The following is a 126,771-nucleotide window of genomic DNA, read 5'->3' as shown; positions in this document are numbered from 1 at the left end:
GAACTTTCCAGCGGTTGAAAACTAAAAATGATAGCATATCCAGTCTGACCATACTAACTTGGACCCCCACCCTCCCCAGCTCCAAAGGGCAAGATTTTTTCCTTCTCCTGTTGCTGAAATGAAGAGCACAATTACCTTTCCAAGAAGAATTTCTGTGGTTGTAAGCAAAATGAAATTGTGTATTCCTTTGGGACCATTTTCTTTTTGTCTTGGGAATTTAAAAATGAAACACTATCATAAGCGTGATCAGAATGATTATATTTGTGTTTGCAACTATGTTTTTATTTGTAATATTTGATGCATGATATTGCCAATTTTTGTTTTTTGTAAAAAGAGGGGAAATGCTGAGGATTACAGCCATGTTACTTTGTTTTTTGTAAATGTTGCAATGTTTATTGCTAATTTTTGTTTTTTGGAAAAAAGAGGGGGAGATGTTGGGGCCTTAGTAAGAATATATAAGAAACTGGAGTTTGTGGAGAACTGGACCGACGCCTAGCAACCAAGCACCTGGAGGAGCACCAATCAGCTGGGAGCCTGTAGCCAATGAGTGCTGCTCCTCAGCGCATGCCCACCTGCACTGGTATAAAGCTCTGCTGCAGACAACAGCAGAGGGGAGTTGACCTCACTTTGTGTGGAGGTGTTGTTTGCTCTGGCTTGTGGGGAGGGCCTCAGCGCTTGGTACGGGTTGAACTGGCTTCATGTTGGGGTGTTGCTTACTCTGACTTGTGGAGTGAGCCTCAGCATTCGAGTGACCCTCGACACAATAACATCCTTTTCCTGCAGCATCAGACTATATAAATGTTTCCTAAACATGATGCATTCAGTGCCTCTTGAAGCTAGTGCCTGACTGCAACAAATATAAACCTACAAGGATTTTTTTATGTTAGCTTTTATGTCCTAAGGTTGGGTTAGCTGTTTGAGAGGTTGATCAGCCAAAGGGAGATGAGCCCTAAAACATTATCAAAGTTTTAAAGAATTGATCCCTAGATCACTGAGAGAAACCAAACAAGTGGTTGTTTCTACTATAAATTAAAAATAATAATGACTTCTATAAAGTGTTACATGGAAAACTGTGGGAATCATGGAAGGAGCAGGGGCTTAAGGTTTAGGACCAGAAACCATTTTATTGAGCATCAGACCAAACTTATATTCTCCAAGTATTTGAGCATACACTGTCCACGTGTCCTCTCCCCCTGCCTCCAGCCAATTCCTTGACTCTATTGCTATCTGGGTCCAATCCTGCTAACAGACAACAGGTAACCAACCAGAGATCAGCGCGTCCAGCCTGTGTTTTAGGTTTCTCTATCTGCTAATCTGTTATTCCTAACTTTCACAGTTTCTCACTCCTAACTTTTGCCGTTCCCACAGCTTCTCATGGTTTCTCAGTTTCCCAAGTCTCCCTCTTTTTTGTTTTCTATCACTAGGCATAGTTAAGGACACAAAACACAATAGCCAAGGAGTTGGCTTTGGCAATGCTGTAAAACCTCCCAACAGTTCAGCAAGTTCTTTTCTTCAATGGTGGTGACTAAATTTGCATTCTTCTTTAGAACAGTCATTATCGTTCTTTCCACTAAGGCACATATCAATTGCATGAGACATGGCAAATACATACAAGGGATTATGATTACAGTTAGCACTATACATCCCATTACAAATATTCATTTGAGTCCGGTTGCCCAGGTGTGCCAAGGTTACCCAAACATTCTCTCAAGGTTGAAGCGGTGGTGCTGGCTTTGCAGTGATCACTTTGGTTGCAGCAAGTCCATAGAGGATTAGTCCTTCGATGATTGTTGGAACTCTTCCTTGGGATCTTCTCCTCTCTCCGCAGCCATCAGTGTTGACAATGCGCGCTTTATCCCAACGGTTTTGTCCTGCAACATGAATACAAGCATACCCTTGCTCCCAGGTTATTAGAGGTACTGGGCCTTCCCCTTTTTATATGTGTAAGTCTTTATACATTACTTTTGCCTGCCCCTCACTTTGCGGCCCTTTCCTTGCCTGATGATGACATTCAATCGGGATCAACCCGTGTTCTTCCCAATTTAGAAAATTTAATACATACATTGCCTTATTTAAACGGTCCGGGGGGGGTGTACCCTTCACTCCCTCTTTTTTGTTTTTCTAGCATTTTTTTCAGAGCCATGAGCACGTAATCGCCATTTCCCGCTTTTCATTTTGATGAGAAGCACCGGTGTGTTCCACAGACTGGTGGACGGCCAAAGGTGGCCTTGATGCAGTTGTCGCGAAGGTGGTGCAGCTTCTCCACAGGGAAGGGCTACTGATCTGCCCACACTGGCTTGTCCGTGAGCCATGTGAGGGCGGGAGTCAACTGCGCGTCAGTGGCTCCTAGGTAAAACACAGTGCCGCTCCCCATTGGCCGAGAACATCCCGACCCGAGAGGGTTACAGGAACAGGCAGGATATAGGGGCGTGGAGTTGCTACCCACCCCTCGGGACCTCCAATCAAACTCGAGCGGGAGCTGACATGCGGAGCTACCGCGCCTGCCACCCCCGCGACTTCCAGGGCCTGGCTTGGGTCGGCCGTGTTGGCGGCCAATCTTTCTGCGCAATAATAGTTGCATCAGCCTTGCTGTCTATTAAACCCGCGATTGTGCACTTGCCCGCCCCAGTTGTCAGCTGGGTGGACCACATTGGTCGTTGTTCTGCTTGCATCTGGGTCAGCCCAGGTCTATTGGCTATCGGATCCCTGGCACGCACCTTTTGGGGTGGACATGGTGCCGAGACTTGAGCATATATTCCGTGCTTTTCGGGTGAGGGGATTAACAGAGGTGTTACCCAAACGCCCGACCCTTCTGATCCCAATACTAGAAATGGTCCCTCCTTTTGCTGTATGACCCGCAAAGGAACCTTTTGGGGATAAGCGGTGGTCCACTTCACTGTTCGCCCTGTCTCGGCAGCGGTTCCCAGTTGAAATTCATGGGAGCTGCTATCTCGGGATCCACATCCGTGGCGTGCACTATTTGTGTCCTCATGTAGGACCCTGTGCAAAGAGGGGCCATGTAAGAAGTTAATAAGGTTGAGGTGACTAGGTACCTAATTTCACTATTTGCTTCTGTGAACGTAGCTTGCTACTTATGCTGAGTCACCCTGCTCTTGCTGCAGCCATGAGATAAGATATCAGCCGTGAAGAACTGGTAACTGCAAATAATGTATGAAGGAGTTGCAGCTGTCTATAAAAACACGGACTTTTTCCCAAGACGGCACGGATCTCAGGCAAACTGTAAGAGGTCCGCCGCCGGCCGGCTAATAAAAGCTTGCTTTTCAACCCACCAGGTTGAGTGTGCAGGTGATTATTGAGATTACGGACTAACATTTTGGGGGCTCGTCCGGGATCTCAGTAATCGCCAGGCCCTCCCTGGTTGTGAAGGGCCGCTCGACGTCGCCAGGGGAACGTTTCCAGGGGGAGCGCTATCTGATGACGTTCCAGGTCCCTGGATTCCGCCTTCCCTTGGCGACCGGGCGGCACCTTGCAAGCTTAAGGGAACTCCGAGGTCCAGGGGGAGTGCTACCTGATGACGTTGCAGGTCCCCAGATCTCGAAAAACCTCGAGGTAAGGTATCATACGATTCAGGAGGTTAAGGGGCACCCCGATTTCTGGTGTGGTGGACTGTGGGAGGTCTGACGAGACAATAACTCCCTGCCACCGGCACGTGTAGGACGCCACTGCGTTGCCCTGGGTAAAAGGTTGGAATAGGTTGGAACGTTCCGCAAGTAGTATCATGGTCATTGTTATTTGTGTCAGTTGTCGTGCTAATTGTTATTTGTGTCATTTGTGTTGTGTTCTAAATTGCTTTGATCCAGACGGAATAGGACAATCGAGTTCTGTTCCCGAAGGACCCTTTGATTGTTTTTTGTCGAATTTTCAAAATTTTAGGAGATGGACCCTCCTAAATTATGGGTTTAATATTAAAGGCAGATAAATTGAAAATCTTTTGTAAAAGTGAATGGCCAACTTTTGGAGTGGGTTGGCCTCCCGAGGGGTCTTTCGACCCCAACGTAGTCCAAAGAGTACTTTTTATCGTTATGGGGGATCCTGGCCACCCCGATCAGATTCCTTATATCGTGCCATGGAATTATATCCTAAAAGAACCCCCCATTTGGCTACAAATGTGTATGGTAAAATGTGGAAACGGGTGCAAAGTACTAGCAATGAGAATGGGGGGAGAGAAGCCCCCCCATTCCATCTGCGTCATCCGCGCCAAAATTCCCTGTCCTCCAGCAGCCACCCAAAGATTCGATTTTACCACTCTATAGCCCCCAAGAAGCACAAAGCCCCACTGTGGTGCCGGATCAACACGGTGGTCCTGCCCAGGATGACCCTTTATCCCCACCCACACCAGAAGGGGTCAAACTTATGGCCCAGTGGGAACTGGTGAAGCCATCTCTCCTGACTCCACCAGCTCCATGGTATCAGTTTTACCTCTAAGGCAGGTCCCTGGAGGAAGTGGGAGCGTGCCCTTCTCCACCACGGACCTGTATAACTGGAAGCAACAAAACCCTCCCTTCTCAAAAGATTGTGGGAGCATGATATCCCTTCTTAAATTTGTAATGTATAGTTATCAACCCACATGGGATGATTGTCAGCAGCTCCTCCATGCTCTATTTACATTGAAAGAGAGGGAGAGAATATTAAGAGGAGCTAGAGAATTGATACCAGGTATAGAAGACCTGACCGAACATGGTCGTAGAAACATTCAAGATGAACGTGCGCCCCTCCAACGGCCGGAGTGGGATTACCATACAGTGGACGGGTGAAGGTCCACTGAGTTGTATCAGCAGTTTCTGACACAAGGGCTAAAAAAAAATAAAAAATAAAAAAATAAATAATAATAATAATAATAATAAATCCTACCAGGCAGAAAACCTACGAATTTGTCAAAAGTAGCAGAAGTTAAACAGGGATCCTCTGAATCCCCAACTGCATTCTTGGAACGCCTGCTAGAGGCATATCGAATTTATACCCCTATTCATCCAGAGGACTCTGCAAACCAAAAAGCTATAAATCTGGCCTTTGTGTCTCAATCAACCCCAGAAAAAAGATACAAAAACAAGATGGGGGTTGCAGGAAAAACTAGAACCGAGCTAGTAGAAATTGCTCAGAAAGTATTTGATAGTCGGGATACACCCGAGGATGCCTTGGCAAAAAAAAAAAAAAATCACCAAGGCAATGATAGCAACAGTGGCAGCTTTACAAGCCACTCCACCCCATCGTCCTAGATAGGAAGTTTCCCCAAGGAAGGGAAAGAGGGGATAATATGGGGAACCCCCCCAGACGATCCATTCTTGACCGAAATCAGTGCGTAAAAAGAAAGGACATTGGAAAAATGAGTGTCCTTACCAAAATGCGCCACCAAACTCGTGAGAAATTCTATTTATGAAAAGAAGAAAACAACTGACGGGGCCGGGGCTCTGACAGCCCCAAGAGCCCAGGGTAACTTTGAAGGTTCGGGGGCAACCTGTGTCGTTCGTTATTGGCACCGGAGCGTCACACTCAGTACTTAAAGAACCATTAGGCCCCCTGTCCCAAGAAACAACTAGGGTACAGGGTGCCACCGGACGGATGGCAGCAGTTACGTAAAAGATGGAGTCCGGTATGCAGGGGCTGCAGTGGTAACACAAGAAGGCCGAGTAATATGGGCCCAATCGTTGCCGCGTGGTAGTTTGGCACAAAGACCTGAACTCATTGCTCTGACTCGAGCGCTACGATGGGCAAGAGGAAAGGTGGTAAACATCTATACTGATAGCTGGTACGTCTTTGCCACTGCCCATGTGCATGGGCAGATATACAAAGAAAGGGGACTATTAACATCAGAAGGAAAAGGCATAGAAAAATAAAGAAGAGATCTCAGCCCTACTGGAAGCTGTGTGGGCCCCCTGAGCAGTAGCCATTATCCCTTTTGGTGTGCTGGCCAATGGAAATAGTCCCCAGCCAGATACAGGGCAATGCTCTAGCCAATAGAGAAGCAAAACAGGTGGCTCAACAGCCAGTGGGGCCACTACAAATATTAACATTAATGCCTCAGACCCAGTGGCCTGAAATACCCCCTGAATATACTGAAGCTGAGAAAGAGTTATATAAAGGACCATCAAGGGGAAGAGGGAGATGCAGGATGGTGGTAGCTGCCAGGAGGAATACTGTGTTTACCCGAACAGATGGCAGAAACCTGTCTACGAGACTTCCACTCCAGCATGCACCTCTCCCCTAAAAAAGCACTTGAGTTGGTATGACCTCACCTCTGGACACCAGGTCTACGTCAGAAGTTGGAGAGGATCTCTGCTCGATGTGCTACATGTGCTCAAGTGAACCCAAAAATATCCTCAGCAAACCAGGGGACTAAAGAAGTGGGGGACGCACCAGGGGTTTACTGGGAACTAGACTTTACTGAGATAAAACCCGGAAAGTCAGGATATACGTATCTACTGGTATTCGTGGACACATACTCGGGATGGGTGGAGGCTTACCCAACAAAAGCAGAAACCGCCGCTATAACTGCGAAAAAGCTCATGCAAGAAATAATTCCTCGGTTTGGTTTACTACACAGTTAGTAGCAAAAGCCTTGGAAATCACCTGGAAATTGAGGTGTATCTACCACCCCCAGAGCTCAGGAAAGGTAGAAAGAATGAACTGTACCTTAAAGGAAACACTTACTAAATGGAATATTGAAACAGGGGCTAACTAGGTCAATTTACTCCCAATGGCGCTTTTACGAGCACAGTGCACCCCATGTAAGATAGGGCTATCCCCCTATGAAATACTCTGCGGGAGACCCCTGCCTTTGTTCCCCAAAAAAACATGAGCATTACTAACAGCTCTCCAGTGTTCCTCCAGGCAGTACAAAAGGTATGAGAGCAGATACACCGAGGCTTGCGAGACCACTACGAGAGCCAGAAGCCTATACAAGAACCAGCTCACCCATACCAACCGGAGGACTTGGTGTACATCAAAAGGTTCTGAACAGCATCATTGGAACCTTGGTGGACAGGGCCACACCAAGTGATACTTCACACTCCAACAGCGGTAAAGGTTGCCGGAAAAGCTGCGTGGATTCATCACTCCCACGTGAAACCAACTCCTCCTCAACCGAATCCAGATTCAGATAAGTGGACTATTTCCAAGGACCCTAGTAACCCACTAAGGGTCACAATATGGAGAAAATGAGTAGACAGATATGGGGAGCCTGGTTAATTTTAACAGTGTGTATGCAAACTTGGGGGTTAAGATATGAGCACAGTCCTTATCGCCCCATTAACTGGAAATGGGAAATTAGGGATACTGTAAATGGGAAGCACAATCCAGTCAATAAGCACTATGGATGCCCCTGAAATAACAATTGATTTATGCAAAATAGGGATATCCATACGACGAGCCTCGGCAACAGGAGGAACAGGGTACCAAACAGGGGGTCACGGGCAGCAGCAGCTCAGGGATGTGGTCCCCATTGTGGGGGAGGAATTACTACAGGAGGTACAATACTACGTATGTCCTGCTATAGGAAATCCTGGGTGCCAAGGGGATGGCCAGTTTCACTGTGCCCAATGGGGTTGTGAAACAATCCTCCTGGGGGCATCATGACCCTTTCATAAGAATAGAGTGGGGTCTGAAGGGTAAATGCAGTATACCCGGAACCTGCAATCCAATCCTTTTTAAACCCCAGTATTGGGGCCGATATGGAACAACCTGGGATACGGGCAGGGTGTGGGGACTACAGCTGTATGTCCACGGGCCTGACCCAGGGTTCTCCGTAACAATACAGAAGCATTCCCCTACTTTTGAGAAAGATTGCTGGCTATGCCTAGATCCGAGACCCCCTTACTATATAGGCGTAGCTACTGAAGGAGCACCTACTCCCAGGAAGCACTCAGACAAGTGTACACGGGATCACCCCAGATTGACCCTTGGGGATGTGCAGGGAGCAGGACTATGCTTGATTGCTGCAGGGCGAGACATACCCTCCTTGTACCAGAAAAATTGTAACCAAACATTAAGAGTTAATGTTACGAGAACCAGATATTATGAGGCCCTGACAGGGGCGTGGTGGGCCTGTATGAGCGGGCTGACTGACTGTGTAAACACCCAGCAACTTGAATCCTCGGGCACAGGGCCTGATTTCTGTGTATTAGTGTATGTTCTACTCCAAGTGTATTTGTATGGCGGGGATAACGGAAGAGCCCACCTCAGCTACATTGAACATCATCATGGGAGAGAGAAAAGAGCTGCCCCTATCTGAATTCCATTACTGGTTGGGGCAGGAATAGCTGGCTCCACCGCGGTCGGGCCTTCTACGTTAATCACTCAAAAACAGGGATTGCAGGACTTAAGCTCACGTGTAGCCCAAGATATGGGATATATGGAAGAGACAGTGGGCAGATTGGAAAATCAAGTGGACTCTTTAGCTGAAGTAGTCCTCCAAAATAGAAGGGGACTAGACCTTCTCTTTATGAAGCGAGGAGGCCTATGTGTAGCTCTAGGAGAAACGTGCTGCTTTTATGCAAACCAATCAGGAGTCATTAGGAAAACATTAGCCATGGTGCGCAGAAATCTAAAAGAAAAATATTACCACGGGACACAAGAACAGAATCTGTTCCAGTTGCGGTATAACTGGTCCCCATGGCTCACCACCCTAATGTCTGCAATAGCTGGTCCCATAATATTCTTATTTTTATGATCATTATCCCTTGCATCTTAAAATGCATCTGCACTCATATCGCTAGTACAATTTCAGAGGCAAAAATAATGGTCACGAGGACGTACTATAACCCACTCCCAGGAGAAGAGTATTACCTCAATGGTTTGAGGTAGGGGACAACAGCCAGTGGGGAAATGTAGGACCCTGTGCAAAGAGAGGCCATGTAAGAGGTTAATAAGGTTGAGGTGACTAGGTACCTAATTTCACTATTTGCTTCTGTGAACATAGCTTGCTCCTTATGCTGCGTCACCATGCTCTTGCTTTTCGCTATCTGCTTCTGTGAACATAGCTTGCCACTCATGCTGAGTCCCCCTGCTCTTGCTGCAACCATGAGATAAGATATCAGCCGTGAAGAACTGGTAACTGCAAATAATGTATGAAGGAGTTGCAGCTGTCTATAAAAACACGGACTTTTCCCAAGATGGCGCGGATCTCAGGCAAACTGTAAGAGGTCCGCCGCCGGCCGGCTACTAAAAGCTTGCTTTTCAACCCACCAGGTTGAGCGTGCGGGTGATTATTGAGATTACAGACTAACACTGTCAGTAGTATTCAAAGCCTTGATAACAAAATCTTGACCTAACAACTGCTCTGCAGCCTCACAATCATGTGCCGTAGCCCTGCCATGCAGCTCTGCAAAGAGGGAGATACCCAGAGTACTGCCCTGTGCTACCAAACCGTCCCCAGGTCTTCTTTCAGCACAATCTGTCATAGTCACTGTCCTCATCTAAAGAGGGCTGAGCTGCCCCACAAGACTTTACAACACAAATAACATAATAATGTGCATGTGGGAGAACTTGAAAAAAAAATATATAGCGGTTATCAGCCATACATAAGGAATCAGTTTTGTTAAATGTTTCCTTAGTTACGCTCCAACATACTGCAGATTTCTGTTCATCAGCCAGTTTTGTGCTGGCATTAAATGAGTCTCTTAAAAAGGAATGTGATTGTGAAAAGGCAGTGGCTTCACAGATTAATGCAGAACTTAAGTTTAATTCATATAAGACAGTAGGAAAGAAAGAGCAGAAATACCAGCAGCAGAAGCATATCAACGAACAGCATCTGTGGCATAGAGTGGCCTGCTGAGAGGACTCAAACCCCCTCTACAGATATTACAAAAACTTAGCAGTAGGGTTGGGTAAACTGACATATCCAGAGGAAGAACAAATGTTCATCTACCTCAGATACGCATCAGCTGCCCTCTTCAGAGCATTACAAAAAAATCCCTTTCCACGTTATCCTTTCTACTCTTGACAACTTCCTTCTCTCTTCTGACTTCCCCAGGTCATTCCAGTACCTAACACAATCACACTCAATGAGCCTTAAGGTGTCCCATAAGGTCTCTTCCTAGTTTCACTGTAAATCCCACAGGTAATCCTTCCAGTACCTTTCTACCTGTGAAGGGGAAACTTACTGGACCTAGAAGTCATCATGTGCTAAACATCTATGATGGATATTTGTTCAGACAAAGGAATAACTGTTTGCAGAAGGACTTACTGCGAAGTCACAGCCAGTGCTTTTCTTGATATCATCCACTGACAGTCCTTCCCAGATTTCCACCAGTGTGAGCCCCTTTTTCTTGTCCACGTTAAACACAGCCTGTCAGGTTCAAATAACATACAAGTACTTTTTTAGCATTAAAACAGAGAGCAAGGAAATAAATATATTGTGCAGAATGTATTGAAATATGTACTGTTTCCTAACAAACAAAGGATGCCATTATCAATCAGTATCACTTTAAATAAAGGCTTCTGCAACATTCATCTATACTTGAAGGAATATAAAGTATGAGACATGTTAATACTGAGGGGATAATAAAACGTGTCTGCTTTTTGTTTGCATAAGAGGAGGACTCTGCCTTCTGCCCTAGTCTGGTGAGAACTGGGAAGGGCAAAAGAAAGGGCAGAGCCATCCCTTGCTGCAAGACAAACCCATCCAGGGTCACGGCAGAGAACACAGGAGAAGAACGGGGGAGGCCCTGTGACCAGCAGTGAGGTACAGAGTGACTGGCCACTCAATCATCACTTTTTCCAACATTTGTGGTATATCCATTTAATTACAGATATTAGAAGTTTTAGTTTTCAGAAAGTAGTAATAAAAGAGAAGAATTTTTGTTTTATTTGTAATAGAAAGCCTGGGAGGAAGTAGCTAAAGGGGCAAAGGCTGCTCTTGCTGATGTCTTCACATGACACGCTTTCCACTTGCAAGGCTCTCAAGCACATCAAATAAAAACACCTGTAAAATGATGTGCAATTCACTTTAATGGTGCCTGCCAGAGGCAGATGCACAGATCACAATTAGTTGCCAGGGAAACCATAAGGTCTAGACATTGCCATAGAGAAAGTCAGTCGAAAACGTCCAGTGAAGACTGAACTTGGAAGAGCAGCAAAGCCTTTAACTTATCGCTGAAGCTCAACTCTTCTCCTTTGGGTACGTGACACTGATTTACAGGACTAAAAAGTGACGGCCAACCTAAATCTTAAGACAGAAGCTGGGAGTAAGGAACACCCACCCTAAGGAAGCTAGCAGGCACATTTTTTTTTTTAAAAAAGTGCTATTGTATGCTTATGTCATCATCTTTAAAAACAACCAGCTCTGACCAGTGCCGACTCAAAGAAATTTCTCCAGGTGTTTATTTTCTATCCGTTCTTACTCAGTCTCACTGTTTTGCACTTTATGTTTGTATTTGGCTAGACAGTAGAAGACTAAATAAACTTCCACATTTTCCTTTATTTTTCCCTGCTATGTGGAGGAAGACTTTAAATAACTGTAGTGACAGACCACAAGGAGAAAGCAAATCAACACTTTCTACCTAGTGTGACAGAGGCATCACAGAGGGACTACTCTTAGCCCTTAAATATGTAAACACTGACAATGAGAGATGTTTGACTAAAGCAAAAACCCAACTCACCTATCCTCTACTGAACGTATCCACCAGCCTGCTTCGAGCAGCAGCAAGACCACATACTCTCGTGGTCTTAAACTGGAGAGAAAAATGCTTCACAAATGGATTTCAAGGAAGGGCAAAAGAATTAAAGCCCTGGTATAACTACAGGACACGTTACAGCTTCTCTAAAAGAGTCTGAAACGCACAGCAAGGAATATACCAGCAGTCTGATGTACAAGTGTGACAGTTTTTCTTCTGCTGGAAAACACAAGCTGTGACAGAGCTCACAACTGTATTTGAGAATTTATGTCTCTCAAGGAAAATTTTCAGAAACACACTTTGCACAAACACTGCTCACGCATGGCAGCATTCTGAAGGTATTTAAGAATACAGTTCAGTATGTCAGATGGCACTGGTAAAAACTTTAAAATAAAGAATATGAGCCACTGGGCCTGGGGAACTGAACTCCAAGGGAATCCTTGCTCTTTGTTGGTAGCATACACAGAGCAGAAGCTTCACTGCGACTAAGCTGTACGGCTTCTGCCAAATGGCCTTTCTTAGGGAAGATGAAAGGACTGACAAGGATTCCAGCACTTACCTTCTCTATAAGGATGTGATTTACACATTGTTTCTCCGTAAGTGGCAAAATGCATTTTTCCAGGATTTTATGGACATTGCCCTGTGTTTAACAAGATATAAACAAACATTAATTTTCAAAAACAATGCCACTTACTCGGCATTCAAATATGAGAACATGAAAAAGGAAAATCACAGCTGAAAACGCTCAGCCTTATTGAAACTCCACGGTACTCGGAACGCTGCTAGAATTCTTTATGGCAAATTAAATGGCAAACGATTTGGGACAGTTCTTACTTAAACCCCACACAAAGTGCGATGACTAATAAAAATCGCACAGTACCACTGAGTATGTTCCCAGGTTTAGAAGTTAAGCATACTTCTGCCTGGGATTTTTTTCTATCCTACTGGAATGGAAGAGAGACAGATGAAACATCACTGATGACACGTCAAGGACAAAAAACACTCCAACATTTTACTTAACATTTTACTTTCAGGCACTTCCTTTCCGGGACACAAAATGCCAGCTGCACTAAATCTTGTGAGATGTGTCACCTAATGAAAAGATGTAGCTTTGAAGGGAAGCTGGATATTTAGTGTTCGAGTGGGAAGTTTTTCTTCTTTTTATTTTATTTTTTTTTTTTAATTTTTATTTTCTGCTTATTTCTCTTCCCCCCTCCCTTTTTTTTTTTAAATAAGAATTGACAAATGGCTTTACATTCTGCCAAATGACAGTCAGTTGAAAGAGCTCTGACTGGATACAAAATGGATGGATCACTGCACTTTTAGCCACTATTTATAGGCGTTTTACAGAGGTAGCATGAAGTGTACATCTTGCCCATTATCACGTGCTTTTAAATTTTTTTCTCTAATTAACTTTCAGTTATGCATTTCAAAGATCTCAGAGTGTAGTGAGTCTAATCATCTGAATGCTTTTTTTAATTTACAATCATCAGTTGCCTTAAGGTTTAATATAAACTGGGCAGACAATCCTCAGCCACTTTGATTCCCAAGTAATGAAAACATGAGCAATCTGTGCGATTTTAAATTCATCTTCTGTGAAGAAGAATTTTTTCATTCTAATTATGCCGGCAAGATCCACGTCTCATATCAAGGCAACTACTCTGATGAAATGGAACCCGACTCCCTCCTGGTGAAAATGAGGACTTGAGACAGAGCATCACTTTCAATCGATCAACTTTTATCATATCCATCTCAAGGACCTTCTTGCACTCTTTTCCTAAGAGAGAAGATTAATCTGTGCTATTTTTAATATCTTCAGTAAGATACCAGGTATAGCTCTCAGGCAATATCCCTTCCTGGGATTGAGACTAGAATGCACAGACTCGAGGAGGTGACAGCTTCAGTGGTCCCTGTGACCCTGAGCACTGACACATTCCAGCTTCTTAGCAGTTGATATGAAGATTATTATATTACCACTGAGCATTAAAGGTGCCTTTTACAACTCATCTATCATGACCTGTGCTTCCAGGGCACCCCCAGGATGGGAATCCAAATGAAACTGCATGCATTTTTACAGTCTACATTCATAAAGGATTCGCTCAGATAAATTCAGGAAAGATTGTTTTACCTTAAGGTATTTCCCTTTGCTTTAAATAAAAATATTTTGCTGAACAACAACAAAAAATCCTTTATCTTCTGCAATGCATCAAAATCAAAACTATTCACAATAATGGAAAAGAGCATTTCCGTGTTTCAGTCAGACATAAATCACGTTTAAAAATAGCTTCCATATTTCACAGAATGCAGCCATTCCCAGCCAGTACTTTTATTATTTTTTCCCAAACTGCCAGGGATGGTATGGGGTAAAAACTTGATTTTTATTTCTCTTATAAATAAGGAAGTTTATAGCAATATTTAGCAATTTGGGCACAGCATCTGTTCAGTACATTAAAAAATACTACTGTTCTACTTTACTACTGCTCTTCGCAAGTATAAAAAAATTGGTTAAAAAGTACATCAAAGAACTACCATAATGAGTTAGACTCCGTTTGCCAAGTTTCTCACCCTGGCCTAAAACTATGAAGCAAAAATAGCGTCACCCCTTCCACAGATGTCTTCCTGGTCCCTGACTTGCTATGATTTATGGATTTCCCCGAGACGGAGGTTGCTTCTGGACAATCCTATTTATTTGCCACTGATGAACTCAGCCTCATAAATCAGTTTAATCACTCCCAGATAAACTTAGGACTGCTAATTAGCACTGCTATTGGAACAATGTGAAGCAGAGAGTGTTTAGCTTTGTTTGCAATATACTATATAGCAGAGTTTTAAAAAAGAGGAAAATCCTTGGAGTATTTCTTTAAGTGTTGAGAGAGAGTAGGTTTACCTTCATAATTTAAACATGAGCTGTGTCTTATATTCACTGCAAGGATTCAACATCTTGTTACATTTAAAAACTACAACATGTATATGGAACAGAGAATGCACTTATAAATTCTAAGAAATTGTATTTTAAAGTTTAACAAGCCATCACTATTAATAAGAAGAAACTTGGATCAAAAGATCCCTTATAAGATCACAGGTTGGACAAAATTGATTATAAGAACTGTGTACTGCAGTAACTCTGGAACATGATCACTAAATGTACCGTATACATCCTATAGCCTTTCCATACATTCCAGGCCATCAGCTCTTGAGGCTGATCTACAAGTGGCTTTAGTATCTAAAAATAGATATTATTTATTGGAAAAACAAAACAAACACTCATAAAAACAGAGCCACTGTACCCTCAAGCTTCTTTTCCACACACCTCTAACTCGACCAGCGGGTTCTCACAGTACGCACAGACGTTTCTTTCACTCAGCAGCACACTGTGCTCCTGAGAAGCGTGCACCAGACAAAAGATGTTTCTGAGATGTAGGCAGTGCTTCTTAGATACAGATGAAATAAAAGTTTGTGAGAAAGTCTTTGGAGTAAAGAAATAAAAGGACCTGAATATAAAAATCAGCTTAGCAAGTAGTAATCACTACAATAAAAGGCTTCTGACTTTCAGAATTGGTGTTGCAGTTGCTATAAATGTGTTTATGTACACATACAAAAAAAAAGGGGAAAAAAATAGGGGAAAAAAAGAGAAAAAGAAAGAGGAAAGAAAAAAAAAAGAGCATCTCAAAACTAAAACATCAGCTTTTGATTTCTGAACAGAAGATTTACATATTTCAGCCTTTTCACTTCTGGAAGAAGTATGAAGAAGCTACATAAGAGAGAAGAGTTCCAAGAATACCAGTAACCTCCATTTTTAACTAAGCATATAAGGAAAAAAAATTTTTTTTTGCACTGCTCTCTAACAAAACACAGGGAAATACTTTATGAAGGCACATACTAGACTTTCAAGAAGCACACACCAGCCATCCTTATACCTAATTACCCAAATTAGGTATATAAACTTGAAAATAAATAAGCCTCTGCCTACCTATAATAGTGAACCAATCTGTGTTTCCATTCTCCTCAGGTTTCAGTACTCCTACTGACAACAAGCAAGGCTTGCAAGCACTTTACTGAAAAAACACTTTGGTAATAACATTTTAAAGACAATGGCACACACAATTGCACTGTGGGTGGACTCAGAGCCCTAACTGAATTCCACAGTATCTGGAAGTTAGAAATAAAAATTAATTCAGACGACAGTAATGCCTGAAGTGTCTGAGCAAATGGGTAACTGCACATCCAGCTTTTGGGGGGAGGGCTGCGGTAGAGGAGCAAGACACACAGATGAATTTGCTTTTTTGCACGTACTGTTGGGTCAGTCTCAGTCCTGTTACAGAAAAGGGGCCCCTTGAGATCACAAGTCAGATAAAAATACAGAATTTGCACTTTTTTTTTTTGAAAGTGAAAATTCATTCCTTAAATCATATTTTAAAATAAAAACACAACTCCTAATATATTTAACTTTCACAATTTCTACCATGAAAGCTGCTTATGCTTGTCCAATAATGTTCTGACAGGGATATAAATCTCACACATACATAACTAATTCTTATTGCAGACATACAACAGATTTGGAACAACAGAAACACATAAATGGAACAAAAGGTTAATTTTTAAAAGGTCTATTCCAGTTTTCTCAGAAGAGAGATTTGGTCCTTCAGTCCATTTTTCTCATATTCTAGACAGCCCCATTTTAGAAGTTTCAGATGACAAGGCCCCTATGACTTTCTGTATGAGGCTGTTTATCTCTGCAGACCTCCCCTGAAAAAAATTCTCCAGACTAACTTCTATCACATAATAATAAAATATGCAAGGCAGCCTATACCATATAATGCCAAAAAGATCCATTTTATCAAACTGTCAGTTTCAATTTGATTGGCAACTTCAAAGGTAAGTATCTTTTCTTCATAGCAAATATTTAGCCATGGGAAACTTCATTTTTCTGATTTTCCTGAGGTAAAGAGTAAAAAGCCTAGACAGCATTTACTGCAGCTCTGTTGATTGCCACTCTCACAGCATTTGTACAAAATAACTAAAAAAAATGTGTGCAGCTATTAAATACCAAATTCATATTCCATTTTTTCAGGGTGAATGGTTCGCTTACAAGAGGCCAGGAACCACACTAGCTCCCTGTTGTATCTCCATAATAGCCAAAAGCAGAACTGCCAAATGCTTGCAAGGAGGGACAACCAAGGTAAGCTCTTTTTTCCAGGTCAGCACTAAATATTTGCTTAGAGAGAAGCGGCAGAGCATTACCTTGGCCGAATGCTCCATGGTGACAACCACTTTGGTCTGTGCACTGGATACCAGGTCCATGACACCCCTCATGCCTTTCACCATCTTACCCTGAAACAAAATTTGTAAAAAGTAGTTTTTATTATAAACAAGATAGATAATATTGGCTGCATTGACAGGAAAATATATTTATCTTCTTTCTGTATAGAAAGGCCATGCATTTTACCACCATATTTGGACCCAGAGTTGCACTAGAGAGAAAATATTTGTCACATTCTAAGCTCTTTGTAATGTAAATAGCGGAAGAATAGAGTAGCACCTGGACCATTAGCTTAGCTTACATCAGCTACATATAGTCCCCATTTTTATAAGGAATATATTTGTCCCAACTTTGCTTTTCCCTGCTTCTTTCAACATGGGGAAAAAAAAAAAAAGGTGTTTTTTTTTTTTTCCTGTGGCTTTAGGTTACTTTGATATTTGCTTCTAGAAAGTAGCATTGCAGCCAAAGCTGTCCCCAGTGGGACAGCGCTCGCAGGACCTTGTGTCACAGCCCTCCCCTGGCACTCCACACCACATATCCAAAGCCCTTCCTGAAACACCATGTCTTTTCCTACCACACAATTCCTAACATGGGCTATGGACCTGCTAAGAGGCCTGAGAGCAATGAATTCAGCAGGCAAATCTCTCATGCGGGAGACAGCATTAGAAATGCTGCTGCATGTACAAGACCACACAAACCCTCACGTTTCTTCACACGCCAAGTCCCTTCTCTGCCTCTGTACAGATGTTCAGGGCTTGTATAGAACTTGAGAGTGCCTTTTTATTTATTTATTTATATATATTTTTTTTTAAAAAAAGATTGCCTAATTTCCCAGCTCCCTTGTCCTTGCAACAGGAGTGTGTATGCCAGAGAAGTGTAATTTAAAGCTCTGAAAGTCGACCTGAAGAACTCGGGCGGAATGTGCCCAGCAGGGCCCAGGTCCACATGCAGAGCCAGAGCTCTAACTGCAAGTGCCTATGCAAGATGAAATGAGATGTGAATATACATATGTGAATATCTTTTTAGAATGCAACACTGGTGAAGAACTAAAAAACAGCATAACACCTCTATCGGTTTTCACACACAGATAAAGCCAAAGTAACTAATCTTGGTGGATTATTTAACTGTTTTCTCTGCAACAGTTACCTTACAAATAACATGGATCATGCCTTTTTGTTGAAACTTGTTTTTGACCTTCAGAACTGGTTATCTTTAAAGCAGACATTCCTCTAGATACAGCATCACCAGTCCTCTAGAGAAAGTTATCTAGGCCTCAGCAAAGACCCTTACTATCATGCATGTTATCAGGTTTCATTTCTCACTTAGAAAAAAAAAACACAAACCAAACAGTGCCAAACATTTGTGGTTTGGAAGCCTCTTGTATTGCCTTAGCAGAAGTTTACGTTCAACACATTTCTAATCTCTGCATTTAATTCAGTACAGCTGAGTTTACGAGTTAAAATCAACAAGGCCGAGGGTCAGATACTTTAATCTGAAGTTTGCTCTAAGGAAATTCTGAAACCAATAGCCGTCAACCATGTGCCACAGACGTAACTGGTAACAGAAGAGATTTAGATTTCCTTTGGGAGCCTCTCTATGCATAGACGGTATCACTCCTTACATGGTAAAATTTTTATGCAAGCAATAGCTACCAGTGTTTGGGTTTGAGTTTTTGTTTGTTTTTTTTTTCTCTCTTTTCTTTTTGGTGTCTGTTTTTATCCTCCATGTTCCTAAATGCTGCCAATTTCTCTCCCCTTTGAACTCTTACAGAAATTAAGTGCCTTATTAAATGTCCACATTTCAGCTAAAACAGTATAAAATGCCACAGTGACCTTAACTAGGGAACAGCAGATTTAATGCATTTAAAAATAATAATAAAAAGCTTTCTACTATGCACACATAGTTTTGCCTGCATATTTCACCTTTGAAAGGAGAAGTTAACAAAAGCAGTCAATTCCCAAATGCACTTCCCACTTTCACTGCATTAACAGATATCCTGAGATTACATTTCCAGTGATTTATATTCTCCTTAACAAGGACCTCACTGTGCTCGATGACATTCCAGATTTTTAATCAATGATCAGAAACTAAAAGAAATCTGGGCAAAGATTGGTAGAATAAAAAAAAAAATCCTAGGGAAGCAGCAGCATCAGATACAATGAGCAAACCGGGGTGAAATGTCCCTCTTCGGCCTCCTCAGCCCCCCAGTGCTCAGCTCTGGGTACCTGCAATGCTGACTGACTCAGTGCTCAGGAGGGTCTGGATGCCACTCCGAGATATCTCTAATGCCTAAGATCTGAGCTCTTAATTCCTACCACAACATTTGGGATTTAGTCTGGAAGTAAGGCATGTAAAAGCTCAGCTAACATGGCACTGCATTTGATCCAAAATACTTGCTTTCTCCAACCCTCTAGTTTTGCTTTTCTGCCCATTAATTTGTCCATAAAAACTAAAGTGGAAAAATAATACTAGTGTGCTATTCTGAAAACCCCCATCAGGTTTTAAATGGTATTGAAAATACAACAAGATCGAGGTGGACATTGTTGATGGCAGAGATACTAAATACTCTTAAGTGGAATTATAGCAAGAAGGATGTCACATAATTACTGTTCACTGACAAGAAAATTCTACCCCATCATATGTGGAAAGAACAGTAGAAAGAGAGAATGAGATAGAATGTAGGTGGAAGGCTTTGATCTACTTAAATTCTCTAAATACTAGAATATGAACAAAGTATGAAAGGCAAGTGAATAGAAGGAAAAGAAATGATGAAGGATTCTTTATTTCATTTTTGAATAGAAAAATATTTTAAGCCTTTCTTTGAAAGCAATTGTGAAAATTCATATATTGTTGCTGAATTGTCACTGTATTTCAAGTAACAAATTTTAAGGGAAATCACACAGTATTGTTTGTCGAAGCTCTGTGCAACACAAAGAAATAACTCAAGTTCCAAAATGAATTAAATAGAAATGTTTATATAACAAACATCTTTTCCAGATAAGTTTTTAGGAAAAAAAAAATCTGAAAAAAACCACAAGTCTATTCTATTTAGAACTTATTAAACATGACCCAGAATAGTTTCTCTTGATCTTACTGCAAAATCTTATTTAGAAAGAAACCACCAGTAGAGGAGGTCCATCTTTTAGACATTATTTTGTCTTAGCAACTCTTCAGTCACCAATATATTTCCAGGGTAGGCAGATCCATGCTTTTAAAACATTTTATTTTTAGACAAAAAGGAAAAAAAAAATCACCAAAAAAAAAAAAGGGGGGGGGGGAAGATTGGAAAAAACTTCTAGATCATACAGTCCATGCCTTTACTGGAAATATCTGGAGTATGATCAAGTATCTCTGTTATGACTGATATTTATCTAATTTATTTTTAAAGACCTCCACTGTTAAAGCTCCAGGATCTGCTCAGTCCAGGCTGGTATATATTTATCTTTATTGTCAGGAAATTTTGCATATGATTCTTCTCAGGCAGAGCCCAAGCTTAATGCTTCTTCTTTTATCCACATACTCTTTTATTTTAACATCCTTCTACATATTTGAAGCCTGCTCCCATGTCTCCCTCCCAAGGGCTAATCACAGTGAACGCAAAGGCCTGGCTAGGATCAGAAAAACAGTAACTGGAGGAATTCCCATAAATTAATCGTCGAAATCGGGCATGATGAATCGGCTAGTCCTAACACTAAGAAAACAAAAAAAGAATCAGACCATTGTCCACAGTATGTAATCCACCAAAATTAGCCAAAGAAAGGAACTCTGTCCCCAGAATGCCACACAAACCAAGGGGGGTTGTTCCTACTAGGGACTTGCCGCATTTCAGTTCCTTACCTCCACCACAGTTGTCTTGGCAGCTTTGCACATAGGTTGGGTGAAGTTTCTTGCAGTTTTCCTGTGAAAGGAAAAAAAATGCATAACTACTGAAAACTACAAACATACATGGAAACACCTCTCAGAACTAACTACTGCAAGTATCTCTGTAGAATAAACACCACAAATCTTTTTGCCAAATAGCAAGGAAACGAATAAAAATGGGAAAAATATGCAGAATTGTGTAGAATGCATATGAAATTAAATGGTATTTTGTTACATGGAAAGTATTAATTACAGCTCCTTTGAACTTTCAATCAGCACATTATTTTATTGAAATTGAGTATGCTACTGCTATCTTCACTTGTCAGATCCAAGAGCAGCAGAAACCTCTCAAGTCCCACATATGCCTTCATAATTCAGTCTAGGCAGCTATATGGACTTGGGCTAGCATTCTGCACAAGAATAAATTTAAACCAATTCTCTTGATTAAAAAAGCTGTGCCAGTTTTGGTACTTGCTAAAAGCCTCTGATACGAGTCCACGTAAAAGGAACACAAGACATAAGTAACTATGCCATGATCTGCACCCAGATCCTACTGGACTCAATGAGCAACAGAAGACCCATGTCAGCCCCTTATTTTGCAGAAAGTAAGCAGCTGCGCAGCATAATATTTGAGGCAGCGATACATGTTTTTGGTAGAGTTCCCCTGATAGCTTCTCATTGTTTCTCCTCTTTTAAAAAGTACCATTCATGATTTTTTTTCACCAAAATGCATGCAACCAAGTTTCAAGTGTTTGCCATGAGCTATGTTAGGCAAGGACCTGCACCTGTGTGACCTGTATCCTGGATGAGATTCCTCTCCAGATAAAAAGGAAAGACCTTGGTTTGTCAAAGCCTCATTTTTCCTTTTCTATATAAGTGTGTTCTTTTTGTTTGTTTGTTTTCCCCCTCCCCCCCCCCCCAGCCCCCGACTCTATTTTCCTCATTTGTTCACCCTTTTTTCCAGGGCCCGTTCCTAGTGCTACAGCCATGCTGAACTTTTGGGTGCTGCTGCCCTCTCGTGGTTTCGGGAAGGAGGGAGTTGGAAAAATGCTGAGGTGCAACATCTACCAGGCAGCTTTAAGATGATCTCTAACATGGAAGAAGAAGAAAACTGCACCCCAAGATGCACATCTTGGATTGGACTGTCTTAGTAGAAATAGACAATAACTGTAAAGCCTCTAACAGGGGGCTAAGGAGAGACAAGGTATTTTGTCTGGTGGTCCCCTCTGCGACTATGTAAACATGAAAAAATATAAGAAGAAAGCATAAAAAATGATTTAAGTTTTTATTCTTCTCTCAGTGCATGAACACAACACTAGTTGGTAGTGACTTAGGGAAATATAGCCATAACCTAAGAAAATGAGATGAAAAACAAAGTTACAAAAGTTGAACTAAAATTGAGGGACACAGATAGATGAGGGCAGAAGTGGCAGCAAGGAAGCCAGCATTTGATCCCAAATTACTGCCTTTCTGAGCCAAAGACTGTGACAAGATCTTACTGGCTGCTCTGCCTGTATAAGAAACTCATAGAAAATTATTTTCAAATGGGAGAAAAAGTTACAAGAAGAAAAAATCCAAAAGTAAGTTAAGAAGAGTTAATGGGCTTGATTCCCACTCTATTCATAAAGCTGTCTTCATTTTGAAATGGTCTTGTGTTAGTAAAATTACTTCAGAGGAAGTAGTCTTCTATAAGATTAAACTTGTCTCAAAGGTCTTTATTCTGAAGAACACATCAATCCAGACAAAAACAGAGGGCAGAGGGGAAAAATAGAAATATTAAACTTGCTTTCCAACACAGAATATTGTGGTTTGAAATCCAGAAACTAGCTAGCTAAACCTAACTTGTCATTTTAAGGTACCTTACTGGATCACTAGACTCAGCAGTGTATGTTACCGGATACCAGGTTTCAGCAATGACCCCAGGCATGTCAGTGGTTTTTCTCTTAAAGGCAGGAGATAGCAGACCAGTTCACAGTAACATAAAATAATCAAGTACAACATCTATGTACCTAATAGCATAGGGGTGCAAAGACTTCAGATGTGAGCTGAATTAACATATTTTAGAGCCACTTGAAGAATGAAGAGATGACCTGACATGCCTGCCTATGATAACAGGGAGCTAAGTCAAGACACCTCTTCAACTCCTCTGTCCCTACATCAAAAGCATATATTTCATGGTACAAAACCACACCTTCACTTGCAAAGTGAGAGCATACCAGGCCAGAACAATTCCAAAGCTGAACGGTGCTCCATGAAAAAGGAATGCATCCACAGTAAGTGCAACATCCACACATGTAGTTTAACTCTCTGCTGTTGTCCTAAGAAGAAAAGCTTCTCCAAGGGAACTCTAAGATCTGGAGACAAGCTGCTTGGCTAAGCAGAACTAGTACCTAGTAGCAGACTACTGAGGTTTTACATCCATATATGCATCCTTAGAGCTAGCATAGAAACAAGGTGGAATTATTCCATCAAGTTCTTGGAACATTAGTCTTGGTAATGGTGTGTTATAACTAAGAATGATTATCTACTGGGATAAAAAACAGAGGTTGCATTGCAGAAGTCTGTTCAGCAGAAGCAAATCTGGAGGGAAGGCAGCCACAACATACTGTATGGAACAAAAGTGAAATGGGACATAAAGCCTCATGCAGACACCCTTGTTTAAAATTTGCTTTCTTAAGGATCTGGTTCTACTGAAGATCCACACGGGATCACCAAGAAATCAACATGGCTCCATGTACAAGATCAGACAAAAAAAAAAAATTACACTGGCCGGTGTGGTCCAAATAAGTCTAAATATAGTTTAAGTGCATCCTTTAGATGTAAAAGAAGCACTTAGCTTGAGGGCAACTAACAGCTCAGCTGACTCCAACTCCATTCCTAGTGGCACAACAGGACTCAGAGTCATGGGAAACACACTATAAATAACCCCCCGCTGCTGTGAAAGCAGAGCGGATATGAGGAAGTGTAGAGTCGGTGCTAAGCCAAGTGTCCCTCAGCAAATGGAAACAGAGGTCAGAGTAAAAATAACTATGGAATGGGTCCACTGACATAAGCAGAATGGAGCATGATGTCAAAAATCACAGTCCTTTTCAACTTGTAGGTTACAAATTTAACACTGTTATATTCTAGACTATTCCAATTTCCTCTCTGTTGCCTCTGGCAGGCTATGAGAACGGCCTATTTGTTTCACTGTTCTAGACCATAAGGCAAATTCAAAAAAAGAACTGGTCACCACTTGCTATGAGCAATTCTTTGAACTAGCAATACTATGCATGGAATAAGACATTAAATGCTGATGTTTCCATCTTTTATCAGCAGCATTTGGAAGCATTTGAAAGGAGCAGCTAAGATTTTACGTCTCCAGATGGACCTAGTTCTGTTATGTACTGTACTGTGTGAATGCCAAAGGAACAGGAAGACTTCCAAAAGGAATAGGTGGGGGGTGAGGTAACATGAGAATCAGAGATCAAAGGATGCAAGGGGGGAATATGAGAACACAATCGCTTCGTATCAGTGAGGGATGAAAGAAATTCAAAGATAAGTAAACATCAGGGGACAGACACTGGGTAGGAGCACAGGAAGCAGAGCCTTAAGATCAAAGATATAGACAAACCAAAGGAGAAACACAACATTCTCTGTGTTTCATGTCTCGATGCCCAAGAAAAGCAGTTTAATAGCCAAACATATGCATGTGTACACAAGAAAGTTCCATTTTCCATCAGAAGCAATCTTGTCTTGCCAGTGGGAAAGCCATTATACCAAGCACTGGGGCATGGGAAGGTAATTCTCTTCAATTTCTTTCTTGTTTGTTAATATAGAAATAATATTTACGTATATACATTTATATTATCTATATATTTTCTGCACAGTTGAGTTATCACTGTTGTTTTCCCAGTTCCTTGTTTCTTCTAAAATATACAAAGGCAGACTGCATCATTCAGCACGTTCTTGCAATAATCTGCAACTGATTGCTATAGCACTTACCTTCTTATCTGAGAGCCATAAAACAAACAAAGAAAAAACAGACATTAAACATAAGCAAACCTGTCTTTCAACTCAGGACAAACCAGAGTACCAGCATAACAACCTAAATAAATGTTATCACTAGTACAATCTTTTCACTACAAGCTATGCACTTTGTAAGCTTGTAAAGTCAAATGTAAGTTTTCCCCTACAAAAGATGCTTAAATTCATATGATGACCCTCTACACCAGGGAGATTAAACACATATTAAATGCTCTCTTTTCTGGGGACAGAATTAAGCTTATTCATTATTTACTGGCCAGGGAAATAACTCAGCTCCTCTCTGTTCTGATGTGTATGAACCTACACTTCTTTGTCAGCTTTCAGACATACAAGAAACAATTCCCAAACTCTCACATGGAAAGCTCAATGTGAATAGAATGTCATTCTGTTTCTCAATAGTCAGCATATTGGCTTTTATCTGCTATGGCTCATTTTTAACTACCAATGTATTCATAGTTAATACCAGCTGTATTTGAATTCTCAAAAGTCATTAGAAAAAGCAATTATATTTTGATTTTTATAGCAGTATCATTTGACAGTAGGGAAATGTAATAGGAATGAAAGAAAAAAAAAAAAAAAAAAAGTAAAACACTATTTTGCCATCACATAGGAGACAGGATTCTCTTATTATCTAAACCATTAGAGAATCTTTTCCTATTGGTAAACAAGTCATACCTGAAAATGATGTTTCCTGCATAATCAGCCTTCCATGCCTTCACAAGAGCAAAATCTCCTGTAATTGACTTCTCCATAATAAAGCGACGACCATCGAATTCTCGCACCTATACAGAAAAATACACTATTGAGGTGTATCTTCAAACAGATTTCTCACGTAACACATCTTATGGGATTAATTTCACAGTCTATTATATTTAGATTTCTTCTTCATCTATGCACAGTTTTATCTGAAAAATTATAGTTTAAGTATCTAATCACAGAGAAGAAGGGAAAAAGCTGTAAAAGGCATAAAGGATTCTTTAATGTCCCTCTTAACTGGAACCCAATGAGAATCAGATGCATGTCCCTACTGCTCCATCTAGTGGAATTAACACACTTTTTGTTGCACATTTGCCAGCTAACTAAAAACTAAAGTGCTAATGCAAAACTTTTGAAAAAGGTCATATTAACTATGGGAAAAAGCATGCCCATGAGCAGAGACCCCCTACCACCACCCCCTCCCAAATCTAAATGAAGAGGATTTGAGGCAGATATGCTGTTCATTTCAGCTGACAGTCTGAACTTCATTTGGTCTTACATTTATGATCAGTCAGGATACGTAACTGACAAACACCTAATATTTTGACAGCTCCATAAAACTAAGTTCATTTTGTAAAAATAATTATGTCCTATTATCAAGATAAAAAAAATTACAATTCATTGTCAAAGTAATTTGTAACAACTAGGCTTTTGACATCAACCCTCACAACATCCTCCTGGGCAAGCTCCGAAAGTGTGGGATAGATGAGTGGACAGTGAGGTGGATTAGGAACTGGCTGGATGGCAGAGCTCAGAGGGTGGTGATCAGCAGTGCCGAGTCTAGGTGGAGGCCTGTGGATAGCGGTGTCCCCCAGGGGTCAGTCCTTGGTCCTGTCCTGTTCAATTTATTCATCAATGACCTGGATGAAGGCACAGAGTGCTCCCTCAGCAAGTTTGCTGATGATACGAAACTGGGAGGAGTATCCGATAGCCCAGAGGGCTGCGCTGCCATCCAGAGGGACCTGGACAGACTGGACAACTGGGCGGTGAAAAAACCTCATGAAATTCAACAAGGCCAAGTGCAAGGTCCTGCACCTGGGGAGGAATAACCCCAGACACCAGTATGAGGAGAGACTGAGGGAGCTGGGCCTGTTCAGCCTGGAGAAGAGAAGGCTGAGAGGGGACCTGATCAGTGTCTATAAGCACCTCAAGGGAGGCAGTGAGGAGGATGGTGCTGGCCTCTTCAGTGGTGGCCACTGACAGAACTAGAAGAAACCGCCAGAAACTGAAGCATCAAAAGTTCCACAGGAACTTAAGGAAAAATTTCTTGACAGTGAGGGTGACAGAGCACTGGAACAGGCTGCCCAGAGAGGTTGTGGAGTCTCCTTCTCTGGAGATCTTCAAAACCCGCTTGGATGCAGTCCTGTGCCACGTGCTCTAGGTGACCCTGTGTGTGCAGGGGGGTTGGACTAGATGACCTCTAGAGGTCCCTTCCAACCTTAAGCATTCTATGAACTAGGCAATGGAAGCAATCTAAAACATTCGAATTGTGGTTAATGTAGAAACTGAATGAAATCTAACAAAAATATTCTGGTAAATTTATTCCTAGATTCATTAAATTCTCTTCACAGTCATAAGTGAACCTTGAGTCACAGTCATAAATGAACCAGGAGTAAGATATACTTTCTGACAAATTTTAAAGGGAAAACTGCTATCAAAATGTTAAACTAATTAATAAATGAAACAATCCTCCAAATGGTAAAACATGGTCACATTCAGTAAAATATATATATAAGGACTAATTTACTGATTGGATACTGGAAACATCATGTATAAAATACAGGAAATCCTTTGGGGGAAAACGTTACCTTTATCCTATTGAGGTTCTTCAGGCAGAGTATAGCGTTCATAGAACATACAGCATCCGCCTCATCCCATTTCCTCAGGTACAGTCATAACACTGAGGAATGTCTTCCCCTCTCCAAACTCTCCATCCAGTTTCAATAGGAAGTCCTTGTTTCTCACTTGGAAGCCAAACTGTTTTTTTATTTCTTTGCAATTTCAAAGGCTCATACTAAACTTCATTTCACCTGCTGGCATATGCATTTGCTGAGCACATTTGTGTCAGCTGAGGTTTCTTCCTGTTTGCCAGGAAGATGTCCTGCCTCTTCCAGTGCTAAAGTTTATGTTCAGCTGCAGGGCTGCTTACCCCATATGACACAACTTAAGGAGCACCTGGCTCCCTTATAGCAGCTTGTTTCAATTGATACTGAGAAGTTCAGTGACCTGGTACAGGATTTTGCTTACATGCACAGAAAATCAGGTGAGAGAACTAAGTCAAGTGAAGAATAACTCATCAGGAAAGATTTTTAATGGATGTTGTATTTGATAGGCGCCCCCGCTTCCTGCACCAGTGTCCCATAGCCAGTACTGGTATAAAACACGGGGATTCCTGCTCCTCCTGCGCAAATGCGTTCAGCAAGCGTCCCCTACAGAGGAACACACTCAGCAGCTTAGCCACTTGGAGAAAGCAAATCAGACTCTCATGTTTCACTTCCATTAACTTATTTATATCCCATCATTTGGGGTTTTTCCTTCTGAACCCAGTGGACCATCACCTATTTCTTTCTCCCATTAGTTCTCCTTTGCGGGACTGGGAGAGGATTTGGCAAGAAAAGCATCACACTTGGCCACGAATCGCTCAACAGCACAAACACAGAACTCATCACAGACTCACGGGCCCCAGAATTTTGTTGTGCCTTTTGTAAAACCTTTCCTGAATATTTGTTTGCCAAGCTATAACTCTGAGCAGACAGTTTTCTCTCCCCCACCTGGATACATATTCTAAGAGGTTTTTCTTTTTATATGAATCCTATATATATATATATATAAAATCTCTAACATCTCAGGAGAAACTTAATAAATAACCCCTTCCATGCTGAGACAAGCATGCCCAGCTGATGACCAAAGAAGCAGGAGCAATCTGGCTTCCAAGAAGCTGGGGCACAGTGTTTCCACTCACGCTGACTCTCCCCTGTGTCCAGCCACATCACAAATGCTAACATCCCAAATTCCTTATCGGCTTCAACTGTGGAGTTTGGGGGGCAAATATATATCTGTCCGCATTTCATGTGTGCCCTACAACACATTTTATTAATATTTTTCTCAGTTTAAAGCAAGAAAAGATCACTGTCAATTACCTAGCTTAGCAGTCTCTAAACACAGGTCACATTTTCCTGGTATTGCTGTGCTGCATCTACAGTGCAGTCAGTGCCAGTACAGCGCCCACAGCAGGTTATGTGTTTGAAGAAATGGAAATCCGGAAATGTCACACAGTGACATGCTGCAGATTTTAAAGTTATATTACTAATTTTGCAAAAATAGATCTCAATAGCTGCTACTCTGACAGATCTCACCATATTCAGGCTATGCATGCAGTCTGGCAACACTAAAACAATGACAACTGTGGTGCTTAAAAGTAAATCTGTAAATAGTAAAATCGTAACACGAGACAGAGATGAGTTCAGTCGAGTTTTAACCAATAAGCACAACGGAGTAAGGTACTCAACTTTGTAAGGCTCCCAATGAACTGAAAGCTCCTCTTTTGATCCCTAACCACTAGGCGGCAGACACTGCACACGCGACGTCCCTATACACACAGGAATGCGACCGACAGGGCAATCCAGGGATTATCCGACTGTTTCCCCTTATATGGCCCACAGCAGCAAGCAAGGCTGCTTCATGTGTTTTTCTACCACGCAGGAGAATCATTTCAATGATTCAGTTGAAATGAGCATAAGGCAACAAGTTGTAAAAGGAATCCACACAATAAATGTAGCTAGTTCTTAACAGATCAGCAACTACAGTCCATTCTCTGAAGACAGCAGATACCATCTGTCTTTACTGCACATGTACATACAGAGAAAACACTCGGATTGCCAAATAATTTTAAAACAGCACTTTAAGAAAACTGTATCATAACCACTATTTTAGTGGAAAAGCAATCACCAGTCTCCTAAAGACCCCCTCATACCTGCGGTGCGAGTTCAACCTCAAGCTCACCAGATAAATACTGGCGTTCAAATTCAGCGTTCTCTCCAACGTATGATGAGATCATGCATTTTATCTGCTTAGTCTGAAGCAGAAGACCAAGTCCAAAACTGTCAACACTGTGTAGAAAAAGACAGAAAAAGAAAGTCTCAACATTCATAATAGTATTTTGTTGTAGTCAAACACTTGATAAGGTTTAATGAGTTAACACAATAAAATGAAATAACTTCATTTTAGATATAAGAAATTAGAGATGAAATCAAATTTCAGTTTTCAGGGGGAAAAGTAACAAAGCTATAATTAAAATCTAGGAGTTTAGCATTCAGACCTCATCACTTCCAAGGAAAGAATACACTAAAAATGCCCAAACTTTCATTTCAAAGACATTCTACATGCAACAACTTCAAATAGCAATTTAACAAGTAGTGTTACTTTATGTATGTGTCTCCTCAGAAAGTCTTGTTACTAAAAAAAGTCACAAGGCACAACCTGTCTTTTAGTGAACAAAGATTGTTTTTGTTTAAAATCTTGCTTGCAAATAATACTACAACTTCCTAACTCAAAAAAAGGAAAATCTTTTAAAATCAATTTATCACAGAATTTATCACAGAATCATTACGATGCTGAGTGGGGAGATATTTTGCACAATCAATCAGTGTACATCAAAGGAAAGAATCCCTTGGACAACAACCAAAGCTCATTTAACATGTGTTAATACTCCACAGCACCAGGATCTATTTTAGAGATCTCAACTGCTACCTCCTGGCATCCTTTCAACAGACTAGATTGTAAAAGTAAACAGCATAGAGTTCTCATTTTTTAGTTTAGAAGAGGTAATAATGAACATAATCCACATGCTCATCTGATTTTATTCTGAAGTTTAATGCTGATTGACAGATGTCCTATGTCAGAAATCTCCACAGACATCAACTGATCAAAACAGAATTTACATTTACCTCTCACTGTTTTCCAGAGATGTTGAAAGTCTAAATTTCAAGCAGAATCAGGTGCTTAGGGGGATGTCAACCTTTACCTCAGAATATCTGCTCCTAAGAGATTAATCTGAAGTCACGGACGAGACCAAGGTTCTCTTCTTCAGGCTAACTCAGGCCTGACTTGCCTACTGTTACTATTACAACAGGACAAATAACTTCTTGCTTGACAGCACTGATTCTGCACAGCACGTGCTGCATGTACTGACACAGCAGGAGGAGCAGGGGCTCAGCAGCACCAACAACAGCTCTTCTCCTATCACAACATTCAGAACAGTTGCACAGACTCAGACTATGACATGCAGGCAAAAAGACTTCTCAGTTGCATGAGGCAATTTTAAAAAACAGGGACTAATTTTAAGATTTGGCAGCCCAGTTCTATGCATACACAACCATCTTGGAAGCTTTGCATGACAGGAAGCAAAACAAACCCCCCTGATTTACTTCTCTGATTGGATTTATATTCTCTAAATGTACTAAGCTTGACTTATTTTAAAAGCTTTCTACACTCCCCAACTCTGGCCTATAAACATCTAACTCTAAAGCAGTACTTCATCATGCCAAAAATGTTCCAGTGTGAAAGCTTTGAGAGCAAAATGTGTGTTGCCTGGAAACAACCTACATTTTTAATTCTCCATAGCAAGGACTTCCACCACTTGGAAACTAAAGGAATCGAAACAAGAACAGAACAGAAGTTCTGGGGACAAAAGAAGGGATAAAAACATTTAAGTGAGAGGGTCACTAATACCAGGAAAATCCCTTTCACAAGAATACAAAACCCTGACTTCTCATTACAAAAGATGCTAAGCAAATATAACAAGCAGCCAGTGTCTACTCATAGTTTAATAGGGATTGATAACTGGACTACCAGCTAGCAAAAGAACAGATGTACTAGTGTCCAGCATCTAACAGCACAACCACCCCAGGGCAGCATTCTGAGGGGCCTACAAAACACTATTTGTTACTTTTTCATATCACACTCTACTCTTGCTCGACAAGTCCGGATATGCTTCCCACCCAAGCAGGATGCATCAGTCACAGACTTGGGTTTCATGCTCATGAGACATCCTGAACTATGGCGCAAAACTTGACCAACTTGAAAAGGGTATGTGGCTGAAGATACCCTCCAAGTTCTCAGTGATGCACATGAGCAGCTCCACAAGAAGATAAATAAAATGTAATCCTGGCAGGCTCCGCAAGAAGATAAATAAAATGTAATCCTGGCAGCACCAGACAGTGACCCTTTATACCCATTGTGCAGAAAACAAGTAGCATCACTCATCCCACCAGATGCCCTTTGTCAGAAGACACCAAACACAAGGACAACCACTCACATAAATCTTAATGACTTGTCTTCCCCAGCCATCTTCATGGTACTTAACAGTGAGCTATGTCCTGCAGTATTCTCCCAGGAATTAGGTTGAAAGATTTCCACGCTTTCTTTGCCCTCCTCCCTGCACAGTATGTGGAATGAGGGGAAGACGATAAATGGCAGCTGACTAATGGGGGTAAAAAACAGATTCAGTTCATGCACAGGTAAATTAGAAAGACAATGTTTATTTGTCCCACTGTTCCTTGAGACACTGCCTTCACCTATGCCTTTTTTTTTTCCTCTCTTTTTTTCCCATTTGCTTAGAATATTTTCCTGTCTCTCATTAAACAGTTCTGATTAGGAGAGACAGGAAACAGAGGCAGAAGGACCTGAAAGGAAGGTGACTGGCAGAGTGGAGGAAAGGGCTGCAGCTCCCAGGAGCTGGGGCAGCCCAGGTCAGAAGGAACAGGTGAGAAAGGAGTTCACAGCTCCCAGGAACACAACCTGTTATGACACAGCTCAGCCCATAGCAAAGGACAAAGCAACCCGTGCACTGAAGACCTCCCAGCTCAGCAGCCTGAGACTTCTTTCACTTTGAGGGGACAAAAAGGAAAGAAAAAAAGAAAGACAAGAAAAAAAGAAAGACAAGAAAGACAGAAAAGACAGAAAAGACAGAAAAGACAGAAAAGACAGAAAAGACAGAAAAGACAGAAAAGACAGAAAAGACAGAAAAGACAGAAAAGACAGAAAAGACAGAAAAGACAGAAAAGACAGAAAAGACAGAAAAGACAGAAAAGACAGAAAAGACAGAAAAGACAGAAAAGAAAGAAACAATGCACTGCACTCACAAATCTTAAATTTTCTCTGATCCTATAAATACCTGAATTTTATGAGGAACACATCATGCTTCGCAAGTCTCGCAGCTAGAAGATAAGGTCAGCCTTTATTGTTGATCTTCTAAAACCAAAATGACTCAGTTCCATAACTGTGGGTTTTAGACCTGTTTTGCCTTCTGCATTTGGAATTGTAACACACTAGGCAGCTACGCGGCTGCTTCCTTGATAGTATTATGTAGTGCAAAATTTTGTACAATTTGCTCTGCCCAAATCCAAAACAACTTCTATGCTAAAATTAGCAGGACGACTTCAGCACAGCTTCAGGAATTTACAGTTCATACAGGGTCAGCAATGTAAAATCTATAATAAAGCACCTAAATAGAATCTTCATGTAGAATGATGATTAGAAAAAGAAGAAGAAAGAGATCAACTTAGTATTAAAGATAATTTAGAAAGCTTTTAGCATTATTATTATTATTAAGCATTATTATTATTTAGCATTATTATTTCTGGAGCATTGTGTCCAGTTCTGGGCTCCACAGTATAAGAGGGATGTGGAGCTGCTGGAGAGAGTCCAGTGCAGGGCCACAGGGATGATCAGGGGCCTGGAACATCTGCCCTATGAGGAGAGGCTGAGGGAGCTGGGCCTGTTCAGCCTGGAGAAGAGAAGGCTGAGAGGGGACCTGATCAGTGTCTATAAGTACCTCAAGGGAGGCAGTGAGGAGGATGGTGCTGGCCTCTTTTCACTGGTGGCCACTGACAGAACTAGAGGGAATGGCCACAAACTAAAGCATCGAAAGTTCCACATGAACTTAAGGAAATTTTTTTTTTAACAGTGAGGGTGACAGAGCACTGGAACAGGCTGCCCAGAGAGGTGGTGGAGTCTCCTTCTCTGGAGATCTTCAAAACCCGCTTGGATGCAGTCCTGTGCCACGTGCTCTAGGTGACCCTGCGTGTGCAGGGGGGTTGGACTAGATGATCTCTAGAGGTCCCTTCCAACCCTAAGCATTCTATGATTCTATGATTCTATTATTGTAGCACACTTGCTACGAGCAAGTTTTTATCTAACCTTGTCAAAAGGGATAAAAGTCTTGATGTCCTTACATTTCCTTACCTGGGATGTTTACAGAATTTATGTACATAAAAATGAAACATTTGGTAAAGTATTCTGGGCATCACTTTGATCATACCTTTGTGAACATACGAGCTTTCTTCCTACTCCATCATATACTTTCTTACATTTAAGTTTTTTTAATTTTTGTCAAATTTGAGCCTATTAAAACCTCTTTACACTTCATTGATATACTATCTGAAAAATTTTTCAATAGGAAGTCTGTGGCAGAAGTGGTAGACACTTTGGTTTTAACAGAAACACATGACTCAAAGCAATGACTGACACATGAGATCTTAAATTTAATTAACATAGATAAAAGATACTAATCCTTTATACTATTTAACTGCTAAGAGAAGAAAATACCTTTGGTACTTTAGAATATGGAATGCAAACAGATGCAACAACTTTAGTCTCTAAATTGTGCTTTAAAAGACCAATGTAAGGATAGTTCCTGACCTGAATGCTCAGCAACTGCAGTTGGCCTATTAAAAAAACAGGTCATTATATATAAATAGATATATATGAATAATATAATACAAATATATAAACAAGCCAGTATAAATAACTTTCTTACTTTTTCACTAATGCACCTTTACCAAGTTCAAATGTTTATCACAGAGATATTTTCTCCTTATTAAGGCATAACATAGTAGCCTAAAAAAATTCTCCACAAAGAGCACAGATATCAAAGGTTGAAAACACTGGTAATGCCTTTTAAGCAGACAGTTGGAATCTATGACAATCTGACAACAAGCTGTTACTCTCCCTTTAGCTGATCCTCTAGGTGACTAAGAATTAGAGATATTAGCTGTAACTGTTCAGACACTTTTAACTGTTAGTAGTACAATGACATTCTCACAGTTCAACACTATGTCATTCAGAAAGAGCACATATCAAAAACACAGCATCGAAAACAAAGCATCAAAAACAGGCAATAAAAGAGAGCTCATCTGATGCAACTGTCAGACCACAGTTACATGCAACCAGCATAAATGACAGCCTTCATTTTCACCCAGTCCAAATTCAGTCTGTTGACACTGGCAGAGACAGAAGATAATTCATCTTAGAATTTATATGCAAAATCAGTTATCCATTTCATAAAGCATAATAAAAATCAGCCATCTGGTGCAAATATTAAACTTTCTTAATATTTAATTTTGTTGATTGTTAGCTGTAAGAACATATCTGTGTTGCAACACTGGTCCTGAAACAATAGGCTTGATATGCTAAGATCCCCTATCACAGGTTGACCTGAGGTGCCCAAGTCTACTGTAACCATGGAGTCGAGGTCACCATGAAGTCAAAGGTAGATGACAAAACAGCCATGTGCTAGGAAGCATTGTATAGTAACCACAACTATACATGGGATTTACTGGGTCAAGATGTGAAACATGGTTGTTGCAAAACATCCTTGGAGCTTCGATGGACATGAACCTAAGCAAATTTGAGCAACATGCCACAAAGATTCAATAAAATGGATTTTAAGTCCCTTATGGAGACAGATCTCTCTACCTACAAGAGGGCATATACAATATTGTCAAGAAAATACTTAAAATATGAATAATGTAGACAAAACAAGTTGCAAGGGAAGGTGCAAGAGGTGTTATTTTAGCAGCACACCCACCTACCATGGTAACTTTCCACCCTTTCCCTCATAGGCTCCAGTTTTCCTTGCTGTGACTTGTGTAAATATTAGAGATACTGGGTATTTGTATTGCTTCTCTTTCCAACACTTTCCTTTGTTTGGCTTGGCGAAAGAGTGAAACAGCCCCTTTACGGGAGTTGCAAGCCAGCACACACGCATGCCCTCACGTAGCACTGAGCAGAAGACACAGCATGGAAGCAGTAGCACCTGTCTGAATGAAGGAGGGACACTGGAACACCCCTGTACTACTGTATAATCAGTCCCAGGCCAGTTTGTGATGGATGAAAATAAGGACTTTCCCTGACAGTAAGTACACAAACAGAGCAGGGACTTGCATGAGGAACCTCCACTGCATTACAATGAATTAGGTATAAACCAGTGGCCACCCTGCTCCTTTAAAGGTGTTTTCAGACATTGCCAAGTATGTATAACTCTGCTGAACTTGTTTCCAGCTAAAGGAGAGGAGCTGGAAAGGGTGCTCTCAGAAACTGCCCAGGTTTTAATTAAGCCCAGGTACTGTTAACATTTGCTCCTAGAAGCAAGTGAAATGCTGTCTCCAGTGCTGCTATTTTGGTTATAAACAGATTGCTCAGTAAAACATCTTGCGGTTACACATACTGCGAGCCACACGGTCAAGGCCACGTGGCCGCACTGCTCTGCAGAATAAACTGTCTGTCTGAGCACTTGGCTTCTCTCTGCCTCCAACTGCTGTCTCCTAATCCCCCTGCAGCCCCACGCACGGGCAGTAGCCACTGTCTGCCCACGGGCTGAGAGCAGAGAGCAGCTGCAGCCAGGAGCGCGAAACATGGCAGGACAGCACCAAAGCGAAACCCTCAACTCAGAGGCCTCTTGGAAAAGAGCAAATCACTCATGCCACAAAGTACTCGACAGCCTAAGATTACAGGAACAACTCACCCTTTCAAAACTGCTGCTGCAGGATATACAAAGGTGTATTGGAGATGGAAATTTCTGTGATCTGTAGAGTCATAAAAATCTCCTGTGAGAAGAAGAGGCCAGACCTTGAGAAAGAAGATGTTTGCCTGCCTAGGCTGAGTGATAAGGAGCACGGATGCAGCTGCTCAGCCCAGTTCACAGGCAGCCCCCTCCAAAAACCTGTTGAAGCCGGCCGCTCGGCCAGGCTTGTAGCCAACTTAACCGCAGACGTCCTCCAAACTAGCTTTGGAGGTCAAACACCCGGAAATGAGGAAGAAGAGGAGGAAGGCAGGGCCCTCGAATTGAGGGCTGGGACCCCTGACTGGTGTGCGCGCCTGCTGTGTGGGAGCATATCTAAGTAACGGAGGCTTCTCAATAGAAGATGGATACGATGAGCCGGACTAAGACCAAGGCGAAAAGATCGTGGGAAAGTCACCAGCTGCAAGAGCACAGAAGTAGGAGAGGAAGAACCTGTAAACAAGCTTATCAGTGCAGGATAGAGGACTGTGTGCAGGCCAATCATGTAAACGTGTGCCCCGATATCTACAGCCAACCTAGTATGGTAGAAGACGCGTGGACAGTAGTATGCAACCAATCGCAATGTAAGCATACGCGTGGCTAGATGACTTAACAGAAATGTAGTAGATAAATAGAGTGCTGTAACGAGAATAAAGCGATTTCTGTTAGACTCATATTGAAGCCTTCAGGAGTCGTGTCTGGCCTCCCATAGGAGAGTTGCGCAACTGAAGGCAGAGTTTGTCTGCCCCTCGGCCTGCCTCCTGGGTCGGACTGACCCTACGTGCCAGGATGCACCGGGCATAGAGAGGACAGTGCGGAGAGAGCGGGGGAGGGGAGGAGAAACTCCTAACTGAGGCCTACGCTGTCTCCCCGGGAGCCGGTCAGCAATACTCTCTCTCTCTGATCTGCCAGCTCGAGAGGATGTTTGGGCCCAGATCGGCAGGTATCACCTCGTGAGTAGCTATCCATACTTTGCTTCTTTTATGTGCTTTCACCTGAATAAATGCGCGATGTAGTCACCTCGTTCTGGCGTGATTATTGCCAAATCCCAAGCCCATCTGGAACAGAAGGTTGTGCTGGTTACTTCAGTTTTTAAATCTATTTATTAGCATTTATTTATCACAGTATTTGGCAATTCACTATGCTTGTTTGGCAATTTGACTTAATTGGTATAATTCACTGTCAAATCGGTATCCTGACCTTATCAATGACGCCATCTGTTTTAATACAGCTCCCATATCCTACATAATGACAGTAGGCTCAGCTCCATATAATAGCAATATAATAAATAAAAAGAACACATTAGACTACACTGTTTTGGAGTGAATTTCAAAATAGATGGAATTGTTCAGCATGAGAGAAGAGATCAAAACCAGGCATTTTATAAACTAGATTCTATGGATGTCCCTATACATTTTCTAATCGCATACAACAACTTCCACAAGGAAAGCCTAGCAGCATTACTGCTCCAACTGCTCCTCTAAGGCAAGTGTCAGTAGCAGCTTTATGAAAGGAAAAGGCGAATGTGAGTGTGAAGCACCTGGAAAATCTGCAGAGGTTCCAGAAGTCTGCCCTGGACTCAGACCAAATATCAGCAGTATCTGAGCGTGCCAGGAGGCCTGGACGGTCATGCAGCCTCCAAGGGACTTATCTAACTGCCACGAATGTTCATGGAAAAGCAATTTCAAGGAGAGCTGCATTAAGCTATGCTTTTCCATTAACCAAACTTTTTACAATATCTCTCTCCAATATCAAAGACAGCAGAATTATCAGAGAAGTTACTGTTCTTTCGAGAAGAGCTAATTCGAGTCTGGAATACTACCACAAATATACAAAATACAACACAAAATAGCTGCTTCTCATTCTATTAAACAATGTTTCTCTTTCAAAATTTTTCCTCACACTCAAAACCCCACCTTTTCAAAAGATTTTTAAAGGCTCTGAGGGGCTCAGATTTGACTGTCTATAGGCCAAATATCAGTATCTATCATCTGCAGCAACCACATCTGCATCTGGTACTGCAAGCTTGACACACTTCCAATAAAAAATAAATAAATAAAAACATAGCACACTTCATCCTTAGAAGACTGGACTGTTTATACACAGACTAAATCTCCTTTGCTTTAAATAATAACTTACTTTCAATACAATATAGGTATATATAGAAAATAAGACTGGTAGTTTATATCTAAGGCTGGCAAAAGAATCCAAACAGAAGTGAGAAGCTTAATAGAACTAAATATAAATATCTTATAACTTTCTCTACTTAATTGGATTCCATCAATAACCAAGTAATCTTTTATTAAATATTGGAAGTTTTGCAATGGAGTAAATTGGCCACATATTTTGCCAGTCTAACCAGATGCTTCAGAATTGTCATAATCACTGCTAAAAAGTATATTCCAAGATTCTCAAGATGATGTATACAAGGAAATTTACTGAAAAACTCATTATTCAAATGCCCTGGTTGGTTGAAAGTATTTTCTGAATAGATGAGATAAAGCTTCTCAGATGACTGAAGAGCCCAATACTTCTGAAAATAAACCTTTCTGGAATAATAGTGCACAACGATCACCTTTGCACTAACCTGAATCTGAAGTACTTAAACCTCAGAAGTTTGCTCAAAACTCTTTATTGAGTTGTACCCTAGCACTGGAATCTCATAGAATCACCAGCTGTTTAACTAACAGTGTAGCTGTTAGGGGTCTGCCCATACATGCAGGGCCTTTTAAGCAGGGCCAGAGAACTTTGGCTCTCCTAATGCACAACCCCACCAGTCCACCATACTTGTTATTTCACTCTCTATCTGCATAAAAAGTCAAACAGGAGTAAGGAGCTCTCCCATACAGTACATTATTAGGTAATAAAAATCTGGGAATCTGACAGGGAAGTCCCATAACCCAGACCTCCACCCAGGCTGAGCTGCCTAAAACCCTTCCTTCCCTTTCATGTCAGAACCCTTTAGGCCTAGCAAAGCAGCATGCCAAATTTGAAACACCTGAAGTCTTAGACAGGGCTAAGCAAAAAAGCAGTTACTCTTCCCATTAGGCATTTTGCCTCGTTCCACATCTCCAATGCTGCCTCCTACATTTTGTAATGTTAATTATTCTTCAGGACTAAAATCAGCTGCAAAGTAGAGAGACTTTATTTAAAGTGGACTTAATTGGTGAAATTCTGAAAATCACCTAGAAGACTCAAAAGCTCAATACATACTGAGAATCAATAAGACAATTTCTTGACTATTTGGAAATACAATACATAACCATTTAGGATAATGTAGATATTATTTTCATTTCCCAACTAGAAACAAGTTAGAGGATTTGATCAGCATCAAAGAGTCGGTGATAAGGAACTACAGAATATAGAGAATGGTACCATAAACTCAATCAAACCCAAACTTCATACCTCTTTAATAGGATAAAAAAATATATCCATAAAGAATTGAGTATTTACCTCCAACAAGTATAGTTGCCCCATTGGGTATATCTTTTACAGCTTCCACAGGATCAACATAAAACTTGGTGTTGCATTGACAGCTAGTAGAAAAATAGCACCCACAAATCTGGAACAACATTAATAGAAACAAGTGAATTAATCAAAAGCATTATACTGTAGATTTATGATGATGATTATCCCCATAACTAAGTAAGGAAATGTGCAGAGACTGCTACTTCCTCTTCAGACACTACATGTTTGTGGAGAAACTGTGAAATACTGACAGAAAGATTCAGCTGCAGCATCCTTAACGGACCACTATTACTCTAAAGCAAGAGTTTTCTCATCTCTTTTCTCTCCCTTCAAGTCATATTTTGCTATTCTGCCCATATTCATCATGGATGCTCTAGGCCTAATACAGTTGGACAATATTCAAAGATATTTTACATTTCTAAATCCTGTACTACAGAAAAACAAAATTTGTGAACCCTTTAAACAGACTCAAATGCTAATTTCTCAGTATGAGTTAGAGCAGGGCTGCTCTGGCTTGTATAGAGCTACTCCAAGCTTCAAAGATATCCAGGTGCTATAGATGACCAGAAATTGCTGAAGCAAAGGGGCAAGACCCCTCACAAAAGGGAGTGAATATTGAGAAAAACCTTCTGATGAGTGGCTTGCTGATTTCATTCCCAAGGAAAACATTGATGTTCCTTTGCTTTCATGGGCTCAAATAAAAAATAAAAAAAAATCAGTAAGTAGGTTGTAAGGAAGATTCTATACTGGCTGAGAAAAAGAACCAAATTTCATGGTGAATTAATCCATGACTATTTCTTCCAGAAACACAGTTTTCAGGACCACGGTAGGATTGCAAAGAGCACCCCCCTCTGCCCCTTTCTGCAGGGGGATGACAAAAGGAACAGTAAGAACTGGCACCACAGAGAATCCACAGGCTGGAAAAAGGCCAGGGCACTTGCTCTATGGGCAACAACATTTTAAAGAGAACAGAGTGACCTGAACCTGTGACAATGGGGAACAATATTTTAAGGTTAGAAGAGTATTGACCAGCTCCTTAATCCCCACTTAAAAGCCTAGGAAACTTCCTATCTTGGCCCCTACACACCTGAAAACGGCACTTATCTCTCAGTCACTGTGAGCAATTGAATTAAGGGAAAGTGATGCAAGCTCCCTCTGACTTATCTTAATTACTGCTAGGGACAAATGGGGATGAAAATGAAAATGTGATGCTAGTATTATAGCAAAATTGTCTGCCACTGGTTACAAAACTGTCAAGACAGTCAGAAGAAACTGACTGCTATAACCAGTTTCAGCTGGAATCCTCCCAGCTCATTTCAGGTGTTATGTAAACATAATTAAAGTACTCTGCCTTTAGCCTAAGGCAGACACACACAAAAAAAAAAAAAAAAAAAAAAAGGCCAAGTCAAGTGCAAGGTCTGTAACGGACTCCTGGCTGGTCACAAAGCCGAGGTGGCAGTGGCAGGTACGGCGAGGCCACTGTGCATTACCTGGGTGGTCTCTTCAAGGAGGGCACTTCCCTCATGTCACCCCTTCCCTCGGCCCCTTCCCAGAGGGCGGCTCCGAGCCAAGGCTAAGCACAGGGGCCGCGGAGTCTGGGCAGGGAGACCAAACCACCACAGCCGGCTGAAGGCCGGGAGCAGGAAGACGCTCAGCGCGGCAAGCGGAACAACAAGCACCACAGCTTTGTCATCCTTGTTCGTAGATGTGGACTCGACAGATATGCTATGACATATATGCTTGCTATGACAGATATGCTTCTGCTTATGCATGGCCACAGGTGTGAGGAGGCAGGGGGACGATGGACATGGGGTTTGCCATGGCTACAGAAACTGTTATTAAGGCTATTATTTCTGTTCGTGATATTGTAGGGTGCATTAGCCGGGAAGGTAGGGGTTAAATGGCTAATGTAGAATAAGCTGAGTCTTAGAGCACAAGGACCCATGATAACTGGCAGAGTCCGGATGTCTTGCTCATGGCAGGGGCAGAACCCTTGATAGATGGCTGTTGCAGATAGTTAGGGAACGGCGGCCGGAAGATATCGTGCTGTACGGAAAGATAGGGCCCCTAGTAGCCAATAGTGTTTAGTCTATGGTGTAAGCAGACGGATGTGACGTTGTAAACCTAGATATATAACACCTTGTTTCCCATCAATAAACGCCATTTGCCGTCCACCACATTTGTGTCAACTAGCTGATAGCCCGAGTGGTTTGGGGGTGGTCGCCGTGCCGTCCCTGAACCAGGTCGCTGCAGCCATTTGAACTGCAACAAGTGGTGCCGAAACCCGGGAACGTCATCGCCTGGATGAGCGAGCAGCGTGAGCAGCAGCCAGAGCAAGTGGACCACCCCGGCGAAGGGGACACTACTGAATCAACAAGGAGGATGAAAGCCCTCATAAAGGTCGTATCGCAATTACACAAGTACTGGGGGATTGATTGTAAGCCAAAAGATTTTACTCTTGCAGTTACAAGGCTTTTGAAAATTAAGGCTATAGACCAGCCGGTGGATATTCTCCACCCTGAACTGTGGGACAAATGTACTATGGCATTAGCTGAGGAGACAATGTTCTCAGGTTGTGGGAAAAACCTTAAGGCGTGGGGAAAAGTTGTACAAGCCTTACAGAAAGCTATGAAAGAGCAGGAGACTTGGGTAGCAGTAAAAAACTGTTTATTGGCCACGTCCAAAGTGGGAATCGGGACAACTGCGCAGACTTTGGACCCCCCAGATGATGGCAATTCTGCTGAGCCTAAAGGTCAGCAAGAGGGTGAAACATCCCCTCCATCCCCGAGCCCCGCCCCGCTTACAGAGGAGCAGAAACAGCCGAAATCTGTTTGGAGCGAGCTAGCCGAGGAAGCCAGGAACATTGAAAAGAAGTCAGAGCATAATGACGTCTGGGCCAGGCCACCACCCTATGCCCCTCAAAATGGCGCCGAGCCGCAGGGGGTAGGGCAGGGCGAGGGTGCCCCCGGCGCGAGTGAGGCGCCGGAAACCAATGGGAGTGACCGGACAGCTGAGGGCGGCCCGAGGGAGGGGTCGAGAGCAAGTCCGAGTGAGGGGTCGAGAGCAAGTCCGAGTGAGGGACGAAGAGAAGACCCGAGTGAGGGGTCGAGAGCAAGTCCGAGTGAGGGACAAAGAGAAGACCCGAGTGAGGGGTCAGAGCATAATGACGTCTGGGCCAGGCCACCACCCTATGCCCCTCAAAATGGCGCCGAGCCACAAGGGGAAGGGCGGGGCGAGGGTGCCCCCGGTGCGAGTGAGGCGCCGGAAACCAATGGGAGTGACCGGAGCCCGGAAGTGACCAGTCAGTCGAGTTCCGACTCCGGATCAGCCACTAGTCAGGACGAGTGGCTCACAATCGATTCAAACTTAAGGAAGGAGAAAAAGAAGGTAAACATCCGAATTAAAGAAAAACCGGCGGGAGCATTCATGATTAAGCATGTTGCAAAGGAAGAGCATCTGACCCCAATTCAGGTGGCTGTTACCTTCAAAATAAAACTAATGAAAATTGTGAGTTTCTGTTCACAGGACCGGATCATCGGACACCCCCGTAACCCGTACACCCCGGTGACAAGCGTCCCGCCCGAGCCTGCGAGTTCCACGCTGACCGAATCCAGAAAACAACAAAACAGCCTCCGCAAGAGGGGGCCGCGATGCCTTTGCGTTATCTTAATTTTGCAGCTTGTCACTATAGGACAGGTAGAGTCACACCAGCCCTTTAAATGGGGTACTTGAACAGATCGAACAATCTCGAGCAATTAGTACAAAAAATAACTACAGGGCCACCAGTTTTCAGTGCCATGCCTTGCCAACTAGCACCCATTGAACCCTGTTCCAAACGCAGCCGGTACAAAAATTTGTTCACCGGTTCGCCGTGGTTAACCACCCTGATATCCACCTTGATAGGGCTGATCACAATGATCATGATGACGCTAATCTTTGGACCCTGTATATTGAATAAGCTCATGCCGTTTGTCAAGAATCGGCTAGAGAAGGTTAACATCATGTTAGTAGAACACCAACAACTGCTTTAAGAATATATCCACTCAGTATTACCCCCAAGTTATCCCAAGGTACACCCTATTCCTACACCCTGGTATTACCTGTCATCCCCTACCTTCTACGCGCCTTCTTCTTTGTGCCTTATGTTTTATGTCAAGTTTATGATATGTAATTTTAAGATTGGTATAACTATAAGAATAGAATAAGATAGTAATAAGAATAAGATAGTTGTATTTTAGCTAGTTTTGTTATGCATAGGGAGGGGGGAAGTTGTTGCAGATAGTTAGGGAACGGCGGCCGGAAGATATCGTGCTGTACGGAAAGATAGGGCCCCTAGTAGCCAATAGTGTTTAGTCTATGGTGTAAGCAGACGGATGTGACGTTGTAAACCTAGATATATAACACCTTGTTTCCCATCAATAAACGCCATTTGCCGTCCACCACATTTGTGTCAACTAGCTGATAGCCCGAGTGGTTTGGGGGTGGTCGCCGTGCCGTCCCTGAACCAGGTCGCTGCAGCCGTTTGAACTGCAACAATGGCAGGGTCAGGATGCCCTGCTCATGGCAGGGTCTGGACCCTTGATAGGTGGCGGGGTTAGGGTGCCCTGCCCTCAATCAGGATGATAGAGGGGCTGCTTATCCAGATGTTTTAATTCAGCAAAATAGATAACATTAACAAGAATGCAAAACAGGAAAACGGGAGGGGGAACACTCTTGGGTAAGAACGGTATAAAAGAGGGGCGCCCAAAGTGGTCGGGGTCCGTGGTGTGACCCCTGCGTGGGAAAGCCCGGACCCCAGCTAGCTGGTAATACTTATTATCTTTCTCCTATTAATAAAAGACAATATATATCTATGGTGGTTGTCTCTCTCCCTGTCAATTCGGATACCGGACCTAACATTTGGGGGCTCGTCCGGGATCCGAATGCAGGGGAGGAGAAAGAGATAGAGAAAGATAATAAGTCAAGGGAGGCCTCAGGGGGTGAGAGTGAGCCGACAGAAATCCAGGTGGACGCACCGAAGGATAGTCGGCTGGAGTCTGAGGGAGACGTCCCTCGGACTCCCACGAGAAGGAAGGGTGGTTGGTTAGGTTGTTTCGGTACACCGTATCTCCTTAACGAAAGGAGACCGGTGTGGGAAGGGCGAATTCTGTTAATAATCGCCCTTACTGGTTTACTGGCAGTTGTATTAACTTTGGTTTTAAGCGACGAGCTTGATACAATGGGACAAGGGAAATCCACCCCCTTGTCATTTATGTTAAATCATTTTGGATATGTTAAACGTCGGGCACATAATTTGTCTGTAGAAGTGTATAAAAACCGATGGGAGGCATTTTGTAAAAGTGAGTGGCCAAGTTTTGACGTAGGCTGGCCGAGGGAGGGAAGTTTAGATTTAGAATTGGTAAGGAAAGTAAAAGAGGTAATAATGAGACCTGGGTCGGAAGGACACCCAGATCAATTTCCATATTTAATCACCTGAGAGGATTTGGTTCTGTATCCACCCCCATGGCTGAAACCTCTTTTGGGGGAGGATAGAAAAGACGGAAAAGTTGATATTTATGTAGTGAAAAAGGAAGGGAAAAAAGCAGTACTACCAGATTCGACCTTATATCCAGAAATATTAGATGAAGAAAGTAGGCATAACCCCCCCCCCCACCTTACGTACCTCTGCCCAAGGCACAAAGGGAGGCGAGTAGTAGTGATCAAAGAAGGGGGAGAAGGGAGAGAAGGGAAGATAGGGGTCCTGCATATAGGACACGATCTCATCAAAGAGAAGATGAAGAGGGAATATCAAGTACCACCCATGCCTTCCCAGTTAGAACGATTGGAGCAACTGGGCCACAGGGACAGCGTACGTATCAATACTGGCCATTCTCTTCTAGTGACTTGTATAATTGGAAAAGTCAAAACCCTTCCTTTTCCGAGAAACCGGGGGCGTTAATCGATTTATTAGAATCCATCTTGTTTACGCATAACCCTACCTGGGATGACTGTCAGCAGCTTTTAAAAGTGTTGTTTACGACCGAAGAGCGTGAGAGGATCCTGACCGAGGCGCGAAAGTTGGTGCCGGGAGAGGATGGGAGACCCACCGGGCAGCAGAACCTTATCGATGAAGAATTCCCATTGGTAAGACCACCGTGGGATTTTGAACAACCTGAAGGTAGGGAGCGTCTCCGAACATACCGGCAAACGTTGATGGCGGGGTTGCGGGCGGCGGCGTGTAAACCTACTAACTTAGCAAAAGTAAATGCTGTCAGGCAGGAAGCCGAGGAAAACCCTGCCGCTTTCTTAGAGAGAATATTAGAGGCGTTTAGACAATTCACTCCTTTAGATCCTATGAAGGAGGAGAATCGGGCAGCTGTCATCTTGGCATTTGTAAATCAAGCTGCACCAGATATAAGAAGGAAATTACAAAAGATTGAGAGGTTGGGGGAGCAAACATTACAGGATCTTTTAAAGGTAGCAGATAAAGTGTACAACAACAGGGAGACTCCAGAAGAAAAACAGGAGAGAATAAGAAGGGAGGATCGGAAACACCAGAGGGAAATGTCTAGGAGATTTTTTTGAAGCAGGAGAAAAATCAGAGAGGCAAAGAAGGGGACCGCCACCCCCCAGAGGAGCAGGGGTACGGTTAGGAAAGGATCAATGTGCAATTTGCAAAAAGAAAGGACATTGGAAAAATGAGTGTCCGGAAAAAGGAGAAAGGAGGCCACCTAGAGTACTGGTGGCAAATGAAGATAGCGACTGAAGGGGCCGGGACTCGGAACCCTTCCCCGAGTCTTAGATAGAATTAGAAATGGAAGGGAAACGTGTAAAATTTCTGGTAGACACAGGGGCTGAATACTCAGTAATAAATAAAGCAGCGGGGAAACTATCGACAAGGAAAGCTCGAGTACGAGAGGTAAATGGGAGTAAGGTATATCGGTGGACATCAGAAAGGAAGGTAGATGTAGCTAATAGACAAATCACGCATTCATTCTTGTATATACCGGAGAGTCCGGTACCCTTAATGGGCCGGGATCTCCTAACTAAATTGGGGGTAAGGATATATTTCGAGGACGATGGGGTAAAAATCAATGACCGGGAAGGACGACCGATACAGGTCTTGACTGTTAGATTAGAGGACGAATATAGACTGTATAAAGAGAGGAAGGAAGAAATTGGACCAGAAACTCAAAAATGGATGAGGGAACTCCCAGAAGTATGGGCAGAGAATTCGGGGGTAGGAGAGGTTAAAGGGAAAACTCCTCTGGTCGTGGAATTAAAACCAGGAGCTCACCCGATTAGGGCTAGACAGTACCCAATGACCCCTGAAGCTCGACAAGGAATAGCAAAGCATATTAAAAGGTTACTGGAAGCTGGCATTCTGCGTAAATGCAAATCTCCATGTAATACTCCTCTATTGCCAGTAAAGAAGCCCGGAGGAGATTTCAGGCCAGTCCAGGATCTGAGAGAAGTTAATAAAAGAGTGGAGGATGTGCATCCTACGGTCCCGAATCCATATACTCTGTTAAGTACGATGCCACCAGATATGGGATGGTATACAGTTTTAGACTTAAAGGATGCTTTCTTTACCATCCCCCTGACAAAACAGAGCCAGGAAATGTTTGCTTTTGAATGGGAAGATCCCGAGAGCGGATACAAGGGTCAGTTAACTTGGACCCGATTACCACAAGGGTTCAAAAATTCACCGACTTCATTTAATGAAATACTGCAGGAAGATTTGAGTGAATTCAGGAGACAGAATCCTAGTGTGAAATTGCTTCAGTATGTGGATGATCTGCTGCTAGCGGCAAGAACGAAAGAGGAGTGCAAGGAAGGTACGAGGAAGTTGTTGCAAGAATTAAATAAACTAGGATACCGAGTAAGTGTTAAGAAAGCTCAGCTATGTAATCCGGAAGTAACATATCTGGGATATAAGATACGAGATGGTAGGAGATGGCTAACTGATGCCATGAAAGAGACTGTTCTTCGGATTCAGGAGCCCAGGGAGGTTCGAGGATTCTTGGGGACGGTGGGATACTGCCGTTTGTGGATACCTGGGTTTGCAGAAAAAGTGAAACCTCTGTATGAGGCGAGTCTAGAGAAACCGGACTGGCAGTGGACAGAAGCTATGAGAAAATCTTTTGAGGAACTGTGATTAGCCCTGCTAGAGGGCCCTGCACTTGCACTCCCGGACCCAGCCAAGGATTTCCATTTATATGTGAGCGAAAGAGCGGGAATTGCTAAGGGAGTGCTAACTCAGAAGCAAGGACCTTGGAAAAGGATAGTGGCGTACTTATCAAAGAAATTAGACCCAGTCGCCGCAGGGTGGCCCTCGTGCCTTAAAATCATTGCAGCCGTGGCAATGATGGTTAAGGACGCAGACAAACTCACATTTGGGCAAAAACTGTATGTAACAGCTCCCCATTACGTAGAGGCATTACTCAAACAACCGCTTGAAAGATGGATAACAAATGCTAGGCTGACTCATTACCAAGCCTTACTTTTAAACCCAGAAAGGATTATGTATACGTCCCCAACGACTTTAAATCCAGCCACTCTCCTACCTAACCCAGAATATGAAACACCTATGCATAATTGTCAGGAGGTGTTAGCTGAAACTACGACAGTGCGGGAAGATTTAAAGGATGAGCCGATGCAAGGGGGAAAAGTGTGATTTACAGATGGAAGTAGCTTGGTCGAGCAAGGAAAAAGAAGGGCGGGAGCTGCAGTGGTAAATCAGAACGGAGAAATAGTTTGGAGCCAGCGTTTACCAGACGGCACTTCAGCTCAGAGAGCGGAACTGATAGCCTTGGCTAAGGCATTAGAAATCGCAGAAGGAGAGCGAGTGACGATTTATACAGATAGTCGCTACGCATATGGGACAGTGCATATACACGGAGCAATATACAGAGAAAGGGGATTTCTCACCTCTGCAGGAAAAGAGATCCGAAACAAAGAAGAGGTTTTGCACTTGCTGTCAGCTTTGCAGAAACCAAAAGCAGTGGCAATTGTGCATAGCTTAGGACATCAGAAGAAAACCGATACGATAAGTAGAGGGAATACAGCTGCAGATATTGCAGCCCGGCGAGCTGCGTTAGAAGGACAAATACAAAGGGTACTAGCCCTGACTCACAACACTTTAAGAGAAGAAGAGGAAATTGGAGAGGATGAATACACCCCGGAGGAGAGGGAGTGGATTCAAAAGGTCGCAGAAAAGCAAAGTGCAGGAGAAGGACATTACGATACAGAAGGAAGAATGTTAATTCCTAAGCGGTTGGGACAGAAGATGGCGCAACAGTTACACAGTACCACACACTTGGGGGAAAGAAAAATGGGACTGTTAATAGAAAAGTTCGGGTTGAGATTCCAAGATCAGAGGAAAATATTAAGAGGGATAATAGAGGGGTGTCAAGCATGTCAGGAAATGAAACCATCGAGGGTCAGGAAGGTACATGAAGGTATAAGGGAAAGGGGCGGTGAACCTGGAAGGCATTGGGAAGTAGATTTTACGGAAATAAAACCAGGTAAATACGGATATAGATATCTGTTGGTATTAGTAGACACCTTTTCAGGGTGGGTGGAGGCCTTTCCCACTAAGCAAGAAACAGCCCAGGTGGTAGCGAAAATACTTTTGGAAGAAATAATCCCCAGATATGGGATACCGGTGAGCATCGGGTCTGATAATGGACCAGCTTTTGTGGCAAGGGTTACACAGGAATTAGCCCGAGCACTGGGAACCAACTGGAAATTGCATTGTGCATATAATCCTCAAAGTTCGGGTCAGGTGGAAAGGATGAACAGAACCTTAAAGGAAACCCTTGCTAAGCTAGTAAAAGAGACTGAAGAGAACTGGGTAACAATGCTACCTTTTGCCCTATACCGGGTTCGGATAACTCCATATGTACTAGACTTTACACCATTTGAAATAATGTTTGGGACCCTACCCCCGGTATATCCCTTAGAGATAAGGAAGGGAATAACTAAAAACTCAGGAATGAGGAAAGAGATGCAGATCTTAAAAGAAATACAAGATGAGTTATTCCCATTACTACAAAATTGGTATAAAAGAAATCAGAAGGGGTCAGAAATGGATATCGAACCTGGAGATTGGGTGTGGGTAAAAAGGCATAACCCAAAAACATTAGAAAGCAGATGGAAGGGACCTTACGTAGTAATTTTAGTAACACCCACTGCCGTTAAGGTCGATGGAATAGGACATTGGATTCACCATTCTCACGTCTGGAAGCTAAACAAAGAAGAGCGGAAGAAAGCAGAGGAGTGGGAGGTCCGAAGGAATAGTAACAATCCTCTGAAATTGAAATTAATTAGGAAAAATGTACAGTAACACAATTTGGGTAATTATGGTCCTGCTAATTATGATTCTGAGGTGTTCTAATGGGATATACAACATAGAAGAGAGAAGTAATATGTGGGTGACTTGGGCAAATAACACGGGGAATCAGGAATTCTGCCTGTCCCTCACCACCGCTAGTAATCCATTCAGAACCTGCTTGTTTGGGAAGCCGGGATTTGATGACAACAGTTTTAAAAAGGTATCTACGGGAAACTGTTCAGGGGTAGTCAGTGCCTCGGAATGTGCCGTAAGGCTAATTAAGGGATTAAATACCTCATTGCCTTGGGACCCCCAAGAGCTCAATTTGATGGGGGCACAAGCGATTGGAAATAGTTCCAATAATTGGACCCAAACGTGTTTTATGTTTGGGGACAAGTTTTTTGGAGAAAAGGGAGGAGTGAGACTCCTGGCACAATGGAACATTATAATTAAAGGAGCCCCTAGGCCCCAATGGTGGAATGCTTCGGGTTGGACTGATGTATCTCCCGACCCAATATTCGACTGGCATAAGACCATAGGAGGAGATGGAACCTTCGGTCCCATATATGCAAACGGGACATTCTGTGGGATAAATGGGACAGTCGATGGGTTACAAGAACGGTTCCCTGCGTGCGGGATTACCCTTAGGAGCATATGGGGGGGATCCATCAGGACAGGTACATAATAGGACAGATTTACTATGGAATAATGATACCGCTAAGGCCTTGCCAGATGGAGTGTTTTTAATTTGTGGGGATAGAGCGTGGCAGGGAATACCTAAGAATGCCTATGGGGGACCGTGTTATTTAGGGCAACTGGCAATGATAGCCCCGTCTAGAGCTAAGTTGTTAACTATGAAGCAGGAACAAAGAAGGCAAAAGCGTTCCCTTGGTTTAACACCGGAATGTAATGATAATGTACAATTAATATCTGTAACTGCGCGGGTCGCCTTAGCTATCTTTGTGCCAGGAGCTGCAGCAGGAAATGCATTAAGAGAACTTTCGAAGTTAGCCTGTTGGAGTGAGAAGCAAGCAAATGTGACAACCGAGGTATTGGAACAACTCCTGCTCGATCAGAACAGCCTGCGACATGCACTACTACAGGATAGGGCGGCTATAGACTTCTTGCTCCTCGCCCATGGACAGGGATGTGAGGAGTTTGAAGGACTTTGTTGTTTTAACCTGTCGGACCATAGCCAATCGATTCACCAACAATTGCGCTGGCTCAAGGAACACACTAAGAAGATAACACGGGAAGAAGGACTGATGGACGGAGGGCTAGAGTCATTGTTTGGAGGGTTACCTGGGTGGATATCAGGACTGATAAAAGAAGGATTGCGCATATTTGTAATTCTGTTATTACTGTTACTGTGTATCTGTATAATGTGGAAATGTGTAATGGGGGTTATGGAAAAAGCTACAAATCGAGTTAATTCTATGCACATAATGTTCATGCAACAAACTCAGAAAGATCGAGAAAGGATTCTCTGATATTAGCAAAAGAAAAAGGGGGGAATGTAGGGTGCATTAGCCGGGAAGGTAGGGGTTAAATGGCTAATGTAGAATAAGCTGAGTCTTAGAGCACAAGGACCCATGATAACTGGCAGAGTCCGGATGTCTTGCTCATGGCAGGGGCAGAACCCTTGATAGATGGCAGGGTCAGGATGCCCTGCTCATGGCAGGGTCTGGACCCTTGATAGGTGGCGGGGTTAGGGTGCCCTGCCCTCAATCAGGATGATAGAGGGGCTGCTTATCCAGATGTTTTAATTCAGCAAAATAGATAACATTAACAAGAATGCAAAACAGGAAAACGGGAGGGGGAACACTCTTGGGTAAGAACGGTATAAAAGAGGGGCGCCCAAAGTGGTCGGGGTCCGTGGTGTGACCCCTGCGTGGGAAAGCCCGGACCCCAGCTAGCTGGTAATACTTATTATCTTTCTTCTATTAATAAAAGACAATATATATCTATGGTGGTTGTCTCTCTCCCTGTCAATTCGGATACTGGACCTAACAATATTCGTCTGTATTTATGCTGTATCCCTTGCATGATGATGCTGACACAAGGTATGGTTGAAACTGCTATGAAAACAGTATCTGTTTGGGTGCTTGGCTACGATAGATTGACCTCTACAGATCACAGGGTGGCATGTACAGGAGGTGGGAATTTGTATGATCTGTAAGGTCATAAAAATCTCCTGTGCAAAACAGAATCCAGACCTTGAGAAAGAAGATGTTTGCCCGCCTGGGCTGAGCGATAAGGAACACAGAGGCAGCTGCTCAGCCAGTTTCACAGCTGACCTCCTCCAAAAGCAGTTGGAGGCGGCTGCTTGACCAGGCTTGTAGCCAGCTCGAGAGGAGGAGAAACTAAGGAGAAACTCTGAGGCCTACACTGTCTCTGCAGGAGCTGGTCAGCAACTCCCTCTCTCTAATCTGCCAGCTCGAGAGGATGTTTGGTCTCAGTATCCTGCCGGCAGGTATTACCTCATCAGTAATTATCCGTACTTTGCTTCTTTAATATGTTTTCACCTGAATAAAGGCTCGATGTAGTCACCTCGTTCTGGCGTGATTATTGCCGAATCCCAAGCCCATCCAAAACACTGTGCAACACAGTTTAATAATTATAGATCCATTCACAGCATTTATAGGATATATATTTACCTTGGAAAAAGGAAAAGGGCTCTACCAGCTTCACCGGTGATTACACTGGTAAGTCATGTGAGCTTAAATATCATCATTATAATTATAAACTTATCAAAAAGGGTCAGGTGAAAGGAAGGTCATTACAAAGAAAAATGTACCCATTACAAAGAAGCATGGGCATTTGCGAGTCTACTGAAAGCTGGACTTGCTGAAAATTATTAAGCAGTTACCAAATGAAAGCTCATTTAATTAGTAAATACATAATTAAGTACAAATACCTAAGGCAAAACTGAATTGGAAAACAAACATTAAAAAACCCAAAGCCAACTTCTGGATAGGCATGAAAATGCAAAGCAAGGGAGAGAAGCAGAGTCAAGACTTGAGAAGGAAATGGGCTGGCGAGCAGCTTTGCTGAACAGGCAAGGTTTCCCCTTCCCAGGCATGAGCTTAGGATCAAAGAGGATCCCAAAGCTACACAATAAAGAAGAATCAACTCCTCTTTGGTTACAGTTCTTTATCCCTGAATGAACTTGTGAGCAGTCAACAGAAAAACGCTAAATATTTTTTTTCCTGCAATTAATTCTTAGTAGAATACACACCTAATTCAAGTAACTAAAAAAAACTTTAAGTAAATTCTCATGAGCAGATTGGATAAACAGATTTTAAAATCTGGGGGATTTTTTTTTATTGCTTTGTTCATCCCTTTCCAGTTTCCTTTAAGTACTCTCATATTTTAGTGAGGATGACCTACTTTGAAACTCTTTTCTTCTGTATCTGTTATACTAAATATTATGATTATAAGCTAGGATAAGCAGCTTCTTAGATGCCATTGAATATTTTAAACAAGGTCAAAGCTACAGAATTTAGGCTATTACAGCAAGTTACTCAGTTATCGACCTCTACAACCCTGACAGAAATAGACACTGAAAACTCAGTTAAATCCACAGTTAACTAGTTATTGCAATTCCGTGGTCTTAAACATACAGAGAGAACTTATAACTTTCTGGCCATGGAGAATGGTACATCTCAATTCAAAAACCAAATACTTAAAACATTACATTATTCAGTACTTATAATTTAAGGTAAGCCATTTTCTTACATTTTAAAAACAAAACAAATCAAAAAGAAACATTACGCAATGTGACCCTTGGCAACTCTGTTCAGGTTTTAATAATACATATTTAGTAGCTGTCATCAATATAGTCAAAAACAGTGAAAAGTAATAACCTTCAATGGTAACAGTCCAATATACCTGCTAGTTCTGGAACACGTTTCAGTGCTTTATCATTCATTCCCTTACAGTAGGGAGGAGAAAAAACACAAAAGGGCTGTTCAGCAGGTATTCACAGCTACAAAAGTGCCATATACTTGTACACCCATATTTATGGGGAATATTTTTAGTTCTTGCTGGCTGCAAGAATGCAGCAGAACAGGAAAGTCTTTTCTTCCTTTGGCCCAACAGACATCATAGGGTTAATTTACACTCCAAACTAATAGCATTGCAGAAGATTAAAGATAAACATAACAAAGGGCTACATGAACAACAAATTGGAAACAGGAATCCAGAGCAGCCGTCATGCTGCATGTCAGTTCATGCTTGTTAGCACCACTGCAACAGGCTTTTCCAGACTCTGCAGTGCAAAATTACATTATAAAGCTGCACAGAGGTACTTTCAAGCAAACTTCATCAGCAAGCAGAATTAGCATGTATTTTAAACTCAGCAACTAGGAAGCCTGTATGTGTGTTTGCTATGCAGCTTAGCAAGACAAGCACAGAAACCGAAACTGCAGAACCACACCTACAGGAGCTGCGCGCAGCGAGTAAACCATGCGCCTCACGCTGCAGACAGGGCTGTATAACAAGCCGAGCTACTCAGAACTGTCACCAAAAGCTGCCGCCTGTCCAAGTGACCAGTTTCCCTGGTTGTGCTGGTTTCCTCTTGGAAACTTGGACTTTGTCACTCACCGCATGGGTATGGTGCTCACTTGCCAACCACCATTTCTCCCTATAGGAGTCTGGCACACAGCCTCATGTGCGCAGCCCAAGCCTACGTAATTATTTCATCATCCTTAGGGATCCAGTTCCCTGTGTGCTCTGACAAGACTGGTTGCCAATAGAGGCTTATCTGAATTACCAGTTTTGTCCAACTTTTCTAGTCCATTCAGCTACTGACGAACAGTTCTCTGGAGTTCTGAACTGCCTCCCTGTTACGGAGGGCCAACTCGTCAATAACTTGGTTAATATTCTCAACACAAAGCATGATCTAGAGATTATGCATTTAGGAAAAAATCAGTTGTTCTCTGTTCCGTTTCATTTTCAGTGGCAATAGAACGAACAGAAGAATTGGTAAGAAATCAGCAAGGAAGGTACATATTCTGCATAGAATATATGGCAAAATCTGAAACTTTTGTTAAATTATTCATAATAATTTAACCTTTGGGGAGTCTGTACAGATTTAGGGAAAACAAAAGTTCAAGACTGCCATTACTATAGTGACACATCCCTATTAAATCCCAAACTATATTGAACACAGTAGCGACACCCTGTGGCATCCTATTGAACTCTCAAGCAGAAAGGGAAGCAGTTTTACATATATCTTCCCCCAGCACCCTTAACTTCACTTAAACTATCAGGCCCCAACAAGGTGCTGCTTGTGCAAGAAGTCTGACGTACATATCTTTAAATAACCATGGTATACGAGCACGACAGACAAGGGCGGCTTTGAAGCAGGTGGGAAGGGGAAACGGAGCAGAGATTAAACTAGTGCTCTTCCAAAAGAAATGTTTGCCAAACTATGATATGATAGTTTTATACAAGACAAAGGTTTCTCAAGTATGAACAGTGGCTCCTCTTTATTTTAGAAATTTGTGCAGCATAAAATAAGGTAAAAGTTCATTCTTATTCATCCCACAATTCTCCCAGGAAAAGTTTGATTTGTTTGGTTTTCCCGCAGGGAAACCACAGAAGGGCCAGAAAAGCCTTAATGCTAAGTGGCACACCAGTTAATACAAATCCCAATTAACTGATTTACTTTTGCTATGATCCAAGAGAATTAACAGTATAAAACCTATTATGGTGGCATAAAACTTTAGTAAGTGGCAGATGAAGTTTCTCTGAGCACAAATTACACATTACAACTTCAGGAGAGAAGCTACAAGTCTCAGAGAGGGACAAAACCCTTCAAATTGACAGTTCGGCTGTTGCAGCTTGGAGCAGGTCAGGAATGCCAGACAGCAACTTCATAGAAGCTGGAACTGACTTTGTTTATTTTGCGTTACGTATCACAGTATATAGCAATTCGCATAGCAACATCTCAGTAGAGCATCAGTAATTGGTTACAAGCATTAACGTGCTAACATATCATAGGTTGCTAAGCCGTATCCAAGCGCCTAACCACAAGATTTAAAAACAGTATCTCAGCCCTAGGAACTTCCTCAAGTACAGGAGACACTTCCTTAAAAGTTGTTTACCGAAATTCAGTGATTCTGCACGTCAGCCTTTTCAGTCCAGGTTAAGGACGGTCAGAGGCACCCCCCTGTACAATGTCCCCCTACATCTCCCCCTTTTTCTTTAGATAAAATGTCCCCGAGAAGCAAGCCAACCTTGAGGTGTCAGATTCGGATTACGTGACAAGGCAGTTAACGAACGTGATATTAAAGCGCGTAAACAGGTCCAAGCGATCATTAAACCAACTACAAGCAACAGTCCCCATAGTAACAACATTAGTAGCGATTTCACCAGCGATTTCATCCCTCCCCCGATTCCAAATAAGTCAGTTAACCCATCGAGTCCGAAAAGCCCAACATCTTTTGTTACTTTCTCTGTATGTTTGATCAAGTCGTGGAGTTGTCGATGTATAGCTGCTGAGTGATCTTGCAGGTCCATGCAGCACATCCCGTCGAAGTTCTGACACCCATGTCCATGAGCAAGAAGCAGGAAATCAATAGCGGCACGGTTTTGCAGTACAGCATGTTGTACCTGGGTTAAATCATCTGATAACTCACTAAGCACCATACTGGTTGCGTGTGCCTGCTTAACTGCCCAGCATGCAAGACGTTCAATATTCCTGTGAGCTCGGGCGGCTGACACTCCAGGACCAAAGAAAGACATCACTATCACCTCTCAATCACTCCATAAATCAACATCATCAATGCAATCACTACTTACAGTAACCTTTTTTAACATATCCATCAGTGTTAAAAGTAGCATCAGCTTCTGTAATAGCATTAAAAGCAACATTACCTCCTAACAGCCACAATATACAGCTAATAACAGTAACACTTCTTCCTCCCATGTTGTTGTTCTGCAGGCTCACACTTCCCACAGCTAGGGTACCAGCTGCCTGCCTGCTACATCTGATGTATGCGAGTTTGCTTCCAGCCAAGGTCTCACCCATTTTGCTGGCACCCATCTGGTTCCAGCATCTGTAACGATACAAGCATACCCTTTTCCCCAGGTTATCAAGTCCAAAGGTCCCGTCCCTTTTCCCGTGTCCCAGTCTCTCAGCATCACCTTACACTGACCCGACTTTACTTCTGTCAGGGCTCCCTTTAGCCCAGCCCTGTGTTTGACCATCGGAGGGACTAGGCTATCCTGGGGTAACCTCAAAAAGTTTAAAACATATTGGCTCTTGCCAATTTTTCTGCAGGCATAATTCCAAATTCTCCTCTCTCTCTCTTTTTTTTTTTTTTTTTTTGTAGCTGGCATTTCAGCATTTGGTTCATACGTTCCACTATGTCATGGTCCTCGGGATGCAATAGTATGGTGAAAAAACAATCTTTTAAATCGATTATTAAGATGTCTCAATCATTTTGAAGGGTTCTCGATTTCCATTTCTATTTATGTTTGCATTGCTTCAATTTGGTTTCCTCCCCAAAAATTGCTTGGGATTTCCATATATTAAGGAGGTCTCCGCTCCAGTAGCAATTGAGGCTTTTACAATTTGTAAGGACTGTTGCAGGTCCTTCCGTGCCAGTTGCACTGGAGCTTGGCTGTCGCTTCATTCTTGTTTCCCATGCTGAAGTATTTCCCTAGTCTCTTTCCAAGGATACAAGTCAGAGTACGGCTCCCAGTCCTCCACTGGTGGGGGGGGACGCCATAGTCTGAGTTATTCCTGGCTTTCCCGCTTTCGAATTCTGCACTTTCCTGTTGTGCTTATTCAGCCCTCTCTGCTGATATATATATTACACAGTAAAGATCTAAAGACCACGCACACAAACAGCACAAACACAATTTCTATCCAGTGGCACGACCTCACGTAGCTGTGCACTCCACTAGTGAGTTCCACTGTCTCAATTGCCTAATCCCATCCTCGTTGCCAATTAGGTTGCGAATGGGCCTGGGATTCGGCAATAATCACACAGAACAAAGTGGCTACGGCTATTCAGGTGAAAGCACGTTAGAGAAGCAAAGTATGCCTAATTACTCGTGAGGTAATACTTGTCGGCAGGACACTGAGACTGAACATTCTCTCGAGTTGGCAGATTAGAGGGTTGCTGACAGGCTCCTAACTCGGCGGGCGTCCCCGCGGAGACAACGTGGGTCTCAGTGTTAGGAGTCTCGCCCCACCCTTTTCTCTCTGCACCGTCTGTTTATGCCCGGTGCATCCTGCCACGTAGGGCCAGTACGTGCCAGCAGGCAGACCGGGGGGCGGACAAACTCCGCCTTCAGTCACATAACCTTCTCTCCTGAGTGTGCAGGTGCGCACCCCAGTAAATTGTCCCAGCTGTCAGTCTGAGAGTCCTGCCTTTCTCATCTCCCTCCCTCTCGGGTGTTTGACCTTCAAATTAATTTAGAGGATGTTTGCAGTTAAGTTGGCTACAAGCCTGGTCGAGCAGTCGCCTTCAACTGCTTTCGGAGGAGGTCAGCTCTGAGCCTGGCTGAGCAGCCGCCTCCGTGCTCCTTATCACTCAGCCTGGGCAGGCAAACATCATCTTGCTCAAGATCTTGGCTTCTATTTCGTACAATAATTTTATGACTCTACAGATCATACAAATTTCCACCTTTCAACCATACCTCGTGTCAGCATCAATATACAAAGGATACAACACATAATAGAGATGAACATGGCAAATAGAAATAACAGCCCTAATAACGGGTTCTATCCTCATTTAAAGCATTACAGTTCTTCAACCCCCACTTTAAAAGACAGATCAAATCCCCCTGCACCTCCCTCCTGGCTGTTGTCAAGCCCTCAGCAACATAAGTCTCCTTGATCTCATTCGCCTTTTCTTCCCCGCCCCCCCTTCTCCTTTTCTCAAGGCAATCTAACAAGTCCTGGACCCAGCCAGGCCGTTCTTCAGGCGTGACGGGGCGGTCTGGGAGTGGGGGCACAGACAGTGCAGGCGCCACAGGCACAGATGAGGACACGGGCGGGGGGGTTAGCAATGGATCTCCAGACACCAGCGGTTTTCAGTGGCGTGGCGGTCCCGGTCCTGAAGTGCTTGCAAAGGCCTTTACAGGTACACTGCTCGCAGCTTCGGGAGGCTCACGATCCGGCGGTGGCCCTGTGATGTCCTTTGGGCGATGGTGGGGCTCAGAACCCCCTCGCTTCAGCTTGGGGCTTTGCAAGCGTCCCTTGTCTGTAGCCCATTTATACAGCTCATACAGCTTCTTCGTGCTCACTGCTGCCTCCCTCTTTGCTAATAAGTCCAGCAGCAGTTGTACAGCAGCTTCTCGCTCCATGCATACGTACACCGGGGTTTCTGCTTCTAGTCCTCCCCTGACGCTGTCTTTCCGTCCCGGGCCCCAGCTTCTTGCCCCCCAACGCCGTCTTTTCCGTGTGCGCAATCACGGCCGGCTTACCCGATCCGGTCCCCGTCTTGGTCGGATCACTCGGCTGCACCCGTACGTCATCCTCCGGAATCCCGCACCATTGTGCCAAGTCCCTGTACTGGTCCCTGTTCGGAATGGGGTCCCTGTTCGGGCGCCACTTGTTGCAGCTTGGAGCGGGTCAGGAATGCCAGACAGCAACTTCATAGAAGCTGGAACTGACTTTGTTTATTTTGCGTTACATATCACAGTATATAGCAATTCGCATAGCAACATCTCAGTAGAGCATCAGTAATTGGTTACAAGCATTAACGTGCTAACATATCATAGGTTGCTAAGCCGTATCCAAGCGCCTAACCACAAGATTTAAAAACAGTATCTCAGCCCTAGGAACTTCCTCAAGTACAGGAGACACTTCCTTAAAAGTTGTTTACCGAAATTCAGTGATTCTGCACGTCAGCCTTTTCAGTCCAGGTTAAGGACGGTCAAAGGCACCCCCCTGTACAATGTCCCCCTACATTCGGCAGCTCATGGCCTCATAGATCATCTTGGTGATCCAATTGGAGGCTCAGTCCATGGGAAAATCACCAGCATCTCATCAGAAAAGCAAGCTGATCTCATTCACCCTACTATCATGTGGCTCTAGCATTAATATCAGTAAAGGCTGGGAGCATGCAGTCAGGGACAAGATTATGGTCACTTGCTTTTTGACCAAATGACATTATTTTTATGTTAGCTAAAAGTCATGTGTGAAAAAGATATCCTAAATCGCATACACAATAATCTGTAATGCTCCTTTATGGAGGCAGAGGGTGAAGACTCCTGTGAGCAAGTCCTCCTGTATTGCACGCGTGTCCACAGTACTCACAGTCCTTTGATTACTAACCATACAATAGAAAAATCCATCTTCCTTGTCATTTGTGCGTAAGCCAAGTCATTCTATGTCAGGGATTACAGCCGGTCTGGGGAATTCATGGCTCCCTTAGCAGAGAACACTAACCTTGAAAAGATTAGAGTCTATCTATGAGACGGAGTTCACACGGAGACAGCAGAAAGTTAACAACAAGCTTAAGGATGTTTTGGCCACGGAGCAGAAACTGGCCAAGCTAAGAATCGTCCAATCATAACTCTGTCACTAGCTACTGTCCTTTGTAGCCCTCACCAATAAGCAGCAGCCATGACGAGGAGAGTTCGGTATAAATAATGTACTTGGAGAACAATAAAGCGTAGTTTGCGTTGCATCTACCCCAGTTGTTTGTGTTTTTGGCCGCCACGACTGCGACAATTCTAGAAGAGGCATTTGCATACTGTGCAGCTACTGTTTCAAAAGCTACTTGAATTCTCTTCAGCTGCAAAAAGCAATCCCTGTTTGTTGGTCTCTTACACCCCCTTTTACAGGGAGGTCACTCGAGCAGAGCAGCTACAGCTTCCAATTTCACTGCAAGCCTAATAATCAACAACCAACTCATAAATCATTTCCTGTGTCCAGACCCTGTTTAACTACACATCCAGTGCCACACTGTCCCCCATGCAGAAGCCCGCATCCCGAGAAAGCAGCTGTTTTGTATTTTGTCAGGGGAGCAACCTACGCATATGCTTGAAGCAGGTAGAACAAGGAACAGTCTTGCAAGGTTAGGCAAACAAAAATATGACACAACTACGTCTTTTAATAGCTGCATTCACACGCTTCTCCAGAGCTAATACATTTTACAACCCTGGCCCAAAAGCAAAATTCCATTACAGATCACCCTATGCCCTGATTACACATTTGAAATTAGCAATATGAATTATCAAATACTCTGACTTGAATATATTTCAGACTGAATACACAGACACTTTTTTCTACTTGATGCAGAGCAATAGGGTAGGTATATATCTAAATAAAAAGCGAATAGGAGAGGATTGATTTAGATGCATAGATTTTCCCATTCACTGATAATGACTTTCTTACCTGCCATGACCCAGGATTCTGGGTATAGTTTCACAAAGCTTAATCTCACAGGCACAGAAATCCTTGATGAAATCCTCCTTCCACTTAACATCATTCAGATGAACTTCCAGTTTTGCACACCTTTCCTGGTAACTTGTATTTTTGTAGTTGCACATGTCATATGTAAAAGTATGTGCCTCCCTTTGGGAATCAAAGGGACATTTAAAAATTGGTATCTCAATATAGACCATCTTTCTTATAAACAGAGACAATAAGAAGTATGACACACTCATGAAGCTCACATACCTTTGCTTAACAGTTTTTGAGCCTGAAACAATAAAGATTTTTTTTTGTTAGCCTTCAAGAACAAAAATACTTGCTTCAAATAGTAGTGACAAAAGACAGGCAAAGGACTGAATATTCCATAACATAGTTTCACAAATTAAGCTTCTCTCAATTATATCCACAGAGATAATCCTCAACTACCACAGACTATGATGCAAATCTGGCACCTAGGATTGAATGCAACAATCTAGTTGCTACTGAGACAATTGTGACTCGCTGTGCCACAAAACAGACTGTGAAATTGCCCCATCCATCAAGTTCACCTCTTTGCTGGCTAAGGTTCATCAGCTGATGTAAAGAGAAACAATCTCAATAGAAACTCATCAAGTAACATCCTTTGAGCAAGCTTCCATTATTCAAATCCACAGAAGTATAATTAAGTAACATTAAAACATACTTTTTCTTATTGTAATTTGGTTATATATTTCTAGGACTCATTTTTATAAAACGCTCCTTAGTTATTAGAGGTACAATGCAACAGAAAAGTATAATTTAAAAACACATATAAATCAGTCATCAGTGATAACTACACATCTAATATCTTTTTGAGTCTTGTTTGGTCCAGTTCAGTCCATCTCTTTCCATTCAATGTTACCAACTGCTTCCCCCCCCACCTCTGTTTTTCAAATGAGGATCCAGAACTAAATCAAGCAGTAAATAATCCAGTGCTGTCTTCATCATCAGGTGTAGTAACATCTGGTCAAAAAAATGGTCAGAAATTTACTGGAGAGAAGAAGAAGAAAAAAAAAAATTTCTTCCAACTTTCTTTCCAGAGATCAAAATATTACATAATCAAAATTTCTTGCTTGCTCGTACCCAACAAAACTTCTCTCAGGGTACTTTCTCCAATAATTCATGCATACATGAGTATGATTTCATTATGACCCCACTTATGTGCCACAGTTCAAGAAAATTTGCACAATCTGAAAACTTAAAAGCTTTTGAATCTTTTAATGATGATAAAAACATATCTTTCCTAACAGCTGTGAAAAGCTGTTTTTGATAGACACTTCTGTATTTCTAATGGCAGCTAACAATATTTTCCTACTACCGTGGTTTTCCAGTTCCTCTCTGTAAATATGAGTTTTGGTCATACTAAGTATAAAGAACAACAACACACGTCATGACCTAAACATTGTTTCTTTAACGTTCACAAATAAAAGAGGTTACAAATCATCTTCTAAAGCAAGATAAATTGCTAGAACAATGCAGAACTGGAATATACATATGCTTAAATTCTTCAAATATTCAAAGATTTCAAGATACCCCAGTTTCATTGTTATATATATCAGTTGTTAAGTGTTGGTAGAATACCACAGGACAAAAGTATTTCCAAAGTGTGTATTTGCAATTACTCTATTCTCATTTACACACACATATCTCTGAAGGACAGAGTTGTGTGGTTTGAAAGGAAAGTAGCAGTGAAATCCACTGTGGTTAAAATATGTGTGTGCGTGTGTGTGTGTGTGTGTAAAATGTTCAATAAAAACAGATTCTAATGCATATGCTGGAGATTCAAATTCACAACACACACACACACAAAAAAAAAATCACAGCCCTATTTACTGTTGGTACAATTCCAAAGCCACTGCACAAAAACAAAGAATTTATATATATAAATATACTCTATGTAAAAGCACATTAATTGTGTTTATGTAGATACTTGCAAGAGCCAACACACAGAGGTATATTTAAATCCCAAATGATAAGAACACGTAATTGTGGCACTGCTGCATTCTTGGCTCTGAAGGACGAAGCCGTAAGCGCCTTCCTCTTCTCCAAGCACAGCTATTTAAACATTCCCGTGCACTTCCTTTTCCTGTTGTGCTTCCACGCCATTAAGAACACAGTTGTTTTTAAATAGGCAACACTTTATAATTTTCTTCATTAGCAACTGCAGCTTTAAAAACTGCAAGTGCTAGGCAGTAAACTACCTCAAATTCCATGCAACACCTTCACCAGAAATTGTTTTATCATACAGTAACTATTCCCTAAAGTAGCTCAACAGAGTAAAAAGGGGGTATTTTGCTTCAATATAAATTACCTAAGAGTCATCTGGCAGAAATGAGTTTTCTTAAATGGAGAAAGCTTTCAGAAAAATTGTAGATGCAATTTTCTCTGTGTGAAGCTCTGAGAATCTGAATTTTAAGATTTCCCAGGCCTGAAAAGCACAGAGAGAGGTAGCAAACCCCCAACGAGGACATTTTCTTCATTTTCATTCAAGTATTTGGATGGTATTTGATCTAAACAGGCTCTAAGAAATGAATTCAAGTCATTTTTCTCTCAAATACCCAGACATCCATCATTTTCTCAGACTAGAGAACTAATTTTTCTGCAAGGTGTGGGATCACAGCACAGTAGCTCTCTAAATTACAACATACAGCTTGGGGTTTTAGTGACTTCAGGGATTCAGCTTAAAGAAGGGATGGATACTGCGGCTCTTGAGGCTGCTCCAGCCAGGGGCAAGGGAGAGCCCCAGAAGAGGTTAGTGCACCTGCAGTGCACTAAGGAGGCACCATCCAATCCTGATCCTGTCTCAGCATAAACCTGTCCTTCCTAGCTCTGTGGCTTATCAGATATTTACCTCAAGGTCACGCCACCCTCTTCTCTTGCAAATCAGATCCCAACAAGAAGAATGCAGGACACAAAACAGAAAGAAAAGGTTTGAAAGCCATTTTAAGTGTCTTCCACTCCCTCACAGAGGATGGACTATATCATGTTTCATGGCAAAAAAACAGACTGGGTAGGTAAGGTAAAGGTTAAAAAAAAAAAAAAAAAAAAAAACACCCACCACACCCACACTTTTTCCTCAGAAAAGTGGATACCACCTTTTTTTTTTTTTTCTCTCTCCTCCTCTCCTTTTTCTCTCATTTGCAGTATTTCTATTTTTCTGTTACCACAGATATCCTGAATGACCAGTTTTTCAAGATAGAAAAAGACCCACTGGACTAGCTATTAAAAAAAAAAAAAATCAGAGCCCAGAATTTAAACAAAAAAGGCTGTAATCTTGTTTTGTTTAAACAAAAACAAGGTCAGCAACAAGCAGGCAAGAAATATGTAGAACCAAAAGGGAACTTTTAAATGCACAGACATTTTTCAGTCACCAAATGAACAACATGACAAGTGTTGTACTTTCGTCTAACGCAGAGAGTACCATATCCTCTATTCTCGGTTATGGTTAATTGCCATGAGAACTTTGATATCGTTAACACAGCTGTTCTTCAGATAGAAAACTCTGTCTCAATACAGACTATGCAGGAGTAAATGACAATATATATCCAGCTAAAACATTAACAGTTTTCTTCAAGGAATGAAATTGTTTCTGGAAGCAAACACAATTTTGCCCTCTAGATTTTACTTTTTTGCTGTGTGTAATCTGACACCTCTTAAATATGGCATAAAAAGATTAATACTAAAAAATTATGTGCACATATAGATAGGTGGCTTTTCACTGTCTCCTTTAAAACACATCTGCAAATTGAATCAACTTTCTTTCAAGGGCATTAATGGGATGCAGGCACTAAAATATAAGCATCATGTGCCTTGAAAAAGGTAAGATTATAATGCAAGTAGGAGTAATTTTTGTTAGGGAGTTATTTTAAAATATTTAGGTTAACAAAACACAAAACATTGGGTAATATCATGACATATTAAACATGTGCATTACATTTACCAGATGGGTTAAGACAGAAAGTTTTTTAAGGAGTTATATTCTATTGCTATGCTCATGCAATAGCAAATACAGGGTTTGATATTTACAGCTCCTTTTGTCATGAAGGACAGGAGGAAAACAGATTTTTCCTATCATGGAAGCTGTTCATCACCTCAGGTTCATGAAATAGGATGGCACTATGTATACTATGTATAAAATTGGATGACACTATGTACACCATATGGATACGACTTAATCCCACTACGGAATACTGTGTTGAAAATGTTGCAGTTTGAAAGCCGTAGTGGTAGTGGTGGTGGTGGGGGGAAGGAGATATCAAAAAAAGGTATCGGATTCACAAACAGTCTGTGGACTGTAGGTCCGATCGCCTTCCTAGGAGCGAATCGAGTTCCCAAATAGTGTGATCCACTATAAGCTCGACCCTGGCAGTATCGGATTCACAAACAGTCCGTGGACCGTAGGTCCGATCGCCTTCCTAGGAGCGAATCGAGTTCCCAAATAGTGTGATCCACTATAAGCTCGACCCTGGCAGTATCTGATTCACGAACAGTCCGTGGACCGTAGGTCCGATCGCCTTCCTAGGAGCGAATCGAGTTCCCAAATAGTGTGATCCACTATAAGCTCGACCCTGGCAGTATCGGATTCACGAACAGTCCGTGGACCGTAGGTCCGATCGCCTTCCTAGGAGCGAATCGAGTTCCCAAATAGTGTGATCCACTATAAGCTCGACCCTGGCAGTATCGGATTCACGAACAGTCCGTGGACCGTAGGTCCGATCGCCTCCCCCCAAACAAGTAGTCGAGTTCACAAACAGTATGATTTATTCAAATGCAACATTTACAAAGCAGGTTTCGGATGTCAGTACAGGAAATTCTCTACTAGAGCGTGGGGTTTTTTAGCTAGCTCTGATGTACAAATGTGCAATCATCACTCACCCCAGAAGATGGGAGAGGGCTCTCAGTCTCGAGTCTCCTCAGGCGGCATCCTGACGCAAGGGGAGGAAAGGGGGGATCAGCGCATCAACTGATCCAGAATTTATGATGGATTCTTCCCTCTCACTTCTTAGTCTCTTCAGGCAGCGTCCCAGCGCGAGGGGAGGGAAGGGGGCTCAGCCTGTCGACTGACCCAGAAGTTACGATGGTTTCTTCCCCTCCCACTTCTTAGTCTCCTCAGGCAGCGTCCCGACCTGAGGGGAGGGAAGGGGGCTCAGCCTGTTGACTGACCCAAGAGTTACGATGGTTTCTTCCCTCACGGACTTTTCATCCTTGGTTCACCTTTTATACTTTTCTTTACATTCAGGTGGAGCTTGAGTGACTAGAGTCATACTTAATATTGTTATTGATTGGTGAAAAAGTTTCTCGCTTTCATTTAAAGGTACAGTCAACCGAAAATCTAGAGCGCATGCTCAGTGAGGGGTGGTCGTACCTTGGAGGCGGGTAACTTTTGGGATGGAGGTATGGTTTTCACATTATAATGAGCAAAGTTCAAGCAAAGTTCATCATTTGCCACCTTTGCTGGCTCAGCACCGGACTTGTTATCGTATATCTCTCATTAGACAGCCTCTCAGGTCTCAGAGTTTATTTTAATATTAATATTTTTAACTTATAACACTTTTGAAAACTAAATGTTATAGATTATCTTTAAAATTATAGTATTTCTGTAAACTCTAATGAGTTTGTACATTGCTGTATGTCACCCTCTGATTGTTTGCAGTGTGTTTTGCTTATGCTGCTTATTTTTACTTTTTGTTGGTGGGTTTTATTTTACATCATGTTTCTTCCTATTTTCATAGGCTGTCCTAGATATTACATATTTTGAGGAAAACCAGCTTGTAGATGAAGATTTTCCAGAAGACTATTCCTTACAAAAACTTAAAGAACTTATTTGTATTCTTTCAGAACCAGAAGACCTAATGAAAGAATGCAACATAAATGAAGTAATAACATTACTCAGAAACCTAATTATTTCATTGTTGCAAAAAGTGGTATTTGCATTTTTGATGAGCAAAATTTGACATCATCTGAAAAAAAGTCCGAGAAGAGTTTGGCCTTTGATTTGATTATTGTGGCAGTGTCAGTGCTCTAAGGGTGGAAATTTGCTCTTTGGTGCGCTACTTTAGCAGGAGGCATTTAGTGACTTCTTGAAAAAAAATTTGCTTTGATAACAGAAAATATTTTTAAGTTAATAAATCACATGTTTAAGAAAACAATTAAGTGCTTGAGTTCTGAATTACCTTTTTGCAGGTATATTTAGTGACACCCACTTACTGGCGATGATGTACAGCGGAGAAATGTGCTACTGGGGACTGAAGCACTGCAGAGAGGGCAGGCCGGGAAGCCTCTAGATGGCAGATGTGGCGGGTAGCAGACAACAGAGCGCAGCGCTGGACTTCCGAGGAGTGGGCACCAAGGCGCTGGAGACCTACGTGGCAGCCTGCGAAGGGCCCCTGAAAGGACAAGGCTGGAAGAGCGCCAGCGCGCGGCAGATGCTGGCCTTCCTGAGCAGGGGCCCCCGCTGAAGCCGCTGCTTGCGGGCAGCCGCGCCGGCACCGAGTGCTGCGCTCTCAGCTCCGGCTGTCGGAGCGCGCCCACGGGCCGCGCCGCTGCTGCTGGAGCGCAGGAGAGCGGCGCGGGGAGGAGAACTGAGCGCCGCACGGCTCCGGCGCTGCCGCCATCCCGCCCCTCCCGCCTCGGAGCTGGGCCGGGCGCTGCGGTGCCGCCCTCGGCGGGCCCAGGCGGGCGCCATGGCGGAGGCCACGTGGCTGGAGGCTGCGGTGCGCGGCAGCCTGCGCGGCCTGCGGGAGCACCGGGCGCCCGCGCGCGCGGTGCCGGGGAGGCAGAGGAGGCGAGCGCGCTGCCAGTGAGCGGGGCGGGCGGGCTGCGGGCGCTGAGCGACGCTCTGTGTGTTGCAGGTGGATGTGCAGCTGCGCATCCTGTTCTACCTGTGCCGCTTGGGCAGCACCGGCTGCTACTAGCAGGCAGCCGTGCGCGACCCGCTGCTCTGGCGGCGCCTGCTGTGCCACGACCTGCCCGCGTGGGCCTCGGTGGACTGGAGGTCGCTGCCTGAGGCGCAGCTCCTGGTGCCGCGGCCAGCGCCGCGCACTGCGACTATATGGCGGTGTGAGTAGCGCCCGCTGCGCTCGGGCTGGGTGTGGGGGAGCAAGCGAAACCGGGTAGACTGTTGTGTGCGTGTAACGTGACTCAGTGCTCTGATTTAATGTGCAGCATTCAACTTCCGCATGGGGTAAGAATTTCCTAAGGGAATTCATGAACCTCTTGTTTCGTAATAAATGCCCTAACCTTGACAGTCTCTCTGTCTCTTCCCCATTTTACAGGCAGGTAAGAGGCACCCTGGAATTTGAAGTGCAAAATGTCCTTTAATTGTGAACATTGGGTTTAAATCTCCTCAGGGCTGAATACTTCTGTGCACATCACGTACTTGAAGCCAGCTGTCCCTGATTTCCATGGTCTGTGAGCACCTTATGGTTTTGCTGATGCCAACTGCAGTGCCTTGGGCTGGAGGCAGGGTGCACACAGTTGATGTTTTCTGGGAGTGATTTTCTCACACCACAGGACCAGATGCAAAGGCAGAAGCTGCTTTTCCAGAGTGCCTGTCAGTCCTTTCACTGTCCTCTCTTGTGATGGCCAAAGTCTCTTCGTGCCTTCCAGCTCCTGCATCAAATTAACACAAATTAAAGGAACCATTTATGTGTGGAAAAGATAAGGCCTTTTTCAGAGGGAGTTGCTCTTTTAGAAATAATCAGCATAAAGGGGGGTCTAATTACAGTTGGACACACTCAGAATTCTCATATTTTTATATTATATTAGATTTTTCAGCTTCTGCGTTATTTTACAAATATTGTGTGAGGGGAAATTTTTATGTGTATGAGAATTATATATATATTTATACACTAGGAGATCCATCGTATGGAACTGTAATAAGGTCCTAAACATCAGCATTTGAAACTTGGCAGGGCTATAGTGGTTTTAGCTGCTTGGTGCTGGTGATCTAAACCATCAATTTTTTTTAACTGATATTTTAGACCTGTGCTTAAGATGCTCTGATAATACAGCATGAGAATTTGGGGACCTAAATTAATTGGTGTTCTTTGATTAGTACCTCTTTTGTATTTTGTGTTTAATTTCTAGTTGCATCTATTTTACACAGTTACAAAAAAAGCTGCCTTCAGAATAGAAGTCTGAAATCAAGCCATCCCTGGTATGGGGCTGTGGCATCTTTCTTGCAATCACTGGTCACTCGGGCAGAACCTTGCTTTGCTATGTTTGGGCCAGGGTTGGAAGAGTTGGATGACTCTTTAGTGCAGAAGATAATGACTTGCCTCAAAATTCTACTAGTGGCTGACCTGCCTCAAAGATGAATTCATGGTAATGCTTTTGGTGGTGATAGTTTGAATTTTATGAAAAGATAAGCCTTAAAAAAAAAAAAAAGTTGGTGGAAAAATAGGAGCATTTTTTTTTTATGCTTGCGTTAAAGGTCAATAATGTAATTGTAAAAAAATATTTCCGCTTTGTATATATATGTATCAAAGGACAAACACAATAACCAGGCAGGATAAAAATTTAGCACTGGTGAACTTAATGGTTAAATTTGTCCTAAATTCTATGCCTTGTATGCTGCTGTGATGGATAAGTATGAACACAACTTCCTTTAAATAGTGTCTGTAAGTGCCACTATTATTTAGCGGTGAAAGCTATGCTTGTCTTACACTCATTCAACACCAGAATATTTAATCAGATAAAGAATCAGTGTAAGTTTTTCTCATTAAAAAAGGGGATGTAGGATCAGGTGAAAGATTCTTTTCGATATTTAGAAGGAATTAAAAAAAAATTCTGACATCTGTAATTTTGCTTCGGTTCAAAACAGATACAAATCTTTTGATCATTTTAAACTAAGAATAGCTAACATTTAAGCACAGCAGAATTGGGATAATTAAATTACATTTACAGGAAGTGGAAAGGTATGCATTTTTTGCTGTTATTTTCTTTCATGTCTTTTTCAATGCAGCTTGTCCTAACTAGACTAGAGCTTTCCTGTGTCAGTTTAGGGTAGCAGATGCTCCTCCGTGACTTAAATTCCTAGGTTCTAATACAAGTATCAAAAACCCAAAAAACATAGAAATGCCTCCTGATTTTATTTTGGTTTTACTTCTTAACAAATCCTAAATTTCCTATTAATAAGTGTGCTTCCCCCCAGCAGCAACACCCAGATTTAGGGTGCATCTATTTAACAGCCTTGATAGAATTTTCAGCCTCTCACTAAGTTGTGTTCAGCAACCAGATATCTGTAATCTCATACATTCATTTTCTCTTTGTAGGGATTGGATCAGGAGTCAGTTTTCAGTTCAATATCAAAAATTCAACATTCTAACATTGTATTCAATCACCAGGTAAGGGTATTTTTCCTAAAAAAAAAAAAAAAAAAAAAAAGGACAAAATAACTGAGAAATTGTACTTTTTTTTTTTTTTCTCTTGGTTTCATGATGTAAGCTTTATGCCTTTATTGCATACGTAGATATCTGTTATACACATATTGAACCTCCGGTTTATTCCCTGTTTCTTTCTCCACCCACTCAATTTCCATGTAAGAAGTAAGCCTTCTCACCCACACTAATGCATAAGAAATGTTATAAGACAAATACATAAACAGATAATTCTGTCCCTCTGCGTATTCTGACTGTTTCCCTTTTGAAACATTTTATCGGTTCATCCTGGAGTGTATTTTAATGTGCATCTTGCAGCCTGCTAACCATCTGTATGTACGCACTCAAAAAATGGGGACAGCAAAACTATTTTCCTGGTTAGGCCATTTTCACGACCCTTTGATGTGCTGATCTCTGCGTAGACCCTGTTTTTTCATTTCTAGCTAAATTAACCTGGCTACTATTATTAAATGGCTGGAGTATTTTAATATCTTCCAGTGTGTAAAGGAGAAGAGCAAGGGCGGAGCAAGCTGTTGTTGTCAATAAGATGTTCTACCAAGACAGCACTACAGTGGGGAATCAGCAAGCTGTGCACTACAGTGTAATAGCTCAAGTGAAAAAGGCGTGCCGAGTAGTTGATGGATTCATCTATGTCTGATACCCCAGAGGGCTGCGCTGCCATCCCAAGGGACCTGGACAGACTGGACAACTGGGCGGTGAAAAACCTCATGAAATTCAACAAGGCCAAGTGCAAGGTCCTGCACCTGGGGAGGAATAACCCCAGACACCAGTACAGGCTGGGGACTGACCTTCTGGAGAGCAGCTCTGCAGAGAAGGACCTGGGTGTCATGGTGGACGACAAGTTGACCATGAGGCAGCAGTGTGCCCTCGTGGCCAAGGAGTTCAGTGGGAACCTGGGGTGCGTTAAGAAGAGTGTCTCCAGCAGGTCAAGGGAGGTGATCCTGCCCCTCTACTCAGCCCTGGTAAGGCCACATCTGGAGTACTGTGTCCAGTTCTGGGCTCCACAGTGCAAGAGGGATGTGGAGCTGCTGGAGAGAGTCCAGCGCAGGGCCACAAGGATGATCAGGGGCCTGGAACATCTGTCCTGTGAGGAGAGGCTGAGGGAGCTGGGCCTGTTCAGCCTTGAGAAGAGAAGGCTGAGAGGGGACCTGATCAGTGTCTAGAAATACCTCAAGGGAGGCAGTGAGGAAGGTGGATGGTGCTGGCTTCTTTTCAGTGGTGGCCACTGATAGAACTAGAGGAAATGGCCGGAAACTGAAGCACCAAAAGTTCCACAGGAACTTAAGGAAAAATTTCTTAACAGTGAGGGTGCCAGAGCACTGGAACAGGCTGCCCAGAGAGGTTGTGGAGTCTCCTTCTCTGGAGATCTTCAAAACCCGCTTGGACGCAGTCCTGTGCCACGTGCTCTAGGTGACCCTGTGTGTGCAGGGGGGTTGGACTAGATGACCTCTAGAGGTCCCTTCCAACCTTAATGATTCTATGATTCTATGTTGCTAATGCAGAAGCTCATAAAAGTAAGAGGTTTCTCTTTATTGTATTTACTCATATTTTGTGAATGATTGAAATGTCATGAACAGATCTCTAAAGAATATGGAATACATCAAAATCCATATTCTACTTCTTTCAGTGTTTGCTTCCTTGGTGCTATTTCTTCAGGGAGAGGTCACCTCCCCTTCCTGCAAGGGGTTATGGCCCTTTCTGTCAGTGCCAGTACTGCATACCTGCTCCCAAGTCAGATCTGGGAAATGATCTGTACTAAAAGAACAAAACAAAACCTGGGAGGCAGTAGGGGAGTACAGAGAGTAGGGTGAGTGGGAGAAGAAGCCTGAAATACAGCAGTGCTGATGTAATAACCTGGAAACAGAGCCTTTACCAGGAGCACTGCAGTGCAAGATGTAACCACCACAAATTAGGATTGTCCTATTATAATAGCCTAAGTAACACAAGTAACAAAGAATGGGGAGGATATGCTGGCAAGAAAAATTAAGTTGATAGGGAAGGGCTACTGTCTGTGTGGGTGTCAGACTTTCTCAGTGATTATTTTGATCACTGTGGGGTACCTGTAAAATGCTCTGATGTTAAGGTTGTCTGCAAATCTACAGAGGTCTTTAAATAACAGATAAGAAGGATGTGAGTGCAGCTGATCCAGCCCTGAAACATCAGAATTAGATAATTTGTCCACACCACTTGAAGCCCTGTGTTTCCTCACTTCTGTGAACTTTTAGTTTAGTATTTGAAAAGTCATTTTTTTTAAAAAAAATGCTTGGGATTTGCATATATTTAATACTTATGTATTACAACTTATTTCCTAGAGCATGACCATGAAGAACTGGCCCATATTTTGGCAATGACCGATCCTGTTCTTGGGCCTCGAAACAGACCTCTGCTGGTTTTGTCTTTCATCTCTCATGTTGGTGTGGAAAGAATTCCTTATGTTTACATGGCACATCATTTGCAACTGAATCTCTTACATCAACCCTGGATGGTGCTTACTTTTAAATCTTTGTTTTCCTCAGTTTCTCCATGCTTAAATGCAATTTAGGCTTATTGTAGTTCTTGAAATGCACATATCGAAGTAAATGTGTAGCTTCCAACACTGTTATTTGAACACTCCACTTAAGCAGTAGATATAATTTATTCTGAATGGAATTCTCCTCCTCCTCCTCTGGACTGCGAGGTCCAGCCAACTCGGGCGAATCGCCAGAGCCCCGGCGCGGCAAAGTTCCTTCAGCCCCTTCTGGCCACCCTTTCCGGACTGCGCAGCCGGGCTGAGGAGAGGGGCGGCGGCATCAGCGAGGTGGGCGGCTCCCCCGTCTCTCCCTCCCTCCAGCTCCCAGGCAGGACAAGCAAGCCAGCACCAGTGGGAAGCGCGCGCACCATCATGTCAAAAAAAAGACAAATTGACTCCGAGTGCAGGGTATTCCAAGAAAAGTGGACTTCTGATTATTTTTTCACGGAATACAAAGAAAGAGCTGTTTGTCCGATATGCCAGAATTCAGTGTCTGTGTTCCAGGAATACAATTTGCGTCGACACTACGAAACTCAACATAAAGATAAATATGATTCTTTGGTCGGACAAGTGAGAAAAGATAAAATAGTAAGACTGAAACATGGATTGACAACTCAGCAAAATACTTCTGTGAAGCAAAAGCAGCTCAATATATCATCACTTCGAGCAAGCTATCAAGTTGCCAAGCTCATAGGGCGCACTTGCAGAGCATTCATAGAGGGAGAATTTGTTAAAGAATGCCTTCTTTCTGTTGCCAAAGAGATGTGTCCAGAGAAGGCGGATTTATTTAGTACAGTGAGTTTTTCAGGACCTACAATTACACGAAGGATTGAAGAAATGGGGGAAAATTTGAATCTGCAGTTGCAAAACTCCCCAAAAAAACTTTGCTATTTCTCATTGGCACTCGACGAAAGCAATGATGTTCGTGATTCTGCACAACTTCTAATTTTCATTCGTGGGACAAATGATTCTTTTGAAGTCACAGAGGAGCTTGCTGCACTGAAAAGCATCAAAGGAACAACTGCAGGAGAGGATATCTATGAGAAAGTTTGCCAAACTATGAATGATTTGGAGCTGGACTGGGGTAAACTATTCAGTGTGACAACTGATGGTGCTCCTAGCACGGTGGGGTCCATGAAAGGAGTGGTTGCACGCATTAACAAAGAGATGGACAAACGCAACCATTCACATCCGATAGCCATACACTGCATCATCCACCAACAAGCACTGTGTTGTAAATCACTGAACTTGACTCTGTCATGAAAATTGTAGTTTCTTGTGTTAATTTCGTTAGAGCTCATGCACTAAAGCACAGACAGTTTCAGGAATTTGTCTGAGCTAAATGTTGCCTATGAAGATATTCTGTACCACACAGAAGTCCGTTGGCTGAGTCGAGGGAGAGTTTTGAAACGATTTTATGACTTACTTCCACAGGTTTATGATTTTATGCTTTCTAAAAACAAGGAAGTACCAGAGCTCAAAGCTGCAGAATGGAAGTGGCACCTTGCGTTTCTGACAGATGTAACAGAGCTACTCAACGATTTCAATGTCCAACTTCAAGGAAAGGGGAAGCTCATCTGTGATATGTATTCACATGTGAAAGCATTTCAAGTCCAATTAGACCTGCTCATTAACCAAGTAAAGGAGGAAAACTTCTGCCATCTCCCCACAACTCAAAACCTGTCCGCAGAAAAACCAGCACTTGCATTCCCAAACAAAACATGCATGGATGTACTAGAAATGTTGCAAAAGGAGTTTCAAATTAGATTTAAAGAGCTTCGTCTCCATGAACAGGACATAGAGCTTTTCCGGAACCCATTTTCTGTTGACATTGAAACTGTCGATCCGATTTACCAAATGGAATTGGCCGAACTACAGGCTTGTGACTCGCTGAAAGATGCATTCAAATCAAGCAGCCTTACTAATTTCTATGCATCTCTCCCCTCAGAGACATGTCATAATCTCAGGCACCATGCACTCAAAATTGCAACCATCTTTGGCAGCACCTTTGTCTGTGAGCAGACTTTTTCCCGAATGAAACATCTGAAATCTCCAATCAGATCCAGACTAACTGATGAACACTTGCATCACTTGCTACGACTAGCAGTGACAAATACGGAACCTAACATTGACCATCTCATTAGCCAAAAGCAGGCCCATAGTCCACATTGAAATATTATTTGTTTTTGTTGATTACAATTGTTCTTCAATTTAAATATTGCATTCTTTTTCCTGTTTTTTTGTGCACTACTATAAATAAAATATGTGCAGTGTCCATAGGAATTGGTTCATTTTTTTCCAAACTATAGTCCGGCCCCTGACAGTGTCTGAGGGACAGTGAACCGGCCCCCTGTTTAAAAAGTTTGAGGACCCCTGACTTAAGGCATTCCCTGGTCACTTTAAAAAGATGTCGTTCACATTTCGTATTGTCATTTTATTGTCCTTTAACATGTCCCTTCTTGTACTGCTGTTCATTCCATGCAAAATTAGATTTTTTTTTTTCAGGAAGCTTTTGATAAATTGTGGCACTTCTTAGCTTTCAGTCAGCAGTTCATATACAGGGACTTCACAGCTGTATGTTCTACAGGTGAGGTCCATGTTGTTTGGTCAGTTTGATACAGAATTGACTATATTAGCCCTGCAACAGTTTCAATGATTTTTCATAAGTTTCATTACTTTTGTCTAGTACCATACAACTTACTGCCATACAAAACTTTCTGTAGCTTTGTTTACTTTAGTATTTAACACCTCCTTTAATATTTAACACTATTTAACACTTCCACTAATACTTTAGTATTAGTGTCTTTGGCAGTAAATTAGGATTCCCCCATGCAATCAAGCGCCTAAACCTAAAATGAAACAAAATGATAAGGTATGTCTGCATGTCACGTTGTGAGGCCGTGCACAGAAGGCAATGTTAGCTCAGGCAGAGCACCCTGTTCCTGTTTTCATGCTGTTTCCAGCTCATTCAGAGCTAGCCGAAATATCTCCATGTTCTGCAGCAACCTTTATCAAAGCCTTATTTTCTTATAAAAGGTGCCATTGGTAATCAAAAGTGGTGTGTAGTGCTTCTGAAAACTCCCTAATTTATTGGAAAAAAAAAAAAGAAAAAAAAAAAGAGCTCTGAGAAACTATTAACACTGCAAGAGAAAATGGATGGGGAGGAGAAGAAATAGGATAGAAACAATGTTTGAGAACCTAGAACTAAATATAGAGCCCATTATTTCCATGTTATGTTCCCAAAGTACAAGCAAAAGAGCTTGGAAAATGACTTGTATTATTATTTGCATATATATATATATATATATAAACCACATCAATCATGGTCTAAAATGCTGTTGTGTTTGCAGGAGACACAATAGTCCAAGAATTGGAATGAGCTGGTGAAAAGATGAAGTAAGTCTGAGTAAGCCACATCTTGGAGAGGATCAGCTGGTGGTTGTACAAGAGGTAGAGGTACAAATGCTTGCTAACAAACTTCACAAATAGTCTGGATAGTCAAATAAGCACATGGGAGATTATGTGAACTTCTGCAATATAATAGATTTCCCCATTATAAGTAATTAATACTAATCATTAATAGGTAGTATCTCCATAACCACAGTGACAAGTTGGTATAAGTATTTTTAGAATAATTCCCCATTTATTAAATACTCATCATGAAGAAGTAGCTCTTCCATAACTAAACTGACAAGTAGGAGAAATATTTTCAGATTAATTTTCAGAAGTTTAATAGAACATAGAACTTGGATCTAAAAAAATGTATAACCATATATCTGTTCACTTTCAAGCACAAAATTTGGTGCTGGGAAATCTATACTTTTCCAAGTTCACAGATGTATTTTAAGGTTAGTTTTAACCTGCTGCTAAGCGGGCTGTACAAGCCCCTGTCATTTCTTTCTGCCATCCATTTTCAAATTGTATTTTAAATGCTAGCATAAATGTCTGTTATACAAGATTCTCGCTAACATCTAGAGATGAGGAAGAGCAGTATTCTTTAGGGAATATAGCATTTTACCTCCTTATCCCTAATAAATTGCATTGGAACCTCATATCACTAGGAACACCATGAAGTCTTTTTCTATTGTACACCACACTTTCTGTTTTCCTTAGTTTTCTATTATATCTGCTTCTGCAACACTGAACCGCAGATTATGGAAACATCAATGCTAAAGGAAAAGTTAAGTAAAACTTCAATATGTCAACGCTAAGCATGTGGTGTGATGCAGAAACTCTTAAAATGAACTAGGCATCCTTCCCAAGCCCTATGCAATTCTGGATGAAGTATAAAATAGCCATTATATCCAGTTTGACTTATCTTTTACAGATTTCTTACATTAGAAAATAGTATCTGCATGCAGCCCTCCCTCTGGCCCAACCAGTTAAATCTGTTCTTGGAAACCCAGGTTCAAGTCTGTGCTTTACCTGGTATATGTAGAAACCTGGGTCTCCTTCCCCACAAGTGCTCCTGGGGAAGTGGAGGGGAACAAAGTGAACCTCGGGGTGCAACTGTAAGATTGTAACGGAGCTTGTAAGCAGACATCTGATTACTGGGAACCTTTGCCCAGGTTTGACAAGGGTGTAGCTGACCACAGTCTGCTACTGCAGCAACTGTGTAACCAGACGGAGCTTGGTCAAGGAGACTGACCTGCACCTTGCTGCAAATGCGAGGCACAAGATGGGTTTGTACCACTTGCTTTTTGCTGCTCAGTGTGTCTTTGGATGGAGGCCAGCTCCACACTCTCCACAGCCTGTTTTCTGCTCTGTTGTGTCAGTCACTTGTTTGATCACTCTTCTGTAGTCCTGATGCTGCTGCTGCTACTGCCCCTTCTACCTCGATTCTGCTCCTGCCCTGACTCCTCACTCCTGGGCTCTGATCCTGCCTCCTACCTGCACGGGACTTGGTTGCTCCTTCTCTTCCTGTCACCTGGCTTGCTAAAATCTGGTTCACAATCCTATTGGATCCTGCTGGATCTAGCCCTGATGCCTGTCAAGATGCCTGTTTCTCAAAACATCCTTCTCTTGATCTTGGTCTGGCTAGCCTTCTTGTTCTCTGAAGCTCCCCTTGGTGTTTTTCTGATGAAAGAAACTGGTTCTTGTCTCCACCTGTGAGAACTCAGGAAGCCCTTCCGTTTGTATAAGGTGGCATTTCTCTCAGTCTTTCACAGCAGAAAGATGCTCTGTTTTAGAATCTTTGACTGACTCTACCTGGAGCACACAATCATTGATGAGATTGATATTTTAGCATGCAAATTGATTTCATTAGGCCTGCAGTTGTGAGAGGAGACCCGAAGTCCTCTCACATCCTGTTTGAGGGTGAAGCTACCTCAGAGCAGTGGTAATTCTGTGCTGAAAGCAAGATGAGGCACTGATGATGGTAACTTGGATTGTGCCTATGGCTCATAAAGGTTTGCTGCTGTTGAAAGTATCTCTATGCAGCTGTAAATCTCCTTATGTTTATTTTCATGGACATGAAGTACCACAGTAGCTTTCATATAAAGAAAGAGTGATCCTGACAAATGATTTTTTTAGTCTACTCTCAATTTATATTCTATCGACAACTGAAAAATAAGTCGATGAAGAAGTTTAAGTTTAAACAACATTCTATTGTAACACCATGTTTTTTTGTAACTTTAATTAGATGGAAAACTACTGATTATTAGATGCATCCTATTAGCACACAAGCTGGATTTGGATCCTCATCACAAGAAGTTCTCACATTGTGTGAACAAGGTGAACTTAAATGAACCGGTATTTGCAAAATATCATAAAGGTCAGAGTCTGCTCTAACTGGCAGTCCTTTTATCGACTATTTGATTATTCTTTTACTCTTTCGTTTGGCTAGGCGCCAAGTCAATGCCTTATCCCTCTGTCACAGCAGATGAAGCAGGAGGACATACTGTACTAATAAGTAGTAATGTCTGAGTTGCAGGCAAGTCATAATGTTTGAGGGAAAAAATAAAAGCTACAGACAGAAAATATCTTCTGTGCAGTTTCAAGTAGGAATCAATAGCTACTCACATTTTTTCACTTTTAAGAATCATCATTTATGTCTCTACTGTTGGCTAGAGAAAATAGAGGATAGCAAAGCTTAAGCGTCCACTGTTTCATAAAGTCACCTCTTGGTGTCAGAGTCACTTTTTCTCTGTGCTTTTTCTCCTCATCTCTTCATGCTCTTTGCTTTGTGGAATAAAGGGTAGCAGCAGTATCGGTGACAGTAAATTATTTACGGGAGCCCTGTTTTGTCTGAGCAGCAGTCAGACCCAGGGGTAGTGTGGCAACAGCTAAGGTGTCTGAATAAGCTGCTACATCTTGCCAAGCCCTCTCTACATTTTGAAAAGATTTTTAAGTAATTGGAACTGCTCAGAGTATTGTTTGTTAAGAAATTTATGCTTATCACAAGGGCAAAAGGTAACAGCATTTTGTCCCTGAATCCTGAATTAACGGAAAGCACATTTTATCAGATAACAGCCGTTCTGCAAGTTAGCAGCATATTCTGCCCTCTAAGATAGTGGTGTAATTGAGATCACTTGAATGTATTTGCAGACCCGATCCGAGCCTCTGCTGCTCTTGAAGTTTGCACAACTCGAATTTTGTGAGCTGCCTGCGCTGTGCTCAGCTTCCGGCGGTGACAGGCTCCTTGTTCTGACAGCTCCCCGGGTGATGCTGTGCTTACCCCATGGCGCTCAGCAGTGGCTTCTCCAAAAAAAATGCTGTTTTAAGATGCAGTCAAATAATAGAATTCTGGCTTCCAAAACACTTTTGTAGCTAAGAGAAAAGGATACTAGTTGGTTTAGGATAAGAAAATTAGTTATGCTTTTCTAATTCTGTAATTAAGACTAGACATATCAGCAGAGCCGTGGTCTTCATTTTGGTAAGTACTGTCCAAGCATATGCTGAGAGGGCTCTTGCTCCAAAGATCCTCAGTCAAAGTAGTGAAAGAGAGGAAATTTGATCCAAGAGCTGTTGAAATCAGTGTTTGAACCAAGAATAAAACTCATCACACTTTTGTGTACAGAAGAAGGCATTGGTTAAACTTCTCCATAAGACAGACTCTACCATAAGAAGTTCTTAGCTTTGTAACATTGCTAATAATTCTCAATATTTGTTTATTGGAAAGAATGATCCTTTTTTTTTGCATGAGATTTTTGAAGAACTGTGTGTTTTTCTTTTCAGGTGGATATAGAACTGCAATTTCTCAAAGTAAAATATGAAAAGGCTATTATGATAAGAATAATTGGACATTCTGTTATATGTGTAATAGGAGCTACAATTTAAATTTGTTTCATACCTTCATTAAAATACATTCCTAAGTTTGATCTGGACTTATAAAACAAAACATTTGGCATTTAGACTTTTATTGAAATCATGATGTTAGATCCAATATGAGTCTCTAAAATTATTATTAAAGGAATGTAACCTTTCAGCTGAATACTTTAAACAAGATCCTGAATATACCTGTAGAGACTTGTCCTTTTTAAAAATGCGATAATGAGATCATCCAACTTTGTAATGCGAAAGCCTGAAACGGAATTAGAGTTGATCAGTGGGCAATAGTGCATGGGGAAAAAAAACTAGGAAAGTCCAAAAGGAGATGAATTAGGCCCTAAAAAAATACCTCAATCAAATCTTTTCTTGACAATAGAACAGACTTTGAAAGAAATAGCATGAAGTAACACAAACCACACGCAGACAAACCATACAGCGCACCAACTCCTTGCCACAGGCAAAACTGAAGCTTGATGTACCACATACAGTCAAACACTGCTCTGTGAAAACGCATCTGCTTCCTTGTGATCAGTTCAGCCTGCAGAAACTCAAATTCACAGCTCTGTAAATCATGCTAGCCACTGAGCACGACATGCTTTTGCATCATTCCTGTTAAAGCTGGTTCACTGTGCAAAAAAAAAGGATCCAAAACAATTGGTAGGTGAAATGAAAAGGCAGAAGGGAATGGGATGAAAGAAAGGGTATAAAGATGACTTGCTCCCAAATGGTTAGATTTTTCCACTGGCAGAGACATAGCCAAGTATCCAGATCTGGGCTGGATCCTCATACTGAGACTGGCCTAGGACCAGCTTGTCTGCCGTGTCCAGCAGGGTTCAAGTGTCTAATAGCTAAGTGCTGCTTGAATTAGAGGTGCATTGAGTGTGCCTACAGATGGCAGTTTTAAAGTCAAAGTTGTACACCAAAAGATTTTAGCTGCTTTCATGATCGAGTGGAAGTCTGAAGACATTTTGTGTGCCCCAGATGTTCAGCTGTCTTTATCTTCAAGACAGATTTTCAATCTAAAAAGGAGAGCATTCATATTTAAATGCTTAATTAGATGCTATCAGATTGCAGAATTTATTTTGCAGTAGCATTACTCAGTAGCATTACTCTGGGAACTCAAAATGATCAACATTTTTATTTCTATTTTCATTATTTGCAATATCTGCTACAAATGCTATGATGCTATATTCTCCTCAGCACAGAGCACTAATACACTTTCATGTGGCACTTCGACATTCCAGAACATTTAAATACACTTAACCTTCTTCAAAATGTTGTAAGTATCATATTAATCACAGTATGTTTTGCTGACTATACCAAAAACTTAAGGGTGGAATAAGAGTGAATTTTTTTTTTTGTGGCTTTTTAACCACAACAATGAGCAATTTCACAGTATGTTGCCAAAAGCACTATGGTATTTTAAGAGATTGTGACTCAGCTATTTCATTGCTACTCTAGTTTAAGATGTCAAAAGTGCTGATTATCACTCTGTGGCTCCATGGCAAAACTTTTCACCGTCCATAAACATGGGCACATTTCAATTCTGTCCTCAATGATGAGTTCTTTTGCAACTTTCACTTTATGGAGTTGCCTGAATGGGATTTGAGATGCTTTAGTAATCAGACCCATTTTTAAATAACAAAATCTTGAAAATAAGAGTTTCAGAGTATTTGAATGTCTTTCTGACAGACCTCATTCTCTCTGTGAACTACTTCTCTAGCATGGTATCAACAAAGGCACTGAAGAGCAGTAGGATGCTTGATAGGAAAGCAATAAAGCTCCTAACGATATTCTCCGTGATTAAACCTCAGAAATATATTGACTTCCTGGTCATGCTGGCAGGCACTTTTGGGGTAAGAACAGCTTAAACACCAGCTGGGAGAGAATGTGTTCCTTCTTTTTCTGTTGTCCCAGTTTGCTTAGATTCTAGTTAGAACCGCTTACAGTTTTACTGCATTGCATTTTTGCTGAAAACAAACTGTCATATGCTTAACACTCCATTAAAAGCTGAATGATCTACTGATAAGTCACCTTTTTAATAACTAGTGCTAAGGTACTACCTGGGTTCTCATGGAAACTCCTCTGTGAAGGCTGCTAGTTGATAGATGGTGGCTTCTGGGGCGACAGAGCTTCCATGCTGAGCACTCAAAGCCAAAGGCAACAGCATTTCCAGTTGCTTATGATACAGACAAGCCTGACAGCCCTACCTGGATTAGGGCCACACCAGTGTCCTGCACTGGTCTCCTGTGTAGTTTTACTCTTTATCTAACACAGTTTAGAAACCATTCAATTTGTCTAACTAAAAAAAAATAAAATCTTTCCTTTAATTGTCTTTTGTTCTTGTGCCATTTTCACCATCAGTTGGATGTTGCAGATAGTTAGGGAACGGCGGCCGGAAGATATCGTGCTGTACGGAAAGATAGGGCCCCTAATAGCCAATAGTGTTTAGTCTATGGTGTAAGCAGACGGATGTGACGTTGTAAACCTAGCTATATAACACCTTGTTACCCATCAATAAAGGCCATTTGCCGTCCACCACATTGGTGTCAACTAGCTGATGGCCCGAGTGGTTTGGGGGTGGTCGCCGTGCCGTCCCTGAACCAGGTCGCTGCAGCTGTTTGAACTGCAACAAGTGGTGCCGAAACCCGGGAACGTCATCGCCTGGATGAGCGAGCAGCGTGAGCAGCAGCCAGAGCAAGTGGACCACCCCAGCGAAGGGGACACTACCGAATCAACAAGGAGGATGGAAGCCCTCATAAAGGTCGTATCGCAATTACATAAGTACTGGGGGATTGATTGTAAGCCAAAAGATTTTACTCTTGCAGTTACAAGGCTTTTGAAAATTAAGGCTATAGACCAGCCGGTGGATATTCTCCACCCTGAACTGTGGGACAAATGTACTAAGGCATTAGCTGAGGAGACAATGTTCTCAGGTTGTGGGAAAAACCTTAAGGCTTGGGGAAAAGTTGTACAAGCCTTACAGAAAGCTATGAAAGAGCAGGAGACTTGGGTAGCAGTAAAAGACTGTTTATTGGCCACGTCCAAAGTGGGAATTGGGACAACTGCGCAGACTTTGGACCCCCCAGGTGATGGCAATTCTGCTGAGCCTAAAGGTCAGCAAGAGGGTGAAACATCCCCTCCATCCCCGAACCCCGCCCCGCTTACAGAGGAGCAGAAACAGCCGAAATCTGTTTGGAGCGAGCTAGCCGAGGAAGCTAGGAACATTGAAAAGAAGTCAGAGCATGATGACGTCTGGGCCAGGCCACCACCCTATGCCCCTCAATATGGCGCCGAGCCACAAGGGGAAGGGCGGGGCGAGGGTGCCCCCGGCGCGAGTGAGGCGCCGGGAACCAATGGGAGTGACCGGACACCTGAGGGCGGCCCGAGGGAGGGGCCGAGAGGAAGCCCGAGGGAGGGGCGAAGAGAAGACCCGAGGGAGGGGTCGAGAAGAAGTCCGAGTGAGGGGCGGAGAGAAGACCCGAGGGAGGGGTCGAGAGCAAGTCCGAGTGAGGGGCGGAGAGAAGACCCGAGGGAGGGGTCGAGAGCAAGCCCGAGGGAGGGGCGAAGAGAAGACCCGAGGGAGGGGTCGAGAAGAAGTCCGAGTGAGGGGCGAAGAGAAGACCCGAGGGAGGGGTCGAGAAGACGTCCGAGTGAGGGGCGGAGAGAAGACCCGAGGGAGGGGTCGAGAGCAAGTCCGAGTGAGGGGCGGAGAGAAGACCCGAGGGAGGGGTCGAGAGCAAGCCCGAGGGAGGGGCGAAGAGAAGACCCGAGGGAGGGGTCGAGAAGAAGTCCGAGTGAGGGGCGGAGAGAAGACCCGAGGGAGGGGTCGAGAGCAAGTCCGAGTGAGGGGCGGAGAGAAGACCCGAGGGAGGGGTCGAGAGCAAGCCCGAGGGAGGGGCGGAGAGGAGGTCCGAGTGAGGGACCTGGAGCGAGCCCGAGGGAGGGGCGGAGAGGAGGTCCGAGTGAGGGACCTGGAGCGAGCCCGAGGGAGGGGCGGAGAGGAGGTCCGAGTGAGGGGCCTGGAGCGAGCCCGAGGGAGGGGCGGAGAACCGATCAGAGCGGACATTTCAAAAAACGCCGAAGCCCAACGAAAAAGTACCGGAGCCCGGAAGTGACCAGTCAGTCGAGTTCCGACTCCGGATCAGACACTAGTCAGGACGAGTGGCTCACAACCGATTCAAACTTAAGGAAGGAGAAAAAGAAGGTAAACATCCGAATTAAAGAAAAACCGGCGGGAGCATTCATGATTAAGCATGTTGCAAAGGAAGAGCATCTGACCCCAATTCAGGTGGCTGTTACCTTCAAAATAAAACTAATGAAAATTGTGAGTTTCTGTTCACAGGACCGGATCATCGGACACCCCTGTAACCCGTACACCCCGGTGACAAGCGTCCCGCCCGAGCCTGCGAGTTCCACGCTGACCGAATCCAGAAAACAACAAAACAGCCTCCGCAAGAGGGGGCCGCGATGCCTTTGCGTTATCTTAATTTTGCAGCTTGTCACTATAGGACAGGTAAAGTCACACCAGCCCTTTAAATGGGGTACTTGAACAGATCGAACAATCTCGAGCAATTAGTACAAAAATAACTACAGGGCCACCAGTTTTCAGTGCCATGCCTTGCCAACTAGCACCCATTGAACCCTGTTCCAAACACAGCTGGTACAAAAATTTGTTCACCGGTTCGCCGTGGTTAACCACCCTGATATCCACCTTGATAGGGCCGATCACAATGATCATGATGACGCTAATCTTTGGACCCTGTATATTGAATAAGCTCATGCCGTTTGTCAAGAATCGGCTAGAGAAGGTTAACATCATGTTAGTAGAACACCAACAACTGCTTTAAGAATATATCCACTCAGTATTACCCCCAAGTTATCCCAAGGTACACCCTATTCCTACACCCTGGTATTACCTGTCATCCCCTACCTTCTACGCGCCTTCTTCTTTGTGCCTTACGTTTTATGTCAAGTTTATGATATGTAATTTTAAGATTGGTATAACTATAAGAATAGAATAAGATAGTAATAAGAATAAGATAGTTGTATTTTAGCTAGTTTTGTTATGCATAGGGAGGGGGGAAGTTGTTGCAGATAGTTAGGGAACGGCGGCCGGAAGATATCGTGCTGTACGGAAAGATAGGGCCCCTAATAGCCAATAGTGTTTAGTCTATGGTGTAAGCAGACGGATGTGACGTTGTAAACCTAGCTATATAACACCTTGTTACCCATCAATAAACGCCATTTGCCGTCCACCACATTGGTGTCAACTAGCTGATGGCCCGAGTGGTTTGGGGGTGGTCGCAGTGCCGTCCCTGAACCAGGTCGCTGCAGCTGTTTGAACTGCAACAGTTGGACACGGTCATTTTCTTCTACCATATAAGCAATATAAACAATGACTATCTCAGATGCCAAATTCTCTTCACCTCTTCCTGTGCTTTGTGCTTAGGTATAGGGAATGGGAGCAGTAATGGTCTGGAGTTTTATATGAAATCCCACCACCTACCCTCAGGCAGACTGTTTCCCACACCAGAATGCTCAGTAGAAAATGTTGCTTTTATGCCTCAAAAGCAGCATAGACAGTCACTGCTCTTTTGCAAAAAAAAAAAAAAAAAAGATTTTTTTTGTTTTGCTTTTTTTTTTTACCATATATGGTAAAAATGGGATCATGGGATCCAGAAAAATAAAAAGTGCTTCGAACCACAAAACTACTAGGGGCCGAGTGGGATAACAGTGTTCACAAATAGAAGTGTAGAAGTGCATGCCCAGAAACTGAGTCAAAGATTTGTAGGATGATATGATTCAATCCAGAGAGGGTAAAAAAGATGTAAAATCTGTCCCCAAATCATCATTCAAGAGATAACAACTGGTTCTGGTATTCAGTGCACTCTGAAACTGTCAAACTACAGCTCTGAAGACAGAATCATCTTTACTAGAGATAATGTAGTCTCTGATTTGCAAATAATAACTTGTTAACTTTGCTGAAAGGCTGAAAAAAAACATCTTTTGACTAGATGACTAAGACAAAGAAATAAAAATAATAAACAGGCACCAAAACCATTCAGGGTGCAAATAAATGGATGATCACAAGGTATAAACTGGAGATGATTAATTTATGTGGAACTAGGCATACACAGAATGAATGATGAGGATAAAACATCCCCACAATCAACAAAACATTCCACATTACCCTGGCAACCCTAAGTAACTTTCTGAGTGTATTGTACCATCTCAGCAGGTCTGGCATCTGTTATGCTGAGTGTTGTTTTCATACGCAAATCATATGCATATGCAGTGATTTGCAGTCTTTTTCCTTTGCATCCACAGACCATTTTGTGCAGGGCTCCTGCCTGGGTTTTCTTTTATAACTAAATACATCCTAGGCAAAACTTTGAATGTTTGTTTATTCTTTATATAACCAATTTTGTTTGATCAATTGTTTGTATTTGTAAATATTTTGAGCCTTTGATAAATCTTTGCCTTGTTTTTCAATCAACTTTTGATGTTCTGCAGGCCAGAACTCAGCATGAAGCATACTTGCTAAAGTATTTTCCTTTATGACTTATTTCTATCTCCTCTAGCATAGAGGAAGATGATATACAGAAAATATCAAACGCAGAGAAAAACAACAGTTACAGGGCTTATACCTGGGATTTTGTCAGTGATTAAGACCAGAGATGTTACTGCAATCTATGATACCTGATCCATACTAAAATTAACAAAACAATTTTAGCTTTTCTTTGTTTTATTTAACTACGTCTTTCTAACTCAAACTCTAAAGAAACAGTATTTCCTCAAAGATGCCCTCCTATCTCCTTTTGCCTCCAAGCCCTCTGTTTTTCACATCCTCTTCGAGATCTGTTTATTCACACTAAAATGACCTGCTATTGATGATCAAAACAAAATGTTGAGATATTATGTTCAGGCTCATTTTTCAGATTATTGTGATCTAGGTCTAGAGTTAAAAAAAAATCCAATCATTATAATGTAGAGCATTGCAATATCTGAAATTTAGATATCTGGTCACAGAAGTGAACCCCACTTACCTGTGTTGTAGGGTACGGCGCTCGGAAGATCTCGCGATGTACGGGAAGAATAGGGAACTAAGGCATATGCCATATTAGGTAAAGAGCAACGCTTATTGGCTATATAGGCATGCTTCCGCCTTCGCTACCTTTATAAGATCCAGCCTGCGTATATTAAACGCCATTTGCAGCATCCTCATATTGGTGTCTGTGCTCTCTGGCCCAGGCACGGGTGGGACGTGCCTGGCCGCCTCGGCGGACGGAGTCGATTGCCAATGTCAGGCAACAAGTGGTGACCCCGACGTGATACTCCGAGGCGGCGGACCGTAGGCGGCGGACCGTAGGCGGTCGAGGGATCCGCGGATCATGGAAGGGATAGTCAAGGTCGTATTATCGTGTGCTCGTGAATGGGGGATTTCTATGAAATCGAACGCAGTTAAGAGCTGCACTGAGCGGCTCCTTGAAGAAGGGGCGGTTAACAGTGCCGGGGAAGTTTTATTCCCCCAGCACTGGCAGAGATGTACCACCGCGTTAACGGAATATGGTATGTCTAAAGGGAGTGCGAAAGATCTAAAGACGTGGGGAGTGATACGGCAGGTCCTCCAGAGAGCAAGGGAGGAGAGGGAGACTTGGAGGGCAGCACGGGAGGCGCTCGGGAAGAGCGAAGCAGTGGGAGTGCAGACAGAGGCTGATGAACAGACCCTCTGCAAGCTTTCAATCTGGTGCAGAGAGAACGGGTTCAAAGCCGAACACCACCTAGTATTCAAACCCGATGTGAAAGCCAAAAGCAAAGTGGCCATCGGAGCCACGGCAGCCTTTGCAAGCACTTCAGGACCGGGACCGCCACGCCACTGAAAACCGCTGGTGTTTGGAGATCCATCGCTAACCCCCCCGCCAGTGCCTGCATCTGTGCCTGCACCTGCGGCGCCTACACTGTCTGTGCCCCCGCTTCCGCTTGTTAGATCGCCTTGAAAAAAGGAGAAAGGGGGGCTGGGGAAGAGAAGGCGAATGAGATCAAGGAAACTTATGTTGCTGAAGGCTTGATGAAAGCCAGGAGGGAGGTGCAGAGGAATTTGATCTGTCTTTAAAAGTGGGGTTGAAGAACTGTAATGCTTTAAGTGAGGACGGAAACCGTTATTAGGGCTATTGTTTCTATTTGCTATGTTCATCTCTATTATGTGTTGTATCCTTTGTATATTGATGCCGACACGAGGTATGGTTGAAAGGTGGAAATTTGTATGATCTGTAGAGTCATAAAACTATTGTGCAAAATAGGATCCAAGACCCTGAGAAAGAAGATGTTTGCCTGCCCAGGCTGAGCGATAAGGAGTGCAGAGGCGGCTGCCCAGCCAGGCTCAGAGCCGACCTCCTCCAAAAGCAGCTGAAGGCGGCTGCTCGACCGGGCTTGTAGCCAACTTAACTGCAAACATCCTCTAAATTAGTTTGAAGGTCAAACACCCGAGAGGGAGGGAGATGAGAAAGGCAGGACCCTCAGACTGACGACTGGGACAATTTACTGACATGCGCACCTGTGCACCCAGGAGGGAAGGTTATGTGACTGAAGGCGGAGTTTGTCCGCCCCCTGGTCTGCCTGCTGGCACGTACTGGCCCTACGTGGCAGGATGCACCGGGCATAAACAGACAGTGCAGAGAGAGAGGAGGGGTGAGACTCCTAACACTGAGACCCACGTTGTCTCTGCGGGGACGCCCGCTGAGTTGGGAGCCTGTCAGCAACCCTCTCATCTGCCAACTCAAGAGAATGTTCAGTCTCAGTGTCCTGCCGACAAGTATTACCTCACGAGTAATTAGGCATACTTTGCTTCTTTAACGTGCTTTCACCTGAATAGCCGTAGCCACTTTGTTCTGTGTGATTATTGCCGAATCCCAAACCCATTCGCAACCTAATTGGCAGCGAGGATGGGATTAGGCAATTGAGACAGTGGAACTCACTAGTGGAGTGCACAGCTACGTGAGGTCGTGCCACTGGATGGAAATTGTGTTTGTGCTGTTTGTATCTGTGGTTTTTAGATCTTTATTGTGTAATATATATATCAGCAGAGAGGGCTAAATAAGCACAACAAGAAAGTCCAGAATTTGAAAGTGGGAAAGTCAGGAATAACTCAGACTACGGCGCCCCCCCCCACCTCCCCCGCCCACCCACCCCACCGGCGGAGGACTGGGAGCCGTACTCTGACTTGTATCCTTGGAAAGAGACTAGGGAAGTACTTTAGCATGGGAAACAAGAATGAAGCGATGGCCACGCTCCAGTGCAACTGACACGGAAGGACCTGCAACAGTCCTTACAAATTGTAAAAGCCTCAATGCTACTGGAGCGGGCGCCTCCTTAATATACAGAAATCCCAAGCAATTTTTGGGGAGGAAACCAAATTGAAGCTATGCAAACATAAATAGAAATGGAAATCGAGAACCTTTCAAAATGATTCGGACATCTTAATAATCGATTTAAAAGATTGTTTTTTCACCATACTATTACATCCTGAGGACCATGACATAGTGGAACATATGAACCAAACGCTGAAACGCCAGCTACGAAAAACAAAAAATTGGCAAGAGCAGAATATGTTTTAAAATTTTGAGATTGCCCCAGGATAGCCTAGTCCCTCTGATGGTCAAACACAGGGCTGGGCTAAAGGGAGGCCTGACAGAAGTAAAGTCGGGTCCGAGTAAGGTGATGCTGAGAGACTGGAACACGGGAAACTGGATGGGACCCTTGGGCTTGATAACCTGGGGGAAAGGGTATGCTTGTATCGTTACAGATACTGGAACCAGATGGGTGCCAGCAAAAATGGGCGAGACCTTGGCTGGAAGCAAACTCGCATACATCAAACGTAGCAGGCAGGCAGCTGGTACCCTAGCTGTGGAAAGTGTGAGCCTGCAGAAGAACAACATGGGAGGAAGAAGTGTTACTGTTATTATTAGCTGTATATTGTGGCTTTTAGGAGGTAATATTACTTTTAACGCTATTATAGAAGCTGATGCTACTTTTAACACTAATGGATATGTTATGCTACTTAGGCGTATTGTTAATTATACCCAAATTAAGAGTTGTTGGCTTTGTGGGACAGCGGATCAACTGATGCACTGGTGTTAGGTATTCCTCAAAGCAACTGGACAGACCTGAATCCATATAGCCTACTCAATACATCATATCAGTGCACACAGGAGAATGTATGGGCGGACACGCCAATAGCCATCCTGCTGGAGGAGGCGCTGCAACAGCGCAGCACCACAGCCTCCATAGTCCATGTGAGAAGTCATGCCAGTATACAGGGATATTATCAGGAAGGCAACAATAAAGCTGATGCAGCAGCCAAGGGTGTATGGACAATAACACAAGCTCGTGCTATACACGAGCACCTCCACATAGGAGCGAGAGCCCTTGCAAAGCATTGCAACATTCCCCTTGCAGCAGCCAGGGATGTGGTAGCCACTTGCCCGTATTGCCAACGATCGACTCTATGGGGTGCTGGGGTGAATCCCCGTAGCCTAAAGGCAAATCAAATCTGGCAGTCAGACTTCACATTATGCCCTTTATTCAAACCACGACCCTGGTTAGCAGTTACAGTGGATACATGCAGTGGACTGATCATAGCCACACAACACCAGAGGGTTACTGCGCGTGCAGCTCACCAGCATTGGATAACGGCTATAGCATGGTTAGGTGTTCCGCGAATAATCAAAACAGATAACGGCTCCTGCTTCACAGCCCAATCTACGCAAGACTGGGCTGACAAATGGGGAATTCAACTGCAGCACGGAATTCCTCATAATAGCCAAGGACAGGCAATTGTAGAGAGAGCAAATCAAACCCTCAAACAAAAAATCAAGATCCTTGGGGAGGGGGAAGGTCATACCCAAAGAATTCCCAGTATGAAGCAACCAGAAATTTTAATGCGAGCGCTATATTCGCTGAATCATTTCATTCGTGGAAATGAGAACAAGGCACCAGTGGATAAGCATTGGGCGGTCGCAGCTATAGAGGATGGGCCCCCAGTTCTGGTCAGGTTCCCAGAGAAAGGGATATGGGAGTCTGGGTGGAACTTGGTAACCCAGGGAAGGGGCTACGCGGCCGTAAGACAGCAGGAGGTAGTGAAATGGGTACCCGCAAGGTGGATAAGACCGAACCTCAAAACTCATGGCAACTATGAGCTTACCCCTACAGGAACAGCTGATGGGACGACCCCCACAACCCATATACCTCAGTGATGGAGGATTCGACTGGACCGCGACCTACTAAGAAAGGACCTTGTCCGGTTGAAAAGGAAATATTGGAGAATAGCAAAACAAACGATCAACATGGCAAGACGAGGAAAGGGTCTCTTTGCGTTATCCTGCTGATACAGGTTGTATGGAGTCGACCAGGAAACACAGAATCCTAGGCCCGACAATGGGCGAGAGGCGCATCCCATTATTGCCTCCCCACCGGGGTGGAAAAAGGGGAAAGTCCTGATCTCAACCTGTGTTGAAAATGTTGCAGTTTGAAAGCTGTAGTGGTAATGGTGGTGGGGGGGGAAGGAGGTATCAAAAAAGGTATCGGATTCACGAACAGTCTGTCAACTGTAGGTCCGATTGCCCCCCCGCCAAACAAATAGTCGAGTTCGCAAACAGTATGATTTATTCAAGTGCAGCATTTACAAAGCAGGTTTCGGATGTTAGTACAGGAAATTCTCTACTAGAGCATGGGATTTTTAGCTAGCTCTGATGTACAAATGTGCAATCATCACTCACCCCAGAAAATGGGAGAAGACGTCCAGTCTCGAGTCTCCTCAGGCAGCGTCCTGGCGCAAGGGGAGGGAAGGGGGCTCAGCCTCTCAACTGACCCAGGAGTTACGATGAATTCTTCCCTCCAGACTTTTCATCCTTAGTTCACCTTTTATACTTTTCTTTACATTCAGGTGGAGCTTGAGTGACTAAAGTCATACTTAACCTTGTTGTTGATTGGTGGAAAAGTTTCTCGCTTTCATTTAAAGGTACAGTCAACCGAAAATCTAAAGCGCATGCTCAGTGAGGGGTGGTCGTACCTCGGAGACGGGTAACTTCTGAGATGGAGGTACAGTTTTCACATTATAATGAGCAAAGTTTAAGCAAAGTTCATCATTTGCCACTTTTGCTGGCTCAGCACCGGACATGTTATCGTATATCTCTCATTAGACAGCCACTGTGCAGCTTATCAGCAGCCCAGCAAAGGGAGTGCAACAGAGTTTGGCCGTGGAGCTTTCACCCCGCTCCGTCCTCCGTTACTCCCTTTCGCAGCTGCGAGGAGGGCAGATTGCGTTGCCCAGGGAACCGTGGAGGAGCAGAGTCCGTGCATACCAACCATCCTGGAAGTGGCAACTGCGTAGCACCCCAAGCAGGCCTCTGTAATGCCAGAGCTGTGTGAGGCCCTAGTTTTCCTCTCAGTTCCTGCTTTCAAACAATTCTTCTACAAACGCTCCTTCCACACAATCCACTAACATGCTTTGCTTTTGTAAGCTTTGCGGCTTCGCTAACAGATAACGCCTTATGCAAATTAATGGCACAAAGAGCAGCAAATTTCACAATACTGCCTAGTGGGACAGTGTATGGGGAATCATGGTCACCATATGGGTCATATGTTAATGTGACATACCGCTCCCATCATGTGAATTTCACAGGGTACCTAGAGATAGTCACTCAGAAGGTTCAGAAATGGGAGAGAAAGATTACATCAGACCCCTCTGCCACCTGTGAAAGTTATAACACAATAAATATAGACAGAGGTGTGGGAAGATTTAGCTGCGGGGATGATGAAGGAAACAGGAAGTGCATTATACCCGAAGACTTGTTTAGACACTCAGGTACAAGATGGACGAACGGTACTATAATTCTCCCCACCTGAAACGTTTCCTGCTCTAGCGCGCTATGCTTGCTGGCTGCTGCATACCTACCACCAGACGAAATACCCCCAACCCTTGTAAAATTTTTTGCCCCCATGTCACCTGATGTCTTTTTACCGGGTAATATGAGCGAGGCACCATTCCTCGTCCTGGTGAATGCTAATATTACTTGCCTCGGCCCGATTTTAGGATCAACAGGGCTATACAAAATTCAAAGCTCGACCTGTCACTTGTTGCGGACGAATAAAGCAGTAAACACGTTGTCTCAACAGATAGCGGCAGGTCTTAGGGATGTCAACCAGATACTCAAAGCACATCACGAGGTCATCAACGTAATCTTCGAGATTCTCCAGGTGGGGGGAGGCCGGTCCAGAACATTCAAAAACCTAACATTTTGTTGCCTGACCACAAAAGACTACGAGAAGATCGGCAAGAGGTCGGAGGCCATTCAAAACGTAGGATCAGATCTGCTACAGGTGATAAGACGTAACCCAGGAAACTGGAGATGGCTTGAGAACATAGGCAACAGTATCTGGGCATGATTACTATCCTGGTTCAATTGGATTGATTGTGGAAGCTTGGGTTGATTATCATTATGGTATTGATTGGTGTCTTTTGCAGCATGCCTATTTTGTCATGTATAATCCACTATGTATTGCATCAGCTACGATGCTTACAGAAACAAGGCAGTCACAATGTATGTTATTAGCAGCTTGTTCAAAGTAGTGATATTTAGGATATTTAGATTAACATGGGGGGGGGGAGATGTAGGGTACGGCGCTCGGAAGATCTCGCGATGTACGGGAAGAATAGGGAACTAAGGCATATGCCATATTAGGTAAAGAGCAACGCTTATTGGCTATATAGGCATGCTTCCGCCTTCGCTACCTTTATAAGATCCAGCCTGCGTATATTAAACGCCATTTGCAGCATCCTCATATTGGTGTCTGTGCTCTCTGGCCCAGGCACGGGTGGGACGTGCCTGGCCGCCTCGGCGGACGGAGTCGATTGCCAATGTCAGGCAACACTGTGTTTAGCTTTTAATCTCTGCAAACTACACATAAAAAGAATAAAAGGCTTCTGCAAAGGGATCCAAAAGAAGTACATTGGGTGAATAGTCAGCCAGGAAAGTCTAAAAAAGAAAGAGTATTTATTGAGTTTCATATTTTCTGGGACAGAGGCACTTTACTCACATCCTCATGGAAAAGTTTGAGTCTGGTAAGTATGTGTAGCCCAAGCCCCTCCTCTGCTTTCCCTGATGAGGAAGAGAGAATCTTTTCCCAGAGAAATGAGGATGTTTTCCTGATCCAGATTCCAAGCAAACCACACTAACATTCTGCTTCTAGACTTCAAACTATTTTGGTGTTGAATGGGTGATGAGTCATAAAAATTTGGTTTCTCCTCTTGAAGCTAGAGACCAGTCTTTCCTGTCGTTATTCTACTAAGCATTTACTATGGATAATAAATATTAACTAGAACAAGAATAGAGCTTCAGCACTTCCTTCTCTCGGGAAAGCACTCTAACCACTAGACAGTAAAGTCCCACACAGCCTTACCATTCCCAATTAATATTTAATATTTCCATACAAAGAGAAATTGCTCTATGAGGATCAAGTGGGCTTCCATTCCAGCACCTACAGTCTTTCAGAAGGCAGAAAATGTGTTTGGACCCATCCTCAAAATGAAGGAACTGAATCCGTATCTCCTGATTTCTGGATGTTGGTCTGACCCTCGAGCCAGGAGAAGAGAGCAAGCCAAGGTGTCTTTAGCCATGTTTCACCCGAAGACTAATTTGACAGGTACACACTTGGCAAAAACCTAGGTGCAAAAACCTCTCTCCCACAAATTCTGCTATTTTAATTCTGGTAATTTCAGCCAATAAACAGAAAATGAGTCACTTTCTAGCATGTTATGAATAGAATTTGAGGAAGTTTCACATTAAACTGGGACTTTGCTAAGACAACTAGTGTTTTCTGATAGTGCTTACCTCATTGCAAACTGCAAGATGACACTGATTCAGGCGAATGGTAGATGATTAACTTCAGGACTGAGAGAATCAAAATAAAAGTGTCTTTATGAATAAATCTTTATGGAGCTAAAGTAAACCTTGTTCTAAATATACCTGCTTAATTCTGTTTTAGCAGTTGATATCAAGTACCTAGCTTATGTTTATCTCAATTACTACACTGTGTTTTCACTTGCTTGGGATTTCTGTGATTTACTTGCAGTTGACGTTTTAATCTGCTTTCAATGGAAACACTTTTGTTGGGTTGAGAAATACTTGACGTTTAGTGCCAAAGATTCCTTATTTCTGATCTAAGGAGATGTTTCTTCTTGTTTATGCTCTGTTTAGTAATTTGTGTAGATTTGCAAAATTTGTTCTCCAAGACTGGTGGGATAAAAGCACTGTTTTGTGTTTTTCTTTTTCTTTTTCTTAAAACAATATTGAAGCATAGCAGTAGGTAATCCTATTTTCCTGTGGGAGTCATCGAAAGGAGCAGGGGCTTAAGGTTTAGGACCAGAAGCCATTTTATTGAGCATCAGACCAAACTTATATATTCTCCGAGTATGTGAGCATGCACTGTCCACACGCTCCCTCCCCCTGCCTCCAGCCAATTCCTTGACTCTATTGCTATTTGGGTCCAATCCTGCTAATGGACAACAGGTAAACAACCAGAGATTGGTGCGTCCGGCCTGTGTTTTAGGTTTCTCTATCTGCTAATCTGTTATTCCTAACTTTCACAGTTTCTCACTCCTAACTTTCACTGTTCCCACAGCTTCCCACAGTTTCTCACGGTTTCTCAGTTTCCCACATTTTCCAAAATATTGAGCGCCCGCAGATTCATCAAGGAAAAATCCAACAAGGACCAAGGAATGCACAGCAGAAGCTAACCCATTCTGAAGCCTTTTTTCTCTCTTCATAATTAGGTAGCAATACCTGGCACCATAACAGCTGCCTATACATGTTCTAAAGCTTTGAAGAAATACATAGTTTAAAGCTGTGAAGAACAAGGGTAAAATTCATTGAAGTGATCACAATTTTGTTATTGACTTGAAGGGTTTCTGGATTTTATCCCAAGGAAAGTTAATGATTAATTCCATATACTTGTTTTAACAAGAATAAATTAGGAAAATAGAAAACAATGTAGACTATCAATAAAAACATTCAGATCCTCTAACACCAGCTGTGGCAATGGATATTAAATCAAGGAATGATATTCCCATTGCTGAGAGAAATAACCAGCATTCTTTGTAGGTAAGGAAACAACTGAAGAATATTATTTATTAGAAATGTGGTTAATCGTCTAGTCTTTTCAAATGAAAAGCACTAGTATATACATAAGGAAAATGAATCTTTCACTCTACAAGGTATCTCTGGCAAATTATTCAGTGGTAATGTACAGACATACCTTCTTTCATTCTCATCAGAAAATGAGTATTAACAAGCAGACATGTGGGATGAACAGCAGCTAAATGGTACTTTATTATATAAATGATCAAGGTTGTTGTAGGAAAGAAACTTTCATGGCATGAAATACCATTTTATACATATTAAAAACAAGTGAAACTCTGCAACTTAGCTGCTCAGGACTGCTCAGGGTAGGTGAGAACGGGCCAGGAACCTTCCTGTCCAGGCTCTGCAGCAATTGCAGATCTGTTTGGTAATTGCGCGCGCACAATAGCTCACTTCAGCTGGGACAGTGTGAAAATCCTTCAGTGCCCTTATTACCCTGTGAGGTGCCTGTAAGGAAGTGTCTGCAACCCGTGCAGAGGGAGGTGGGGGACAAATACCTTTTCGTAAAAGAAAAAAAGAAGGAATAAAAAGCATTTCTGTGAAAAAGATGACAGCTTGACTGTCTGCTATTAAAACCACAATACTGTCTAGCACAAAGCAAAGCACATTCTGCCTAATTGCAGGCAAGCTAGACATGAGTGCACAGGACATACCTGAACACTTTGGAAGAAAAGGAAACTTTGGATTTTTAAAAAACTCACCCAGACTCTCAAAAACAGTATATCTGCTTTTGTAATATGTTGATTTCATAATATGTGATCGGATACATAATGATGGCTTAAGTGTGATTTACATCATAGTTAAAAAAAAAAAGAAATAAAAATATGACAGATTTCTGAACAGACTTTGCATATATTAATAAGAATAGACATACAAACAAAACAAGACTTCAGTAATAGTTGCAATATGTCTGAAGGTTTTTTCTCTAAGCATCTGTCGCAGTCGTGGCGGCCAAAAACACGAACAACTGGGGTAGATGCAACGCAAACTACGCTTTATTGTTTTCCAAGTACATTATTTATACTGAGCTCTCCTCGTTGTGGCTGCTGCTTATTGGTGAGGACTACAAAGGACAGTAGCTAGTGACAGAGTTATGATTGGATGATTCTTAGCTTGGCCAGTTTCTGCTCCGTGGCCAAACCTCCTTAAACTTGTTAATAACTTTCTGCTGTCTCCGTGTGAACTCCCTATCTCATAGATACACTCTAATCTTTTCAAGGTTAACATTCTCTGCTAAGAGAGCCAGGGATTTCACAGACCAGCTGCAATCCCTGACAAGCATCTGAAGCATGAGTTTCACATGAAGACATCTTTTATATAGAAAACACCAGTAAATACGAACAGGTTCAGTTGTAAACAGTACAAGAAAATACAGTGTTCATTAATCAGTGGAAAGTTAAGGTTACACGGTAAGACCTTCTCTAGCAAAATCAAAATTTTGTGTGAAAGAACCCAGCTGTCCCAGCGCCTCTCATAAACCTGTTCAGGAAATCCAGAATACTGGATACTCATACTACCACAAAAAAAGACTAGAATATCCATGAGAAATGAAATCCCAAGTCTAATAGTAAGACTCCTAAAAATGTAGCAACATAATTATCGATTGTCTGAAAAACATAGTGCTTACATCTAAGGATGCAGAAATGCAACACAGGCAGCTAAAGGCAGCTACAGGTGGCTGTGAGACTGACTTTCTACTGTGCTCTAGAGAAAAAGAATAAAATCAGGGAAGCAATGATAATATGGGACCATATACAGCAAGAGTATATCATTGCATATTGTCTTGATGTTTTTTCCAGTAATTCCTGGACAGAGCAAGTGTAACACACCTCAGAAGGCTCTTGCCTTTTATGTGGATATCTGCCAACTGCAATACAAGCAATTCCTTGCCAAAAGACACTTGTGCATTAACTGATGATATTGTAAACGGGAAGACATGCATATTCTCAAAAGCTAGTCAGCCAGTTGAGGGGAATACAGGGTATTTCAGCCCATGAGGGAGGCTGAACAGTTTGTGCTGCCTTCCAGCATTGAGGGCAATGAAGTGGGAGAGAGGAAACATGGCAGGACGGGGGATGTTTGCAACACGAAGTGCAAGAAGGAGGGGCAATGTGCTTGCAAGAGTGGTGAGGCAAGGGACATGGTGGTACATCTGGGAATGGAAATAGAGTGACGTAATAGGTTGGTGTCCAAAAAGTGGGTAGACGTACTGCATTACGTGGTACGTAATGTGATCCTGTTTTATTGGGTATTTGGTACTGCTGCTATGGGTATTTGAGGTTTATAGTGGCCCACCCTTTCATTCCTTCTGAATATTTTGGTTTTATTTGCTTTATGATTGTAAACAAAATGAATCTCTCTAGCTCATAGTGTACACTTCTGGAACACTTTCTAATAGGAAGGAAATGTAGAGGAGTTGGATTCCTTTAGATTTATTTTATACTCTGCCTGTTCTCCAAAAGATATCCTGGGGTGTTTGGATTTGATCCTCTTCAGGAGGCTGAAGGTATAGCATATTTTTAACTGTATTTTTTTTTCATTATTTTTCCATTCTTTATTTCATGTTCTTTTCTCTGTTCTCATGTGTTACTTAGGTATGTGTATTAGGGAGGTTAAGCCTGTGCTGCGTTCCTCTTGTTTTTGTTCCAGTTTCTATGACCTTTTTCAAGTGTGTTACAGCCACATGCTCTTTTGTATTACTACCCAGTTTTCATCCATTTCTTTTGCATTACAGCATTGTCCATTTTCCTTCTGTGGCTTCTACTGAAGGGGAAAGCGCTGTCCCCCTCTTGAACCTTGTAGCCCCTGCTGAGTGCTGCTTCTTTTACAAAATGTTTATATATCTAGCCCTTATTTGCTTGCCATTCATTCACTATTTGGAGTGTCAACTCCATAGGAAAGGAATCTTCTCTCCACATATATATTCCTGGAGTATTGACTGCAATGAAATCCTGCTTTGACTATGGGGCTTTTGTGCACCAGTGTGATATAAGATAGGACAGGTGAACCATTTATATATGAAGCTACTTTTTCTCTAGAGAAATTGCATGTACTTAACACACATCAACATACAACTATTATTGGATAAGTGATAATTTTGAAGAAAAAATAGTTTTAATTCATACAAAACAACAAAAGATATATATTAAAGATTTTTCTTTTTATCTTTCAACTGGTCTATTGGCTAGATGAAAACAAGTGAAATTTTCAATGCCTCAAAAACATTAGTTATGGATTTGAGTGCTTCTAACTTTATTAAGTGCAGATCAAAATAGGCTGCAATATTAAGGTGAAAATAGAGAAAACCCTAATGCTGTTTTTCCTGTAATTTGGCACATGTTGAAAAAAAAATAAAGAAAACATTTGTACATTGTCAACATGGCAGTTTAGGAGATGAATGTTCAGGACATCAATAATGCACAGTATTATACCTTTTAACTGAAATACTAAAAGCATGTAGTAAAAAGATACAGACTTCAGTGTGACTAAAATACAAAAGCTACTGAATAGATGCTGCTAGCTTTACTACCTTCACAATGTAATTGGAGCTGTTTTCAAGCAAGCTATAACATGATAAGCAGTAAAAACTCAAATGTCAGTAATATAATTGGGTATCATATATCAGTGTTTCTTAGCGACAAGACAGTCATGTCCAGTGAAGGCCATGCTGAAAGTGAAGTAATAAGTATCAGCATAGAATATTTTCACTGAGTGGTTGCACTCCAGATTTTTCCTTCTTTGAAAAAATGTAAATGTCAAAAATCCTGGCTTCTCTAGATTGGAAACATGAATCACTGGGTTGCTCTGTTTTGCTTTTAACAAACTGGGTATAATTCAATTGAGACAGTGTTCATTAAAACACGACAAACAGACTGTCTTCAAAATACATTTGTTATCTTTGTTATGTTAGCTTGGCTGCCCAGTCAGGAAGGCTGGCTGTCACCCTCTGAAATCTCATCCAGGTAAAATCTTGTGATGCACTCACAGTATTGAATATGCGTATTTGTATACATGCCATCATTTGAAGGAGAAAAATGGGTTTCTCTCATATTTGAAATGATATACGTTGTCTGAGATATGTTCACAAAGCTTCTCTGTACATGTTCAACCTTTTCCTGAAAGCAGATAAACTTTTTACATTTCAGCACCCTTAGTTGAATGAATTCAGTCAAATGATATAAACGAAAAGCAGGAATATCAAAGATTACAGTAGTAAGACTACTATTGCCATGATATTCTATGCTAACACTTCTGTAATCTTATAATTCTTTATTCGTTGCCCAAAAGATAAAATCTGTATGTGAATTAACACTATTCTAACAGCAACTTGGAAATATCAGGATCAAATTGTCAATTGCTATTCACAGAGGTGGTTCTATAATCAAACCTCTCACCCCTGCACGGTCAAAACCTTGGGGAAAACCCATCTCCTGGAATTTTTCATGCCTGATAAACTTTGCTTTCAGGGGAGATTGCTTCAGCTTTTCTTTTTCCTTTATGATCAAAGTGTTAGGTAGATGCATGCTTTTGCTGCCTTTAAAATAGTTATCTTTTGTGATAGGGGAGCATAAATATATAATAATTGGACTTTGAAAAGTTCAAAGATGAGTCTCATCTTGTCGTAACAAATGCGTAATATATGTGCATACCATTTACTTCAATAGGTTTTTTCCAGTGTGCAAACATGCATCTAAGATCTGGCAGAAGAGCCTACCCTCTAAAAAGGTTGCATTTTGCAGTAGTGACAAAGCTCATGGCACTTGAAAATAGCAGACATATATACAATAATGTAGCAGACAATTAATATACATAAAGAATAAAGCCAATAGGCATCCCTAGAACAGAAAGCACATATCCATGTTGATTCAACCATTCGATTTCCTTCACTACCAAAGTCACAATATCTCCTCAGATTTCTCAAGGGCGTGGAATCATTAAACTTGGCAGGGCTATGTTTCTGTCTCAATACACCCCTGAAGGTTTTATCAAGAGTAGAAAACTAACCAACCCAAACAGTTTCTTTCTGTTGAGAGCCCTTCCCCAAAAGCATATTTTTGGACTGTCTCCTTGCGTAGACAACACCTCCACACACAAGAGAGAAAATCCTGATGTAATTCAGATACTGACTGCAAAGCTGACTAGATTTATAAATTCTAGTAGAAAAATGACTTCTTTATCTGACTCTTGAGAACAATATAGAAACAATCCCACAAAGTACCATTAGATGAAATGATAGCCCTGTATTATACCATGGAAGAGATGCCTACTTCAGGGCCAGGCTCAGGTTGTGTTGACAGAGGCAGGTGCAGATAGCACCTATCTGCTTCACACTCCCACACTGAGCACAAACCAGCTTTGGTCGGGAAAACCCGAATTCGCAAAAACATGCCACCAAGTCCAAGGTAATATACCCTGTCTCTATACCCCTGCCATTTATTTTGGTGTGTAACAGGTTACCCAGGGTCATCAGCAAAGAAATGCAAATATAAGTGTGATGTGGTATGTGCGGTGTCTATCTGGGAAGGAAGAATATATGAAATGCATACTATGTATGTTATGTATACCAAGTACGCATCAAAGTAGCATTAGTCTGCTATGTGAACAGCCCTAGCAAAATCTTTGTTGTCTCACAAGAATTACGTTCTGCCTTTCACAGTTAACTGTGTTTAAATAGATATTGTGATGATGTTTCATGTGGGGTAGCAAATTTAGCATTTTACCTGCTAATCACATCCTATTAACACTATTTTCTCTAAATTTCTAGAGATCCTCTTAATATTCCTTCCAAGATTTAACTAATCTTGACCTATCCAGTAACACATTGGAAATCTGGCCACCTTTGCACTAATCTTTGCTGTCTGTGGTGGGGCTGCACAGGTCGGGTACATTGGCTCATGGGTGGGAATGGCAAATCCAGTGCTTGCAGGAAGTCTCGATATTTAAAAGTCAGATATGCTCAGGAAGAATGTGAATTTCTTTGCTCAGCCAAAGCTATAGGTATGTGTAAAACTCTGGTTGTGCTTCCTTATGGCTAGATTTTTTTTTAACTAGTACTGATATAGTACCCAAAATTTATCTTGAGCATATGGAAGCTGAAGATTTGCTACATACTGAAAAGTAGAAGACCTGTTTCTCATGACTGTGTTGTGGTGTGGTTATTCAATATAGTGTTTTAGGTGTATATTTTTTAAAAACACCTAAATATTCTATTTTCAAAGCTGATTTCTTAGATATTTAGAGGGGAGATTTGTCTGGGTGAAACTGAAAAATAAATTTCTTACAAACGCTTTCATTTTGAATCAATGTGAAGTGCTTTTGGCTTCCACAGCTTTAATAACTCATTTAATCTCTTGTCTACTTCGCCCCTTAAAAAAAAAAAAAAAGATTTGTTTTGGTTTTGTTTTTTACTTTAGGTCAATTTGTAAATATATGATGTTACTTCAAACTAAAACATTGCAAATATTTGCTTAGAAGTCTTGAGAAGAAATACTTTATTTACTTAAATTCTTCTCTGTGTCTCCTTCTCTAATCAAAATATATATTTTAATTTATCTTGCTTTCGTGAGTAATGTCAGTTCTACCACAGTTCTACCAGCACTATTTTTGATGAATTCATGGTCAAAAATGAATTAAAATGACTCATCTGTAATTATGAATCCAGATTTCTCTAGGAGATCAAGGTGCTCTTGGTGGGATGTCATGTAAAAACATGTTTATCTCTGAGCCTGTTACTGAGAAAAGCTGCTGAGAAGAGTTGAAGAGAGTTTGAAATATTTGAGATAACTAAGTCCTGAGGAGCTGCACTCTGTCAGGCCAATAATGTTAGCTTTATTTGTAGAGTGTCTTTAGTTATACATTTAAACCTCTTTGAAAGACGTTTGTCGTAAAAATAGAAGCGTAGCTTGGCAAGTGGTATCTCTATAATTATTGTTTTGATGGTTGTTTACACATTGTGCAAATTACTAAAAATGATAGAAGATCATAACATACCTTTGTAATTATCAAATCCTGTGAAAACTGAAAAACCTTCTCCCTGATTACCCTTGATTTCAGTGGTGTATTTTAAAAAGATATTGTTCTAATTTATGCTGTTGTCTACACTGAGATTAAACTGGTGAAAAAATCTGTGTGCTTTATACAGTCCCAGCTTTTCAGTTTGTAAGACTCCTAACTAATTTCTAAACACCTTTAGTCTGCATTTTACTGGCCTTTAGGCATCTGGACTTAAACTTTCATTGCAAAACTTAGCAATTAAAATACACTTTCCATATATGACCATCTGAGAGACTTAGCTATTAATTCTCATTTTACTCCCTAGTTTTCACACGTTGAGGTTTGGAACAATTACTGAGATTTACTCAGAACCCACTAACTACTTTAACAACAAGGCAGTTATATGAGATAATGGTATTCATGTAATTTAGTGAAGCAATGCTTGAGTGGCTAAAATAAGAGCTCAAACACCTATGCTTGATTTGTTTATTGCCTCATACAACAAAAACAGTAAACAAGTTGTTTTTCTGGGTTTTTTTTTTCCAAATTATTGTGGTTTGAAATAAGTCCTTAATAACTGCTGCACCAGTACAAGACTATTTGGGGTGTTCAGCGAACTGATAAACACATTTGTCATTAAGTGGTAACAAGATTATTACTTTTCTAATTAAATCTGATAAATAATTGGATGTCCTTGCTTCTGTTTCCTCAGCTGCAAGTTGTACAAGTTGGAAAAGTTTGTATCTAGTACATCAGCATTAGTTCTGTAGCATTCTCCATTTTTCTGCCTGAGTCTGGGCATTCATGTTTCTGATGCTAATCTCGTCTCTCTGTCTATATATGGAATATCAGAACAAATCATAGTCTCAATTTTTTTCTGCACCATATAGCAATGCGCATCTGTGTGTGTCTCGCCTTCTGCTAGTATAAACTAACCTTTAATGACACTGCTCAGAAAAAACAATTTAGAATAAAGACTGATAAGGAGGGACCTCAAGGATCTATAAAGTAAAAGGGTGTGACTCTCAGAAATGGATCAACAGATAAGGAAAAAATCCAAGAAGAATAAAATGGGAGAATTAGACTAAAGTATGGAATAGATTAGATAGTAACATTACATTTGAGTGTCATTGGCCCTTCCTGAACACACAGCATTAAAATAAGTGATTCCCTGATATCTGTTATGTGCTCATGTTATGTGGAAGTGTATGAGTACAAAGCAAGGATACCAAAGCCCTAGACTTTTGATTAATCTACATGCAAGGCTAGCATTTTTACAGTCTGCACATATTTTTCTACTGTTCTCAAATAGCTTCCAGTTTGGAGCTTTTACACTAATAGGTCAATTAGTGTTTATATGGCCCTCTCTGTTGCTTGGAGACAAATGTTTACAAAATATACTTGGAGGATTTTTCTGTTCCTCAGTTATGCCTCTTTAGTCTGACTCCTCTTTTATTTCTGGAGGCAGTTTGGACTGACTGAAGAATTGAGGGTGCTGCTCAGCCACAGCCCCCAGATCTTCATAATCTCTGGGCTGACTCCAACCTGCCTCCGATACCACAGGGAAGCACAAGAAGGTGCTGGAGGCTTCTACTTGATGCTTCCCTAGGCTAACAGGCTCATGCAGGATCACGTCTGATCTGCAGTGCTTTGGCTCCTCCTTTCTAGGTAATTAATCCAATTAATCCTCTCTAGGCTACAGGAGAAACTGCTACTGAAATGCATTTTCCCCACTGAGGCATATTACCCCAATACTGAAGGCTCATGCTCTGTGTGTATAGCAATGGTGACAAAGCACAAAACTAAGGCTTAGTTTTGAAAATCATTTCCCCAGTAGCTATATCTGGGCACTTCAACACGTTGAGGTACATGCCCAGGACCTGATCAGAATGAGATGAAGGAGTAATGTAGTTTATTACACAGAGAAAGATTGAGTATTATATCAGAGAGTTCATAGAAGGAATTTTAGACTAATGCATGGATTAGTCTTATAAAGGGAGTTGTTGGCTTGCTACAGTGTCCGTATCACTGAAATGTGATTTATTCTACAGCAAATACTGTCTTGCAATTTATAGCCAAAATGTGATTTGTTCCATGGTGAAATCTCTAAATGCAAATTAGAGAGGTGTATCACATATCCACACTGCAGTTCTGCAACTTTAAACATGACAGATAGGAGCCAGCTTATTTTTTTTATGCAAAAATCTCTTTAGCTACACTTGCAACTTTCACTTAGAACAGTGATTGACTATTTGTGTACAATGTTGTCATCAGTTTAAGTGACATCTGTTCTCATAATAAGCAGCACGTTTTGTCCTTATTATCTCTTCTATGAATATGCAAACCCAATCTTCTCATCTTAGGTACCTGAAGTAATTTGCTCCAGCATGGCTGTGTACCTTGAGAACACAAGGAGAAATAGGTATGAGAATCAGAAGTGCATGTAAGCTATAGTGCAAAATAATATGACAGAATGAAGCAGGATTCACAATCCACAATGAAATAAAATTATGCCCCTGGATATAACTTTAAAAATTTCTTAGAACGTTATTCCTAACATATATGAAAATGAACATAAATGTTACAGAAAAACAAATATATATTAGTGTGTCAAACTCCTGGAATGAAAATATTTAAGCTGACACCCTTCTGGAAGAGTTCAAGACAGCTTCAAAACATTCAGACAACACCTTATCTTCAACTCTTCAAAAAGGTATTTTTCTTTCTGATGTGCAATATGGATTTTCAGGACCTGTGAAGGACTGCGAGACATTTTTTTTAAAGAGTGCAGCAGTCATAGAATGCTTAAGGTTGGAAGGGACCTCTAGAGGTCATCTAGTCCAACCCCCCTGCACACACAGGGTCACCTAGAGCACGTGGCACAGGACTGCATCCAAGCGGGTTTTGAAGATCTCCAGAGAAGGAGACTCCACAACCTCTCTGGGCAACCCCTTCCCTCTTGTTTGTTATCTCAGATCAAAGGATACAGAATGATGCACTGTCCCTCCATCATCTTCAACTGACTATATCTTTCACCAACTTTTTTCAAAGTATGTATTTAGCATCTCTTTTAAGATATGCCATTTTTAACTAAATCCGAATAAGACAGTATCCATTTAAAAGGAACAAACACTGCAAACTGAGATTCACAAAATAATTCATTAATAATACACATACATATATCAAATATATCAAAAAAATCAAAAATCCCAATCAGAAGAAAAGGAGATAATGTTTTACTATGTGTTTTCATTCTCATCATGCAAAATATGGCTTTGTCTTGCCTTTGGAAGCCATCTGAGCCTTGCCTCCCTAATGAAATTAGTTACTTTATCTTAGATTTCCCTATAGTGCTTGTTACCATGCCAGCTGAGTACTCTGCAAACACAATTTGCCTCCTCATGTATCCTTGTACTGGGTCCTTGGCACAGGATTTTGTAGACTGCATAAATATTTAGCCCAGCATTTACAGAAGCAGCCACTAGACTGAGTCCCTTATTAAGTGTGTACTTTACCTGAGATGCTCAAGACCTGTCCAATAACTACCACTCACCCAGGACTTCTACGGGCTTCAGGTTTATTGAGTTCTCAGCCTCTACAAAAATCACCCTGAGCTGGTTCAAGCTGAGTATCCAGAGAACAAGGAACCTGCAATTAGTGGTCCTGTGGTTGTTTTCTTAGTATAAAATGAAAATCCACAAAGCCACAGTCTAGAAGCAGCTTCTACCACAATCTGCACTAATCCTGACTTTACTAGGCTTATGGCTATTTGTTTAGATTCTTACTGTTAGCCTCATCCTTTGAAATTAGGCATGTGGCTCTTGCTCTTTTATATACACTAGCTTCACAATGAATATAGTAGTACAAACTCTTCCAAAGGACAGGGTGTGCCAGTCAAGTTGAATTCTTTACATATGTGCCCTAGCAAATGTCAGTACGAGTCTTTTAATGTGTGACACAAGATGATGCCAGGAAAACAGCAGAGAGCTGCTGTGATTGACAGCAATTTGCAACTGATGATATGAACAAAAATAAAAAAAGCCTATTTTAATAAAGTCTTTTTCTGTACTAAATCAAGGCAAAGAGTTAGAAAAGTTGCATTTCTGTTAGAGGGATAATTAGATTGTACCTAGGCTGTAGAAGATATTACTTCCATAGCAAATGTACTTGATCATAAGAGATTATAAATGAAAGCATTTTTCTAATTGGACAGGTCTGGCTCCTATAGAGAATTGTAATTTTCCTGCCCTTTCTCCAGGAGTAAGTACTTGCTTGAACCAAAGCCTGTGCTAGGTCTTGAGTTCACCCCTATGTATTGCTGTGCCAGAGGCAATGAACCCACCCAGACCCGGCAGGCTAGTACAGAAAACACTCCAGTGGCCCTGTACAAGCCAGATCAGGTCCAGGGAAATCATCATTAAGCAAGAGCTAATAAAACCTACTTGTTTGCCTGTGGAGACACTGACTCTTCTTTGCACTACATTGTCCCCAAGCACCTATAGATCCTTCATGCAGGTCATTTCTGCACCCTTTCTCTTTGATCAGTAGGTTATTCCATGGAGGGAGCGACCACATAATTTGAACTCAGGTATCTAATTTAGGTGTCAAGACTCACCAAACAGAGAGGTCTTCAAATTTCCACACTCTTTTATAGATAATTTAGGCTCTTAACTGAAAGTGTTGTGAATCAAGTGGTTGAAGTAGTCAAAAGTAGGTGGTTTATGGGGTCTTCTGTGTCTAGCAGAAAAGTTTTGTCCTAATATTGAATTATCCACAAAATTATTTCAGAAATAATTATCTGAAGGCTAGTGTTAGGGGAAAAAAAAAAAAAAAAAAGGAAAGCTGAAAGAAACACAAACATACAAACATTTCAAATCAATTCCACACCACAGGTGCCATAGTTTATGACACACCTGTTAGAGAAAAAAATAAATTAATGCCTGGAAATTCACAGAAATGAAATTTTTGACAAATATACCAATAGGCAAATGTAACCCTCGCTGTAGCTGAGGCCAGCAATGGTAGAGTGAAAGAGGACAAGAAAAAGCAATGGTCAGTACTGTCCCTTTTTGAGATAAGGACTGAGTTTGCATTCTACCTGCTGGTGAAACACAGAGGTGATGCCCTAGAGGGGCTGATTGAGCTTGTGCTGAAGATCAGCAGCAGCTGGGAGCAGCAGTGGTAGTTGTGGAAGCCCTGGATAAGAAGGCAGCAAGAGGACTGGTACAAATGGAAAAGTTCCTTTTTACCCAGCAATATATTTTCTAGAGGTTAGCATGTCCCTAGGCATAGAGATTAATTATTTCAGATACTTCTTAGCTTGGGAAAAGAGGTCAGCTTTTTTTTTTTCCTTTAGTTTCTCAGTCTACTTTCAACTAATTCTTGGACTGCTGCCCTTGACCTATGCGAAGGTTAGTAATCTTGTTTGCTGATGTCTTGTTATGCAACTTTTTTTTGATTTATTGTCTTACTGTGTTTTTTTAATTAAATTTATTTTTGCTTAAACATTTTTGACTTGAAGAGATAGTCCTCATTGCTTTGTGCCTTTATTTCTTAATCTTCTGAGATGAAGGCTAAAAGTACAGGGTAGTTTTTTTTTTTTTTTTTTTTTTTTTTTTTTTTTTTTCTTCCTCCTCTCCTTCTTCTCCCCTCTCCTTCCTAAGCTTTCCGAATAAACTACTAGAATTTGCAATGATTTCTTGTCAGTGTCAAAGAACATAAGTTATGATTCCCTGGGCAACCATAAACTTCTAGCTCATTTTTATTTTTCCTCACAAGATTTAAAGTCGAGTTACTTCCTAAGTAGTGTAATACTTTTTATACTGAATTCTTACTCTGCATTTTTAGGACACTTTACTGAATAGGACTTAGGATATTCCTCTCTCAACATTCCTTTCTAGAGAAGATCTGCATGGTTACAGCACGTAGTATTAGGCTGAACTGTATTTGGCTTTGTAGTACTTTGCTTTTCTAAGTGTTTTCCTGGCTGCATGATTTTGTGGTTGGATCCAACTCCACTGAAATCAATGTAAAGGTTCTGTGACTGGTGGGAGTTGATTTGGATATTAAATATTTTGAGGTTTTTAAATTATAGAATCCTTAAGGTTGGAAGGGACCTCTAGAGGTTATCTAGTCCAACCCCCCTGCAAAGGCAGGGTCACCTAGAGCACGTGGCACAGGACTGCATCTAACCAGGTTTTGAAGATGTCCAGAGAAGGAGACTCCACAACCTCTCTGGGCAGCCTGTTCCAGTGCTCTGTCACCCTCACTGTTAAGAAATTTTTCCTTAAGTTCCTGTGGAACTTTTGATGCTTCAGTTTCTGGCCATTTCCTCTAGTTCTGTCGGTGGCCACCACTGAAAAGAGGCCAGCACCATCCTCCTCACTGCCTCCCTTGAGGTATTTCTAGACACTGCTCAGGTCCCCTCTCAGCCTTCTCTTCTCCAGGCTGAACAGGCCCAGCTCCCTCAGCCTCTCTTAATATGGCAGATGTTCCAGGCCCCTGATCATCCTTGTGGCCCTGCGCTGGACTCTCTCCAGCAGCTCCACATCCCTCTTGTACTGTGGGGCCCAGAACTGGACACAATACTCCAGATGCGGCCTCACCAGGGCTGAGTAGAGGGGCAGGATCACCTCCCTTGATCTGCTGGAGACACTCTTCTTAACGCAACCCAGGATCCCATTGGCCTTCTTGGCCACAAGAGCACACTGCTGCCTCATGGTCAACTTGTCGTCCACCATGACACCCAGGTCTTTCTCTACAGAGCTGCTCTCCAGAAGGTCAGTCCCCAGCCTGTACTGGTGTTTGGGGTTATTCCTCCCCAGGTGCAGGACCTTGCACTTGGCCTTGTTGAATTTCATAAGATTTCTCACCGCCCAGTTGTCCAGTCTGTCCAGGTCCCTCTGGATGGCAGCGCAGCCCTCTGGGGTATCATCTACTCCTCCCAGTTTGGTATCATCAGCAAACTTGCTGAGGGAGCACTCTGTGCCTTCATCCAGGTCATTGATGAATAAATTGAACAGGACTGGACCAAGGACTGACCCCTGGGGGACCCCGCTACCCACAGGCCTCCACCTAGACTCTGCACCGCTGATCACCACCCTCTGAGCTCTGCCATCCAGCCTTCTTATCTCATAGCCTAGAAACCAGTTAAAAACAGATATGAAAAATTCAGAGGTCTCTCAGAATAGCTGCACAATATCTACTAAATTAATCCATAATTGAATTAATTTGACAGGGAAATTGTTTTTTTCCAGAAGAAATGATTAAGTAATCATTTTGCAAAACTACTTAATTGCTTTTTTACAGAAATGCTTTCTATCACACTTGCACCAATTTTCCTGGATCAGTTGATCATCAGTTATATATTGACCTTTAAAGCAGAGTTCCATGCATCTTCCTTGGACACCCAAACAGAAAGTTTCAGTAACATACTGGGTGGGGTTTAATTACATTATGAAACAAAATGAAGCATTAATACAGTGGCAGTAGTAATGTCAGAACTATCATGGAGAACGTGTGTAAAGATAACAAAAGGCAGCAAGCAGTGGGAATAATTATTCAACTGAGATTAAATCCTCTTGCTCTTAGCATCCTTGTTGTGAGGTGTAGCTTATTTCCCTACTTTGCTCCCCTGCCAAAACAATTTTGATAGAGGCAATGGGTATTCCCATAGGATGAAATCTGCTCTAAATCAAGATTGTGGAGCGGATGTCTTGCCCTACAGCATGCTATTCTGGCAGTAATTAATAGGTCTTTCTGCCTATGTTTCCTGTAGCCTCTGAGTTCTGAAATATTTTCAGTAGCACCAAATTAACAGGAAAGATATTGCAGAGTGTAGTCATCAGTGGGTGCCTATTATATGCATGCACTGCATTGAAAAAGCAATGCAAGAAGCAGTTTCAGAAGCAGATAGATCTAGACTTGGGAGAAGATGAGAAAAGGCTTGTTGTCTGTTATCTCCTAAGGCAAGAAAGCTTTCCCCTTTTGCCATGTCCTGCTTCTCTTGGGAAGCAGGAGGCATATTCTGAAGTTGAACTTGGGAGTACCAGAAACGCAGAGCCTGAAAAGGTAATTTGGGATGTGAATGTAGAGATTTCTGTGAATTGAATGGTAAGGCTTCCTGAATGGAGGAGGTGGTTGAAGGCAGTGCGGCCCAGACTGAAGAGAGATGGGAAGCCTGGAGGAAATGGGGTGGAGAGGGATGTGAACTGACAGCTGGGGATGAATGGTGACAAATTGGTAAAATAAGTTGTAAAGTACTTTGAGTGTGAGTATTTAAAAGAAGAAATGTGGAAGTATTGAAGAGCAGGGGCTCAAGGTTAAGAACCAGAAGCATTTTATTGAGCATCAGATAAAGCTTATTGTATCCGGGACAGCACAGTATATACCTTATTTGCCTACAAGCATGCAAAGCACAGTTACTTAATAAGGCAATAATCTAAAGGCTTACACTGAGATTATCCAATCAGCTTCAGTCCTGCAGCAGTTGTACAGTAGCTTTTTCTCCTTGTTTGCTGAAGAACGCCTGCACTGCTGTCCTTGAGGTTGGTTATCTACTAACGAGGCATCCTGTACTACTGTCCTTGAAACAGGCTTCCACAAAGAAATAGTGGAAGGAGGTGAACAGACTGAGTGAGGCTAGGATTAAATGAATAAATGGATAACACAGGAATAAGGGTTTTCTTTTACCAGATCTCTAATGGCAAGGAACATTAACAGGATGAAGTGTTGTACCCGCAGAATAGTTGGGGGTGGCAGGGACTTCTGGAGATCAACTCCCTGCTCAAGCAGGGACACCTACATCAGGTTGCCAAGGAACATGTCCACTTGTATTTTGAATATCTCCAAGGATGGAGACTCCAAACCCCTCTGGGCAACCTGTTCCAATGTTCAATTGTCTTCATAATAAAGAGGTGTTTTCTTATACTCAATTTCCTGTTTTTCAGTTTGCTTTTTCACCTTGGATATCACTGAGAAGAGTCTGGCCCCAGCTTATTCAGTCCCTCCCATCAGATATTTATATACATAGATAAGACTCCCCCCCTCAGTCTTTTTTTTTTTTTTTTTTTTCCTCCAGGTTAAACAGTCCCAGCACTTAATTGTCTTCTCTCCCTTCCTTACCAAATTTCCACTTTCCTTAGCTAAAAGGAAGCTTCTTTTTGACCCAGGTTTTCTTACTAGGAAAATGTGCTGGGGGGGATTGCAGCTTTGTTGAATATTTGCACTTGATTCCAGCAGGTTCATCAAAGATCATCAGAGAGGCCTTGTAATACAGATTCCTCAGTTCAGTTTTATTTCACGCTGTTGTGAGTGCTCAGATGCTGAGCCAATGGGTGGCATAAGTAATAAGACAAATTAGAAGGTGGATGATAATGTGTAAAAGTAAATAGAAAATGGATTTTCTATTTATAGGCTGAAAGTCGCACTCTTATTTAGAATATTGCAAGGTCATATTTAAGTTGGATAAGATAGCGCAGAGGAGACTGGGACAGGCATGCTCTGTACATTAGGAATAAGTCATCAGGAGGAAGTCTTTGTGCTCCTCTACAAGATCATCAGTCTCCATCAAAAGACTAATGCAGCTTTGGAGTTGGCTTTTGTGGTATGATATGGGCAGGCTTGTGCTCCATATGGGTATTCCATATAGTACCATACTGGAATTGGATATTAATGTCTTTCTATAACTAAGAAGATGCCACCCATCTTCCCTTGCTCCCTGAGGTGGGTCAGGGTGAACTTTCTTTCACTAGAGGCCAGGAAATCATCCTACCCTACCACAGGAATTCACAATTAAATAAGATTAACAGCTTCAAGAAACATCTAAAACATCTGTGTTGTGTGTGTGGTTTTTTTATTATTATTATTATTATTATTTCCTTTGGGGCCTTTTCAGTTAGATAAAGCAGACATTAGATGGGGAAAAAAAAATCTTTGTTTCTTCAGGGCACTTGCTCTGATCGATTTTCTTATTTGCTCTTAATGACTCTTTTGTACTTGAGATTATCACAGAGATTTTTTTTTTTTTTTTTTTTTCTGCACAGGCCACCAAGCAGTGGGACAACAAGAATTTCTCACATATGATCAATATATCTAAGATAGCAAGGTTGATGTTGCAACAAGACAAGTTTGTTGTGTGTGTAGCGAAAAGGAATTTTACTGATCTCTAACAAGACTAGACATTTGAAACTTAGAACCTTCAATTCACAGGTTTGGGGTTTGTTTGTTTGTTTTTCTTTTTTCCCTACATTTTCAATCCAAGTGACATCTGAGTCTGATTTGGAGTGAGCTTTTAGTTTCTCCAGGCTGAGGGTGGTGTTTTTTTTTTTTTTTTTTTTTTTTTTTCCCCTCCCCCTGTCCTATCCAAGGCTCTTGGGATTGATATCTTAAAATAAACTAAACAAACTCCATTTTCTTTTGAAACAATAATAAAGGCTTCATATAAATAACATCCAATAAAATCCCAAGTGCAAAACTTTGCAATGATCAGTGGAGTGCTTTCTTTTGCATACAACTCTGTCTATCCCAGATGAGAACTTGCAGGTTTACTTGATGAATTAGTTGAAATAAAAGTAGTTGTGCTTGATGAGAAATAGTTACAAGACTGCTGCTATTGCTGTGTTTTGGAAATGACCACAGAGCTAATACTTTTCAGTTGTGTTGTAGCATTTTGAGGCTCATGTCCCTGTGCTGAGCTCTCTGGCTGGAGCCCTGGAATCTCTGAATTCCCTCTGTTCCATGGAAATTGATCTCGGAATGGCAGGGAAATGGTTAAATCCTGAAAACTACTGCTGCATCCAGAAATGGTTTATTGTCCAGTTTGTTTACAATGTGGTACAGTTTAAATGACAAATATTTTGTCTTGTTAATAATAAATATTAAGTGATTGGTTTTCAAGGTTCTTTAGAGGTTGCATATGTCTTTACTCTGCAACCCTCGCTTGCCCTTTTAGGGTTTTGTATCTATTTGTGTGTGTTCTTTTCCAGTTAACTGTGTGTTTGTTTGTGTCTCTCCCTGAGAGTCTAAATTCACCAACTACAAATGGGGATAAAGCTGCATCAGAAAGGTATCAGGAGGATAAATGCACTGGAGAATGCAAGGCATCTGCACTTTGACATTACAGCTGTGTTAGTGTTGGAGGTAGATCACATTGTAGAGACTCTGCAATAAAAGTGGTCAGAAAACTTACTGAGTCAGGAGAGCTGTATGAAAGAAAATGGAATTTGGATTGGTCCATGAGTCTGAAATTTCCTTAGGCATTTGTGATGACTGAAGATACAGAGGCTGTAAGAATGGTAATTACTGCCTTCAACTAGAGAAGGACTGAGATATTTCTGTGCAGAGATGAACTGAACTCTAAAAGGAAGATGAATACATGCAGAACATTGAAAAGGAAAATGAATGGCAGTGCCAACTGATTGTAAAGCACTAAAAGAGTGTTCACAACAATGAGCAGTAAATGAGTAATCTGGGTAGAAAGTCTTACTGTAGTGTAATAGCCTGACAGCAAAGGGCACTCTGAGGAATGTGGAAGGAATGTCATCTTTGAAGATTGCCTAGAAGCAAGAGCTCCACGTTCACAGGCCGACTTAATCAAAGCAAGCTACCCATTAACTTCTCTTTTTTTTTTTTTTTTTTTTTTCTCCAGAACTTTGTATGTCACAGGACCCTTCTCTGGATAGAGAAGGGCTTTCTCTATGCTTTTGTTAGCAATGAGTGATGTTATTGAAAAAAATATCATCAAAAGCCTTTTATGCCTTGCTTTTACACTTGTGCAAGCTTTTTTATTTTATTTTTATTTTTGAGTGGTTTGTTTGTTTTCCCCCAGGGTGAGGATGGAGTTTGTTTTATACTCTTCTGTTTATTACTATTGCCCACCTTGATTTAGTTCCTGAATCTTGATCAAGGGTTTCTCTTTGCTTTGGGGAATCTGAAGGCCTATTCTGTAATGGAGAAGCAATGGAAAACTAAATAGCAACATCCTGCTTTGAAACCCTATATCTTTCCTGGAGCTCAGATGCTGATCAAATGTAACTGGCCATAGGGAAAGTGTTAGTGGACATGTGGGGGATAACTGTGATGGGGCAAACCTTCCTTGGTAGAAAAGGAGCAGTGGTGAACTGAAACACCAAAGCTGAAAAGATGTTTAAGGTTAAAATAAGGTGATAACCAGCAAGTGGCTGGGTTAGAGGGACAAGGTCCTCATTTGAATGCTCTGCAGTAGCCTCGGTCACAAGACAGTCTAGCAGAGATGCTCTCGTTCCACTCCCAGGCGGGAGTCAGTCTCAAGATGTGAGTGTATTTACAGATGCAACATATTTTACTGGAACCACTCAGACACGTACATAAGAAAACTCAGTAATGCTATTGCTGTAATTCTTGTTCTTCCTGCTCCAACCCAACCTGCCCAGCTATACATTATTCCAATTTTTTGCATCACAAAGAAATGGATAGAGCTTGGTTGTCCCAGGTCTTTGGGCAGCTATGAAATATCAAGATTTATGTGATTTTTCTCCTCTATAGTATCAGAGACACGATTAGGGTTTTATACAAAAACTGCTTTATATCCATAGACAGAAGCTATACTTTCTAATATTCTATGTTTCCAGAATAACAATGAATAGTGGCTTCCATTATATTTCCCTGCCTTCAAGAAAGTTAATGATTTATTTCATATTCTAAATTAAACTTCAGGAACCTCAAGTAAATATTCCAGTGGCACCTCTATAGAGATGCTTTAGCCAGGCCCAGATTTATCTGGGAGTAGAGGGAAAGAGAACTTTAACCCAGGACCATTAGTAAGTGATGCAGCCCCAGCCATGCTGAGTTCCTCATTGTGTCAGGCCTATGTCTGCCACAGCCATATTAGCTGAAAACTATTTTGACCCTATCAAATTAAAAGGTTAAATTTATGAAACAGGAAATGGTATTTTTGTGACAGCTGAGGAAGAGCAATTAAACATATAACAACTGCATAACGTATGCACATAAAAAATCATGAAGGTGATCTCTGGGGTGAAAGTAGATTGAGTTCTTGCTAAACAGTGTATGCAAGTGGTACAAATCTCTTAATGTTACAGGGTCAGGTGATTTATGGAATTATTTCTGTACGAGCTATTTCTAGATGTGGCCTAAGTCAGAGGTTCCAGCTGGCTAGATATCTAAGCATCGGTTTACATATGTCAGGATCAGTGGAATTTTATCAAGTACAATTAAAGGGAACTAGGTAGGACACATCTGCTAGTGCTTCATTTTGAGGCTATAAGTGCTTAAAAAAAGGTAAATGTCCTTGTCATGGAGAGAAGCCAGTTAAAATATAACATTTGCAAATGCCTTCAGGGACAAGATATTAAGTGTTCTGGTCTCAATTCAACAATGATAGATAAAGGCACAATTTCTGTTCACTGTGGTGGAGTCAAATATGGTATTGGCATAGAAGTTTGGAGAGAGAGAGAAAAAGAAATAACTTCTCCCTGTTTTTTTTTTTTTTTTTTTTTTTTTTCCTGTTCTCAGTTTCTGCTCACCTAATCAATAATGTAAAAAATAATTAAAAATTATGTAAAAGAAAATCTTGCTCAAAGAGAAAGAATATGAAATGTGGCATGCTGAGATTTAATTTTAGGCATAATATCTCATTCAATAGGTATTTGATTATTTCAAGTTCACAAAGCAAACGAACATTTCCTTTAAATAAAGGGATAATGACAAACCAAGTTAAAAAGTATGAGGAAATACAGGAAATCCGCAAGGGGAGCAAGATAACAATATGTGACCACAGTAATGACTTAATTGACAAAATATACACTTAGTATAATAACTCACAGGATAATATTATTTAATCCACTCTTGAATTCTAGAGTGGAGAGGAAGTCAGTCTTGCTTATAGTTTCTCAGTAATGGTGAAAGAAGAAAAGGATGCATCTACTACCATTATTAGACCAAACCACCTAGAGACTGTCTGGAATTGAAGCCTTTGTCATGAACAACTTGCCTAGTTATTCAGTGCACAGGATGAATCATGCGTATGAAGAGGGTAAATAGGATGGGATGATTTCAAGAAAGTCCATATATTTAAAACTTGTTTTATGTCAGTTCACACAAATGACTAGCAAAATTAATTGCATGACCATCTAGAACAGAGAAGGAACACCATAAGAGAGTGTTAAGAAATGTTCTCAAGTGAACTGGACCAGATTGACTTTGCCTGGGATATTTTAAGAATTAGGTGAAGTAGTCAAATTAGCTACTGCTTGAGAATTCATGAAAGTTGATTGAGTTATATATGATTGGGAAAGGACAAAAATAACAGCTACCTTTAAAATAGAGGAGGGCAGGGGAATAGTAGCTAGGAAATAATAAACTAATCAATTTAACTTCAACTCAAGCTCAGTAAATAAACTATTTGCAAACACTTGGAAGACAGCAGGGAAATTATTAATATAATAAATAATATGTTAGTACATATAATTTCAAAACAATTTTTTAATTTTGTGATCTGGTGGTTTTACTGGTAGGGTTCTACTAGAACCCACCTTGGGTATGTTTTTTTTATTCTATGTTCTTATTAACAATCTGAGTAAAAATCTTATTAAGCTTGCAGGTGATTCAAAGTTAAGTGTTAGATTATATCATTCAAATTCAGAATTATCTTGAAAGTATGCAGAATTAGTCTGGTAAGAGGTAAGAAGGTGAGTATGTATGTCAAATACATGTCAGTTTTGCTCAGACAGCAGTTGAGGGCCAAAGGAAATTCCATTGTGGCCATGGACAAACCAATATGTTTTCTATGAGGTGGAATGGGAAGTCCATGTGAGAACGTTGAAGGAGGAGAGGGATTTTTGAGCAAGAAGGGGCCAAACAGATCTGTTCTTTGTTTGCAAAGTAATTAAGGCTCAATTGAGATTTCTGGAGAGCTATCAGTGTTTTGAACTGGCCTTCTCAAAATTTGTAAATAGCTAAATTAACTAGAAGGGGCTCTTCTATGCTAGCTAAGAACTTTTTAAGAAGGAATCCAACTTAGAAGTTGTATATTTTTCTGCTTTCTAGGAAGAAGACCCATTGGGGATGTAATTTTCTGTTTGTTAGGTAAATGTCCCCTATAGATCACATTTAGACTTGTACTGTGGCATTGAAAGATTATAGTATTAAGAGAATTTAGGTAATTTTGGATGAGCCTTAACGCACACATAATGTAGCAGAAGTCTAGGTAAACTCTGCCACAATTAATAAATAAATAGCAGTTATAGCTCAATAGAAATAAATAGCTCAATAGAAAAGCCAGGAAGACCAACATCGGGAACGATGAAAGAAGAAGAAGAAAAAAAGTTTTCCTCAAGGAGGATAACAGGAAAGCCCTTCAACGTCTCTGGTTGAGCATAAGCAGGAAATTGAGAGCTAAAAGTGAAGCCGAAGAGCACCTTTCTCAAACTGATGCTTTTCATGTTCAAACTGACAGCAAAATGTTCCTTAAACTTGTCAAAAGAAGGAAGTCAGGGCATTAGTGGGACTGCTTAATGACAAAGGTATAAGAGTGCTCAGGGAAGTTTAAGCCACAGCAGAGAAACTTAGTTGATTCTTTGTGTCAGTCTTTTATTGTTGAAGATTTGGGGTAGATTCCTATACATGTGCTGTTGACAGGAAGAAATGGAATGGAAGGCATGTAGGAAGTGGTTTCAGGCCCCTGGATTCCAGTTTTGCAGATGAGCATGGTCACAATCATCAGATAAACACTGAAAAGACTAAAGGTGGGATTCAATTACCTGCTATGGGCATCTAGCGCTATGAGGAGGTGGCAGACATGAGATAGTACCTCCAGGCTCAAAATATCTCATTACCCTTAGTGAACATTTGCCTTGGGTGGTTAAGGTAAGAGTGTTAGGGCACCTGAACCTTTGCCCAGTTAATTGGGACAGTTCCAAAGTAGACAGCTCCAAAGTGCATTCAGTACTCACCAATGCTGAGCTAGCCAGCCATCAAGTTGTCTCTGGGTACTCTCTGGAGCTTGCAAATATGCAAATCTGCAAATTGGTATTCAGACCTTGTGAGGGGAAACATCTAGTGGAGTAGGTCTTATACATCTGTTACAGAAGAGTGCAAAAATAATGCTATTGCACCCAGAAGTCCCCCACAAATAAGGACCAGTCCTCAGTTATTCACATAATGTGCTGGTTTGGAGCTTGATCTAATATCTTTGGAACTCTGACCATGAGATTATTTTCTGACATTTGCTCTAAGATCCATCAGGATAATCCTTATACATTGCTTACATTATTTACCTTACAGTTGGTTAATATCTTTCATTGTTCATTTGCAGTAGATTCTGTCTTCTTCTGACTAATGTATGTGAAGGTGCAGGAAAAGCCTGTGCAATGCTGGAAATAGGCTAAGAAACAAGCCTTAACAAGGTTTTTTTGCATCAGAGAAAAAAAAGGGACAGAGAATATACAAGAGTCTGATGCTAAAACTTCACTTCTACCCTCTTCCATTTCCATTCTTATCAAACAAAGAGGACAAAAAAGTAGTCAGAAATTAATCATCTTTACCAAGTGCATGCAAGTCAGACTTGTTTTTACAGGCTTTTAAAGGGAACCAGAGGGAATCTGGAAGACTGATAGTACAGTATAAATGAAAAAAAAAAAAAAGGCGAAATACATAGATACATAATACATAAAATTATATATGATTGGAAAGGTAGATGTTTGCTAACAGATGTTTAAAGAATATAATTTTTTTTTGCTGAGCTAACATTTAATAGATTTATACTTCATGGGGTACCAAATTCAGATATTCCAACTTTGTTAACGATTAAAATGCTAGCACAGACTAGAGCACAGAATGAGTGTATCACAAGATTTCCGACCCCCCAAAGCCATCCTGAAGTTAAACTGAGGATACTACTTATAAAGAAAAAACCTTTTGTCATATTTTTAATAAGAGAAAAAACAATACATCACTGGCCATTACATGTATTATGCATTATTTATTGATCTTTATCCTTGTGCTTCTCCAACTTCAGGACTAGCCATACATAGTGTGGAGGCTCTAAGCCTAATCTAGGGGCATAGTCCTAATTAAAGAAAAATATCAAATGATCACGTCTTCCATTTATTTCACAAATTTTCAAGCCCCTTTCACTTTACTTGTAACCACCACTGCTCTAAGGCACTTTTGCCATTCCAAGCTGGGATCCCAGGCCAGCGCTTATCCACACTCCTGCTCATCTCCCAAACTCTGTCCAGATCCCCACAAGCTCACCAGCTAAAAAAATGGGCTATTTTGCCTAAATTTTATCTTGTTGGCTGTAGAGGGTGTTTGACGTTAATCCCAGTGAAGCTAAACCACCTGTAGTGCAGGGGAAAAAAAATAGTATTTTTTTATCATAGTGAACAGTCAGTGCAGGGAAGTATAAATCAGGAATACATAATGAATCTAGTAATGTGCTGTTATATACACTTGCTCAAACATGCAATAAGGGTGCAGTGTTTTCCCCAATTTATCTAAGTGTTATTTCAGATGTTCAGTTGTCACTACTGCCAAGCCAATATAAAACTTCTTGGAATAAGCTCAGATATGTTCTTAATATATTGTTCATAATGTTGTTCAATATAAGATTCCTACACTTCTGGAGCTGGAATACAAGTCCTCTTCTCCCTACTCTTACTGCAGAACTACTGGATCAGGATCAAGTTTTTGGTTTCGATTTCTAACCCTATGAGTTGCTGTTTATGCTCTACCATGTAGCTTCATAGTGCAGAGCAGGAGTGAAAGGGCTGAGAACAGCTGCTATTCTGGAAGTGGGGACATCTGGAGATGTGTATGTGAACCCCCTAACCGGGGGCAAGAACTGAGGTTATGTACGCATCACAGGTGTGCTCACACCGTTGCTCAAATATCGTTGCTCAAAGCTGTTGAGGGAACACGGAACCCCTTTTTTGTCGTTTTTTTGAAATGACAAAAAGGTTCTGCTGTAGGAATGGAGAAAGATGTACGAGCGTGTCTTCCAAGCAGGACTAAGTCCAAAGCCTCAGTGAGAGACAGCCCTGGTCCATGGTTATTGATGAGTTGGATTCCACTTTATGCTGATCTAAAACTTCTCAAACCTTCCCCTCCACCTTGCCCCAGCTGCATGTTTTTACCCCTTGGTTGGGTCTGGTGTGACTGGTGGCAGAGCCAGTCCAGATCACAGCCTGGCTGCAGGCTATGGGGTTTGGGTTTTCAGTTGTAGCCAGTGCCCAGTCGCGCATGTGCAGGTGCCGGAACGAGGGACGGGCAGCCCCAACTTGAGCAGCATGAGCTGACAGGAGCTCCATGGCCACCTGACTGCATCCCAGCGGTGGCACAAGCACTGGTGCATCCCTGAGGTGGCACAACTGCTGGTGCTCAACAAGGCATAGCAGGGAAGTGGGTGCGTTACAGCCCTCTCTTTTTTGGGTTAATCCCTGGAGCTGGTCTTGCATCAGGCTGTCCCATGCATCGCTGCAACAGGGAAGGTGGACAGCTGTGGAGGGGAGGCCTCCGCAACAATGCTGCAGACCAGGCCACCACCTAGATCTTGTGCTGTCTCTGCTAACTTCAGGGAGGGAAAGGATGACCTGGATGAAACACAGCGGTGGAGTGACGTTCGGGTCCTCAAAGGCACCTCGCGTCCTAGGGTGCCTCTTAGAAGGAGCCTCGGAAGGCTCCCGCCGCCGAGTCGGGGCGCGGGGAGGGACCCGCGGCCGCGGTGGGGCCCGTCCCTGGCGGCGCTTGCGGCCCGGGGGCTGCTCGCCGGCAGTGCCGTGCAGTAGCGGGCGCTGTCCCCTAGATGGAGCCCTGCGGCGCGCGGCGGCCTCGCTGCCAGCGGCGGCGGCCAGGAATGCGCGCAGCCTCCGCCCCCCCTGCTGCCCTCCCCCGGCGCCTCCGAGCGAGCGACACCTTCCCCCCGCGCGCCGCCGGGCCCGCTCCTTGACCCCGCGCAGCGCCGGGCGGCCTGGGGCCAGCGAGCGGCGGAGCGCGGCACGGCGGCCATGGCAGGAGCCGGAGGCGGCGGCCGCTGAGCGCCCGGGCCGGGCCGGGCCGGGGGGCGCTCCCGGCTCGGCGAGCAAAGCGAGTCCTCGTTCCTGCGGCGGGGGGCGCGGAACGGCGCGGACAGGAGCTGTGCCTGGAGCCGCTCGGCTATTTTTAGCGGTTGCTGCCGCTGAAGTTGCCGCCGGGCCGGGTGCGGGTGGCCGCTCGCTTGCCCTGGCTCTCCCCATGGTCCTCGCGCCCGCGGGGCGCCCTGCTCGCTGCTGCTGCCGCCGCTGCTGCCGTCCCTATCGCCGCCAAAACTTGGGGCAAAGTTTCTGCGCCAGGCGGTGAGTAGCGGGCGGCAGGGGAAGGCGGCGGAGGGGGCTCCCGCTGCCTGCCGCGAGGGCGAGGGACGGGGCGGCCCGTCCCGTCCGAGACCCCGCGAGCGGCTCTGGGGAGCCGCGGGGGCTGGAGGCGGCGGAGCGGCCGCCCCGGCTGCAGCCGCCCCGGCTCCCGGTATCGTCTCTTCCCGCGGCCGCTCCGCGTGTGCGGGGCCGCGGCGGCGCCGTAGCTGCCCCGAGCGCGGGGCTCGTCCCGGCGTCTCCGACGCCCCCTTTCCTCCCTCCGTCTCCTTCAAGTATTTCTTTCCCTTAAACTTTCCGCGCTCGCACGAGGGGCTGGTTATATTCCCGGTGTGTGGTCTGCCGTGAGTATCCCTTGGGAAGCGACACCGAGCGCGGTGGTTTTAAGCAAATACTGCAAATTGGATGTTGGGGGCATGCGAAAGGGAAGGCGGCGGTGGTGGAGGGATGAGCGTGAGCGAGGGTTTCCCACGCGCAGAACCCGCTGTGCTGGTTGCCGAGTGGCATGGGGCTGGGGCTCCGGGTCTGGATGTACGTTAGTGGCTTCTCTTTTCAGTGCATATCTCTTTCAGAAGCTAATGTTTTATGAACTTAATCTGCTTCAGTTTTATCCTCGTGTAACCAGAAAACAGGCATTGGTTGGTCATCTTTCTGTTTTTGGTTAAATCGGAAATAACAATGAAATAATTCGAAAAATTTGGCTTAACTTTGATCCCATTTTATATATCCTGTGAACCTTTAAGCAAATATTTACTGATAGAAAAATTTCATTTAGACATCAGGCAAATAGGTATTTGAGTCTGAAAGGCTCATGACTATAGGATAGACTTGCTTATTCACATCACTAGTGCAAATGTACTTGGAGATAGAATCAACAAGAGCAGTTCTATTAAGTTTTATATGAGATAGCATATTTTAAACAATAGTGTTTTAAATATCGAGACTAGTTTGCTGTTGAAATGTTTAGTGGTTCTCGGTGATAAGTATGAATATTACTGACAGCTGTTCAGAACAACTTTACATATTTAAATAGGAATGCAGTGTCTCTCTTCTATTACTAAAATTCCAACTTGCAATGTCCTGTCTTATTACAGGACATTGATATGCCTTAATTATAAGGGATGTGCAAGCAAGACAGTTCACAATACTTTCCCGGGGCATTGTTTCCAAAATTGCCAGAAAATGGCAGTAATATACCACATTTATGAAGGTAACTTCTGAAACTCTAATGTATAGAGAGGTCATAGATACCTCATAAGTAATTTGGAGCTTAAGCGGTCAAGTAATTTTTTTTATTGCTTGGACCTGTTGTGTTGTCTCCCCACACTGACACATCTGCACAGCTCAAAGCAGTGCCATGCATGTATATAAATGTGAAGGTCTTATAGCTGCTTTTTCAGAAGCGTTGCTTTGTAGGGCTCTGCAGCATGGCTCTACAGGCTTGGGTGTCTGCGCGATGCTGGTTGTGTACGTTTTTATTAACAGAAGTAGTGAGTGTGGTCCCTTGTGTCCATTTCCAGTAGGGGAAAAATAAAATCTTTAATGGTAATTCCCCTATTTCCAGGTTGGTACCTTTTTTTTTGCTGCGATGTGAAGGCTGAGGAAGTATAATAGATACTGGTGCTTTATGGATTGTGTAACTTTCACTCCTAGGGTCTTTTTCCCATGACTGTTTATAAATCTCTGTGGATGTGTATACACGTTAATAGGAAACTCCTACCAAAGGAAGCTTCCTTTTGCTGCAGATTTTTTTTTCTTTAAACAAAGCAAATATTTATTTTAGGCTGCTAATGGAACATCAATTTGAATCCTTAAAATGCTGTGCATTATATTTCAAATATCAGATCTTCTTAGAGAAAAAATCTGTGAATATTTGTCATTGAGCAAGTACAATGGGCAATGATGCTTTTAATTTTTATGTTATTATCAGGCAGTCGACAACACTTTTATTCAACTGATTTGAAGCATTGGTAGTTGTTAGGTGTCTAAAAGTTTTCAAGGCATTTCATGCAGTAAAAATGATGGTAATATCAAGCAGAGAGAATAAAGGTAGCAGAGAACGGAAAGGCGAGGATAACAACAATTTAAATAGCAGGTCTGCACAGATCAGGTGGGAGCCCCTGAATGATGGATTTGCTAAATGGTTGGGTTCCTCCTAACTAAAGGATCTGTCAATTTTTTTTTCACCGCGTATTGATCCCACAGAAGGATAACTCTTTGGTCCAGCCATGGGGATTGCAGGAAGAAGGCAGTGTGAGGGAAGCAGGCAGTGAGGCTGCCACTACAATTGCCGTGAGGGCAAAAGGTTGACGCAACAAGATACTAGCTTGTGAGCGGAATGCTCAAGTTTCTGTATTCATCAATAAGGGGATTTCTCCACAGTTTGGCTGAAGAGCAGGACAAATGGAGGGGAGACTGAGTGGAGCCATGAGCGAGTGGGACAAAAAGAGCCATCTGCAACGAACAGATGGCAGGAGGCAGGAGTTCAGTGTAGGCGGGCCGGGAAGGCTGTAACTTCTGAGTACCTTGGCCAAGGGGGAAAAGGAGAGGGCGTCCCTCGGTCGAGAAATTAGGATAAAAGGGGGGGCTGCGTCCCCCAGCAATTGGAGACACCCCACAGGGATATGCCTGGTGGACTCTCCCTTTATTCGAATAAAGTTTTAGGACTCCTCTGTCTCCTTTTTGGACATTCAGTTCTTGATAGCGAGATTTTCCGCACAATTGGGGGCTCATCCGGGATCCTTCCACCTTCCGGGAACGGCAGACGGCGATTGGAGTCGACGGCGCGCCTCACCAAAGCTTTTGGTGATCGACTCCCTTTGACGGCAGCCTGCACCGGACGACTGATTGGGTTCCCGAGACTGTCCGGAGACAGACGAGAAGCGGATCAGGGGGATCCGCAGGTAGGACCGGGAGGGGGTCCTCAAGGGTTCTGACGGAAAGGACTAGGCCTGACGGAAAGGACCTCCAGGTAGCGCTAAGTCCGACGGAAAGGACCATTGAAATCTCACTGGTGAGTACTATGGGGCAGTGGGGAACAAAAGGGGTGACGACCCCGACATGGACATCCAGGGAGGGCAGCAAAGGGAAGCCAAAAGAGGATACTGGGAAAAAGGAATGATGACCTCGACTTATCCCCATATAGTCCCTTGGGGAGACTTTTGAGGGTTTGGGATAACTTGTGCATTCCCCCAGAAATAACCAAGGAACTAATGATAAAATATTGTTGTTTTGTTTGGCCAGAATATAAGTTACCAGGGGGATTTAGGTGGCCCCCTGTAGGGTCGGATGATGATCCTAGTCTTTGTCAGGTTTTGTGCCGGTATCTCAGTGATACTGTGAATGGTTTGATCGAGAAAGAATGTGTGTCAATATGGATAAGGGCAACATCTAGAGGAATCTGTGTAACAAAAGAGAGAGGAGAAAAAGGGAAGCAGGAATCTGAAGAAAGGAAAAAAAAAACAGATAGGGAGGTGTGG

The 126,771-nt window shown here is 42.3% G+C and overlaps 2 pseudogenes; one reads left to right on the top strand and one right to left on the bottom strand.

Moving 5' to 3' along the window:
• Positions 1-10,165: 10,165 nt before the first annotated feature.
• Positions 10,166-68,260, bottom strand: LOC104578086 (succinyl-CoA:3-ketoacid coenzyme A transferase 1, mitochondrial-like; annotated as a pseudogene).
• On the top strand, positions 68,259-73,518 carry LOC104565256 (F-box only protein 4-like; annotated as a pseudogene).
• Positions 73,519-126,771: the final 53,253 nt, after the last annotated feature.

Source organism: Tinamus guttatus, unplaced genomic scaffold (genome assembly GCF_059628265.1).
Source record: "Tinamus guttatus ecotype Peru unplaced genomic scaffold, ASM5962826v1 Tinamus_guttatus_pri_ptg000997l, whole genome shotgun sequence".
Lineage (NCBI taxonomy): Eukaryota > Metazoa > Chordata > Aves > Tinamiformes > Tinamidae > Tinamus > Tinamus guttatus.
Note: the sequence above shows the minus strand (reverse complement) of the source record. Positions and strands in the feature narration are given on the sequence as shown.